At 50.7% G+C, this 144,179-nt stretch overlaps 3 protein-coding genes across 3 annotated transcripts; 1 reads left to right on the plus strand and 2 right to left on the minus strand.

Annotated features, from left to right (window-relative positions):
• Positions 1–7,665: 7,665 nt before the first annotated feature.
• Positions 7,666–70,915, plus strand: LOC147109872 (uncharacterized; the record flags this gene model as incomplete). Its single annotated transcript, XM_086002410.1, has 5 exons — positions 7,666–7,886; positions 12,863–12,976; positions 15,219–15,363; positions 18,221–18,307; positions 70,865–70,915. Coding segments are annotated over 5 exons (618 nt in total), but the record flags the coding sequence as incomplete, so codon positions are not given.
• Positions 70,916–92,492: 21,577 nt separating this feature from the next.
• Positions 92,493–93,179, minus strand: LOC147109873 (G protein-coupled receptor 15-like). Its single transcript, XM_086002411.1, has one exon. The coding sequence runs from the start codon at positions 93,177–93,179 to the stop codon at positions 92,493–92,495; it is 687 nt and encodes a 228-aa protein (XP_085858537.1).
• A 23,342-nt stretch (positions 93,180–116,521) lies between these two features.
• LOC147109874 (putative G protein-coupled receptor 139) lies at positions 116,522–117,394 on the minus strand. Its single transcript, XM_086002412.1, has one exon. It carries the CDS (start codon positions 117,392–117,394, stop codon positions 116,522–116,524), a length of 873 nt encoding a protein of 290 aa, XP_085858538.1.
• Between the last annotated feature and the right edge of the window lie 26,785 nt (positions 117,395–144,179).

The following is a 144,179-nucleotide window of genomic DNA, read 5'->3' on the forward strand; positions in this document are numbered from 1 at the left end:
GGCCAATCCCCTGAGATTTAACAGAAGACAGGGACGCAGTTGGCCAATCCCCTGAGATTTAACAGAAGACAGGGGCGCAGTTGGCCAAACACCTGAGGCTTAACAGAAGACAGGGACGCAGTTGGCCAATCCCCTGAGGTTTAACAGAAGACAGGGGCACAGTTGGCCAATCGCCTGAGGTTTAACAGAGGACCGGGGCGCAGTTAGCCATTCACCTGAGGTTTAACAGAAGACAGGGATGCAGTTGGTCAATCCCCTGAGGGTTAACAGAAGACAGGGGCACAGTCCAAAGATGTGTGGGTTAGGTTGATTTGGCTATGATAAATTGACCCTTAGTGTTAGGGGATTAAATACATGGGGTTACGGGGATAGGGTGGGATATGTGTCGGTGCAGGCTCGATGGGCCAAAATGGCCTCTATCTGCACTGTAGATTCTGTGATTCTGTGTGATTCAGTTGGCCAATCCCCTGACGTTTAACAGAAGGCAGGCGCGCAGTTGGCCAATCCCCTGTGGTTACTAGGCCGATGCAGGAATTCTTGGCCAATCAGCTTTGGGGGATGTGGGCTGGTTACCATCTTACCAATGGGAGGCTGGCCCAGGGGTAGTCCTGGGATTTGCCAGTGTCTGGCCCTGACGGGCGAGTGGGACTCGTCCCCATGGACGGATGCGCTATCTGTCTAACTCAGGGCCCTCTCCTGCCCTTCCTCTATCAGACCTGGCACTCGTTGATTGCTCCTCGCCTTGGCCATGTCCCTTCGTCAGCCGTGCCTCACTGACAATTCATCCCGCTCTGAGTCAGAAGATCTTGGGTACGAGCCCCACTCCAGAGACTTGAGCCCATAATCCATGCAGATGCTCTCAGTGCCAGTACTGAGGGAGCGCTGCACTGTCGGAGAGGCAGTACTGAGGGAGCGCTGCACTGTCGGAGGGGCAGTACTGAGGGAGCGCTGCACTGTCGTGGGGCAGTACGGAGGGAGCGCTGCACTGTCAGAGGGACAGCACTGATCGAGCGCTGCACTGTCGTGGGGCAGTACTGAGGGAGCGCTGCACTGTCGGAGGGGCAGTACTGAGCAAGCGCTGCACTGTCGGAGGGGCAGTACTGAGGGAGCACCGCACTGTCGGAGGGGCAGTACTGAGGGAGCGCCGCACTGTCGGAGGGGCAGTACTGAGGGAGCACCATACTGTCGGAGGGGCAGTACTGAGGGAGCGCTGCACTGTCGGAGGGGCAGTACTGAGGGAGTGCTGCACTGTCGGAGGGGCAGCACTAAGGGAGCGCCGCACTGTCGGGGCAGTACTATGGGAGCGCTGCACTGTCGGAGGGTCAATACTGAGGGAGTGCTGCACTGTCAGAGGGGCAGTACTGAGGGAGTGCTGCACTGTCGGAGGGGCAGTACTGAGGGAGCGCTGCACTGTCGGGGGGTCAGTACTGAGGGAGTGCTGCACTGTTGCAGTGGCAGTACTGAGGGAGTGCTGCACTGTCGGGGTTCAATACTGAGGGAGTGCTGCACAGTCCGAGGGGCAGTGCCGAGGGAGCGCTGCACTGTCGGAGGGGCAGCACTGAGGGAGTGCTGAACTGTCAGAGGGGCAGTACTGAGGGAGCGGTGCACTGTCAGAGGGGCAGTACTGAGGGAGCGCTGCACTGTCGGAAGGACGGTACTGAGGGTGCACTGTAATGTCAGAGGGATAGTAGTGAGGGAGCGCTGCACTGTCGGCGGGGCAGTACTGAGGGAACGTTTCACAGTCAGAGGGACAGTAGTGACGGAGCGCTGCACTGTCGGAGGGGCAGTACTGAAGGAGCACTGCACTGTCGTGGGCCAGTACTGAGGGAGTGCTGCACTGTCGGTGGGCCAGTACTGAGGGAGTTCTGCACTGTCGGTGGGCCAGTACTGAGGGAGTGCTGCACTGTCGGTGGGCCAGTACTGAGGTAGCGCTGCACTGCCAGGGGGATAGTACAGAGCGAGTGCTGCACTGTCGGAGTGGCAGCACTGAGGGAGCGCTGCACTGTCAGAGGGGCAGTACTGAGGGAGCGCTGCACTGTTGGAGGTGCGGTACTGAGGTAGTGCTGCACTGTCAGAGGGACAGTACTGAGGAAGCGCTGTACTGTCGGAGGGGCTGTACTGAGGGAGCGCTGCACTGTCGGAGGGGCAGTACTGAGGGAACGCTTCATTGTCAGAGGGACAGTACTGAGGGAGCGCTGCACTGTCGGAGGGGCAGCACTGAGGGAGCGCCGCACTGTCGGAGGGGCCGAACTGAGGGACTGCTGCACTGTCGGAGGGGCAGTGCTGAGGGACCGCCGCACTGTCGGAGGGACAGTACTGAGGGAGCGCCGCACTGTCGGAGGGGCCGTACTGAGGGAGTGCTGCACTGTCAGAGGGGCAGTATTGAGGGAGCGCCGTATTGTCAGAAAGGCCGTACTGAGGGAGTGCTGCACTGTCGGAGGGGCAGTACTGAGGGAATGCTGCACTGTCGGAGGGGCAGTACTGAGGGAGCGGTGCACTGTCGGAGGGATAGTACTGAGGTAGCGCCGCACTGTTGGAGTGACAGTACTGAGGGGGTGCCGCACTGTCGGAGGGACAGTACTGAGGGAGCGCTGCAGTGTCGGAGTGACAGTACTGAGGGAGCGCCGCACTGTCGGGTCAGTACTGAGGGAGTGCTGCACTGTCGGAGGGGCAGTACTGAGGGAGTGCTGCACTGTCGGCGGGTCAATACTGAGGGAGTGCTTGTGGTAAACCACTGTTTGTATTCCACTGTGTACATGCCTGGACATGCCTCGGCTGACTCCTCCCACAAGTCCTAGTATAAAGGTGACTGCTCCCCAGCCCCCTTTGTATTCTGGACCGGTCGACCACTCGAGGCAGACCTTCATTTTTTTGTTAATAAAAGCCTTTAGTTACTCTCTTAACTCTCAGTCTTTTATGAGCAATTGATAGCGCATCAATTTTATTAACAAAATTTTATAATGGAGAAGATCCTCACACCAGCATGCCTGGACTTAGATCATCGGGAGGCGGACTCATCCACCAAGTTTACTCACTGGCTTAAGTGTTTCGAAAAATTCCTGACCGCCTCCGCAGCAATCAAATCGGACGAGGACAAACTGGATGTCCTGACCTCCAAAGTGAACCACCGAGTGTACTCGGTCATCCAAGACGCGACCTCGTACGTGGACGCTATCAAGCTCCTCAAGGACCAGTACACGCGCCCAGTGAACGAAGTGTACGCCAGGCACCTTCTGGGGAGTCGTAAACAACAACCTGGGGAATCGACCGTGGAATACCTTCAGGCACTGTCTGTGCTTGGCCGGGCCTGTGGTTGTAAGGATGTAAAGGCCGCCGTGTACACAGAGGAACTTATCCGGGACGCTTTTGTAGCGGGCCACAGATCCAATTACACCCGACAGCGACTGTTGGAGCAGAGTGACCTCGACCTCAACAAGGCCTCTGAACTCGCACTATCACTGGATGCAGCCTACCGGGGCATGGATGCCTACTCCTCTGCACCGTGGACGCCGCGGGGAATGACAGCCTGGGACACGGTAGGACCGCCTCATAGCGCCGTGCCACCCCAGCCACACCCCAGCAACGGCCCAACTACCGCAGCAGTGTCCCAAGGCCAGACAGCAGTGCCCCAAGGCCAGAAATGCTACTTCTGTGGCCAGGCAAAACACCCCAGAGCGTACTGCCTGGCGAAAAACGCGATCTGCTCGGGCTGCGGGAAGAAGGGACACTATGCTAACGTCTGCAGGGCCAAAGCCACCCCGAACCCCAGCAGCGCCGCGTGTGGGCCATGCGGGCCGCCATCTTGGGCTTCCCCGGCCATGTGCGAACCACCGGTACAGCAGCCATTTTGGACGCCTCCAGCCACATGGGGATCATGGACGCCGCCATCTTGGACGACAGCCGGAACGCAGCAGGCCCCCAACACCGCCTCATCTGATACCCGCAGCGACACACCGACCCCTACGCTGGCATCCGTTACACTGGACCAAGCGAGACCGCACCAGCTGGCCAGCTCCACAATGGACATTAAGGTAAATGGCCACGATACAATCTGCCTTTTTGACTCTGGGAGCACGGAGAGCTTCATCCACCCCGACACGGTGCGGCGTTGCTCTCTCCCAGTCCTGCCTGCGCACCAGCGGATTTCTATGGCCTCCGAGTCCCAGTCGGCGGACATCGGCGGCTACTGCGAAGTGACACTCGTAGTAGACGGGACCGTGTACGATCATTTTAAACTTCTGGTCCTGCCCGACCTCTGTGCTGCCGTCCTGCTGGGGTTAGATTTTCAGTGCCACCTTAAAAGTGTTACAATGGCATACGGTGGACCCCTACCCCCACTCACAGTCCGCAGCCAGCAGCTCCCAAATTGCCCGCCGCGCACCAGGTGCAACCTCTCCACACTCAGAGTCACCCCCCCCCCCACTGTTTGCTAACCTCACCCCCGACTGTAAGCCCATCGCCACAAAGAGCAGGCGATACAGTGCCGGGGACAGGGTTTTCATTAAAACCGAAGTGGAGCGGCTCCTGAAGGAAGGGATTATTGAGGGCAGCACCAGCCCCTGGCGAGCCCAGGTTGTGGTCGTTAAGACCGGCGAGAAGCAGCGCCTGGTCATCGACTACAGCCAGACAATAAATCGCTACACCCTGCTGGACGCCTACCCACTCCCCCGCATAGCTGATATGGTCAACCAGATCGCGCAGTACCGCGTCTTCTCGACCATTGACCTGAAATCAGCGTACCACCAGCTCCCTATCCGCCCTGAGGACCGCCAGTATACTGCCTTTGAGGCAAACGGCCGCCTCTATCACTTCCTTAGGGTTCCCTTTGGCGTCACCAACGGGGTCTCCGTCTTCCAAAGGGAGATGGACCGGATGGTAGATCAAAATGCGTTGCAGGCCACTTTCCCATATCTGGACAATGTGACCATCTGCGGCCGTGACTTGCAGGACCATGATGCAAACCTCGAAAAATTCCTCCGCACCGCCCAACTCCTGAACCTGACATATAACAAGGAGAAGTGCATATTCCGCACAAACCGCCTCACCATCCTTGGCTGTATTGTGGAACACGGAGTCATCAGCCCTGACCCCGACCGGATGCGACCCCTTATGGAACTACCACTGCCCCACTGCCTCAAGGCCCTGAAGAGGTGCCTAGGGTTTTTCTCCTATTATGCCCAGTGGGTCCCCTACTATGCGGACAAGGCCCATCCGCTGATCAAGTCCACCTCTTTTCCCTTGACGGCAGAGGCCCGCTTAGCCTTCCACCGTATCAAGGAAGACATTGCCAAAGCCACCATGCACGCAGTGGACGAATCCATCCCCTTCCAGGTGGAAAGCGACGCGTCCGACTTTGCCCTGGCCGCTACCCTCAATCAGGCGGGGAGACCCGTGGCCTTCTTTTCACGAACCCTCCAAGGCCCGGAGACCAGACACTCCGCTGTTGAGAAGGAGGCCCAGGCGATTGTGGAGGCTGTGCGTCATTGGAGGCACTACCTGGCCGGAAAACGATTTACCCTGCTCACTGACCAACGTTCAGTTGCTTTCATGTTTAACAACAAGCAGAGGGGCAAAATCAAAAATGACAAGATCTTGAGGTGGAGAATCGAACTTTCCACCTACAATTACGAGATCTTGTACCGGCCCGGGAAGCTCAATGAACCCCCGGATGCGCTATCGCGTGGCACCTGCGCCAGCGCGCAGATCGATAGACTGTGGGCCCTCCACAATGACCTCTGCCACCCGGGGGCCACCAGGTTCTTCCACTTCATCAAGGCCCGCAACCTGCCTTACTCTATTGAGGAGGTCAGGACCATGACCAGGAACTGCCAAGTCTGCGCTGAGTGCAAACCGCACTTTTATAGACCAGACAGGGCCCACCTGATAAAAGCCACTCGCCCCTTCGAGCGCCTGAGCGTTGATTTTAAAGGGCCTCTCCCCTCCTCCGACCGCAATGTGTACTTCCTCAATATTATTGATGAGTACTCCCGTTTCCCGTTCGCCATCCCCTGCCCGGACATGACCAGTGCCACGGTCATTAAATGTCTGAACGACCTCTTCACCCTGTTCGGTTTCCCCAGCTATATCCATAGCGACCGGGGCTCATCGTTTATGAGTGACGAACTCGGTCAGTACCTGCTAACTAGGGGTATTGCCACAAGCAGGACCACCAGTTACAACCCCCGGGGGAACGGACAGGTGGAAAGAGAAAATGCGACAGTTTGGAAGGCCGCCCTGCTAGCCTTAAAGTCTAGGGGCCTTCCAACCTCCCGCTGGCAGGATGTGCTCCCCGATGCGCTCCACTCTATTCGGTCACTGCTCTGCACTGCCACTAACGCCACCCCTCATGAGAAAATGTTTGTCTTCCCAAGGAAGTCCACATCGGGGACATCGCTACCGCCATGGCTGACGTCCCCAGGGCCGGTCCTACTGAGAAGGCACGTGAGGACCCATAAAACGGACCCCCTGGTCGAGAGGGTCGACCTCCTCCACGCCAACCCCCAGTATGCTTACATTGCATACCCGGACGGGCGGGAGGACACAGTCTCCATAAGAGACCTTGCACCCTCGGGGGCTGCGGTAACCCACTACTCACTACCACCCCCCGCCACGATCCGATATCCAGCCCCAGCAGACAGCAGGCCTGGGCCCAGCGACCCGCTCGACACCTACGAGGACGACACACCTGTGCCACAGCCTACGCGGGACTCGACGTCGGAAGCTCCACTACCCCTGCCGTCGCCACGCCGATCACAGCGGCAGACAAGACCTCCGGAGAGACTCCAATACACTAACTTTCAATACACTTCACCCCGCCGGACTCAATTTTAAACAAGGGGTGAATGTGGTAAACCACTGTTTGTATTCCACTGTGTACATGCCTGGACATGCCTCGGCTGACTCCTCCCACAAGTCCTAGTATAAAGGTGACTGCTCCCCAGCCCCCTTTGTATTCTGGACCGGTCGACCACTCGAGGCAGACCTTCATTCTTTTGTTAATAAAAGCCTTAAGTTACTGTCTTAACTCTCAGTCTTTTATGAGTAATTGATAGCGCATCAGTGCTGCACTGTCGGAGGGGCAGTACTGAGGGAGTGCTGCACTGTCAGAGGGACAGTACTGAGGGAGCGCTGCAGTGTCGGAGGGGCAGTACTGAGGGAGTGTTGCACTGTCGGAGGACAGTACTGAGGTAGTGCTGCACTGTCGGAGGGGCAGTACTGAGGGAACGCTGCACTGTCGGGGGATCAGTACTGAGGGAGCGCTGCACTGTCCGAGGGGCAGTGCTGAGGGAGTGCTGCAGTGTTGGGGGGACAGTACTGAGGGTGCGCTGTACTGTCAGAGGGAGAGTACTGAGGGAGCGCTGCACTGTCCGAGGGGCAGTGCCGATGGAATGCTGCAGTGTCGGAGGGAAAGTACTGAGGGAGCGCTGCACTGTCGGAGGGGCAGAACTGAGGGAGCGCCGCACTGTCGGGTCAGTACTGAGGGAGTGCTGCACTGTCGGAGGGGTAGTACTGAGGGAGTGCTGCACTGTTGGAGGGTCAATACTGAGGGAGGGCTGAACGGTCGGAGGGGCAGTACTGAGCGAGTGCTGCACTGTCGGGTCAGTACTGAGGGAGTGCTGCACTGTCGGAGTAACATGACTGAGGGAGCGCCGCACTGTCGGGGCCGTACTGAGGGAGCGCCGCACTGTCGGAGGAACAGTACTGAAAGAGCGCCGCACTGTCGGAGTGATAGTACTGAGGGAGCGCCGCACTGTCGGGTCAGTACTGAGGGAGTGCTGCACTGTCGGAGGGGTAGTACTGAGGGAGTACTGCACTGTTGGAGGGTCAATACTGAGGGAGTGCTGCACGGTCGGAGGGGCAGTACTGAGCGAGTGCTGCACTGTCGGGTCAGTACTGGGGGAGTGCTGCACTGTCGGAGGGGTAGTACTGAGTGAGTGCTGCACTGTCGGTGGGCCAGTACTGAGGTAGCGCTGCACTGCCAGGGGGATAGTACAGAGCGAGTGCTGCACTGTCGGAGTGGCAGTACTGAGGGAGCGCTGCACTGTCAGAGGGGCTGGACTGAGGGAGTGCTGCACTGCCAGGGGGATAGTACAGAGCGAGTGCTGCACTGTCGGAGTGGCAGTACTGAGGGAGCGCTGCACTGTCAGAGGGGCTGTACTGAGGGAGTGCTGCACTCTTGGAGGGACAGTACTGAGGAAGCGCTGTACTGTCGGAGGGGCTGTACTGAGGGAGCGCTGCACTGTCGGAGGGGCAGTACTGAGGAAACGCTTCATTGTCAGAGGGACAGTACTGAGGGAGTGCTGCACTGTCGGAGGGGCAGCACTGAGGGAGCGCCGCACTGTCGGAGGGGCCGAACTGAGGGACTGCTGCACTGTCGGAGGGGCAGTGCTGAGGGACCGCTGCACTGTCGGAGGGACAGTACTGAGGGAGCGCCGCACTGTCGGAGGGGCCGTACTGAGGGAGTGCTGCACTGTCAGAGGGGCAGTATTGAGGGAGCGCCGTATTGTCAGAAAGGCCGTACTGAGGGAGTGCTGCACTGTCGGAGGGGCAGTACTGAGGGAGTGCTGCACTGTCAGAGGGACAGTACTGAGGGAGCGCTGCAGTGTCGGAGGGGCAGTACTGAGGGAGTGTTGCACTGTCAGGGGACAGTACTGAGGGAGTGCTGCACTGTCGGAGGGGCAGTACTGAGGGAACGCTGCACTGTCGGGGGGTCAGTACTGAGGGAGCGCTGCACTGTCCGAGGGGCAGTGCCGAGGGAGTGCTGCAGTGTTGGGGGAACAGCACTGAGGGAGCGCTGAACTGTCGGAGGGGCAGTACTGAGGGAGGGCTGCACTGTCGGAGGGGCAGTACTGAGGGAACGCTGCGCTGTCGGGGGGTCAGTACTGAGGGAGCGCTGCACTGTCCGAGGGGCAGTGCCGAGGGAGTGCTGCAGTGTTGGGGGGACAGCACTGAGGGAGCGCTGCACTGTCGGAGGGAAAGTACTGAGGGAGTGCTGCAGTGTCGGAGGGGCAGTACTGAGGGAGTTTTGCACTGTCGGAGAACAGTACTGAGTGAGTGCTGCACTGTCGGTGGGCCAGTACTGAGGGAACGCTGCACTGTCGGTGGGCCAGTACTGAGGGAGTGCTGCACTGTCAGTGGGCCAGTACTGAGGGAGCTCTGCACTGTCGGTGGGCCAGAACTGAGGGAGTGCTGCACTGTCGGTGGGCCAGTACTGAGGGAGTGCTGCACTGTCGGTGGGCCAGTACTGAGGGAGCGCTGCACTGCCAGGGGGATAGTACAGAGCGAGTGCTGCACTCTTGGAGGGGCAGTACTGAAGGAGCGCTGTACTGTCGGAGGGTCAGTACTGAGGGAGCGCCGCACTGTTGGAGGTGTGGTACTGAGGTAGCGCTGCACTGTCAGAGGGACAGGACTGAGGAAGCGCTGTACTGTCGGAGTGGGAGTACTGAGGGAGCGCTGCATTGTCGGAGGGGCAGTACTGAGGGAACCCTTCACTGTCGGAGGGACAGTACTGAGGGAGCGCTGCACCTTCGGAGGGGCAGTACTGAGGGAGCGCCGCACTGTCGGAGGGGCCGTACTGAGGGAGTGCTGCACTGTCAGAGGGGCAGTATTGAGGGAGTGCCGCACTGTCGCAGGGGCCGCACTGAGTGAGAGCTGCACTGTTGGAGGGGCAGTACTGAGGGAACGCTGCACTGTCGGAGGGGCAGTACTGAGGGAGCGCTGCACTGTCGGAGGGGCAGTCCTGAGGGAACGCTTCACTGTCAGAGGGACAGTTCTGAGGAAGCGCTGTACTGTCGGAGGGGCAGTACTGAGGGAGTGCTGCACTGTCGCAGGGGCAGTACTGAGGGAACTCTTCACTGTCGGAGGGACAGTACTGAGGGAGCGCCGCACTGTCGGAGGGGCAGTACTGAGGGAGCGCCGCACTGTTGGAGGGGCCATACAGAGGGAGAGCTGCACTGTCGGAGGGGCAGTATTGAGGGAGCGCCGCACTGTCAGAGGGGCCATACTGAGGGAGCGCTGCACTGTCGGAGGGGCAGTATTGAGGGAGTGCTGCACTGTCGGTTTGCCAGTACTGAGGGAGTTCTGCACTGTCAGTGGGCCAGTACAGAGAGAGTGCTGAACTGTCAGTGGGGCAGTACTGAAGGAGCGTTGCACTGTCGGAGGGGCAGTACTGAAGGAGCGTTGCACTGTCGGTGGGCCAGTACTGAGGGAGTGCTGCACTGTCGGTTTGCCAGTACTGAGGGAGTTCTGCACTGTCAGTGGGCCAGTACAGAGAGAGTGCTGAACTGTCAGTGGGGCAGTACTGAGGGAGGGCTGCACTGCCAGGGGGATAGTACGGAGCGAGTGCTGCACTGTCGGAGGGGCAGTACTGAGGGAGCGCTGCACTGTCAGAGGGGCTGTACTGAGGGAGCGCTGCACTCTTGGAGGGGCAGTACTGAGGGAGCGACGCACTGTTGGAGGTGTGGCACTGAGGTAGCGCTGCACTGTCAGAGTGATAGTACTGAGGAAGTGCTGTACTATCGGAGGGGCAGTACTGAGGGAGCGCTGCACTGTCGGAAGGGCAGTACTGAGGGAAAGCTTCACTGTCGGAGGGACAGTACTGAGGGAGCGCTCCATTGTCGGAGGGGCAGTACTGAGGGAGCGCCGCACTGTCGGACGGGCTGTACAGAGGGAGTGCTGCACTGTTGGAGGGGCAGTGCTGAGGGAGCGCCGCACTGCCGGAGGGACAGTACTGAGGGAGCGCTGCACTGTAGGAGGGGCCGTACTGAGGGAGTGCTGTACTGTCAGAGGGGCAGTATTGAGGGAGCGCCGCACTGTTGGAGGTGCTGTACTGAGGTAGTGCTGCACTGTCAGAGGGACAGTACTGAGGAAGCGCTGTACTGTCGGAGGGGCAGTACTGAGGGAGCGCTGCACTGTCGGAGGGGCAGTACTCAGGTTACGCTTCACTGTCGGAGGGACAGCACTGAGGGAGCGCTGCACTGTCGGTGGGCCAGTACTGAGGGAGCGCTGCACTGCCAGGGGGATAGTACGGAGCGAGTGCTGCACTGTCGGAGGGGCAGTACTGAGGGAGCGCTGCACTGTCAGAGGGGCTGTACTGAGGGAGCGCTGCACTCTTGGAGGGGCAGTACTGAAGGAGCGCTGTACTATCGAAGGCGTAGTACTGAGGGAGCGCCGCCCTGTTGGAGGTGCGGTACTGAGGTAGCGCTGCACTGTCAGAGGGATAGTACTGAGGAAGTGTTGTATTGTCGGAAGGGCAGTACTGAGGGAATGCTTCACTGCCGGAGGGACAGTACTGAGGGAGCGCTGCACTGTCAGAGGGGCAGTACAGAGGGAGTGCCGCACTGTTGGAGGGGCCGTACAGAGGGAGTGCTGCACTATCGGAGGGGCAGTGCTGAGGGAGCGCCGCACTGTAGGAGGGGCCGTACTGAGGGAGTGCTGCACTGTCAGAGGGGAAGTATTGAGGGAGCGCCGCACTGTCAGAGGGGCCGTACTGAGGGAGCGTTGCACTGCCAGGAGGACAGTACAGAGCGAGTGCTGCAGTGTCAGAGGGGCAGTACTGAGGTAGCGCTGCGCTGTCGGAGGGGCCGTACTGAGGGAGCGCTGCACTGTCGGTGGGCCAGTACTGAGGGAGTACTGCACTGTCGGTGGGCCAGTACTGAGGGAGTTCTACACTGTCGGTGGGCCAGTACTGAGGGAGTGCTGCACTGTCGGTGAGCCAGTACTGAAGGAGCGCTGTACTGTCGGAGGGGCAGTACTGAGGGAGCGCCGCACTGTTGGAGGTGCGGTACTGAGGTAGCGCTGCACTGTCAGAGGGACAGTACTGAGGAAGCGCTGTACTGTTGGAGGGGCTGTACTGAGGGAGCGCTGCACTGTCGGAGGCGTAGTACTGAGGGAACGCTTCATTGTCATAGGGACAGTACTGAGGGAGCGCTGCACTGTCGGAGGGGCAGCACTGAGGGAGCGCCGCACTGTCGGAGGGGCCGAACTGAGGGACTGCTGCACTGTCGGAGGGGCAGTGCTGAGGGACCGCCGCACTGTCGGAGGGACAGTACTGAGGGAGCGCCGTATTGTCAGAAAGGCCGTACTGAGGGAGTGCTGCACTGTCGGAGGGACAGTACTGAGGGAGCGCTGCACTGTCAGAGGGACAGCACTGAGGGAGCACTGCAGTGTCGGAGGGGCAGTACCGAGGGAGTGTTGCACTGTCGGAGGACAGAACTGAGGGAGTGCTGCACTGTCGGAGGGGCAGTACTGAGGGAACGCTGCACTGTCGGGGGGTCAGTACTGAGGGAGCGCTGCAATCTCCGAGGGGCAGTGCCGAGGGAGTGCTGCAGTGTTGGGGGGACAGCACTGAGGGAGCGCTGCACTGTCGGGGGGGCAGTACTGAGGGCGTGCTGCACTGTCCGAGGGGCAATGCCGATCGAATGCTGCAGTGTCGGAGGGAAAGTACTGAGGGAGTGCTGCAGTGTCGGAGGGGCAGTACTGAGGGAGTGTTGCACTGTCGGAGAATAGTACTGAGTGAGTGCTGCACTGTCTGTGGGCCAGTACTGAGGGAGTGCTGCACTGTCGGTGGGCCCGTACTGAGGGAGTTCTGCACTGTCGGTGGGCCAGAACTGAGGGAGTGCTGCACTGTCGGTGGGCCAGTACTGAGGGAGTGCTACACTGTCGGTGGGCCAGTACTGAGGGGGCGCTGCACTGCCAGGGGGATAGTACAGGGTGAGTGCTGCACTGTCGGAGGGGCAGTATTGAGGGAGCGCTGCACTGTCAGAGGGGCTGTTCTGAGGGAGCGCTGCACTCTTGGAGGGGCAGTACTGAAGGAGCGCTGTACTGTCGGAGGGGCAGTATTGAGGGAGCGCTGCACTGTCAGAGGGGCTGTTCTGAGGGAGCGCTGCACTCTTGGAGGGGCAGTACTGAAGGAGCGCTGTACTGTCGGAGGGTCAGTACTGAGGGAGCGCCGCACTGTTGGAGGTGCGGTACTGAGGTAGCGCTGCACTGTCAGAGGGACAGTACTGAGGAAGCGCTGTGCTGTCGGAGTGGCAGTACTGAGGGAGCGCTGCACTGTCGGAGGGGCAGTACTGAGGGAAAGCTTCACTGTCGGAGGGACAGTACTGAGGGAGGGCTGCACTTTCGGAGGGGCAGTACTGAGGGAGCGCCGCACTGTCGGAGGGGCCGTACTGAGGGAGTGCTGCACTGTCAGAGGGGCAGTATTGAGGGAGCGCCGCACTGTCACAGGGGCCGTAGTGAGGGAGCGTTGCACTGCCAGGAGGACAGTACAGAGCGAGTGCTGCACTGTCGGAGGGGCAGTACTGAGGGAGCGCTGCACTGTCGGAGGGGCCGTACTGAGGGAGCGCTGCACTGTCGGTGGGCCAGTACTGAGGGAGTACTGCACTGTCGGTGGGCCAGTACTGAGGGAGTTCTGCACTGTCGGTGGGCCAGTACTGAGGGAGTGCTGCACTGTCGGTGAGCCAGTACTGAAGGAGCGCTGTACTGTCGGAGGGGCAGTACTGAGGGAGCGCCGCACTGTTGGAGGTGCGGTACTGAGGTAGCGCTGCACTGTCAGAGGGACAGTACTGAGGAAGCGCTGTACTGTTGGAGGGGCTGTACTGAGGGAACGCTGCACTGTCGGAGGCGCAGTACTGAGGGAACGCTTCATTGTCATAGGGACAGTACTGAGGGAGCGCTGCACTGTCAGAGGGGCAGCACTGAGGGAGCGCCGCACTGTCGGAGGGGCCGAACTGAGGGACTGCTGCACTGTCGGAGGGGCAGTGCTGAGGGACCGCCGCACTGTCGGAGGGACAGTACTGAGGGAGCGCCGCACTGTCGGAGTGGCCGTACTGAGGGAGTGCTGCACTGTCAGAGGGGCAGTATTGAGGGAGCGCCGTATTGTCAGAAAGGCCGTACTGAGGGAGTGCTGCACTGTCGGAGGGGCAGTACTGAGGGAGTGCTGCACTGTCAGAGGGACAGTACTGAGGGAGCGCTGCAGTGTCAGAGGGGCAGTACTGAGGGAGTGTTGCACTGTCGGAGGACAGAACTGAGGGAGTGCTGCACTGTCGGAGGGGCAGTACTGAGGGAACGCTGCACTGTCGGGGGGTCAGTACTGAGGGAGCGCTGCAATGTCCGAGGGGCAGTGCCGAGGGAGTGCTGCAGTGTTGGGGGGACAGCACTGAGGGAGCGCTGCACTGTCGGAGGGGCAGTACTGAGGGAGTGCTGCACTGTCCGAGGGGCAGTGCCGATAGAATGCTGCAGTGTTGGATGGAAAGTACAGAGGGATTGCTGCAGTGTCGGTGGGCCAGTGCTGAGGGAGTGCTGCACTGTCGGTGGGCCAGTACTGAGGGAGTTCTGCACTGTCGGTGGGCCAGAACTGAGGGAGTGCTGCACTGTCGGTGGGCCAGTACTGAGGGGGCGCTGCACTGTCAGAGGGGCTGTTCTGAGGGAGCGCTGCACTCTTGGAGGGGCAGTACTGAAGAAGCGCTGTACTGTCGGAGGGGCAGTATTGAGGGAGCGCTGCACTGTCAGAGGGGCTGCACTGAGGGAGCGCTGCACTCTTGGAGGGGCAGTACTGAAGGAGCGCTGCACTGTCGGAGGGTCAGTACTGAGGGAGCGCCGCTCTGTTGGAGGTGCGGTACTGAGGTAGCGCTGCACTGTCAGAGGGACAGTACTGCGGAAGCGCTGTACTGTCGGAGTGGCAGTACTGAGGGAGCGCTGCACTGTCGGAGGGGCAGTACTGAGGGAACGCTTCACTGTCGGAGGGACAGTACTGAGGGAGCGCTGCACTTTCGGAGGGCAGTACTGAGGGAGCGCCGCACTGTTGGAGGGGCCATACTGAGGGAGTGCTGCACTGTCAGAGGGGCAGTATTGAGGTAGCGCCGCACTGTCACAGGGGCCGTACTGAGGGAGCGTTGCACTGCCAGGAGGACAGTACAGAGCGAGTGCTGCACTGTCGGAGGGGCAGTACTGAGGGAGCGCTGCACTGTCGGAGGGGCCATACTGAGGGAGCGCTGCACTGTCAGTGGGCCAGTACTGAGGGAGTTCTACACTGTCGGTGGGCCAGTACTGAGGGAGTGCTGCACTGTCGGCGAGCCAGTACTGAAGGAGCGCTGTACTGTCGGTGGGTCAGTGCTGAGGGAGCGCCGCACTGTTGGAGGTGCGGTACTGAGGTAGCGCTGCACTGTCAGAGGGACAGTACTGCGGAAGCGCTGTACTGTCGGAGTGGCAGTACTGAGGGAGCGCTGCACTGTCGGAGGGGCAGTACTGAGGGAACGCTTCACTGTCGGAGGGACAGTACTGAGGGAGCGCTGCACTTTCGGAGGGGCAGTACTGAGGGAGCGCCGCACTGTCGGAGGGGCCGTACTGAGGGAGTGCCGCACTGTCAGAGGGGCAGCATTGAGGGAGCGCCGCACTGTCACGGGCCGTACTGAGGGAGCGTTGCACTGCCAGGAGGACAGTACAGAGTGAGTGCTGCACTGTCGGAGGGGCAGTACTGAGGGAGCGCTGCACTGTCGGAGGGGCAGTACTGAGGGAGCGCTGCACTGTCGGTGGGCCAGTACTGAGGGAGTGCTGCACTGTCGGCGGGCCAGTACTGAGGGAGTGCTGCACTGTCTGTGAGCCAGTACTGAGGGAGCCCTGCACTGTCGGAGGGGCAGTACTGAGGGAACTCTTCACTCTTGGAGGGACAGTACTGAGGGAGCGGCGCACTGTCGGAGGGGCCATACTGAGGGAGTGCTGCACTATTGGAGGGGCAGTACTGAGGGAGCGCTGCATTGGCGGAGGGGCCGTACTGAGGGAGTGCTGCACTGTCAGAGGGGCAGTATTGAGGGAGCGCCGCACTGTCAGAGGGGCCGTACTGAGGGAGCGCTGCGCTGTCGGGGGGGCAGTACTGAAGGAGTGCTGCACTGTCGGTGGGCCAGTACAAAGGGAGTGCTGCACTGTCGGTGGGCCAGTAAAGAGGGAGTTCTGCACTGTCGGTGGGCCAGTACGGAGGGAGTGCTGCACTGTCGGTGGGCCAGTACTGAGGGAGCGCTGCACTGCCAGGGGGATAGTACGGAGCGAGTGCTGCACTGTCGGAGGGGCAGTACTGAGGGATCGCTGCACTGTCAGAGGGGCTGTACTGAGGGAGCGCTGCACTCTTGGAGGGGCAGTACTGAAGGAGCGCTGTACTATCGGAGGCGCAGTACTGAGGGATCACCGCACTGTTGGAGGTGCGGTACTGAGGTAGCGCTGCACTGTCAGAGGGATAGTACTGAGGGAGAGCTGCACTGTCGGAGGGGCAGTACTGAGGGAGCGCTGCACTGTCGGAGGGACAGTACTGAGGGAGAGCTGCACTGTCGCAGGGGCAGTACAGAGGGTGCGCCGCACTGTCGGAGGGACCGTACAGGGGGAGTGCTGCACTGTCGGAGGGGCAGTGCTGAGGGAGTGTTGCACTGTCGGAGGACAGAACTGAAGGAGCGCTGCACTGTGAGAGGGACAGTACTGAGGGACCGCCGCACTGTCGGAGGGGCAGTACTGAGGGAGCGCCGCACTTTCGGAGGGGCCGTACTGAGGGAGTGCTGCACTGTCAGAGGGGCAGTATTGAGGGAGCACCGTATTGTCAGAAAGGCCGTACTGAGGGAGTGCTGCACTGTCGGAGGGGCAGTACTGAGGGAGTGCTGCACTGTCAGAGGGACAGTACTGAGGGAGCGCTGCAGTGTCGGAGGGGCAGTACTGAGGGAGTGTTGCACTGTCGGAGGGGCAGTACTGAGGGAACGCTGCACTGTCGGGGGGTCAGTACTGAGGGAGCGCTGCACTGTCCGAGGGGCAGTGCCGAGGGAGTGCTGCAGTGTTGGGGGGACAGCACTGAGGGAGCGTTGCACTGTCGGAGGGGCAGTACTGAGGGAGTGCTGCACTGTCCGAGGAGCAGTGCCGATCGAATGCTGCAGTGTCGGAGGGAAAGTACTGAGGGAGTGCTGCAGTGTCGGAGGGGCAGTACTGAGGGAGTGTTGCACTGTCGGAGAATAGTACTGAGTGAGTGGTGCACTGTCGGTGGGCCAGTACTGAGGGAGTGCTGCACTGTCGGTGGGCCAGTACTGAGGGAGTTCTGCACTGTCGGTGGGCCAGAACTGAGGGACTCCTGCACTGTCGGTGGGCCAGTACTGAGGGAGTTCTGCACTGTCGGTGGGCCAGTACTGAGGGGGCGCTGCACTGCCAGGGGGATAGTACAGAGCGAGTGCTGCACTGTCGGAGGGGCAGTGCTGAGGGAGCGCCGCACTGTCGGAGGGACAGTACTGAGGGAGCGCCGCACTGTAGGAGGGGCCGTACTGAGGGAGTGCTGCACTGTCAGAGGGGAAGTATTGAGGGAGCGCCGCACTGTCAGAGGGGCCGTACTGAGGGAACGTTGCACTGCCAGGAGGACAGTACAGAGCAAGTGCTGCACTGTCGGTGGGCCAGTACTGAGGGAGTACTGCACTGTCGGTGGGCCAGTACTGAGGGAGTTCTACACTGTCGGTGGGCCAGTACTGAGGGAGTGCTGCACTGTCGGTGAGCCAGTACTGAAGGAGCGCTGTACTGTCGGAGGGGCAGTACTGAGGGAGCGCCGCACTGTTGGAGGTGCGGTACTGAGGTAGCGCTGCACTGTCAGAGGGACAGTACTGAGGAAGCGCTGTACTGTTGGAGGGGCTTTACTGAGGGAGCGCTGCACTGTCGGAGGCGTAGTACTGAGGGAACGCTTCATTGTCATAGGGACAGTACTGAGGGAGCGCTGCACTGTCGGAGGGGCAGCACTGAGGGAGCGCCGCACTGTCGGAGGGGCCGAACTGAGGGACTGCTGCACTGTCGGAGAGGCAGTGCTGAGGGACCGCCGCACTGTCGGAGGGACAGTGCTGAGGGAGCGCCGCACTGTCGGAGGGGCCGTACTGAGGGAGTGCTGCACTGTCAGAGGGGCAGTATTGAGGGAGCGCCGTATTGTCAGAAAGGCCGTACTGAGGGAGTGCTGCACTGTCGGAGGGGCAGTACTGAGGGAGTGCTGAACTGTCAGAGGGACAGTACTGAGGGAGCGCTGCAGTGTCGGAGGTGCAGTACTGAGGGAGTGTTGCACTGTCGGAGGACAGAACTGAGGGAGTGCTGCACTGTCAGAGGGGCAGTACTGAGGGAACGCTGCACTGTCGGGGGGTCAGTACTGAGGGAGCGCTGCAATGTCCGAGGGGCAGTGCCGATCGAATGCTGCAGTGTCGGAGGGAAAGTACTGAGGGAGTGCTGCAGTGTCGGAGGGGCAGTGCTGAGGGAGCGCCGCACTGTCGGAGGGACAGTACTGAGGGAGCGCCGCACTGTAGGAGGGGCCGTACTGAGGGAGTGCTGCACTGTCAGAGGGGAAGTATTGAGGGAGCGCCGCACTGTCAGAGGGGCCGTACTGAGGGAGCGTTGCACTGCCAGGAGGACAGTACAGAGCGAGTGCTGCAGTGTCAGAGGGGCAGTACTGAGGTAGCGCTGCGCTGTCGGAGGGGCCGTACTGAGGGAGCGCTGCACTGTCGGTGGGCCAGTACTGAGGGAGTACTGCACTGTCGGTGGGCCAGTACTGAGGGAGTTCTACACTGTCGGTGGGCCAGTACTGAGGGAGTGCTGCACTGTCGGTGAGCCAGTACTCAAGGAGCGCTGTACTGTCGGAGGGGCAGTACTGAGGGAGCGCCGCACTGTTGGAGGTGCGGTACTGAGGTAGCGCTGCACTGTCAGAGGGACAGTACTGAGGAAGCGCTGTACTGTTGGAGGGGCTGTACTGAGGGAGCGCTGCACTGTCGGAGGCGTAGTACTGAGGGAACGCTTCATTGTCATAGGGACAGTACTGAGGGAGCGCTGCACTGTCGGAGGGGCAGCACTGAGGGAGCGCCGCACTGTCGGAGGGGCCGAACTGAGGGACTGCTGCACTGTCGGAGGGGCAGTGCTGAGGGACCGCCGCACTGTCGGAGGGACAGTACTGAGGGAGCGCCGTATTGTCAGAAAGGCCGTACTGAGGGAGTGCTGCACTGTCGGAGGGACAGTACTGAGGGAGCGCTGCACTGTCGGGGGGTCAGTACTGAGGGAGCGCTGCAATGTCCGAGGGGCAGTGCCAAGGGAGTGCTGCAGTGTTGGGGGGACAGCACTGAGGGAGCGCTGCACTGTCGGGGGGGCAGTACTGAGGGAGTGCTGCACTGTCCGAGGGGCAGTGCCGATCGAATGCTGCAGTGTCGGAGGGAAAGTACTGAGGGAGTGCTGCAGTGTCGGAGGGGCAGTACTGAGGGAGTGTTGCACTGTCGGAGAATAGTACTGAGTGAGTGCTGCACTGTCTGTGGGCCAGTACTGAGGGAGTGCTGCACTGTCGGTGGGCCCGTACTGAGGGAGTTCTGCACTGTCGGTGGGCCAGAACTGAGGGAGTGCTACACTGTCGGTGGGCCAGTATTGAGGGGGCGCTCCACTGCCAGGGGGATAGTACAGGGTGAGTGCTGCACTGTCGGAGGGGCAGTATTGAGGGAGCGCTGCACTGTCAGAGGGGCTGTTCTGAGGGAGCGCTGCACTCTTGGAGGGGCAGTACTGAAGGAGCGCTGTACTGTCGGAGGGGCAGTATTGAGGGAGCGCTGCACTGTCAGAGGGGCTGTTCTGAGGGAGCGCTGCACTCTTGGAGGGGCAGTACTGAAGGAGCGCTATACTGTCGGAGGGTCAGTACTGAGGGAGCACCGCACTGTTGGAGGTGCGGTACTGAGGTAGCGCTGCACTGTCAGAGGGACAGTACTGAGGAAGCGCTGTACTGTCGGAGTGGCAGTACTGAGGGAGCGCTGCACTGTCGGAGGGGCAGTACTGAGGGAAAGCTTCACTGTCGGAGGGACAGTACTGAGGGAGTGCTGCACTTTCGGAGGGGCAGTACTGAGGGAGCGCCGCACTGTCGGAGGGGCCGTACTGAGGGAGTGCTGCACTGTCAGAGGGGCAGTATTGAGGGAGCGCCGCACTGTCACAGGGGCCGTACTGAGGGAGCGTTGCACTGCCAGGAGGACAGTACAGAGCGAGTGCTGCACTGTCGGAGGGGCAGTACTGAGGGAGCGCTGCACTGTCGGAGGGGCCGTACTGAGGGAACGCTTCATTGTCATAGGGACAGTACTGAGGGAGCGCTGCACTGTCAGAGGGGGAGCACTGAGGGAGCGCCGCACTGTCGGAGGGGCCGAACTGAGGGACTGCTGCACTGTCGGAGGGGCAGTGCTGAGGGACAGCCGCACTGTCGGAGGGACAGTACTGAGGGAGCGCCGCACTGTCGGAGTGGCCGTACTGAGGGAGTGCTGCACTGTCAGAGGGGCAGTATTGATGGAGCGCCGTATTGTCAGAAAGGCCGTACTGAGGGAGTGCTGCACTGTCGGAGGGGCAGTACTGAGGGAGTGCTGCACTGTCAGAGGGACAGTACTGAGGGAGCGCTGCAGTGTCGGAGGGGCAGTACTGAGGGAGTGTTGCACTGTCGGAGGACAGAACTGAGGGAGTGCTGCACTGTCGGAGGGGCAGTACTGAGGGAGCGCTGCAATGTCCGAGGGGCAGTGCCGAGGGAGTGCTGCAGTGTTGGGGGGACAGCACTGAGGGAGCGCTGCACTGTCAGAGGGGCAGTACTGAGGGAGTGTTGCAATGTCGGAGAATAGTACTGAGTGAGTGCTGCACTGTCGGCGGGCCAGTACTGAGGGAGTGCTGCACTGTCGGTGGGCCAGTACTGAGGGAGTTCTGCACTGTCGGTGGGCCAGAACTGAGGGGGCGCTGCACTGTCAGAGGGGCTGCACTGAGGGAGTGCTGCACTCTTGGAGGGGCAGTACTGAAGGAGCGCTGCACTGTCGGAGGGTCAGTACTGAGGGAGCGCCGCACTGTTGGAGGTGCGGTACTGAGGTAGCGCTGTACTGTCGGAGTGGCAGTACTGAGGGAGCGCTGCACTGTCGGAGGGGCAGTACTGAGGGAACGCTTCACTGTCGGAGGGACAGTACTGAGGGAGCGCTGCACTTTCGGAGGGGCAGTACTGAGGGAGCGCCGCACTTTCGGAGGGGTCGTACTGAGGGAGTGCTGCACTCTCAGAGGGGCAGTATTGAGGGAGCGCCGCACTGTCTGTGGGGCCGTACTGAGGGAGCGTTGCACTGCCAGGAGGACAGTACAGAGCGAGTGCTGCACTGTCGGAGGGGCAGTACTGAGGGAGCGCTGCACTGTCGGAGGGGCAGTACTGAGGGAGCGCAGCACTGTCAGAGGGGCTGTACTGAGCGAGCGCTGCACTCTGGGAGGGGCAGTACTGAAGGAGCGCTGTACTATCGGAGGCGTAGTACTGAGGGAGCGCCGCCCTGTTGGAGGTGCGGTACTGAGGTAGCGCTGCACTGTCAGAGGGATAGTACTGAGGAAGTGCTGTACTGTCGGAGGGGCAGTACTGAGGGAGCGCTGCACTGTCGGAAGGGCAGTGCTGAGGGAATGCTTCACTGCCGGAGGGACAGTACTGAGGGAGCGCTGCACTGTCGGAGGGGCCGTACAGAGGGAGTGCTGCACTGTCGGAGGGGCAGTGCTGAGGGAGCGCCGCACTGTCGGAGGGACAGTACTGAGGGAGCGCCGCACTGTAGGAGGGGCCGTACTGAGGGAGTGCTGCACTGTCAGAGGGGAAGTATTGAGGGAGCGCCGCACTGTCAGAGGGGCCGTACTGAGGGAACGTTGCACTGCCAGGAGGACAGTACAGAGCGAGTGCTGCACTGTCGGAGGGGCAGTACTGAGGTAGCGCTGCACTGTCGGAGGGGCCGTACTGAGGGAGCGCTGCACTGTCGGTGGGCCAGTACTGAGGGAGTACTGCACTGTCGGTGGGCCAGTACTGAGGGAGTTCTACACTGTCGGTGGGCCAGTACTGAGGGAGTGCTGCACTGTCGGTGAGCCAGTACTGAAGGAGCGCTGTACTGTCGGAGGGGCAGTACTGAGGGAGCGCTGTACTGTCGGAGGGGGAGTAGTGAGGGAGCGCTGTACTGTTGGAGGGGCAGTACTGAGGGAGCGATGCACTGTCGGCGGGGCAGTACTGAGGGAACGCTTCATTGTCGGAGGGACAGTACTGAGGGAGCGCTGCACCGTCGGTGGGCCAGGACTGAGGGAGTGCTGCACTGCCAGGGGGATAGTACGGAGCGAGTGCTGCACCTTCGGAGGGGCAGTACTGAAGGAGCGCTGTAGTGTCGGAGGGGCAGTACTGAGGGAGCGCCGAACTGTTGGAGGTGCGGTACTGAGGTAGCGCTGCACTGTCGGAGGGGCAGTACTCAGGGAGTGGCACACTGTCGGAGGGGCCGTACTGAGGGAGTGCTGCACTGTCAGAGGGCAGTATTGAGGGAGCGCCGCACTGTCAGAGGGGGCGTACTGAGGGAGCACTGCACTGTCGGAGGAGCAGGGCTGATGGAGCGCTGCACTGTCGGTGGGCCAGTACTGAGGGAGTGCAGCACTGTTGGTGGGCCAGTACTGAGGGAGTTCTGCACTGTCAGTGGGCCAGTACTGAGGGAGCGCAGCACTGCCAGGGGGACAGTACGGAGCGAGTGCTGCACTGTCGGAGGGGCAATACTGAGGGAGCGCTGCACTCTCGGAGGGGCAGTACTGAAGGAGCGTTGTACTGTCGGAGGGCAGTACTGAGGGAGCGCCGCACTGTTGTAGGTGCGGTACTGAGGGAGCGCCGCACTGTCGGAGGGGCCGTACAGAGGGAGTGCTGCACTGTTGGAGGGGCAGTGCAAAGGGAGTTCTGCACTGTCGGTGGGCCAGTACTGAGGGAGCGCTGCACTGTCGGAGGGGCCGTACTGAGTGTGTGCTGCACTGTCAGAGGGGCAGTATTGAGGGAGCGCCGCACTGTCAGAGGGGCCGTACTGAGGGAGCGCTGCACTGTCGGTGGGGCAGTACTGAGGGAGTGCTGCACTGCCACGGGGATAGTATGGAGCGAGTGCTGCACTGTCGGAGGGGCAGTACTGAAGGAGCATTGTACTGTCGGAGGGGCAGCACTGAGGGAGCTCCGCACTGTTGGAGGTGCGGTACTGAGGTAGCGCTGCACTGTCAGAGGGACAGTACTGAGGAAGCGCTGTACTGTCGGAGGGGCAGTACTGAGGGAACGCTTCAATGTTGGAGGGGCCGTACTGAGGGAGTGCTGCACTGTCAGAGGGGCAGTGCCGAGGGAACGCCGCACTGTCGGAGGGGCCGTACTGAGGGAGTGCTGCACTGTCAGAGGGGCAGTACCGAGGGAACGCCGCACTGTCGGAGGGGCCATACTGAGGGAGTGCTGCACTGTCAGAGGGGCAGTATTGCGGGAGCGCCGCACTGTCAGAGGGGGCGTACTGAGGGAGCACTGCACTGTCGGAGGGGCAGTACTGAAGGTGCGCTGCACTGTCGGTGGGCCAGTACTGAGGGGGTGTGTTAAGTCTGTGTGTTCTAGTTATTGTTAATAAGAATCACTGCACACAGACCACAAGAGTAAATTCAACAGGTCTTTACTAGTCGGAGGTCAGGCTGAACTGCCCAATAAATCATTACACAGCACTTATATACCGGTGTGGTCACCACCGGTATTACAGTATACAGCAGCCAAGATAAAGTAGTGCATCTCTTAAAATAGTTCTCTTAAAGGTGGAACGGTTACATACACCGCAATCCTCCCTTTTTAGCTTAACAGTATATATTCCCCATTAAACATAACATAATAACATATATACACAACTTCATGTAAAAACAGTTCACAGATTCAGTCTCTGAGGAGGCCTCCTGATCCGAGACGGATAACGCCTTTCAGGGGTCTCTGGTTCTCGTTGCTGGGGTGACTCATCTAGTTGATCCCCTATGGATAGGACATCATCATCAGGTATATTCACTTCTGAGGTAGATGCTTCAGGCTCACTAACTTCCTTCACGGTTGACTCTGTCGTAACCATGGGCTCGACCCTTGTTCTCGATCCCACCAGTTGGTCAGCATGATGTCGCATTACATTTTCATCAACATCTACCGTGTACATCAGGGGTCCTTGTCTGGCCCGAATTGTTCCAGATTGCCATTTCTCGTTTTTATAGTCCCTGGCTAACACCGGTTGTCCTATTTCAAAACTCCGAGTGGGCTTGTTATTGATAGGCTGGAACTGTTTGTTTTCGACTTCCCTCCGCACATTTGGTTTTAACAAGTCCAACCTGGACCGCAACCTCCTGTTATAGAACATCATGGCAGGACTTTGGTTTGTTGTTGCATGGGTGGCGTTTCGATATGCCAGTAGGAAATTGTTCACCTTGTGTTGCAGTGGAATCTGATCTTCGCTCATGGCCTTTATTGCCTTTTTGAACGTCTGTACAAACCTCTCGGCCAGCCCATTCGTAGCTGGATGATATGGGGCAGAGGTATAATGTTTCACCCCATTCTTCTTCAGGAATTTCTGGAATTCCTCTGACACGAACTGTGGTCCGTTGTCTGAACATATTTGCTCTGGCAATCCATTTCTTGCAAATATCGTTCTTAGCACTGCGATCGTCTTCTCCGAGGTAGTGGTAGTCATTTTAATCACTTCTGGCCATTTAGAATGTGCGTCCACCGCAATTAAAAACATGGAATCCATGAATGGACCAGCAAAGTCAATATGTACACGTTGCCATGGGGTTGAAGGCCATTCCCATGGATGCAGCGGTGCAATTGGAGGTGCATTTTGGACTTTTTGGCACCCTGAGCAGCTTTTCGTCAGATCCTCTATCTGTTGGTCAATACCCGGCCACCACACATAAGCCCTAGCAAGGCTTTTCATCTTGACTCCCCCCAGATGACCTTCATGTAGTTCTTTTAGAACTCTCTCTCTTAACTTAGGAGGGATAATCACCCTTGTTCCATACATCAATGTTCCCTGACAGATGGACAGCTGTTCTCGTCTTGCTGAGAATGCCGGTAACAGTGGATCACCATGGGCTGGCCATCCCTTTACTGTCAATTCGTAGACCCGGGACAGTGTGGAGTCATTCCTAGTCTCCCTTTCAATATTTGCATTGGTGACAGGTAAACATTCGATGATGGTCGAGTGAAATAACTCCACCGGGTCAACCGTCGGTGCCTCCTCCTCAGTAGGTAGTGGCAGGCGCGACAGCCCATCAGCATTACCATGCTGCTTTGTACCTTTGAATTCTATCTGATATTGATGTGCCCCTAGGAAAAGGGACCATCTCTGGAGCCTCTGTGCTGTCATCACCGAAACACCCTTCTTAGGGTTAAAAATGGATACCAACGGCTGGTGGTCTGTCAGCAGTGTAAACTTCTGGCCCTGCAGGTAATGATTAAACTTCTTTACTCCCCACACAAGGCTGAGAGCCTCCCTATCTATCTGAGCATAGTTGCGCTCAGCGGAGGTCAATGATCTGGATGCAAATGCGACTGGCCTTTCCAAGCCATTTGGCAACTTGTGTGAGAGTACTGCTCCAATACCATAAGGAGAAGCATCACAAGCCAAACGAATAGGTAGCGTTGGGTTGAAGTGAGCCAACACTTCCTCTGAGGTGATCAATGCCTTGCTTTTGCGAAAGGCCTTCTTACAGTCCTCGCTCCACTTCCATGGTACTTCCTTCTGCAAAAGAGCGTTCAGCGGGTGCAGCACCGTGGATAGATTTGGCAGAAACTTATGGTAATAGTTAATCAACCCTAGGAACGACCTCAACTGGGATACATTTTCCGGAGCGGGAGCCTTCACAACAGCTTCGATCTTGTCAGGTGACTTGTGCAGCCCCTCCTGGTCAATGACATAACCACAGTACGAGATCCGTTTCTGAAAGAACTCACATTTCTGGCGATTAACTCGAAGTCCATATTCCTTCAATCTGGTGAGCACCAGTTTCAAATTTGCAAGGTGTTCCTCATCGTCATCTCCTGTAATCAGGATATCGTCCAAGTAACATTGAGTGCTTGGAATTCCCTGTAATACCTGCTCCATGGCCCTCTGCCAAATTGCTGGAGCCGAAGCCACTCCAAAAACCAGTCTATTATATCGATACAAGCCTCTGTGCGTGTTGATTGTGAGATACTGGCGCGACTCTTCCTCAACTTCCATCTGTAAGTACGCTTGCGCCAGGTCTATCTTGGTGAAGTGTTTCCCGCCAGACAATGAAGCAAAGATATCCTCAATCCGCGGAAGCGGATATTGCACCGTGTGAAGCACCGGATTAACCGTGATCTTGAAGTCTCCACAGATGCGGACCTTCCCCGGTTCCCCTGGCTTGTTACTCGATGAACGCTTCATGACGGGAACAATGGGCGTGGCCCACTCACTCCAGTCCACCTTAGACAGTACTCCTGAACGTTCTAGCCCTTCCAGCTCAGCTTCCACAGCAGGTCGTATCGCATAAGGTACCGGTCTGGCTTTGAAAAATTTTGGGTTTGCATGTTCTGCAATCTTGATTTTTGCCGTAATTCCTCTCAGTGTTCCCAGTCCCTGTTGGAACACCTCTTTAGCATCATCCAATATTCTGGACAATCGTTTAGGTTTGACATCTTTCTTTCCGGAATCTATCGTTATTGCTTTTAGAGAGTGCCAGTCCATATTTATTTTCCTGATCCACTCCCGTCCCAGAAGTGGTGGACCTCCCTCAGGTAGTACATATAAGTCCATTCCTTGGTGTTCTTTGCCCTTGTGTACCACCTTGACTTTTATCTTTCCGATGGGGTATACTCTTTGCCCCGTGTATGTCTGCAATACTATCTCCGTATCCCGTAGGGGAATATGTGTGAATAACCTTTTGTAATCTTGCTTATTCATGACCGTCAACGCCGATCCGGTGTCCAATTCCATCTTCACTTGGACTCCTGCTATCTGAAGTGTGACCCAGATAGTTTGTAGATCAGCTTCCTTACTCACATTGTGAATTCTCAGACTACCCAGTTCCTTGCTGTTGGAGTCTGAATCCGAATTCTGTTCATCCGAACTCTTCTCAGCCACTTTATGTACCTTTCTGCACTTTTCCTGCGGTGACTTTTTGTTGCTGGTCTTCTTTCCTGACCGGCATACTTTAGCTATGTGACCAAGCTTGCCACATTTTCTACATTCCTGATTTTTAAACCAGCATTGGTTCTGATCGTGTGTTGTCTTTCCACAACGATAACATTTCGCTGTACCCAAAGCCATTTGATCTACGCTGAGTACCGCTGCCTTCAGCTGCATTTCCACAGTGCCTCTCGCTGCAGCTTCGTGTGATGCTGCAATAGTGACAGCCTTATCAAGTGTAAGATCATTCTCTTCAAGCAGCCGCTTTTGTGTTCCTTCTTTCGACAATCCACACACGAATTTGTCTCTCAGTGCCTCTGTCAGTCTTTCCCCAAACTGACAGTATTTCGCTAGCTTACGCAGTTCAATTAAATACTCCGCGTTGCTTTCCTCTTTCAGTTGCGTTCTCGCATAAAATTTAAATCGTTCCGCTAACATCAGCGGTGTGGGGTTCAAATGATTTCTCAGGACAGCAACAATATTAGCGAAAGCCTGATCCGCCGGTTTAGCTGGTGATAGAAGATGCTTCAATAGCCCGTATGTCTTCGCACCCATTGAGTTTAGTAAGGTTAGTGCTTTATCTTCATCTGATATTTTATTTGCCTTACAATAAATCTCTATGCGTTCTACATACGTGGCCCAATCTTCAACATCGGGATCGAAATCGTTGATGTTACCATGCTTAGGCATCCTCGCAATCTTCTTGAGAAACAAAAAGAAATTTTTCTTTTATTTTTTTTCAAAATGGCGGTTTCCCGCGCTTGTCTTCTTCCCCCACCTACGAAAATGGCGGCTTCCCGCGTTTGCCTTTCTCCCCCACTGGCTGTAATGACGATTGCCGTATTGCTGCGTTTGCCCTCCCCAGCGGTTCTCAAATCGTGCCTCCCAGCCCCTCTTGCAGTCCGGTCCTTTCCCCCGGCTGTGGCTGAGTTCTCCGTGGTTTTTTAACATTTTATCCCGCGCCTCGCGGCCTCGGTAGCTGCCCGGCCTTTTTCCCCGGTCGCGGTTGAGCTCTCTCTCGACGCTGTTGCATCTCCCAGCCCGCTTGCAGCCCGGTCTTTTACACCGGCTGCATTTGCATTCACCGCGACTTCTGTCCGGCTCTTTTCCCCGGCCGTGGTCGAGTTCTCCGCCCTTATATCCTCCGTTTTTCCCTCCCCTACTTCACAGCCAACGTGGCCGACGCTGCTCGTCGCTGATCGGCTTACCCACCACCGTGATAGAAGGGATGATCACTGCCTGTTGCTGATGGAAGGCTTCGTGTCAGGATTCTTCCTTGCTCTTCAGACCCGAGACTTTTCTCAGCAGGATGATGAGGGCGGATGCCTCTTCTCGACGCCCGTTAAACTGCCTTGGATATATCTCTGCCGCAGGGTAAGATCGTCATCGTCGCCACTGTTAAGTCTGTGTGTTCTAGTTATTGTTAATAAGAATCACTGCACACAGACCACAAGAGTAAATTCAACAGGTCTTTACTAGTCGGAGGTCAGGCTGAACTGCCCAATAAATCATTACACAGCACTTATATACCGGTGTGGTCACCACCAGTATTACAGTATACAGCAGCCAAGATAAAGTAGTGCATCTCTTAAAATAGTTCTCTTAAAGGTGGAACGGTTACATACACCACAGGGTGCAGCACTGTCGGTGGGCCAGTACTGAGGGAGTTCTGCACTGTCGGTGGGCCAGTACTGGGGGAGTGCTGCACTGTCGGTGGGCCAGTACTGAGGGAGCGCTGCACTGTCAGGGGTTCAATACTGAGGGAGTGCTGCACTGTCGGAGGGACAGTACTGAGGGAGTGCTGCACTGTCGGAGGGGCAGTACTGAGGGAGCGCTGCAGTGTCTGAGGGGCAGTGCCGAGGGAGAGCTGCAGCGTCGGAGGGACAGTACTGAGGGAGCGCTGCACCTTCGGAGGGGCAGTACTGAGGGAGCACCGCACTGTTGGAGGGGCGGTACTGAGGTAGCGCTGCACTGTCAGAGGGGCAGTACTGAGGGAGCGATGCACTGTCAGAGGGGCAGTACTGAGGGAGCGCTGCACTGTCGGAGGAACAGCCCTGAGGGAGCGCTGTACTGTCAGAGGGAGAGTAGTGAGGGAGCGCTGTATTGTCGGAGGGGCAGTACTGAGGGAGCGCTGCACTGTCGGCGGGGCAGTACTGAGGGAATGCTTCATTGTTGGAGGGACACTACTGAGGGAGCGCTGCACTGTCGGAGGGGCAGTACTGAAGGAGCGCTGCCCTGTCAGTGGGCCAGTACTGAGGGAGTGCTGCACTGTCGGTGGGCCAGTATTGAGGGAGTTCTGCACTGTCGGTGGGCCAGCACTGAGGGAGTGCTGCACTGTCGGTGGGCCAGTGTTGAGGTAGCGCTGCACTGCCAGGGGGATAGTACGGAGCGAGTGCTGCACTGTCGGAGGGGCAGTACTGAGGGAGCGCTGCACTGTCAGAGGGGCTGCACTGAGGTAGCGCTGCACTGTCGGAGGGGCAGTACTGAGGGAACTCTTCACTGTCGGAGGGACAGTACTGAGGGAGCGCCGCACTGTCGGAGGGGTAGTACTGAGGGAGCGCCACACTGTTGGAGGGGCAGTACTGAGGGAGCGCCGCACTGTCGGAGGGGCCATACTGAGGGAGTGCTGCACTGTCGGAGGGGCAGTACTGAGGGAGCGCCGCACTGTCGGAGGGGTAGTACTGAGGGAGCGCCGCACTGTTGGTGGGGCAGTATTGAGGGAGCGCCACACTGTTGGAGGGGCCGGACTGAGGGTGTGCTGCACTGTCACAGGGGCAGTATTGAGCGAGTGCTGCACTGTCGGAGGGGCAGTACTGAAGGAGCGCTGTACTGTCGGAGGGGCAGTACTGAGGGAGTGCTGCACTGTTGGAGGTGCGGTACTGAGGTAGCACTGCACTGTCGGAGGGACACTACTGAGGAAGCGCTGTACTGTCGGAGGGGCAGTACTCAGGGAGTGCCACACTGTTGGAGGGGCAGTACTGAGGGAGTGCTGCACTGTTGGAGGGGCAGTACTGAGGGAGCGCCGCACTGTCGGAGGGGCCGTACTGAGGGAGTGCTGCACTGTCAGAGGGGCAGTATTGAGGGAGCACCGCACTGTCGGAGGGGGCGTACTGAGGGAGCACTGCACTGTCGGAGGGGCAGTACTGATGGAGCGCTGCACTGTCGGTCGGCCAGTACTGAGGGAGTGCAACACTGTCAGTGGGCCAGTACTGAGAGAGTTCTGCACTGTCGGTGGGCCAGTACTGAGGGAGCGCTGCACTGTCGGAGGGGCAGTACTGAGGGAGCGCTGCAGTGTCTGAGGGGCAGTGCCGAGGGAGTGCTGCAGTATCGGAGGGACAGTACTGAGGGAGCGCTGCACTGTCGGAGGGGCAGTACTGAGGGAGCGCCGCACTGTTGGAGGGGCGGTGCTGAGGTAGCGCTGCAGTGTCTGAGGGACAGTACTGAGGGAGCGCTGCACTGTCGGAGGGGTAGCACTGAGGGAGTGCTGCACTGTCAGAGGGGCAGTACTGAGGGAGCGCCACACTGTCGATGGGCAAGTACTGAGGGAGTGCAGCACTGTCGGTGGGCCAGTACTGAGGGAGTGCTGCACTGTTGGTGAGCCAGTACTGAGGGAGCGGTGCACTGTCGGGGGATCAATACTGAGGGAGTGCTGCACTGTCGGAGGGACAGTACCGAGGGAGTGCTGCACTGTCAGAGGGGCAATACTGAGGGAACGCTGCACTGTCGGGGTGTCAGTACTGAGGGAGCGCTGCAGTGTCCGAGGGGCAGTGCCGAGGGAGTGCCACACTGATGGAGGGGCGGTACTGAGGTAGCGCTGTACTGTCAGAGGGGCAGTACTGAGGGAGCGCTGCACTGTTGGAGGGGCAGCACTGAGGGAGTGCTGCTCTGTCAGAGGGGCAGTACTGAGGGAGCGGTGCACTGTCAGAGGGGCAGTACTGAGGGAGCGCTGCACTGTCGGAGGGACAGTACTGAGGGAGTGCTGTACTGTCAGAGGGAGAGTAGTGAGGGAGCGCTGTACTGTCGGGGGGGCAATACTGAGGGAGCGCTGCACTGTCGGCGGGGCAGTACTGAGGTAGCGCTGCACTGCCAGGGGGGCTGTACTGAGGGAGCGCTGCACTGTTGGAGGGGCAGTACTGAAGGAGCGCTGTACTGTCGGAGGGGCAGTACTGAGGGAGCGCCGCACTGTTGGAGGTACGGTACTGAGGTAGCGCTGCATTGTCAGAGGGACAGTACTGAGGAAGCGCTGTACTGTCGGAGGGGCAGTACTGAGGGAGCGCTGCACTGTCGGAGGGGCAGTACTCAGGGAGTGGCACACTGTCGGAGGGGCCGTACTGAGGGAGGGCTACACTGTCGGTGGGCCAGTACTGAGGGAGCACCACACTGTCGGAGGGGCCGTACTGCGGGAGTGCTGCACAGTCAGAGGGGCAGTATTGAGGGAGCGCCGCAATGTCAGAGGGGTCTTACTGAGGGAGCGCTGCACTGTCGGAGGGGCAGTACTGAAGGAGCGCTGCACTGTCGGTGGGCCAGTACTGAGGGAGTGCTGCACTGTCGGTGGGCCAGTACTGAGGGAGTGTTGCACTGTCGGAGGACAGTATTGAGGAGTGCTGCCGTGTCGGAGGGCCAGTGCTGAGGGATTGTTGCACTGTCGGAGGACAGCACTGAGGGAGTGCTGCACTGTCGGAGGGGCAGTACTGAGGGAGTGTTGCACTGTCGGAGGACAGTACTGAGGAGTGCTGCAGTGTCGGAGGGCCAGTACTGAGGGATTGTTGCACTGTCGGGGGACAGTATTGAGGGAGTGCTGCACTGTCGGAGGGGCAGTACTGAGGTAACGCTGCACTGTCAGGGGCTCAGTACTGAGGGAGCGCTGCACTGTCCAAGGGGCAATGCCGAGGGTGTGCTGCAGTGTTGGAGGGACAGAACTGAAGGAGCGCTGCACTGTTGGAGGTGCAGTACTGAGGGAGCGCTGCACTTTCGGAGGGACAGTACTGAGGGGGCGCTGTCCTGTCAGAGGGAGAGTACTGAGGGAGCGTTGCACTGTCCGAGGGGCAGTGCCGATGGAGTGCTGCAGTGTCGGAGCGAAAGTACTGAGGGAGTGCTGCACTGTCGGAGGGGCAGTACTGAGGGAGCGCTGCACTGTCGGAGGGACAGTACTGAGGGCGCGCTGTACTGTCAGAGGGAGAGTACTGAGGGAGCGCTGTACTGTCGGAGGGGCAGTCCTGAGGGAGCGCCGCACTATCGGAGTGACAGTACTGAGGGAGTGCCGCACTGTCGGGGCAGTACTGAGGGAGCGCCGTACTGTCGGAGGGACAGTACTGAGGGAGCGCCGCACTCTCGGAGTGACAGTACTGAGGGAGCGCCTCACTGTCAGGTCAGTACTGTGGGAGTGCTGCACTGTCGGAGGGGCAATACTGAGGGAGTGCTGCACTGTCGGAGGGGCAGTACTGAGGGAGTGCTGCACTGTCGGAGGGGCAGTACTGAGGGATTGCTGCAGTGTCAGAGGGAGAGTACTGTGGGAGCGCTGCACTGTCTGAGGGGCAGTGCCGAGGGAGTGCTGTAGTGTCGGAGGGACAGTACTGAGGGAGCGCTGTGTAAGGGGTTTTCCTTGAGAGATGTCTCTGAGGTTTCTCTATCTAGAGGCCTCTCTCTCTTGCACAGTAAAACCTTGAGTGGTTCGACCCACTCGCCCCTTAGATTCTATATTCTGGACTTTGGGGCAGGATCTGCAATGTAGAGAAAACTCTTGTCGACCAAGTTTGATGAAACAAAATGAAATGTTATTGCATAAGGAAAAATATCAAATCAAATGCAAGCAGATAAGAGAGTACATGGGAGGGAAAAACACAAACAATTCATAACGACACAATACTAACTAAGGCAAATACAGGCATCTTATACTCTACAAAGATCATCATGAAATAAGGAAACACACGGAACATCGAGGGACAACAACTCATGTTAATTGTACCCTTAAATCCACCCCCTTAAACCTATCTAGATCTGATTGTGAAGGGCCAGAAACATGCTCACCAATCCCACTTAGAAGTGCAAGGTTTTGAAATCAAGCCTGTGTTTTGATCCCTTCAGGCGCTCCGTCTCCTCGTGGAACGTGGAACCCCTGCGAGCTGTGCCACACCTCTCTCCTGAGGTGGGGGTCGGGGCGGCTGGACACCGGCAGGCCTGGATGTCGACGGGGTCGAGGATTGTCGGCTCAACCCTCTTATGTTCATTAATAAATAGACATTCTTATTATGAACACAGCTAGCTTTTGCTAGTTACTTTATTGAGCACATGTGGACTAGGTACAGTATCTGTAGAGGCTTCCATCTTGACTGTTGCCTTGTGGGTAGCCTAGTGCCTCATGGGTAATGTAGTCTTAATATATATACAGCTGGGTAGTATAGTCTTATACAAACAGCTATATACAGCTCTACGGCTCCACCTAGTGTCCACTATAGAATGACATGTTATTAATCGTTACATCCCCCTTTCTTTGAGGTTTAACAAAATCAATATCAATCAACTTTCAAGAAAACAATAAAGATAATATCAGTAACACTTTTGTTAGTGCTCTATAAACATAAACATTTTCAAAACAGTCAACACATTTTCAAAGCTTTACATTGTACTCAAAGATTAAGTCTATCAGGCTCTTTTACTTCACGTGTGGATCTTCTCAACACGGGTAAGTCCGATGTGTCTTCATGAGATTGTTCTGGCAGTGAATGACACGATGCAGTTGCGGCATTGTCATCAATCAGGTCTTGAATAGTCTCTTGTGTTTTTAGGAGGGAACGGCGGTTCCTCCTGAGAATCTGTCCTTCCTCAGTTCTAACAGTGTATGACCTTGGTCCCACTTCCTCAAGAACTGTAGCGTTCCTGTCCCATGCATCTGGATCCTCAATCCTGACAACATCATCCCTTGTCAATGGTTTTAGAGTTTTGGATGACTTGTCATAGTATGATTTCTGTTTCAGCTTTAACAGTTGAAGTCTCTGTCTCAGTTCCTGTTCTTTGCTGTTCTTTTGCACAGCAGGGTAGCGTGGTGCGCAACTTGCGACCCATTAGCAGTTCAGCAGGTGAAGAACCACAGTCGAAAGGTGAGGCTCGGTAGCTCAGCAGGGCGAGATAAGGATCAGACTTGCTTTCTGTCGCTTTCTTTAGTAGCTGCTTGAGAACTTGAACACCTTTCCCTGCCTTACCATTTGACTGAGCATACAAAGGACTGGATGTGATGTGCTGAAAGTCATAATGTGCTGCAAACTGTTGCCACTCCTTACAGTTGAAGCACGGACCATTGTCGCTAATGGCAATCCTGGGAATTCCATGTCTGGTGAAGATGGATTTCACATGCATTATGACACTGCTTGCTGTGGTGCTTGAGAGCAGCGCCATCTCAGGATAGTTAGAATAATAGTCAATCACTATTAGATAGTCTTTACCATTTAAATGAAAAAGGTCCATACCAACCTTTTGCCATGCTGCTGTTGGTATGTCAGCTACTATCATTGGTTCCTTTGCTTGTTTGTTTTGGTGTTTCTGACATGTCTCACATTTGCCTATCATGTTCTCGATGTCCTTATTTATGCCAGGCCAATAAACAGTGGGGCAGAAATTCCTCCCCAAACGCGTGAGTACGGAAGGGGTACTCATGCGTCTGGCCGGAGGAAATGCCGGTTTTCAGCATGCACAGCGCATGCGCTGAAAACCGGCATTTCCTCTCCTCTAACCCAAGAGGTGACGAGGCTAGCGCATGCGCTGTAGGGGGCAGCACGTGCGTCTTGGATTTCCTCTGTTTTGGGGGATTTGCGCATGTGTAAAGGCCTCCGGTCTTTACGCTTGTAAAAAGCACACGTGAGTATTTATTTTTACAGGTAAGTGGTGTTTTAGTGCAATTTAGACATTTTTGTTCCACAGGTTTATTATTTTAAAGAATCTACAATAAGGTAAGTTTAGTTTTAGACCCTTTTTATTAAAAAAAAAAATTCAAAAAAAAAAATTATTGTTTAAATTATTTTTTTCAACTTATTTATGCTTAATTTAATGATTGGGATGTTTTTTAAAATTTTATTTAAAGTTTAAGTAGTGTTTTGGGGTGCAGTACTTCTCATGAGTTTGACAGTTCTTACTCTCAAACTTATGAATGAAGTTTCCCCTCCCCTGATTGGCTGAACAGTGCTCACCTGATCCCAGCCGGCACATCGCACTAACTACGCCGCTGGGTCAGGTTAGCACAGCGCGCCGACATCAGAACCTGGCCACTGAAAGGAAATCCACTGCGGGCCAGGTTTCAGATGTCGGCGCGCAGGGTGAGCGCACATCGGGGGCTTGCACGCACGGCAAGCCCCCCGACACCAAGTTCTGGGCCAGTGTCTCTTGCTCTCCTTTTGCATTTTTCAATTCCGAGGTGTCCCTCATGAATCCTTTTGAGCATGTCTTGACGTAGAGCCTGTGGAATGACTATTCTGTTCTGTTTTAGTAATAGTCCACTTGCGACACTCAATTCTGACCTTATGTGAAAATATTTTGGACAGGAACCTTTTGGCCAACCATGATGAATGTCCTCTATTACTGTTTGTAATACTGTATCTTTTACTGTTTCTTCTGCTATTTGCTTTGATTTTGTGTCTGACACGGGCAGCGCAGCAGTGACCATACTCACATGAACATCCACGTCTTCTTCAGTAGAGCTCACATGACTCATTGTGGGTGCTCGGGATAGTGCATCTGCTAACACTATGTATTTGCCTGGTGTGTAGATCAGTTCAAAGTCATATCTTTGCAGCTTCATCATGAGTCGTTGAATCCTTCGAGACATCTCATTCAGGTTTTTTTTTATGATGGCAACCAGAGGGCTGTGGTCTGTCTCAACTGTGAAGGTGGGAAGTCCATATATGTAGCCAAGCCGAGACATTCCTTTTCAATCTGGGCGTATCGACACTCAGTATCAGTCATAGACCTGGAGGCATAGGCAACAGGCTTCCAATCTTCACCCTCTGCTTGTAGCAAGACCGCACCTAGGCCATCTTTTGATGCATCCGTTGACACTTTGATTCTTTTTGTTGGGTCAAAGAAGGTGAGTACAGGTGTGGTTGTCAGCACTGTTTTGAGGTTTATCCACTCTTGTTCATGTCTTTCTGTCCATGCGAACTCATTTGTTTTATGTAGCAGGTCTCGCAGACAGGCTGTCTTGGCTGACAAGTTAGGAATGAACTTTCCAATGAAGTTTATCATCCCCATGATGCGTAGCACTCCTTTTTTGTCAGTGGGTCGGGGCATTTTGAGTATGGCGTTTACTTTTTCCATATCTGGCTCTATTCCTTTACCAGATAGATTATCTCCTAGGAAAGTGACTTCCTGGATGCCAAACTGACACTTGGCTTTGTTGAGCTTCAGTCCATTCCGGCGTATGCTCTGTAGCACTTTAGTCAGTCCCTCATTGTGTTCTTTCAGTGTGGAGCCCCAGATGATGATGTCATCAACATAGACCCGAACTCCTTCCAGACCTTCAATTATGTGTTCCATCGCTCTATGAAAGAATTCAGATGCAGATATTATCCCGAAAGGCATTCTGAGGAAACAATACCTGCCAAATGGTGTGTTGAAGGTGTTATGTTCATTAATAACTAGACATTCTTATTATGAACACAGCTAGCTTCTAGCTAGTCATTTATTCAGTACACGTTCTCTAGGTACAGTATCTGTAGAGATGCAGCATGTGTGCTCCTGTGTGCAGGCTGCCATCTTGACTGTTGCCTTGTGGGTAGCCTAGTGCCTCATGGGTAATGTAGTCTTAATATATATACAGCTGGGTAGTGTAGTCTTATACATACAGCTATATACAGCTCTATGCAGCTCTACGGCTCCACCTAGTGTCCACTATAAATGACATGTTATTGATCACTACATCCCCCTTTCTTTGAGGTTTAACAAAATCAATATCAATCAACTTTCAAGAAAACAATAAAGATAATATCAGTAACACTTTTGTTAGTGCTCTATAAACATAAACATTTTCAAAACAGTCAACACATTTTCAAAGCTTTACATTGTACTCAAAGATTAAGTCTATCAGGCTTTTTTACTTCACGTGTGGATCTTCTCAACACGGGTAAGTCTGATGTGTCTTCATGAGATTGTTCTGGCGGTGAATGACAAGATGCAGTTGCGGCATTGTCATCAATCTGCTCTTGTATAGATCGAGGTCTCCTTGCGATCTTTGCTTGGAGAGGGTTTCAGTGTTTCCTTCACTCTTCATGCCATAACTCTCAATGTAGTCAATGCACTCTCGAAAAACTGCTGGCAGCTGGATCCCATCATACAGCATAGTCCTCTCAGCAGCCTCGGCTAATGGAACACCAAAGATTGGCCTGAGGGAAGAAGGAGTATCCACCTAGTGTCCACTATAGAATGACATGTTATTGATCACTACAGAAGGTACAGTATTTGGTGCTCTCTTCATCCAGTTTTAGTTGCCAAAATCCTTGTGAGGCATCGAACTTTGTAAAGTATCTGGCACCTGACATTTCACTGGTGATTTCTTCTCGCTTGGGAATCTGGTAGTGTTCACGTTTTATGTTTGCATTTAAGTCCTTTGGATCCATGCATATTCTTAGATCATTGTTCTTTTTCTTTACACATACCATGTAGTTAACCCAGTCTGTTGGCTCTTCGACTTTCCTGATGACTCCTAGTGTGGTCATTCTGTCCAGTTCATTCTTGAGCTGGTCACGCAGGGGTGCTGGAACTCTTCGTGGAGCATGTACCACTGGCTGAGCATCCTGCTTTAGCTGGATCTTGTAAGTGAATGGTAGAACTCCAAATCCTTTGAACACATCCTGGAAATTATTCACTACAGAATCCACTGAGTCATCTGGTCTGCTTATGGCACAGTTTATACGGTAGACTCTTTTGACCAGTTCTAAGTCCTCACAAGCTTTGTCACCCAGTAACGAATCAAGCCTTTCAGCCACAACAGAAAACATGAGATGATGCACTTTGTCTTTGACTGTCACTTTAAGTCTGCATACACCGAAGTTATTTATTTTCTGTCCATTATAGTCCTTCAGTAGTACTGACTTTTTCTGTATTTTGGGCTTTTCTTTCATATTGTTAATGTCACTCATACTGATTAAGTTTGCTTTTGCCCCAGTGTCTAGTTTCAAGGTAACTAATGCTCCATTTACCTGCAGTGGGATCATCCATTTGTCCTCTTTTACTGCATTAACTTTATGTTCAGCATTGTCCATTTCTGAGGGTTGCACATTTTCTGTATCCTTTTTGATATTGTCACATGACACCATTCCTACAAAAAATGTCTCACTTAAATCAGTGTCCTCAATTACATTAATTCGTTGCCCTTTCTTAGTTTGTACTTTTGAAAAGCATTGTTTGGCAAAGTGATTCTTTCCATTACACTTTGTGCACATTTTTCCAAACACTGGGCATTGTCTTAACTGGTGTTTGTAACCACAGCATTTACAATTAAAAATTTCATCCTCCGATTGCTTTTCATTTCTGTTCTGCCCATGTTTCTCCCCTTATAGGACACAGCACCGACAGCAGCATTATCACTCGTTACAATCGCATCATTATTGATTTCACTGAAAGTCTTTGCATGCTTTCGAGCTAGTTCGCTGGCTTGGCATATTTTCACCGCATTTTCCAATGTTAGTTCGGTTTCTCTCAACAGACGTTCCCTGACTTTTTTATCATGAATACCAAACACAATCTGGTCACGAATCATGGATGCTTTGAGCTCAGAGAAATTATATGTCTGTGCTTTCAGTTTCAGATCAGTTATAAAGCTATCAAAAGTCTCATTTTGCTGCTGTGTCCGAGAACAGAAGATGTATCTTTCATACGTCTCATTCTTTTTGGGAGAGCAATGTGCATCAAATTTTTTTAGCACATCTTCTAATTTTTCTCTGTTCTCCACTGGATTAAATACAAATGTATTAAATACCTCTATCGCCTGTGGGCCTGCAACCGTAAGCAGCAACGCTATCTTCCTTGCGTCTGGCTTCGTACCGAATCCGATGGCTGCAGTGTAGAGTTTGAATTGTTGTTTAAAAGTCTGCCAGTTGTAGTCGATGTTTCCTGTGAGTTTCAAACGCTCTGGTGGCTTCAAATTCTCCATGTCGCTTTTCACAATTTTCAGCAGATCTTCACCACCCTGGTACCATCTTATGTTCATTAATAAATAGACATTCTTATTATGAACACCGCTAGCTTTTGCTAGTTACTTTATTGAGCACATGTGGACTGGTACAGTATCTGTAGAGGCTTCCATCTTGACTGTTGCCTAGTGCCTCATGGGTAATGTAGTCTTAATATATATACAGCTGGGTAGTGTAGTCTTATACATACAGCTATATACAGCTCTACGGCTCCACCTAGTGTCCACTATAGAATGACATGTTATTGATCGTTACAGACCCTGGTCAGAGGAGCCTTGGGCTGGTCTTCATAGGTTTCCTTAGTTCTTGTCTCTTCCCGAGCCGGAGTGGCTGGAAGGTTTCTTCTCTTGGGGTTTTACTTTTTTGTTTCTTCTCCCAAGTTGGGTCGATGGCCCCTCCTTTCGGCAACGGCCCGGGGATGGTCGATGATCTCCCGATGTGTGTGCCCAGGGCGGGACGCCGGCTCGAGTGGCCTTCTTGATGTTGGCTTAATTCTTCTTCCTCCTCCGGTGGTGGAGAGGAGTTTGCTGATCTTCTCCCGAAGCGACTCCTCTTCACCCACCGCTGTCTCCAACTGTCTCCGCAACTACAACTCCGGTGTCTCCTTCAGTGTGCTTCCATGACTCTGTACAACTGCAACTCCTCCAGTTATACCTTTCTTCAGGAGTCTCCACTTCCCGCCCAAAATCAGGTTAGTCTTTTGGCGGGCTGGGAGCACAGCGGGGTAGTTATTATATTATATTTTTAAATGTTTTAGATGGCCGGTAAAGTCCCATCTCTGGTCTGGAATGACCTTCATTGTTTTTAATGTCCTGCTGACCTCGTTATCTAGTCCTGGGTGCTGTTCTCATGAATATGAGATTGTCCCCTTTTGTCTGGGTCAACATTTAGATGACCTCTGTCTCCAGGCCGATCTTGACTGGATCTGCATCTAACCCATATGTATATGTGTGGGTCTGGTTTTGTTCTCTCAGAAACGGCTTCCAGAACTTACTGTGGGTTGAATCCACAAAGCTGTCTGAGGATTCGCAGGAACCATTTTAAAGTGTCCCAATAAGCCGGTCACAAGGTACGGCGGCCATTTTGTATGCCCCTTTTTCTGGGCTTCTTTTAAAACAGTCTCTTCTGCCATTTGACCCTTATTAATACAAAGTCCAATTTTGCGAATCCTGCAGCTGCACTGTCGGAGGGGCAGTACTGAGGGAGCGCTGCACTGTCGGAGGAACAGTACTGAGGGAGCGCTGTACTGTCAGAGGGAGAGTATTGAGGGAGCGCTGTACTGTCGGAGGGGCAGTACTGAGGGAGCGCTGCACTGTCGGCGGGGCAGTACTGAGGGAACGCTTAACTCTTGGAGGGACAGTACTGAGGGAGCGCTGCACTGTCGGAGGGGCAGTACTGAGGGAGCGCTGCACTGTCGGTGGGCCAGTACTGAGGGAGCGCTGCATTGCCAGGGGGATAGTGCGGAGCGAGTGCTGCACTGTCGGAGGGGCAGTACTGAGGGAGCGCTGCACTCTTGGAGGGGCAGTACTGAAGGAGCGCTGTACTGTCGGAGGGGCAGTACTGAGGGAGCGCCGAACTGTTGGAGGTGCGGTACTGAGGTAGCGCTGCACTGTCAGAGGGACAGTACTGAGGAAGCGCTGTACTGTCGGAGGGACAGTACTGAGGGAGCGCTGCACTGTCGGAGGGGCAGTAGTGAGGGAACGCTTCACTGTCGGAGGGACAGTACTGAGGGAGCGCTGCACTGTTGGAGGGGCAGTACTGAGGGAGCGCCGCACTGTCGGAGAGGCCGTACTGAGGGAGTGCTGCACTGTCGGAGGGGCAGTGCTGACGGAGCGCCGCTCTGTCGGAGGGACAGTACTGAGGGAGTGCCGCACTGTCGAAAGGGGCCGTACTGAGGGAGTGCTGCATTGTCAGAGGGGCAGTATTGAGGGAGCGCCGCACTGTCAGAGGGGCCATACTGAGGGAGTGCTGCACTGTCGGAGGGGCAGTACTGAGGGAACGCTGCACTGTTGGAGGGGCAGTACTGAAGGAACACTTTATTCTCGGAGGGACAGTACTGAGGGAGCGCTGCACTGCCGGAGGGGCAACACTGAGGGAGCGCCGCACTGTCGGAATGGCCGTACTGCGGGAGTGCTGCACTGTCAGAGGGGCAGTATTGAGGGAGCGCCGCACTGTCAGAGGGGCCGTACTAAGGGAGCGCAGCGCTGTCGGAGGGGCAGTACTGAAGGAGTTCTGCACTGTCGGTGGGCCAGTACTGAGGGAGTGCTGCACTGTCGGTGGGCCAGTACTGAGGGAGCGCTGTACTGTTGGAGGGGCTGTACTGAGGGAGCGCTGCACTGTTGGAGGTGCGGTACTGAGGTAGCTCTGCACTGTCAGAGGGACAGTACTGAGGAAGCGCTGTACTGTCGGAGGGACAGTACTGACGGAGTGCTGCACTGTCGGATGGGCAGTACTGAGGGAGAGCCGCACTTTCGGAGGGGCCGTACAGAGGGAGTGCTGCACTCTCGGAGGGGCAGTGCTGAGGGAGCGCCGCACTGTCGGACGGAGAGTACTGAGGGATTGCTGCACTGTTGGAGGGGCCTTACTGAGGGAGTGCTGCACTGTAGGATGGTCAGTACTGAGGGAGCGCCGCACTGTCAGAGGGGCCATACTGAGGAAGCGCCGCACTGTCAGAGGGGCCATACTGAGGGAGTGCTGCACTGTTGGAGGGGCTGTACTGAGGGAGTGCTGCATTGTCAGAGGGGCAGTATTGAGGGAGTGCCGCACTGTCAGAGGGGCCATACTGAGGGAGTGCTGCACTGTCGGAGGGGCAGTACTGAGGGAACGCTGCACTGTCGGAGGGGCAGTACTGAGGGAACGCTGCACTGTCGGAGGGGCAGTACTGAGGGAGCGCTGCACTGTTGGAGGGGCAGTACTGAGGGAGTGCCGCACTTTCGGTGTGCCAGTACTGAGGGAGTGCTGCACTGTCGGTGGGCCACTACTGAGGGAGTTCTGCACTGTCGATGGGCCAGTACTGAGGGAGTGCTGCACTGTCGGTGGGCCAGTACTGAGGGAGTGCTGCACTGCCAGGGGGATAGTACGGAGCGAGTGCTGCACTGTCGGAGGGGCAGTACTGAGGGAGCGCTGCACTGGCAGACGGGCTGTACTGAGGGAGCGCTGCACTCTTACAGGGGAAGTACTGAAGGAGCGCTGTACTGTCGGAGGGGCTGTACTGAGGGAGCGCTGCACTGTCAGAGGGACAGTACTGAGGAAGCGCTGTATTGTCAGAGGGGCAGTACTGAGGGAGCGCTGCACTGTCGGAGGGGCAGTACTGAGGGAATGCTTCACTGTCGGAGGGACAGTACTGAGGGATCGCTGCACTGTCGGAGGGGCCGTATTGAGGGAGTGCTGCACTGTCAGAGGTGGAGGATTGAGGGAGCGCCGCACTGTCAGAGGGGTCATACTGAGGGAGTGCTGCACTGTTGGAGGGACAGTACTGAGGGAGCGCCGCACTGTCGGAGTGACAGTACTGAGGGAGCGCCGCACTGTCAGAGTGACAGTACTGAGAGATTGCTGCACTGTCGGAGGTTCAATACTGAGGGAGTGCTGCACTGTCGGAGGGGCAATACTGAGGGAGTGCTGCACTGTTGGAGGTGCAGTACTGAGGGAGTTTTGTACTGTCGGAGGGACAGTACCGAGGGAGTGCTGCACTGTCGGAGGGGCAGTACTGAGGGAACGCTGCACTGTCGGGGAGTCAGTACTGAGGGAGCGCTGCACTGTCCGAGGGGCAGTGCCGAGGGAGTGCTGCAGTGTCCGTGGGACAGTACTGAGGGAGCGCTGCACTTTCGATGGGGCAGTACTGAGGGAGTGCTGCACTGTTGGAGGGACAGTACTGAGGGAGCGCTGTACTGTCGGAGGGGCAGTACTGAGGGAGCGCTGCACTGTCGGAGGGGCAGTACTGAGGGAGCGCTGCACTGTCGGAGGGGCAGTACTGAGGGAGCACAGCACTGTCGGAGGGGCAGTACTGAGGGAGCGCCGCACTGTCGGCGGGGCAGTACTGAGGGAGCGCCGCACTGTCGGAGGGGCAGTACCGAGGGAGCACCGCACTGTCGGAGGGGCAGTACTGAGGGAGCGCAGCACTGTCGGAGGGGCAGTACTGAGGGAGCACCACACTGTCGGAGGGGCAGTACTGAGGGAGTGCTGCACTGTCAGAGGGTCACTACTGAGGGAGCGCTGCACTGTCGGAGGGGCAGTACTGAGGGAGCGCTGCACTGTCGGAGGGGCAGTATTGAGGTAGCGCCGCACTGTCGGAGGGGCAGTACTGAGTGAGCGCTGCACTGTCGGAGGGGCAGTATTGAGGTAGCGCCGCACTGTCAGAGGGGCAGTACTGAGGGAGCGCCGCACTGTCGGAGGGGCAGTACTGAGGGAGCGCCGCACTGTCGGAGGGGCAGTACTGAGGGAGTGCCGCACTGTCGGAGGGGTAGTACTGAGGGAGCGCCGCCCTGTTGGAGGGGCAGTACTGAGGGAGCGCCGCACTTTCGGAGGGGCAGTACTGAGGGAGCGCCGCACTGTCAGAAGGGCAGTACTGAGGGAGTGCCGCACTGTCGGAGGGGTAGTGCTGAGGGAGCACCGCCCTGTTGGAGGGGCAGTACTGAGGGAGTGCCGCACTGTCGGAGGGGCAGTACTGAGGGAGCGCCGCACTGTCGGAGGGGCAGTACTGCGGGAGCACTGCACCATTGGAGGGGCAATACTGAGGGAGCGCTGCACTGTCGGAGGTGCCGTTCATTTCATGAGACGTTAAACCGAGACGTCTGCCCCCTCAGATGGACGTGAAAGACCCCACTCTCACTATTGTAAGAAGAGCAGGGACATTCTCCCTGACGTCCTGGGCCAATATTTATCCCTCAACCAACAACTAAAAACAGATGATCCAGTCATTATGGCTTTGCTGTTTGTGGGAGCTTGCTGTGCGCAAAATGGCTGCCGCATCTCCTACATTACAAGAGCAAAGTTAAAGCCGATGTAATATAAGGGACAGTGGCAGCATGGATATGGAATTGGCTAAGTGACAGGAAACAGAGAGTTGTGGTGAACGGTTGTTTTTCGGACTGGAGGAAGGTCTACAGTGATGTTACCCAGGGGTCGGTTCTAGGACCACTGCTTTTCTTGATATATATTAATGACATGGATGTGGGTGTACAGGGCACAATTTCAAAATTTGCAGATGACACAAAACTTGGAAGTATAGTGAACAGCGAGGAGGAGCGTGATAGACTTCAAGAAGATACAGACAGGCTGGTGAAATGGGCGGACATGTGGCAGATGAAATTTAACGCAGAAAAGTGTGAAGTGATACATTTTGTTGAAAAAAATGGGGTGAGGACATATAAACTAAATGGTACAATCCTAAAGGGGGTGCACGAACAGAGAGACCTGGGGGTATGTGTGCACAAATCTTTGAAGGTGGCAGGGCAGGTTGAGAAAGCGGTTAAAAAGGCTTACAGGATCCTGGGCTTCATTAATAGAGACATAGAGTACAACAGTGTGGAAATGATGATGAACCTGTATAAAACACTGGTTCAGCCCCAACTGGAGTACTGTGTCCAATTCTGGGCACCACACTTTAGGAAGGATGTGAAGGCCTTAGAGAGGGTGCAGAAAAGATTTACGAGAATTATTCCAGGGATGAGGGACTTCAGTTACATGGATAGACTGGAGAAGCTGGAGTTGTTCTCCTTGGAGCAGAGAAGATTGAGAGGAGATTTGATAGAGGCATTCAAAATCATGAGAGGTCTGGACAGAGGAGATAGAGAGAAACTGTTCCCATTGGCGAAAGGATCGAGAACCACAGGATACAGATTTAAGGTGATTGACAAAAGAATCAAAGGCAACATGAGGAAAAACTTTTACACAGCGAGTGGTTAAGATCTGGAATGCACTGCCTGAGAGGGTGGTGGAGGCAGATTCAATCATGACTTTCAAAAGGGAGTTGGATAAGTATCTGAAGGAAAGAAATTTGCAGGGCTACGGGGAAAGGGCAGGGGGAGGGGGGCGTGGGACCAGCTGAGGTGCTCTTGCAGAGAGCCAGCACGGGCTCGATAGGCCGAATGGCCTTCTTCCATGCTGTAACCATTCTATGATTCTGTGATTAAATATTCCAATTAAATATTGGGAAGACCGAAGCCATTATTTTCTGTCCCCGCCACAAACTCCGTTCCCTAGCCACTGACTCTATCCCTCTCCCTAACATCTGTCTGAGGCTGAACCACACTGTTCGCAACCTTGGTGTCAGATTTGACCCTGAAATGAGCTTCCGACCACATCTCCACAGTATAACAAAGACCGCCTATTTCCACCTCTGTAACATCGCCCGTCTCCGCCCTTGCCTCAGCTCGTCCGTTGCTGAAACCCTCATCCAGGCCTTTGTTACCTCTAGACTTGACTATTCCAATGCACTCCTGGCTGGCCTGCCACATTCTACCCTACGTAAACTTCAGGTGATCCAAAACTCAGCTACCTGTGTCCTAACTTGCACCAAGTCCTGTTCAGCCGTCACCCCTGTGCTCGCTGACCTACGTTGGCTCCCGGTTAAGCAACGCTTCGATTTCAAAATTCACATCCTTGTTTTCAAATCCCTCCACGACCTCGCCTCTCCCAATCTCTGTAATCTCCTTCAGCCCCACAACCCACCCGAGAGATCTGTGCTAATCTAATTCTGCCCTCTTGAGCATCCCTGATTATAATCGCTCAACCATTGGCGGCCTTGCCTTCAGCTGACTGGGCCCGAAGCTCTGGAATTCCCTCCCTAAACCTCTCCGCCTCTCTACCTCTCTTTGCTCCTTTAAGACGCTCCTTAAAACCTACGTCTTTGGCCAAGCTTTTTGGTCACCTGCCCTAATATCTCCTTATGTGGCTCGGTGTCAAATTTTGATTGACAACGCTCCTGTGAAGCGCCTTGGGACATTTTACTACATTAAAAGTGCTATATAACTACAGGTTGTGGTTGTTGTTGATTTTCTGACGACACTTCAAAAAGTACTTCATTGGCCATAAAGTGCTTTAGGACGTCCTGAGGTGGTGAGAGGCGCCGTGGAAATGCAGGTTCTTTCCATCGTCACCAGGAACTGGAAGTGAGGATTGAGCCGCTGTCAAACACAATCAATTCCAGCAAGCAGCAGAGGTTCCTGTGTCGAACTTTGCAGCGGAATATAACACGGCACTTTGATGCATCGGGCTGGATTTTCTCAACGGGGAGCTTTTGGAGGCGGGACTCCCACTTGCCGGGTTTTAGTCCCGCCTCCATCGACTTGTGGCCAACCAATGCTATTTTCCCTTGATTGACTTTGTTAAGCCCGCCCAGCGGGCTCAGCAGGCCAATTAACGGAAAGCCGGTTACAGGTGATGTCAGTGAGTGACGTTTCATCTGTCAAGAGCTTTTGACAGATGAAATGTCATCGTTTGACAGCTCTGTGAAGCTGTCAAACACTGAAAATTTGTCTTCTAAGTTGTGTCTTTACTCAAGACTCAACTGGAAAGCCTTCCTGAGCAGAAAGCAGAAGGCTGCTGCATTTGATAAATGCAGCGGCCATTCTGCTTTCTCTGCCGGTGAGCTGAGGGACTCCCGAGACCTGAAGGGATGAAACCTGGAGGAAGAAGCAAAGGTAAGTAGAGCTTTTAAAACACTCTCAACACTCGCTTCACACACTTACCTCTGCACACATGCACCTATCACTCACCTGCACACCAGACATCTCGGCCCCTCCGACCCCCGCAGACGCACGTCTCGACTCGCTGACCTTGGCGAGGTTTGGAGCCGTCGGGAAGCCCACACTTTAGGTGGCAAAATAGGGATTATCCAAAAAACTGCCCGTTAACTACCTGTTAACAGACAGTTAATTGGCACTAATCCCCTTCCCGCCTCGAGGAGGCGACTCCCAGCGCGGGATGGGTACCCGCCTCCTGGGAAGATGGCACGGCGATGGGTTGGGGACGGGATGGGTACCTGCCCCCAGATTCTGCCATTTTTCCGGCAGTCCTGCCTCCCCAGAGCTGGCAAAATCGCCCCCCATCAACTCCAGAGCAGTAGGCAGGCTTCTGTCAACTGCAGGGTCTTCTGTGGCAAGCAGCATCTGGCCAGCCCCAGTACTTCGATTAGACTGTACGAGGGCGACATCTGCCCAAACTTGGACCTTTGCCTTCCATGTGCTGTGTAACCGTTAATGACGAAGTCCAACACCACCTTCAGTGTGCCAGTGCAGCCTTCGGTTGCCTGAGGAAGAGAGTGTTTGAAGACCAGGACCTCAAACCCGGCACTAAGCTCATGGTCTACAGAGCAGCAGCGATACCTGCCCTGCTGTATGCCTCAGAGACATGGACCATGTACAGCAGGCATCTCAAAGCACTGGAGAGGTACCACCAATGCTGCCTCCGCAAGATCCGGCAAATCCATTGGCGGGATAGGTGCACCAACGTCAGTGTTCTCGCTCAGGCCAACACCCCCATCATCGAAGCTTTGACCACGCTTGATCAGCTCCGATGGACGGGTCACATCGTCCGCATGCCCGCTGTAAGAATTCGCAAAATTGAACATTGTCCTATAAGGGTCTATTGGCAGAAAAGGCCTTAACTTTTAAAGACTGTTTTGAAAGAAGCCCAGAAAAAGGGGCACACAAAATGGCCACCAGACCCCGTGACCAGCTTTTGGGACACTTTAAAATGGTTCCTGCAGTCCCCAGACAGCTTTTGTGGATTCAGCCCACAGTAGGTTCTGGAAGGCAGTTTCAGGGAAAACAAAACCAGACAGAGCCCCATACATATAGATTGGATGCAGATCCGATCAGATCGGCCTGTAGATAAAGGCCATCTAAATGTTTACCCAAACAAAGGGGAACAGATTCAAGTTCAAAAAAGGACATTAAAGTCAATACAGGGTCTTTCCAGACCAGAGATGGCAGTTACCGGCCATCCCGAAGATACTTTAAAAACAAAGACTACCCCGCTGTGCTACAAGCCCGCCAAAAGTTAAACAAAGACTAACCTTGATTTGGCAGGAGATAAGGGCCTCCATGAAAAGGTATAACTGGAGTCCCGGGGTAGCCATCGGTAGCTTGTAGCTTGTGCAGCCTGGAGCTTGTAGCTGGTAGCTTTTTGAGCTAGCTTGCTTTTTCGAGAGCCATGGAGGAATGTCGATCCGGAGACCAGCCAAGAGGGGGATTTGAATCTGCGTCCCACCCCGGGGTAACCATCGGGAGATCATCGACAAACCCCGGGCCGTTGACGAGATGAAGGACAGCAGCCCTTCAGAAGAAACCTATTTGAAAACGGTAAACCAGCTGGGCGCTGCGAAGAAACCTATTTGACCATGATCAAATAGGTGGTCTCCGTCCACGTCGACGTCCAGGCCTGCCAGCATCCAGCCTGTCCGTGACCTTCACCTCGAGGAAGAAGAGAGAGAGTCACAGCCCACAGCGTTGACCACGTGGAGGCAGGACGCCTGAGAGGATCAAAACGCAGACCTTTCAAAATCTTATACTTTCTCATTGGATTGGTGAGCATGTTTCTGGCCCCTCATAATCTGATCTAGCTAGGCTTAGGGGGTGGGCATTTTGGGTATAATTAATTATGAGTTGTTATCCCTCGATGTTCCGTGTGTTTCCCCATTTCGAGATGATTTTTGTAAAGTATAACATGCCTGTATATACGTTGGCTAGTCCTGTATTATGATTTGTTTTTCCCTCCCATGTACCTTATTGGCTTACATTCAATTTTGTTCCTTTGTGCAATAAAATTTCATTTTGTTTTCATTAAACTTGGTCTATAGAGTATTCTCTGCATTGTAGTTCCTGCCTCAAATCCAGTGTATAGAACCTAAGGGGCGAGTGGGTCGAACCACTCAAGGTTTTACTGTGCAAGAGAGAGAGGGCTCTAGAGAGAGAAACCTCTGCAATCTAAAAACCCCTTACACCGCTACGAGACTCCCAAAACAAGCGCACTACTCGGAGCTCCGGCACAGCAAGAGAGCCCCAGGTGGGCAGAGGAAATGCTTCAAGGACACCCTCAAAGCCTCCTTGAAAAAGTGTAACATCCCCACCGACACCTGGGAATTCCTGGCCCAAGACCGCACAAAGTGGAGGAGAAGCATCCGGGAAGGCGCCGAACACCTCGAGTCTCTTCATAGAAACATAGAAACATAGAAGATAGGAGCAGGAGTAGGCCATTCGGCCCCTCGAGCCTGCTCCGCCATTCGATGAGATCATGGCTGATCATCCAAACTCAGTAACCCGTACCTGCCTTCTCCCCATATCCCTTGATACCTTTAGCTCTAAGAAATATATCGAACTCCTTCTTGAATATATTTAAAGACTTGGCCTCAACCGCCTTCTGTGGTAGAGAATTCCACAGGTTCACCACTCTCTGGGTGAAGAAATTCTTCCTCATCTCTGTCCTAAATGGCTTACCCCTTATCCTTAGACTATGACCCCTGGTTCTGGACTCTCCGACCATCGGGAACATTCTACTTGCATCTAGTTTGTCCAGACCTGTCAGAATTTTATAAGTTTCGATGAGATCCCCTCTCATTCTTCTAAACTCCAGCGAGTATAAGCCCAATTGACCCAATCTCTCCTCATACGTCATTCCTGCCATCCCAGGGATCAGCCTTGTGAATCTTCGCTGAACTCCTTCCATGGCAAGAACATCCTTCCTCAGATAAGGCGACCAAAACTGCACACAGTACTCAAGGTGTGGTCTCACCAAGGCCCTGTACAACTGCAGCAGGACATCCTTGCTCCTGTACTCAAACCCTTTCGCTATGAAGGCCAACATACCATTTGCCTTCTTCACTGCCTGCTGCACCTGCATGCTTACCTTCAGCGACTGGTGCACAAGGACACCCAGGTCACGTTGCACTTCCCCTTCTCCCAATCTATTGCCATTCAGATATTAGTCTGCCTTTCTGTTTTTGACACCAAAGTGGATAACCTCGCATTTATCCACGTTATATTGCATCTGACATGCTTCTGCCCAATCACCCAACCTGTCCAAATCATCCTGGAGTTTCTCGGTATCCTCCTCGCAGCACACACGCCCACCCAGCTTTGCGTTGTCTGCAAACTTGGAGATATTACATCTAGTTCCCTTATCTAGATCATTGATGTATATTGTGAATAGCTGGGGTCCAAGGACCGATCCCTGCGGTACCCCACTAGTCACTGCCTGCCACTCGGAAAAAGACCCGTTAATTCCTACTCTCTGCTTTCTGTCCGCCGGGAGCAGCGCAAGGAGCGCACGTCAACCCAAGCACCCCACCCACCCGCCCCTTTAGCCACTTGTGACAGAGACTGTAGGTCCCGCATTAGACTCATCAGTCACCTGAGAACTCATTTTTAATGTGGAAGCAAGTCATCCTCGGTTCCGAGGGTCTGCCTAAGAAGGAGAAGAAGAACCGTTAAAATATCATCCACGTGCTGCACTCTGAGTCAGCCCCGGCTGGAGAAGCTATCAACAATTTGGATCCGATCATTAAAGGCAGCGTCTCGTCACATTTTACCAGCACCAGAAGTGCACACTCCCAACAGTGGGGAATGCAGCCTCTCCCTAGCTGTGTAACCGCCTCCACTGCATAGCCCTATGAGAGTCATTGCTCCCCTGGCTGGGGCTTTGGAAGAAGTTTAAAATCGCAGTGTTGCCGGGATCAGGAGCCAGCGTAGGTCAGCGAGCATGGGGGGGGGCGGGAGGGGAGTCATGTGTCAATGGGATTTGGTGTGAGTTAGGATACGGGCAGTTTTTGATGAGCTCAGGATATTGCAGGGAGGAATGGACTCCTCCTGTTCCTATGTAACAAGCTCAAGGGGCTGAATGGCCTCCTCCTGTTCTTATGTAACAAGCTCAAGGGGCTGAATGGCCTCCTCCTGTTCTTATGTAACAAGCTCAAGGGTCTGAACGGCCTCCTCCTGTTCATGTGTAAAAAGCTCAAGGGGCTAAATGGCCTCTTCCTGTTCCTATGTAAAAGGCTCGAGTGGCTGAATGGGCCTCCTCCTGTTTCTATCTAACAAGCTCGAGGGGCTGAATGGCCTCCTCCTGTTCCTATGTAAAAGGCTCGAGTGGCTGAATGGCCTCTTCCTGTTCCTATGTAAATGGCTCGAGGGGCTGAATGGCCTCCTCCTGTTCCTATGTAAAAGGCTCGAGTGGCTGAATGGCCTCTTTCTGTTCCTATGTAAAAGGCTCGAGGGGCTAAATGGCCTCCTCCTGTTCCTATTTAGCAGGCTCAAGGGGCTGAATGGCCTCCTCCTGTTCCTGTGTTACAGACTCGAGGGGCTGAATGGCCTCCTCCGGTTCCTATGTAAAAGGCTCGAGGGGCTGAATGGCCTCTTCCTGTTCCTGTGTAACATGCTCGAGGGGCTGAATGGCCTCCTCCTGTTCCTATGTTCTGTCTGATGTTGTTACCATAGAGCGAGCTCAGCACCAGGAGTGACTCATAAACCGCACGCCCCCTTTAAAGAGCATCACTTCAAACACCCGACAACAGTTAGTTTAACAAGTTCAGCATCCGGTCGTAGTCAGATTCACTTTTAAGGTATGACTCGCCTCAGACACTCAGATGGTTCTGTATTCAACTCATTCCTGAAGTTCGTCTCTGGAACTCGACAGAAACGTTTGGCTCCTTGGTCTTGCGGGAGAGGGCAGCTGAATGGCGGACAGATCTCTCCATTCCCGCCCCTGTGATGCTGTCATCACTGTGAGGGTCCGTGCTCCCACGCAACTCCCCCCCCACCCTCCGAGCTCCGTCTCTGCACTGAGGGACAGACGCCATCTCTCAGCGCACCCTCGGCACTGCTCCAGGGAGCAGCTGCCACAGTGAGATTGCATTAAACTGTTTGAGAAAAGCTGGGTTCCGATCTGAAGGATCCCTGGGACGCCTGAAGGAGCTCCTGCAACTTAATACAACCCAGAGAAACAGAGAAACAATCAGTCTCACTGCGCCTGGAGGTACTGAACTGCAGAGGAAGAAAGTCACTCCCAGCCTGCAAATATATCTCAACTCCTCATCTTAAATCCTCACCTCAACTCCTCATCTCAACTCCTCCCCTTAAATCCTCCCCTTAACTCCTCCCCTTAACTCCTCACCTCAACTCCTCACTTCAACTCCTCACCTTAAATCCTCACCTTAACCCATCACCTCAACTCCTCATCTCAACTCCTCACCTCAAATCCTCACCTTAACCCCTCACCTTAACACCTCGCCTTAACTCCTTGCCTTAACTCCTCGCCTTAACTCCTCATCTCAACTCCTCACCTTAACTCCTCACCTTAACTCCTCACCTTAACTCCTCATCTCAACTCCTCATCTCAGCTCATCATCTGAACTCCTCATCTCAACTCCTCATCTCAACTCCTCATTGTGTTGATTTCTTTGTGGGTTAAATAATGACTCATTTATGAAAGAGAATGAGTTTTAATCTAAAGTATATTCAACTCAAAGTTAACAGCATTTACAGGACACACCATGCTGTGATGCATCTAAAGTGAAACTAAAGACTCTCAGCCTGCTTGTCTGGTCACATGACCTCTGCTGGTCAGGCACAAGCAATCAACACCTGCAATCATGCTATTAAGGCATCATAATCGAACAGGCAAATAACATCACTATTTGCTGATATCATTACATCTCCCTTTCTTAAAACAAAAGTAGTTTACTTTTAACTAACAACATGTTTTCTTTGTATTAATCTGCATTTTAACTGTAACACTTAATGAACTTACATTATCATTATCATGATCAAGGTTTTTTAACCTTGCTTTGTGTGTTCACATGAAATATGTCAATACACTAGAACTTGAAGAAAGAATAAGATAACATTACTTCCTTCTATAACAATAGTCCTTAAATTTGCTCAATGAGGCTCTCAGGAGGCTTCACGTGTCTTGAGGATTTTCTGATTGATTGCCCTTGAATCTGAGTTGTTGCCTCAAATGATTGGTTCTCAGCTGTGTGATCAGGTTGTTCAACAGTATCAGTCTCTTGACCTGCTGTGGCTGGTCCCATGAGAAGATCTCGACGATTTCTTCTCAGAGCAGCACCCTCATCTGTCTGAATGGTGTATGATCTTGGTTGAACTTCACTCAGGACAGTTCCCTTCTGAGTCCATGTGTTTGTTTTGTCTTTCAACCTTACTTGGTCACCAGTGTGGAGTTCAGGTAGGTTTTGTGTTCCTCTGTCATAATAGTACTTTTGCTTTTCTTTCCGTTGTTCTTTGAACTTCCTCACTTTCTCCCCCTCTTTTGTTTTCAGGAGGTTCTCCGGGATGGGTAGGTTTGACCTTAGCCGACGTCCCATCAGGAGTTGGGCTGGTGACATACCACACTCGAGCGGCGTTGTGCGGTATACAAGCATGCTTTGGTAGAAGTCAGTTCCACTGTCTTTTGCCTTGTACTTCAGTCTTTTCACTGTGTTTGCGGGCTCTCCTGGGTCAACAGCTCTGGACAACGTGTCTGCTGTATACATCAGCTTACCCGGTGTGTACGCAACATTCAGTTCATCATAGACTGTCTCTCTTTCACTTTCCACAACGAGGACTCTCTTTACCAGGTTCAGTCTCTCACAGGCTTTTAAACCTAGTATGGCTTGCACATCCTTTGGCACCACGATTAATGCTAGCGTGTGCTCTCTGTCCTTGTGTGTTACTTTGACAATGCATTTTCCTTTCACTGGTATATCAGTACCTGAGTATCCGGTCACTTTCACTTGTATTCCATGTAACTTTGGTCTGGGTCTAATTCTCTTAAAATCGGTCTCTGATATCACATTAACTTGTGCTCCAGTATCCAATTTAAATGGAATGTGTATGTCGTTCAATTTTAGTGTCAACATCCAGTCTCTTTCTTCTTTTTTGTTTTCAGACACAACATCTACATTGAATTCCTCTATCTCGCTTTCACCTACTGTATGGACCTTGCTTTGTTGCGCTTGGTTCTTACAGCAACGGGCATAATGGTTGTTTTTGTTGCATCTATTGCATGTTTTACCATATGCTGGACACTTTCTTGGTGGATGCTGTGTACCGCATCGACTACGTGACTTCCGATTGTCCCTTTCATTTTCGTTTGCTGGCCACGTCTCTTTTTTCACATTGGCGCTCTTTTTGTTAAACGGTTTGTATCCGTTCTTTCTCACTGCATCCACGTTGCAGCTACTGTCACTGAACAGCTCCTTTGCCTGCAACTTCACAGTCTCTGTAGCCCTACACAGTGCTATGGCTTTTCCCAGGTCTAGATCTTGCTCTCTTAGCAGTCTTTCCCTTAGACCATTATCTGGAATACCACACACCAGTCTGTTTTTTATCAGCGAGTCTGTGAGTCCCCCAAATTCACACGATTTGCTCCGGTTTCTCAGTTCAGTCACATACTGATCAATAGTCTCGCCGATTTTCTGTACACGTGAAAAATTTGTGCCTCTCAAAGGTCACGTTGCGTTTAGGTATGCAGTAGGCCTCAAACTGTTCCATTATTTTATCTAGCTTCATTTTGTCTCCATCAACATCAAATGTGAAGTTATTATATACCTCCAGCGCTGCATCACCCACGACATGTAAGAACAGTGACGATTTCTGTTTATTACTTTTCTCGTCAGCTCCGATTGCCGCTAAATACAACTCTAAACGTTGTTTGAACCTTCTCCAATTTTCAGCCACATTACCTGACAACTGAAGCGTCGCCGGTGGGAGTAGACCTTCCATTTTTCACTTCGTTAGCTATTCTCCAAGGTAAGTAACGATTTTCCCTTTAGGCTTGCTAATCTCTATGTGGAGAGCTGATTTAACTTCCGATTTTTTTTTTTTTTTCGATTCTCTTTCAGCCACTTCTGACATCATGTATTGATTTCTTTGTGGGTTCAATAATGACTCATTTATGAAAGAGAATGAGTTTTAATCTAAAGTATATTCAACTCAAAGTTAACAGCATTTACAGGACACACCATGCTGTGATGCATCTAAAGTGAAACTAAAGACTCTCAGCCTGCTTGTCTGGTCACATGACCTCTGCTGGTCAGGCACAAGCAATCAATACCTGCAATCATGCTATTAAGGCATCATAATCGAACAGGCAAATAACATCACTATTTGCTGATATTATTACACTCATCTCAACTCCTCATCTCAACTCCTCACTTTAACTCCTCACTTTAACTCCTCACCTTAACTTCTCACCTTAACTCCTCACCTTAACCCCTCACCTTAACTCCTCACCTTATCTCCTCACTTTAACCCCCTCATCTTAACCCCCGCACCTTGACCTCTCACCATAACCCCCTCACCTTAACCCCTCACCTTAACCCCTCACCTTAACCCCTCACCTTAACTTCTTACTTCAACCCCCTCACCTTAACCCCTCACCTTAACCCCTCACCTTAACTCCTCACTTTAACCCCCTCACTTTAACCCCTCACCTTAACCCCTCACCTTAACTCCTCATCTTAACCCCTCACCTTAACTTCTCACTTTAACCCCCTCACCTTATCATAGAATCATAGAAAGTTACAGCACAGAAGGAGGCTATTCAGCCCATCGTGTCTGTGTCAGCTGACAAAGAGCTCTCCACCCTAATCCCACTGTCCAGCTCTTGGTCCATAGCCCTGCAGGTTACGGCACTTTAAGTGCATATCCAAGTACTTTTTAAATGCGATGTGGGTTTCTGCCACTACCACGCTTTCAGGCAGTGAGTTCCAGACCCCCACCACCCTCTGGGTGAAAAAGTTCTCCTCAACTCCCCTCTAAACCTTCTACCAATTATTTTATATCTATGCCCCCTGGTTATTGACCCCTCTGCTAAGGGGAAATAGGTCCTTCCTATCCACTCTATCTAGGCCTCTCATCATTTTATACACCTCAATTAATTCTCCCCTCAGCCTCCTCTGTTCCAAATAAAACAACCCCAGACTATCCAATCTTTCCTCATAGCAAAAATTCTCCAGTCCTGGCAACATCCTCGTAAATCTCCTACGCACCCTCTCTAGTGCAATCACATCGTTCCTGTAATTAATTCCACACTTTAACTCCTCACTTTAACTCCTCACTTTAACCCCTCCCCTTAATCCCCTCACCATAATTCCTCACCTTAACTTCACGCCTTAACTCCTCACTGAGGAATCCTAGAATGATACAGCACAAGATGGAGGCCATTTGGCCCATCGTGCCCGTGCCGGCTCTGTGGTAGTGCTATCCAATTAGTCCTACTCTCATGTGCTTTCCCCATAGCCCTGCAAATGTTTAATTTTCAAGTATATTGTAGGTATTGACGAATTCCTAACTAATAACGGAGATCGACTCGAGAGCCATTAAACAGGTTTTTAATGCAGGAATCAACGAATTTCAACAACTAAGGAGCTTGACACAAGAGAGCCATGAATCAGGTCTTTACTCAACGGAGGTGCCACGAGGACTGCCTGGGCAGCCCCGTGGATTGCGACGTGACGTCATCGCGTTTTCCCGCGCTCTTAAAGGGGCCACGCCCTGTACATGCAAACTCTATATACAAAACCCAGTAATGCCTAACACAATAGTACAGGTTTAGGCTGGTGTTAGAACATCGTTGAAGGGAATTATATACAATTAGCCAGAGTCATTCAGTGGTTCCGCCACATGCGTCCCCCCAGAATTCGCTTTAACGGACAAATAAAATGGTGAGGGGGTGTGACGAGCCTGTCAGAACGACCCCTGTAGTTTCGAGGCAGAGGCTGCTGGCCGGTTGGCGGTCTGGCGGGCAGTCGCCTCTGGTCTGCCGTAACGACGATGGGCAGCCGAAAGGCGGAGCAGGCTGGGCAGACGCGGACCATGGCTCCGTAGATGTTGGTAGGAAGTCCCCTGTCAAACGAAATATCTGCGGATATGCCGAAACGGGCGATGCAGGAGAAAATAAACGTGGGTCTTGTCAGGTCGGGGAATTCGCCGAGCAGGCGAGCGAACTCGTCAGGGAACGTACAAACGGTGCGTGCCGTAGTGTTACTGCGGTAACACGGAAAAGAAATAACAGGTGCTGCGTTGATCAGCCGCCGGTTCAAGGGTGAGGCCGTGATCAGTGATTTGCCCGTGTGGCCAATCACCATCGCGGCCGCGGGAGTTCGTTAGACCTGTTCCTCGTTGGTCGCAGTGTTAGGTGTTGTTGGTTTCTTTTGGGGGAAAACTGCCGGGAGGGCGGCAACGCTTCGCCTCCGCGCTGAACTGTGCGTGGTAGAAAACACAACCCAGCAGGATGACGAGCTGGGGCGGCGTCTGCGGGGGATGAGTCCTCGTGGCACCTCCGCTGGGGCGCGCTCCGATCTTTTGAGGCCGAAAACCTGCAGAACCCGCGCTTTGAGGATGTCATACTTGCGTTCCGTTGGGGGGTTCTCGAGGAGGCTGACAATCCGAGAGGCAGTAGAGCTGTCGAGTGCGGAGACCACATACAGGTACTGGGTCTGCGCCGCATCGATGTTCCTCTGAGCGAACGAGGCATCTACCTGAATAAAGCACGAGGGCGCTTGCTGCTCTCAAAACTGCGGTAGCTTTAGCGAAACGGCGTTTGCTTCCATGGCGTGCTTCTTTTGTGAAAACGTTCACAAAAATAGGGGTCACCAATGTAGGTTTGACGAATTCCTAACTAATAACGGAGATCAACTCGAGAGCCATTAAACAGGTTTTTAATGCAGGAATCAACGAATTTCAACAACTAAGGAGCTTGACACAAGAGAGCCATGAATCAGGTCTTTACTCAATGGAGGTGCCACGAGGACTGCCTGGGCAGCCCCGTGAATTGCGACGTGACGTCACCGCGTTTGCCCGCGTTTTCCCGCGCTCTTAAAGGGGCCATGCCCTGTACATGCAAACTCTATATACAAAACCCAGTAATGCCTAACACAATAGTACAGGTTTAGGCTGGTGTTAGACCATCGTTAAAGGGAATTACATACAATTAGCCAGAGCCATTCAGTGGTTCCACCACAATATATCAATTCTCCTTTGAAAGTTACTATTGAATCTGCTTCCACCACCCTTTCAGGCAGCGTATTCCAGATCACAATATCTCACTGCGTAAAAAGTCCTCCTCATCTCCCCTCTGGTTCTTTTGCCAATTATCTTAACTCTGTGTCCTCTGGTTACCGACCCTCCTGCCAGTGGAAACAGTTTCTCCCTATTTATTCTATCAAAACCCCTCATAATTTTGAACTGCTCTATCAAATCTCTCCTCTGTCGTGTTTTGCAACCTTCTCCCTCAGGCAGGATTCCAAGATACACCCCAGAGAGACACAGGCAACCCCCCAGATTATTTCAGTCCCTTGACCTCACTTGATGGGGTCAACCCCGGAGGTCCCTACTAGGTCAGTCCCGCTACATCAACCAGGATCAACACACTGAGCAATTATGAGGCCTCGGAGTTAATATTATTTCTAGTTAAATCACAAAATGTAGAGCAATTTCGGGAGCAGAGGTGAGCTGGTTGCTGCATCTGGGTCTCTGTGCAGTTCAGCTTGAGGAGCTGTGACACGCAAAACCCCGGCACTACAGCGCCATCACTGCCTGGAATCATAGAATCATAGAATCATAGAATGGTTACAGCACAGAAGGAGGCCATATTGCTCGTCAAGCCCTTGCCAGCTCTTTGCAAGAGCATTTCAGCTAGTCCCACTCCCCTGCCCTTTCCCCATAGCCCTGCAAATTTCAGTTACTTATCCAATTCCCTTTTGAAAGCCAGGATTGAATCTGCCTCCACCACCCTTTCAGGAAGTGCATTCCAGCTCCTAACCACTCGCTGCGTAAACAAGTTTTTCCTCATGTCGCCTTTGGTTCTTCTGCCAATCACCTTAAATCTGCGTCCTCTGGTTCTCGACCGTTCCGCCAATGGGAACAGTTTCTCTCCATCTGCTCTGTCCGGACCCCTCATGATTTTGAACATCTCTATCAAATCTCCTCGCAACCTTCTCTGCTCTAAGGAGAACAACCCCATCTTTTCCAGTCTCTCCACATAACTGAAGTCCCTCAGCCCTGGAACCATTCTTGTAAATCTTTTCTGCACCCTCTCTAAGACCTTCACATCCTTCCTAAAGTGCGGTGCCCAGAATTGGACTCAATACTCCAGTTGTGGCTGAACCAGTGTTTTATAAAGGTTCATCATAACTTCCTTAGGGCTGGATTTTGCTACGGGGGCGGGTTGGAGGTGGGAAACCCACATTCGGGCTTGTTGTCCCGCCTCCATGGAGATGTGGCCAACCCACTGGATTTTCCTCTGATTGACCTTGTTGAGCCCGCCCTGTGGGCTCAGCAGGCCAATTAAGGGCCACCCGGCAACAGGTGACGTCAGAGATTGGCATTTCATCTGTCAAAAGCTTTTGGCACATGAAATATCAGTGTTTAACAGCTGTTTGAAGCTGTCAAGCACTGAAAAACTGCTAATTCAGCCTCAGTCCTTTCTCAGGATAACTTTAAAATAATTTTGCTGCAGAAACCAAGAAGCTGATTTTTTTTTTTAAATCGGAGCTTCTGTGGTTCTTGCGGCCGACTCCCGACACCGGAATGCAGGACTCCTGTAAAGGTAAGTAAAAGTAAGTTAAACTTATTTAAACACTTTAAACACTTGCAAAACACTTACCTTTGCACTCCTGCACCCCTCACTCACCTGAACACTGGGCATCTCGACCCCTCCAAGACCTCAGACCCACGTCCCGCCTCGAAAACTTTTCGTGGTTTGGAGCTGTCGGGAAGCCCACAAACCAGCAATAAAAATCGCGAATAGGCAAAAAACTACCTGTTAACTACCTGTTAACAGGCAGTTTAATTGCCTTTAATCCCTTCCCGCCTCTGGGAGTCGGGTTCCAGCACTTGTCGGCAACCCGACTCCTATGAAATTGACATGGAGGCGGGTTGGAGGCGGGATGGTGTCGGGACCCCCGGATCTCCGATTTCTATCACCCGCACGCCTCCAACCCGACTCCAGGGGCTTAGGAAAATCCAGCCTATGTCTCTATTTATGAAGCCCAGGATCCCGTATACTTTTTTAATCGCTAACTCAACCTGCCCTGCCACCTTCAATGATTTCTGCACATATACCCCCAGGTCTCTCTGTTCATGCACCCCCTTTAGAATTGTCCCCTTTAGTTTATATTGCCTCTCCTCGTTCTTCCTACCAAAATGTACCATTTTGCACTTTTTTGCCTTAAATTTCATCTGCCACGTGTCCGCCCATTCCACCAGCCTGTCAATGTCCTCTTGAAGTCTATCACTATCCTCCTCACTGTTCACTATACTTCCAAGTTTTGTGTCATCTGCAAATTTTGAAATTCTGCCCTGTACTCCCAAGTGCAAATAATTAATATATATCATGAAAAGCAGTGGTCCTAATACCGACTCCTGGGGAACACAACTGTGTACCTTCCTCCAGTCCAAAAAACAACCATTCACCACTACTCTCTGTTTCCTGTCACTTAACCAATTTCATATCCACGCTGCCACTGTCCCTTTTATTCCATGGGCTTCAACTTTGCTGGCAAGCCTATTATGTGGCACTTTATCAAACACCTTTTGGAAGTCCATGTACACCACATCAACTGCATTGCCCTCATCAACCCTCTCTGTTACCCCATCAAAAAACTCGATCAAGTTAGTTAAACATGATTTGCCTTTAACAAATCCGTGCTGGCTTTCCTTAAGTAATCCACATTTGTCCAAGTGACTGTTAATTTTGTTCCTGATTATAATTTCTAAAAGCTTCCCCATTACTGAGGTTAAACTGACTGGCCTGTAGTTGCTGGGTTTATCCTTATACCCTTTTTTGAACAAGGCTGTAACATTTGCAATTCTCCACCACCCCCCGTATCTAAGGAGGATTGGAAGTACGTCCGCAATTTCCATCTTTACTTCCCTCAGCATCCTAGATGCATCCCTTTCAGTCCTGGTGACTTATCTACTTTAAGTACAGCCAACCTTTCTAGTACCTCCTCTTTATCAATTTTTATCCCATCCAGTATCTCAACTACCTCCTCTTTCACTATGACTTTGGCAGCATTTTCTTCCTTGGTAAAGACAGATAAAAAGTACTCATTTAGTACCTCGGCCATGCCCTCTGCCTCCATGCGTAGGTCTCCTTTTTGGTCCCTAATCGGCCCCACCCCTCCCCTTACTACCCGCTTACTATTTATATACCTTTCGAAGATGTTTAGATTCCATTTTATGTTAGCTGCCAATCTATTCTCATACTCTCTCTTTGCCCCTCTTATTTCCTTTTTCACTTCCCCTCTGAACTTTCTATATTCAACCTGATTCTCACTTATATTCTCAACCTGACATCTGTCATACGCCCCCTTTTTCTGCTTCATCTTACTGTCTATCTCTTTCATCATCCAGGGAGCTCTGACTTTGGTTGTTTTACCTTTCCCCCTTGTTGGAATGTACCTCGACTGTACCCAAACCATCGGAAGGTGCAATTACAACATGACATTAAGGAAGGATATACTTGCGTTGGATGGGGTGCAACGAATGTTCACTAGATTGATCCCTGGGATGAGAGGGTTGTCCTATGAGGAGAGATTGGGTAGAATGGGCCTATATCCTCTGGAGTTTTAGAAGAATGAGAGGTGATCTCATTGAAACGTATAAGATTCTGAGAGGGCTTGATAGTGTAGATGCTGAGGGGCTGTTTCCCCTGGCTGGAGACTCTAGAACTAAAGGTCATAGTCTCAGGATAAGGGGTCAATCATTTTTGACTGTGTTGAGGAGACATTGCTTTACTCTGAGGGTTGTGAATCTTTGGAATTCTCCACCCCAGATGTTCAGTTGTCGAGTATATTCAAGACAGAGGCCTAGAAATTCAGTTGGGCGCGCCAGCCGTTAGCGCCTCAGGGGGAGTAGATCTCAAGCGCTAGGCGCTTATCGCCCGTGCGCAGCGCGATCTGCGCCTCTCCCCAACTTCAGGACGCATTTAGCGCCGGCGCAAAGTCTTAGCGCACGCCCTGCTGCGCGCGCAGATCATGACGTCATTTAATAGTGCAACGCCCTTTGTGCGCCCCAAACCGGAACTTCACTCGCGCCGGCCCATTGTGCGCCGGGCGTCCCGAGCGACTGTGAAGTGGAACGGTACACAGGCCAGCCGGGCTGGGGGGAGCGCTAATTAAAGGGCACTTACCCAGCAGTATAAAGGCCAGCCATTTTGCAGCATTCACTCTTGTGCAACGGTTTTTTGGACAGAGACCAAGGAGGAGAGTTTACTGCTTTGGACCAACACTTGGACAGGTATTTTTGGCTCAGGTCAGAGCTTACCAATTATCTTTGCCTTCATTCAGAGCTCAGTGTTTGCCAGCATATAATGGGGGCTGCATTGGGTGGCAATGCAGAATTTCAGCCTTATGCCAGAAGGGCTTACAGACGCCGTGAGAGAGTGGCAGCCCTGGCTAGACGCAGAGGGGGCAACAGGCGTCGCCAACTGAGGCCTTACCCACGCAGGGTATACCGCCCGCAGACCTCCTATCTGACCATGTCTGCCGCGATGGAGGCTGCGATTCCGAAGGGAGGTGGTTGCAGACATCTGCCGGCTGCTTCAGAGAGATCTGCAGCCACAGCTGATGCACAGGACGTCTCTGTCGGTGGCAGTGAAGGTGACGGTGGCTCTCAACTTCTATGCCTCCGGCTCCTTCCAATCCGCTACTGGGGACATCGCTAACATCTCCCAGTTCGCCGTGCATTGCTGCATCCGCCAGGTGACCGAAGCCCTTTTCAGAAGGAGACATCAATTCATCTCCTTCCCCATGACCCTGGACAAGCAGCAGCAGCGTGCAGTGGGGTTTGCAAGAATAGCGAGCTTCCCCATGGTGCAGGGCGCCATTGACTGCACGCATGTGGCTTTGCGGGCACCTCTTGAGCATGCCGAGGAGTACTGCAACCGGAAGGGCTACCATTCCCTCAATGTACAGCTGGTGTGTGACCACAGGCAGCGCATCCTAGCTGTCAATGCCCGCTTTCCAGGCAGCAGCCACAATGCCTTTATCCTGCGACAGACAACTGTGGCTGACATGTTCCAGGCACAGCCTCCCCCAAGAGGATGGCTTATCGGGGACAAAGGCTATCCTTTGTGTACCTGGCTCATGACCCCGCTCCGCGCGCCCACGACCCCTGCTGAAGAGGCATACAACGAGAGCCATCAAGCGACGAGGAACCTCATAGAACAAACAATCGGCGTGCTCAAGCAACGGTTCCGCTGTCTCGACCGCTCCGGGGGAGCCCTCCAGTATTCGCAGGATCGAGTCTCCCAATTTGTCGTCGTTTGCTGCATGCTGCACAACCCGGCTATCCGCAGGACTCAGGCACTGCCACCTCACGTTGGACCACCACCTCAGGAGGAGGAGCAGGAGGAGCATGAGGACGACGAGGACGAGGAGTACCAGCCCAGGAGGGACGCACAAGGTCCAAGGGCCGCCCGTCGTCGGCTTATTGAACGTCACTTCTAGGCTCCCTGTCAGGGAATGGCTTGTGCCAATGATAGAACATGATTGCAGCTGCTCCGCAAGCCCTCAGCCGGTTAAGGCAACAAACACTTCAAAGATCAAACATGGACAATGTGAATAAATAAAATGCTTTATTGTACAAACTCTGGGCCCTTCCCACATGAAAACCAAAAACAGATGAAACCCCCAAAAAACACTCAAACACATTACTCGCTCCCACAACCTGGGGAGGATTAACAAAATAGGGCAACTAAAATGGCCGTCATTCTCGGCCTTCATCCAAAACAAACATCACATCATCGGCCTTCAAAAAACAAACATCCAATTCTCGGCCTCAAGAAACAAACACAAATGGCCACACATTCGACTATTTGGCCCGCTATGGCGATGCCTTGGCCATCTTTGGGTGGCCCCTGCCTGCCCTGCTGCTCCACCTCAAAGTAAGGCCATTGGCTGCTGCAAGGCTGGGGGCAGGCTCCTGAGGGGCACATGTCGTGATGGCAGATGCCCTTGGGGGTCGGCCTAGTCGAGGTCTGGCCGTCGAGCGGCCGGCTGTTGATTGCTGCAGCTGTGGCTGGCCAGCATTAGTCGCTGCAGCAGCTCCTGGCAGCTCCACTGGGGGAGTGGCAGTGGCGGCTGGAGGAATGGCGGCAAGCTGGCGGATGGCAGGCGCTCGCTGGTCGCCTGAGACACTGGCACTCGCCCGGGCCAGCACTGCAGCATTCGCACCAATCTGCCGAGGGACAGACCGATGTGCTGCTGCAGCGCGCCGGGTGCCCTGGCGATGCCTGGCTGACACCGCGAGTGTGGCCGCAGTGAGTGCCCGTGTTGACCTGTTCACTGACCGCAGCAGAGCAGCCAGTGACTGGACGGCACCACTAATCACCTGGCCAGCCGCTGACAGATCTGCCCGGTATTCCGCCCGACTGGTGGCCTCTAAGGGCCCGAACTCGGCCACACTCCGAGAGAGTGAATCGATGGACTCAGGCAACCATGCCACTGCCGCCATGAGCTCCGTGTGCCGGCGCTCCGAGTCCGCGGACAAGTCTTCGAGGCGTTCCATCTCCTCGGCGAAGAGCATCTCCTGACTGGAGGCTGGACTCTCCCTCTGCGGAGAAGGCCGCCGAGCTGGCTGACCCTTCCTCCGTTGCTGGAGGCCGCTGGGCCCAGCAATTGGACTCCCCTCCGACGCATCCCCCCTCTGGGGAGAAGGCCGCCGAGCTTCCACCCCCCTCCCGCCTTTCTGCAGCACGCAGGTCCCAGGAGCTCCCCTCCCCTTCGACACTTCCGCCACGCTGCCCTCCAGGGAAGACGTGTCCCCTACATTGGCCTGGGTGGCCGCGGCTGAGGGTTCCCCTGATGGGCCGCCTTCCTCTTGCTCCTCCTCCTGCTCCTCCTCAGAGGGTCTGTCACTGGCAAGTTGAGGGACCTCCTCTTGACCATCTGAAAGCAGGAAGGCACAAGAGTAGCTTTAGAGTGAGGAGAGGGTGTCAGTGCGGGATGCATGAGTGGTGGCATTCAGCGCATTGGTCGGACAGTGGCAAAGGATGTAGATCTGATGCGCAAGTGGGACGAGAGAGGTGCAAAAGGTGATGTCCTTACCATTGCTGCCCAGAACAGGGTCGGCATCTTCACATGCAACGGGCCCAATCACCCGGCCACCCATGAGGCGCTCCACGCGATGTTGCAGGTCGGTGAGTGGCTGGATATGGGGTCGTCCTCCCCCGGTTGCAGTCCGGCTCTTGCGATTATTCGCCAGCTTGGCCTGCAAGAGAAAGGACGGCCTCTAAGTACAGTGTGTCGCCGTGATCTTGCGTGCACTGCCTCCCATGGTGGAATAGCCTGGCCAGTGTGTCGCCATGATCTGGTGTGCACTGCCTCCCATGGTGGAATAGCCTGGCCAGTGTGTCGCCATGATCTGGTGTGCACTGCCTCCCATGGTGGAATAGCCTGGCCAGTGTGTCGCCATGATCTGGTGTGCACTGCCTCCCATGGTGGAATAGCCTGGCCAGTGTGTCGCCATGATCTGGTGTGCAATGCCTCCCATGGTGGAATAGCTTGGCCAGTGTGTTCAGTGCAGAATGTGCAATTGATGCTCATGCCTGTGCCATAGCTGCTGGATGAAGGCTGGCCATTAGCGCTTTCAGGTCCCTTTGCCCATAATGTGAGGTGCACATGCAAGGATGAGGAGGTCATTGGAAAGGGTACTCATGCTGACAATGCGTGTGAGGTCATTTAACTTTTTGCGGCATTGGGCACCGGTCCTGGGGACGTCGCTGTTGGCTGACAGCTTGCTGGCGACATGCCTCCAGGCTCTCCGGTAGACGCGGACCGTCGCCTTCTTGCCATTGTCCGGGTACAAAACATGGCACCTCTTCGCCACAGCAGCAAGCAGCGCACTCAGATCACGCTCTGAGAAGCGCTGCGCACGTTCACGGGCCTTCTCCATGTCTTCAGGCGCTATTTGGGTCCAGCAGCAGTGTTCAGGCCTAGCTGGAGGGCTCCACTATCCAGGGCGTGGCAGCAGACACAGTTGACCCTTCCCCCTTAAGAGCTGGCCGGCGCCAGGGTGTCTGCTGTCAGTCACGAGATGGCCGCACCTGCGCTGCGCCTGGCCTCGGCGCTATCGATCACCACCTCTGGCTTAGCGCCCAAAGAGAGGCGTCCAGCAGCAGTTTTAGCGCTCGCCCGAACTAGTAGGGCGAAGCTAATGAATATCGGAGAAGTGGCCTAGATTTGGCAGCCGCCGCAAACTTTAGCGGACGCCCCACTTTAGCGCCCCAAAAGTGGCGTCAATGAATTTCGAGGCCAGAGATGGCTAGATTTTTGGAAACTAAGGGCATCGAGGGATATGGGAACAGGGCGGGAATGTTGGGTTAAGGTAGAGGATCAGCCATGATCTTATTGCATGGTGGAGCAGGCTCATGGGCCCCTAAAACACGTTTTGTGGCGACACGCCACCACTGGACATAATCCGCTCACGGCGGCACAGACAGTCTAAGCAGAAGCCCCCAGCCGGGGGCCCTTTCCTCCAGCAACTTGTTTCCCGCAGGGACAGGCTGCCGGGAGCACTTCCTGTCTGGGAAGTATTTAAGTGGATGCGCGGGCTTTTCTAGTTCCTGTTTGACATGTGGATGGAATAAAGCAGTTGTGTTTTCAATAGCTCTGGTCTCGACTCCCACGTTTGCCGCGGTATCTCAACACTGGTGACCCCGATGCTCAGGACGAATCCTAAGCTAGCATGGCGGATACAGACGCAGTCAAGGTTAAATTACCAGACTTTTGGGAGAACCTCGCCGAAGCCTGGTTCGTTCAAGCTGAGTCCAGATTCCGGCTGAAAGGCATTACAGTCGACGCCACGAAGTACGACTACCTCGTCGCCTCGCTCACCTACGCTACAGTCCCCAAGGTTTGGGCAGCGCTGCAGAATCCACCAACAGAGGGCAAGTACGAACATCTGAAGGCTGCGCTACTTAAAAAATTTCAAACGTCCTCTTACCAGCGCCACTGCCAACTCCTGGACCTCCCCGGCCTTGGTGACGCTTCACCATCAGACCTGCTTTCCCACATGCTGTCCCTCTCAGACGACAAAAACCCCGGCGCCCTTTTTCGCACGCTTTTCATTTGGCAGCTCCCCGCCAGCATCCGCCCGCTCATTGTGGAGTCTGACTCCACGGACCTGAATGATATAGCCGAAAAGGCCGACCGGCTGCTCTCTGCACAGGCCGCTCGCGACGTCGCGCCCGACCTCACGGCAACGACCACGCGGTCTTCCCGGGCCGCTAGGCCCGACCGCCCTACCACTCCGGGTCACTGCTACTACCACACCCGTTTTGGCGCTAGGGCTCAACGCTGCACGCCACCGTGTACCTTCAAACCCCCCCCCCGCACCGGCCCCCGCGATGGCCACGGGGCAGAAGGAGCCCCTATTGTACGTCACTGACGACAGAACCAACCGCCGATTTCTGTGCGACACAGGGGCCCAGCACAGCATCACCCCCGCCTCCGCCCTCGAGATCCAACGCGGCACACGGGGTATCACACTGGCTGCAGCCAGCGGCTCTGAAATCCGCACATATGGCACCCGCATGGTCACGCTCGACCTCGCGGGCCGCCGCTACCGCTGGGAGTTCCTCACAGCCAAGGTCCTCTGCCCACTCATCGGCGCCAACTTCCTACGCGCCCACGGCCTCCTTGTCGACATTCCAAGGCACCGCCTCGTCGACATCAACACTATGGCCCCCATCCCCGGCGCCTTTACCCCGGCCCGTTCGGCCGGCCTGATGACCTACTGCCTCGCCAGAGCCACGGACGACTACTCGGCACTCCTAGCTGAGTTTCCCGCCCTCACTAACCTGACCTTTTCGGCCAAAGCCGCCAAGCACCGTGTGGAACACTATATCCCCACCACCGGCCCCCCAGTTTCTGCCCACGCCCGCAGACTCAACCCGGCCAAGCTGGAAATCGCGCGGGCCGAGTTCACCACCATGGAACAACTCGGCATCATCCGCCGCTCCAGCAGCCCTTGGGCCTCGCCCCTCCACATCGCCCCCAAGCCCGGCGGAGGCTGGCGCCCTTGCGGGGACTACCGCCGCCTCAACGACGCCACCACCCCCGATCGATACCCGGTGCCACACATCCAGGGCTTCTCGGCCCGACTGGCCGGACGAACCGTCTTTTCCAAAGTCGACCTGGTGCGCGGTTACCACCAAGTCCCCGTACACCCCGCGGACATCCCCAAAACGGCCGTCATCACCCCATTCGGCCTGTTCGAGTTCCTGAGGATGCCCTTCGGCCTCAAGAATGCAGCACAGGCTTTCCAGCGCCTTATGGACTCAGTCCTCCGGGACCTGAACTTCCTATTCGTCTATCTAGACGACATTCTCGTGGCCAGCTCCTCCAAACAGGAACACCTCGAACACCTTCGCATCCTGTTTGGGTGCCTAGCACAACACGGGCTCATCCTCAGCCCGGCGAAGTGCCAATTCGGCCTAACCGAGATCGATTTTCTCGGTCACCACATCACCCCTGCTGGGGCCGTCCCCCTGCCCAACAAGGTGCAGGCCGTCCAGCAATTCCCCCACCCCACAACCATCAAGGGACTCCAGGAGTTCCTCGGGATGGTGAACTTCTACAACAGGTTCATCCCCAGAGCCGCAGCCCTCATGAAGCCCCTATACGACTCCCTCCGAGGAAAATCCGGCAAGATGGACGTAGCCTGGACCACTGACACGGCAGCCGCCTTCGACGCCACCAAAAACGCGCTCACCGACGCCACTCTGCTCGCGCACCCGAGGGCCGATGCCCGGGTCGCGCTCACCACCGACGCCTCCGACCACGCGGTCGGGGCCGTGTTCGAGCAGTGGGTCAATGGCGCGTGGCAGCCACTTGCCTTCTACAGCCGCCAACTGCGCCCCCCGGAGGTCAAATACTCCACTTTCGACCGCGAGCTTCTCGCACTCCACCTGTCGGTCCGCCATTTCAGGTTCCTCCTGGAAGGCCGCCCCTTCACCGCGTATGTGGACCACAAGCCACTCACATACGCGATGGCCAAGCACACCGAACCCTGGTCTGCTAGGCAGCAACGCCAGCTCGCGGCCGTCTCCGAGTTTACTACGGACATTCAGCACGTCTCCGGTAGAGACAACGTGGTCGCCGACTGCCTTTCCCGTCCCGCCGTCTGTGCGAATCACCTCGCGGTCGACTACGCACAACTAGCAGCGGCCCAGCTCACGGACCCAGACCTTCTCTCGGCGGCTACCAGCCTGCCAGGGCTACGCCTAGCCAAGGTCGCGCACGGGCCCGAAGCCACGGCAGTCACGTGCGACGTCTCACTCAGCCAACCCAGGCCGGTCGTCCCTGAGACCTGGCGCCGCCGCGTTTTCGACGCGCTCCATGGGCTCTCTCACCCGGGTTCCCGCGCATCCGTCAAACTCCTCTCCAAGCGCTTCGTCTGGCGCGGCCTCAGCAGAGATGTTCGGACTTGGGCCACCTCCTGCCTCGCCTGCCAATGGGCTAAGGTACAGCTGCACACCAAAGCACCCCTGGGAGACTTCGAGGTACCCAGCCGCCGCTTCGACCACGTACACGTCGACATCGTCGGTCCCCTGCCGCCATCGCAAGGCCAAACTTATCTCCTCACGATGGTCGACCGCTACACACGCTGGCCTGAGGCAGTGCCGCTGACCTCCACCACCACAGCCGACATCGCCAGGGCGTTCGTTAACACCTGGGTTGCGAGGTTCGGCGTACCAGCCGACATAACCTCCGACAGAGGCGCCCAGTTCACCTCCGAACTCTGGACGGCCACAGCACGCAACCTTGGGGTGACGCTCCACCGCACCACGGCGTACCACCCGCAGGCCAACGGACTTTGTGAATGCTTCCACAGGTCACTCAAGGCCTCACTCTGCGCCGGCCTGCAGGACAGTACCTGGACTGACCGCCTATCGTGGGTGCTACACGGCCTACGCACCGCGGTCAAGGAAGACCTCCAGTCCTCGGCAGCGGAGTTAGTCTACGGACAACCGCTGCGCGTTCCAGGCGAATTCCTTCCGGAGCCTACCAAGCCTTGGTCGGCCGAACAGCAGCGGCTCGACTCTTTCTCTTCCGCTCAGCAGTTCGCCCCACTTCCGGTCAACCGACACGGCGAACTCGCACCTCACATCCCGCCAAATTTACAGCAGGCGCGCTTCATCTTCGTGCGACACGACGCGCACCGCGGGCCCCTGCGACCCCCGTACGACGGTCCGTACGAGGTACTACAAACCGGGGACAAGGTCTTCAAGCTGCGACTCGGCGACAGGGTCGAGACAGTCTCCATCGACCGGCTCAAACCAGCACACACAGAACCAGGGGAACAGGTCCCCGTGGCCCAGCCTCCAACTAGAGGCCGTCCCCCCGGCAAGCCAGCACAGCCGGCGGCGAACCGCCCGACCCAACCAACCAGACCAGCGACCACTCAGAGCCGCTGCGGCAGAACCATTAGACCACCGTCACGACTCGTCCACTCCTCCTAAGCGGATTCTGGGGGGAGCTCTGTGGCGACACGCCACCACTGGACATAATCCGCTCACGGCGGCACAGACAGTCTAAGCAGAAGCCCCCAGCCGGGGGCCCTTTCCTCCAGCAACTTGTTTCCCGCAGGGACAGGCTGCCGGGAGCACTTCCTGTCTGGGAAGTATTTAAGTGGATGCGCGGGCTTTTCTAGTTCCTGTTTGACATATGGATGGAATAAAGCAGTTGTGTTTTCAATAGCTCTGGTCTCGACTCCCACGTTTGCCGCGGTATCTCAACAGTTTACAATCGGCAGTTCCCATTATAAATGTGGGCATAATGGACAAAGCTAACGCAAATAGTATGGCAACATTGTGATAACAGGCAGCAAGGTTTTGCAGACAGGAAGTGCACCCAGATGTAATATTTTTAATATGTGATTAGTCGATCTGTCTTGTCGTTGCTCATGGGGAGTTGGGCCTGAGTATATTTGATATGTGAAAAGGGATGTGGTAAGTGGAATCACTGAAGAAAAGTCAAAACTATTTAGAATAATTGGAGAGCAGACTTGGGAGGACGCAGAGAAATATGTTTTTAAATGAGTCAGTTTTAGATAGAAATCTGGAAGAAGGAAATTATGAATTTAGGTCTGCTGTAGAGACCCTCTCTGGTTCAGTGGCAACATTCGCTCCCTTAAGCAGCCTGAGCATCTTATTTTTATGGGAGTTTATTCATACTGCCTCAAATTTACTTGTATAATAACGGATCCGGGGTAGGGATTTGTAACAATCATACGCCCTTGTGAAGGATTTCGAGCTTCTTGAGAAGGACTGTTTGGTGCCTGGTCTTCAGGAGGACTAAGTAAGGCCTATGGAGTGGAAACTGTCAGGGCAATGGGGTACGGTAGCATGGTGGGTATGTTACTGGACTAATGATCTGGAGATAACAACAGAAAATGCTGGAAAAACTCAGCAGGCCAGGCAAAATCCATGAAGAGAGAAACAGAGTCAATGTTTCGGGTCGAAGACCCTTCGTCAGAACTGAGAAAAAAGCAGGAAATGAAACGGATTAAAAAGCAAGTTAGGGGGCTGGGAAATGGGGGAGGGGATGAAAGAACAAAAGGGAAGGTCTGTGGGAGGTGAAGAGACATTAAGAGATAGTCAAGGCGAGACGAGATGGTAATAGGGCAGGTAAAGAGACAAAGGATGGCTCGAGATGAAGTGTGAAATATGCTGGCAGAATGAGAGACAGCTGCCATGTGGGAGAGAGAAAAAAAGGAAAAGGCACAAACCAAAAGTGTGGATAAAAAAGTATATAAAAATATGATAGGGGCCGAGGTTATGATCTGAAATTGTTGAACTCGATGTTGAGTCCGGAAGGCTGTAAAGTGCCGAATCGCAAGATGATCTGGAAACATGAGTTCAAATCCCACCACTAGCAGGGATTTAAATTAAAACTACTGGATTGTCGTAAAAACCCATCTGGTTCATTAATGTCTTTTAGGGAAGGAATTCTGCCGTCCTTACCTGGCCAATAATGTGGCTCCAGGCCCACAGCAATGTGGTTGACTCTCCACTGCCCTCTGAAATGGCCTAGCAAGCCACTGATTTGTACCAAACCAACGACAAAGAAATATACAGGAAACTCTCGATTTACCGGCAAAATGCAGGAGTAGGTTCAGGTAAGTTTTACTTCATATTAGTGGCAGTTCCTGGATCTGTGGCTGTGTAGCTGGGGTTCGTGCACCTGTTGCTAAGCAACAGGGACGCTTGGTCTGTGGCCGGATTTCCTGCACATGTTGCTAAGCAACAGGGAAGCCTGGATTTGTTGCTGTGTACGGAGCTCTCGTACCTTTTAACTATACCTCTCTGTAATCCGGACTTTTTGATAAACCGGCACCACGCCAGTCCCGTCGGTGCCGGATAAAAAAGAGTTTCCTGTACTAAGAATATATGGACTGCAGCGGTTCAGGAAGGCAGCTCACCACCACTTTCTCAGGGGCAATTAGGGATGGGCGATAAATCTTGGCCATGTCAGTGATGCCCACATCCCAGGAATGAATTTAAAAAAAATGTTTTTGCCCAAGGAACTGTGAGATGGATAAAGGAATGGACTTTGAAACCCTGAATGAACAGGGTGAATGCTGGGTAAAAGAGCATAATGGGGTTAAAGTGCAAACAGCAAAGGAAGAATAACTTGTGTGCAGCGAATCCAATCGAAACAAAATTACAGGTAGGCTAATTTGGGATCAATAACCTTCAGGTGAAAAAGGGTTAAAGTCCAGGATGCACAGTTATAATTCAGCTCCCATTTTAAAGTCATACTTTCTGTCCTTATTTGTTTTAATACATTTCCATTATAAATTCCCCTGTCTACTTTTATAATATAAACCTGTCACTTTGTAATTGAATTCTTCTGCCCGTGGTGGTGCTGCAGCACCTCCACTGGTCGGAGGGTGTAATTGTGGCGTGACGCGTTTACACTGGCAGTTTCCATTATAAAGGATGTGAAGGCCCTTGAGAGGGTGCAGAGGAGATTTACCAGAATGGTTCCGGGGATCTTAGCTACAAGGACAGGTTGGAGAAGCTGGGTTTGTTTCATTAGAGCGGTTGAGGGGTGATTTGATAGAGGTGTACAAGATTCTGACTGGTTTGGGTAGGCTAGACGGGGTAAGGCTGTTCCCACTAGTTGATGGTACAAAGACTAGGGGACACAGATTTAAGGTTTTGGGCAAGAGATACAGGGGGGACGTGAGGAAAAACTTTTTTACGCAGCGAGTGGTGATGACCTGGAACTCGCTGCCGACGGAAATGGTAGAAGCGGAGACACTCAGGGGGAAAAATTCAGTTGTTTGCGCCTCCCGTTAGCTCCTTAAGAGGGCGCCAATTGGGGCGCAAAGCAACTAGCGCCCGGGCACGGCGATGTTTGCGCCGCTCGCGAAATTAACTAGACACTTTGCGGCGGCACTAAACACTACCGCCACGATCTCCTGCGCCGGCAGATCATGACGTCAGTCGAGTGCGCAATGCCCTGGTAGCACCCCGGACCGGATATTGAGTGGCACCCCCTGCCTTACCGCCTGCCACTAGCAACGACAGGTTGAGGGGAGCATTATGCTGTCAGAAAGCGATTGGGGAGTGTGACTAGGGAAGGCGACCGCTTCCTGCCTTTTTTTGTCAGTGACATTTTTGCACCACGCAGTCTGAGAGAGAGAGAGAGAGACTTCTGGAGAGATTCAACGCTGTGTGGAGGGGTTTTGAGTACTGAGCAGCACTTTGCAGGTTTATTTTGATTTGCTCTTCCTTGCTTCGCCAGCACTCTGAGGAAGCGCCTCACTCCTCGGCGTTTGCACCTTAAGACAGGTGTGAAGCGCCTGATTTAGCGCTCCAATCACCTCCAGGGGCGATAAAAGCCAAGTTTGCTGTCAGAGGCGATAATTAGCGCCAGGCGCTGAACTTTGCGCACGGCTGATAACGGCGCCCCAAATGGGGTGATACCGAATTTTTCCCCTCAATGTTTTCAAGGGGAGACTGGATAGGCACTTGAGGGAAATAAACTTGCAGGGCTACGGGGATAGAGTGGGGGAATGGAACTGACTGGATTGCTCTACAGAGAGCCGGCGCGGACTCGATGAGCCGAATGGCCTCCTTCTGTGCCGTTATAACTCTATATGACTCTATATATGACTCTATGTAACACTATATATGACTCTATATAAATGTGTCAGGAAAAGGTTAATCAGACCGTCCTGACTTATACTGATGTTATACTGTATTGAAATAACAACAGAAAATGCTGGAAAAACTCAGCAGGCCAGGCAACATCCGTGGAGAGAAAATAGAGTCAACGATTTGGATAAACCCTTTGTCAAGACTAAAGAAGCACAGGAAATGAAATAGATTAAAAGGCCAGTATGGGGGCTGGGAGAGAACAAAAGAGAAGTGAAGAGACATTAAGAGGTATTCAAAACGAGACGAGATGGTGATAGGACTAGTGGAGACAAAAGACGGCTCTAGATTAGGTGTGAAATGTGCTGGCAGAATGGGAGACAGCTGCCATGTGGGAGAGAGAAAAAAAAAGGGGGGGGGGAAAGGGCCAAAACAAAGGTGTGGATAAAAAATAAAAGTAAAAATGTAATGGGGGCCGAGGTTATGATCTGAAATTGTTGAACTCGATATTGAGTCCGGAAGGCTGTAAAGTGCCTAATTGGAAGATGAGGTGCTGTTCCTCGAACTTACGCTAAGCTTCCGCGGATCAATGCAAGAGCCCGAGTACGGTGAGGTCTGAGTGGGAATGGGGTGGTGAATTAAAATGACAGACGACCGGAAGCTCGGGGTTATCCTTACGGACTGAACGGAGGTGTTCCGCAAAGCGATCACCCAATCTGCGTTTGGTCTCCCCAAATGAAAGACATGCTAGTGCACACTGATTCATATATTTCAGAGAACTTTCATTCGTTGATAACAAGTGCAGGGATAACAGGTGGTTCTGCAAAGGAAAACCTCTGGGTATACTTTTTAATTGAAGCTTCTATAGAAGCAGGAGATTGATTAGTACAAAATGGTAAAGAATCAAAGGCATACTTATATTTACAAGTTTCATTACGGGTACGGTAGCGTAGTGTCTATGTTACTGAGCTAGTCGTCCAGAAACATGAGTTTAAATCCCACCACGAAAGCTGTAAAATTTAAACTCTGTTACTTAAGTAAATAAAAAGCTAGTGACCATGGAACTACCGGATTGCCATAAAAACCCATCTGGTTCACCAATGCCTCTCAGGGAAGGAAATCTGGCCTGTATGTGACTCCACACCCACAGCAATGTGCTTTTCTCTTATCTGCCCTCTGAAATGGCCGAGCTAGCCACTCAGTTGTACCAAACCGCTTCGAAAAAAAGCCCTTCACCTCACGGACTGCAGCGGTTCAAGAAGACAGCTCACCACCACCTTCTCGAGGGCAATTAGGGATGGGCAATAAATGCCGGCCTTGCCAGCAACGCCTGCATCCCGAGAATTAATTAAAAAAACTTGGCTGTTCCGGTCGATGTAAAAAGAAATTGTTAACGCTACAGTTATTGATAATGGACAAGTCAATTAAATTCTCCTTATATGGAGTTGTATTTTAATTTTTAGATAATGATGTAATGCAGAATTGTGTGGATTGTCACACGGAGTAAGTGAGAGGAATTTATAAAACTTGCAAAATAACAACAGAAAATGCTGGAAAAACTCAACAGGCCAGGCAACATCCGTGGAGAGAAATTAGAGTTGACGTTTCGGGTCGAAACCCTTTTTCAAAACTGGAAAGGAAATGAAATAGATCGAAGGCAGAGCTGCGATAGAATAAAAGAAGTAAAAGAGACATTAAGAGGTATTCAAAACCAGACAAGATGGTAATAGGACAGTGGAGACAAAAGACAGCTGAGATTGGGTGTGAAGTTTACTGGCAGGATGAGAAACAGCTGCCATGTGGGAGAGAGAAAAAAAAAGGAAAGGGGGGTGGGGAAGGGAAGACCCAAAACAAAGGGGTGGAAAAAAATGTAAGTAAAAATGTAATAGGGGCCGAGGTTATGATCTGAAATTGTTGAACTCGATATTGAGTCCGGAAGGCTGCAAAGTGCCTAATCGGAGGATTTGCTATTGTGGCGGTACCACCGGTTGTCCCTTACATTGAGATACATAATTCCCTTTAACTTACCTTTAAATGTATCTGTTACTGCACTCAGGCTTCATTCCTGTACTCTGCGTGATGACATCATGACATCAGAGTTCGGAACCTGCTGGCAGTTGAGCTCGGAACCTGCTAGCAGTTGAGCTCGGAACCTGCTAGCAGTTGAGCTCGGAAACTTCTAGTCAGTCCTCGTGGCGTCCCCGCTGGGGAAAGACCTACACCACGGTGCTCCTACAGTCAGCCATCTTACCTGCTACCTTACCTGTTGTATTTAACCTGTTCCTGTAAATAAACAACTTATTTATAGTTCGTCGAAGTCGAACTCGATTATTTAGTGGCGATGCACACGAATCGCTACATTGGTGACCTAACGATGTGAGTACGGGAACTCATCAATTCCAACACTACAATTGATGACCCCGTATCCGTGAACGATTTTCACGGTAGCAACGCGTAGCCTGAACCTCGTCTTCCCACAAGACGACAGACGCACAACCGACGAACAACCACGGAACAGCAACTGCCTAACACTGATTCCTCCAAAGGTGACGCTGTCTTTGCGAACGTATTCGCAAGGTAAGCGCAGCCTGGAGCAGATCCCGTTTGACACGGACAAAACTCAACCGGATCCCGTTTTTTTGTGAGCAATTTTCACAAAAGAAGCACGCCATGGAAGCACCAGCCGTTTTGCTGTCGCTACCGCAATCCAGGGAGCCACAGTCTCCCTCGTGCTTTATAAAGGTAGAAGCCCCGTTCGATGAGAACATCGATGCGGCGCCGACCACGCACTTGCTTACGGTCCCCGTACTCGTCTTTCCTACCGCCACACGGATCGTCCGCCTCTACGTCCAAAGCAACAGCAAGTATGCATCTCTCCAAGCACGGGGTACAGCATGTTCGCGCCCACAAAATCGGAGCGCGCCCTGCGGGGATACCACGAGGACTCGCCCCCATGAAACACGAGGATGCACTCCTCGCGCACGAGGACCCATCCCTCGCGAACCACGAGGACCTATCCCTCGTGAAAGATGAAGACTCCTTCACCGCTGACGACGCACCAGCCTGTCATCCTGCTGGTTGTGTTACCTACTACATGTTTCGGCGCGAACGAAAAGCGTTGCCGCCCTCACGGCTTTTCTCCTAAATCTACAACAGTTACAAGTGTTGCCGCCCTCCAGGCAGAGTTGACCCCTCCTGAAAGCAACAACAACCCGGACCGTTGCCGCCCTTTCTCCAGTTTTCCCTTTGACAAACGCAAACCTCTACTGATGCTGCACACATCGAGGACAGGTCCAACGGGCATCCTGCAGCCACGATCAGCCACGTGAAAGTTGCTGGCCTCACCGATCACTGATCAACGCAGTAACTCTTCACCCTCTATTGTGTTAACGTCGTAGCACTATGGCACGCACCGTTCCGCGTGTTCCAGCCTCCTGAAGGTTTCGCTCACCTGTCGGCGAGTTCACCAACCTCGCCAGTCAAGTCCTTCTGGATCGTCCGTTGGTGTTCCTGCAGATTTTGTCAGAACAAGGACTTGTTCCAACATCAACAGAGTCATCGCCCGCGTCTGCCCGACTTGCCCGTCACTCTGACAAGGCCTGCTGTTTCGCACGTCTCCACGGTCCTTTGCCTGACGGATACACTCTATTCGCCACGACGCGCGTAAGGATCCGCTCATGAGCAGCATCTTCAGACCTCGCCTACCAAGTCGAGACAGCACGACTGCCGTGACCACCAGCTCGTCAGACCATCTCATCCTTGGACTTTCGTTAAAGTGAATTCTGGGGGGGCCTATGTGGCGGTACCACCGGTTGTCCCTTACATTGAGATACATAATTCCCTTTAACTTACCTTTAAATGTATCTGTTACTGCACTCAGGCTTCATTCCTGTACTCTGCGTGATGACGTCATGACGTCAGAGCTTGGAACCTGCTGGCAGTTGAGCTCGGAACCTGCTAGCAGTTGAGCTCGGAAACTTCTAGTCAGTCCTCGTGGCATCCCCACTGGGGAAAGAAATACACCACGGTGCTCCTACAGTCAGCCATCTTACCTGCTACCTTACCTGTTGTATTTAACCTGTTCCTGTAAATAAACAACTTATTTATAGTTCGTCGAAGTCGAACTCGATTATTTAGTGGCGATGCACACGAATCGCTACACTATCTTATAAAACTTGCAGTTTGTAATGAATTTTTTGGTTCCATAAAAACCTAAGATACTGAGCTCAGATCTATCATCACGATTTAAAGCATTTGGTAGAAGGATTAGAGGAGAGTTGAGGTGAACTTTTTTCACCCAGAGGGTGGTGGGGGTCAGGAACTCACTGCCTGAAAGGGTGGTAGAGGCAGAAACCCTCATCGCATTTAAAAAGTTCTTGGATAAGCACTTGAAGTGCTATGGACCAAGAGGTGGAAAGTGGGATTAGGCTGGAGAGCTCTCTTTTGGCTGGTGTGGAAACGATGGGCCGAATGGCCTCCTTCTGTGCTGAAAATTTCTATGATTCTAAGTGTGGTCGTAAGTTTTAACTGTAAGTTTAAGTAGCTGTACATGTAATAAATCTGTGACACCTGATAGTCAATGTATAAGAAGCTTATTGTTCCTTTTAATGATCCCTTTATTAAGCGCGAGTATAGAAGATTAAGGGGTGAGCTAGTTGAGGTGTATTAGATTAAAGGAGTTGATAGGGTAGATAGAGAAAAACTATTTCCTCTGGTGGGGGGAGTCCAGAACAAGAGGACAAAGCCTTAAAATTAGAACTAGCCCGTTCAGGGGTGATATCAAGAAGCACTTCTTGGCCCAGAAATTCGGGTCGGAGGCTTCCCACGGGTGCAAGCCCCCGACCTGCACTTACCTAGCGCGCCAGCCGTTGAGCTGTGGGCTCGCGTGGGATTCCGATCCTGGGCCTCCTCCAGCTGCCGGCGCGCAGTGCTTATGTATCCCAGGGGTGCAGTTAGTTCGAAGCGTCCCCTGGGATCACGTGGGCCATGGAGAACCAATGGTAGCAGGGAAATGCCGATTCATAAAATTGACAGGAAGAGCTGTCAAAACTATAAATACTATAAGCCCCAAAACATCACTAAAACTTCAAATAAATTTTAAAAAATCACATTTTTAAAATAACTATAAATTACATAAAATAAATATTTTAAACAATAGTTTAGATTTTTGAAAAGATTAATTACTTTTTCTAACGGGGCTAAAAATAAACTTACCTTACTTTAAAGTATTTAAAAATAATAAACCTGTGGAAAAAATATTTTAATTTTAATTAAATCACCACTTACCTTGTTAAAAGCAGGCCTTGTGTCTGCTTTTTACATGTGTAACTCCTGGAGACTTACCCTCCTGGAGAAACCCGCAATAAAAATATAAGTTCGATGCGCACGCGCTGCCTCTCCCGCGCACGCGTTCGACCTCTGAACCCCTTCTTTCAGGGGAACGGAAGTTCCGGTATCCCGCGCATGCGCAGTGCATGCAAGAAACCGGCACTTCCGTTGGGCCTACGGGTGAGTACCCCGTGCGTACTCACCCGTGGAGACCCGAATTTCTGGGCCTTAAAGATTAGTGGAAATCTGGAACTCTCTCCCCATAAAAGCTGTGGATGCTGGTAGTCAACTGGAAACGTCAAAACTGAGATTGATAGATTTTTGTTGGGTAAGGGTATTAAGGGATATGGAACCAAGGCAGGTAGATGGAGTTAAGCTACAGATCAGCCATGATCTAATTGAATGGCAGAACAGGCTCGAGGGGCTGAATGGCCTCCTCCCATTCCTAAGTTCCTATTAATTTGAGGAAGCAAATTATTAATATGGACCCCTCCTCTTTAGCAAGTGTGAGCACAGGAATATATTTTGGTTTGCGGGCGGGATCAGGAACTGGCAGCAGCAAGAGGATGCGTAGATGGAAATGGGGTCGGGGTCCTAACTGCGTTGCTGACCCCTGATTCACAGATAGTAATGAGGCGTCCGCCCATTGCCTGCGGGATCTCCAGCCACCTAAATTGAGACCCATCCCCCCACCCTCGAAAATCAGGACAGCGATAAATCGGAGGATCAATTCTCCACGCGGGTTGGGTCCCACCATCGCCAGCGTGTCACACAACTAGACCCAGGTTCAGGTTGGTTTCAAACAGATTTATTTATGAGAATAAACAGCATTTTATATCTCAATTCCACAATGCGATTCCCGGAGAGAATGGCAGGGGCGGATTTTAACTTCGGGTGATTTAGAACTGAACGCTCCATATACATCCCTCCCGATTCTCAATTCAGTTCAAAGAAGATGATTTCTATAGCGCCTCCCTAACAACCTCAGAATGTCCCAAAGCGCCTTACAGCCAATTAAGCTTTTTTGAAGTGTAGTCACTATTGTAATGTAGGAAACGTGGCAGCCAATTTGTGCACAGCAAGCTCCTACAAACAGCAATGGGACAATGACCAGATGATCTGATTTTAGTGATGTTAGTTGAGGGAAAAATATTGGGCCAGGACACCAGAGAGAGCTCTCCTGCTCTTTGAAATAGTGGCCGTGAGATAAAAACATAGAAAATAGGAGCAGGAGTAGGCCACTCGGCCCCTCGAGCCTGTTCCGCCATTCAATGAGATCATGGCTGATCATCCAAATTCAGTACCCTGTCCCTGCTTTCTCCCCACATCCCTTGATCCCTTTAGCCTTAAGAAATATATCTAACTCCTTCTTGAATATATTTAATGAATTGGCCTCAACTGTCTTCTGTGGTAGAGAATTCCACAGGTTCACCACTCTCTGGGTGAAGAAATTCCTCCTCATCTCAGTCCTAAATGGCTTAACCCTTATCCTTAGACTGTGACCCCTGGTTCTGGACTCCCCCGCCATCGGGAACATCCTTCCTGCATCTAGTCTGTCTAGTCCTGTTAGAATTTTATAAGTTTCAATGAGATCCCCTCTCATTCTTCTAAACTGTTGCGAATATAAGCCTAATCGACCCAATCTCTCTTCATACGTGATTCCTGCCATCGCAGGTATCAGTCTGGTGAATCTTCGCTGCACTCCCTCCATGGCAAGATCTTTTACATTCACCAAAGAGGGCAGACAGGTCCTCGGTTTAATGTCTCATCCAAAAGACAGCCCTTACGACAGTGCAGCTCTCCCTAAGTACTGGAGTGCCAGCCTGGATCCACAGCCGGCACAGACACGATGGGCCGAATGGCCTCCTCCTGTGCCATCATTTCCTATGATTCTGTTGGTTGTAGCAATGAATGGTTCTCGGGTGAATGTCTCATTTGATCAATGACCGTGTGTCCCGGCCTCCGTACTCCGCTGAAGTTTCTGTCGAGATTATCTGCTCAGGTCCTGGAGTAGGGCTCGAAACCACGACTTTCGGCAAAACCGATAGCGACTGAGCGAATTGGCAGGAACGTTTAGTGAAAATCAAGAGCAACCCCTGCAATGCACCTTTAATGCTGTACACTGTGGCTCAGTGGATAGCACTCTGGTCTCTGAGTCAGAAGGTCATCGGTTCAAGTCCCAGTCTAAGGCCATATTTCAGGTTGACACTCCAGTGCAGTACGGAGGGAGTGCTGCACTGTCAGAAGGGCAGTCTTTTGGATGAGACAGTAAACCGAGGCCCAGTCTGCTCTCTCAGGTGGACGTAAAAGATCCCATGGCACTATTTTGAAGAAAAACAGGGGATTAATATATCTGGCATCCTGGCCATTATTTATCCCTCAGTCAACATCAGTAAAACAGTTTATCTGGTCATTATCACATTACGGTTTGTGGGAGCTTGCTGTGCGCAAATTGGCTGCCGCAATTCCTACATTATGACAGTGACTCCACTTCAAAAAAGCACTTCATCGGCTGTAAAGCACTTTGGGACGTCTGGTGGTCGTGAAAGGCGCTATAGAAATGCAAGTCTTACTTTTTAATCTCCTAGTCTAACTCAATCTTTCACAAGGTCTCAAACTGTGGTGCTCTTCACCTCCCTTAGTCCTCCCTTCAAACTACGCTTGTGTGTCTCCGACTCACTATTTCATGAGTTACTTCACCTGCTTGTTTCAAACTTGGTGTTGTCCTGCACTCTGAGTCTTGACTCTTCAGTCTGGATTCTTGATAATGAATAGAGTCACCCGTACAGATCAGTGGGACCGTCTTGGGTTCACAGTCAATCCCCCCTACAGTGAGGACACACAGATATAGCGGCAGTCCCGAAGGAGGATCCTGATCCTGCAGTGCGCATTTTTTATTTATTCCCAGGACATGGGTGTCACTGGCAGGGCCAGCATTTATTGCCCACCCCCACAGTTCTGTTCGGGAGGGGGTTCCAGGATTTTAATCCAGCGGCGGTGAAGGAACGGCCGATATATGTCCAAGTCAGGATGATGTATGAATTCGAGGAAAAGTTGCGGGTGGTGGGTTTCGCATTCAATTGATACCCTTGTTCTTCTAGGTGGTGGAGGTCGTGGGTTTGGGAGGTGCTGCCGAAGGAGCCTTGGCGAGTTGCTGCAGTGCATCTTGTAGATGGTTCACACTGCAGCCACGGTGTGCCGGTGGTGGAGGGAGTGAATGTTTAAGGTGGTGGATGGGCTGCCGATCACATGAACGGCTTTGTACTGGATGGCGTGGGGCTTATCAAGTGTTGTTGGAGCTGCACTCATCCAGGCCAGTGGAGAGTATTCCATCACACTCCGGACTTGTGCCTTGTAGATGGTGGAGAGGTGAAAGTGTTGGATGATGTAAATCTCAAACGGTGAGAAGAATTTAGAAAGTCTAAAGGGGGAGTAGAACTGCTCCAGTGATAATTAGCCCTGAACATCCCAACTTCACCTTCTCTCCTCCCCTCTCTCTGTTAACTCAACCTTCCCCTTTCACCCGCCAACTCACTTTCCCACAACTGTCTGTTTTTAATTAACATTTAACACAATATCTAGGTGGGACATGATTGGCAGTATCCCAGCTGGTTACTGTTGTCCAGACTGTAAAGTCTGTGGGTTGTATAGCGAAGTAATACACAGACTACAAGAGTAACTTAAACAGGACTTTACTATTCGAAGGTCAGGGCGAATCTGCCCAATAAATTCTGCCACAGCACTTATATACCGGTGTGGTCACCGTCGGTATTACAGTATACAGCAGCCAGGCTAAAGTAGTGCCACACCTAAAATAGTTCTCTTAAAGGTGGATGGTTACATACAATAGTTCTCTTAAAGGTAGAACAGTTACATACACTACAATCCTCCCTTTTTAGCTTACAACATACTTATTCCCCATTAAACATAACCTCCTAACATATATCCAACTTTATGTTAAAACAGTTCACAGATGTAATCTCTGCGGAAACAGTTCACAGATTCAGTCTCTGCGGGAAACAGTTCATAGATTTAGTCTCTGCGGGAAACAGTTCACAGATTCAATCTCGGTGGATGCGCCTTCCATGCTTCTTGACTCGGTCCTGACAATGCCTCAGTGGTGCAGCAGTTCCCCGTGGTGTAGTCGGTTCACGTTGCTGGAGTGACTCATCCAATAGTCCTTCACTGGACTTAACAGCTTGAACTTCCGTCCTTCTGAACCAGCATTGTTGGCTTGTAAAACTTGAGTACCTTGGGATGTTTTCTACTTCCAAACTGATTTGGCTCCGTTCGCAGGGACCCCGTGCGTGATCTAATAGTGATGATGATGGTCCAGATGATCATCATCTTCTGCTTCGTCTTTTCCTTTTCTGTGGTTCAGATGGTTATCATCTTCTGCTTCGTCTTTTCCTTTTCTGCTTCTTGGAGACTCTCGGGGCTCCATTGTCAGCTGCCAGCTGCCTGCACAGTTCCTCCCGTAGTAGCGCCACCATCTCCCGATGTTCCTTAGACTTTTTGTGATTCATCAAGGTTTCTGCACTTTGGGAGTTTTCCTCACAAGCTGGGCAGAACAGGTCCTCGTAATATTCGGTGTCGCTCAACAGGTCATGGTAATATTCGGTGTCGCCCTGAGCTAAGCCAGCGGGAGGGTCTTCTATTTCCTCCTTGCCCAGCTGAATGTTAGCCGACTTTTGTTCTAAATCCCGACATCTGTCCTGAAGAGACTTCATCATGCGTTCAGCTTCATCCCACTTTTTCTGGGCTTCCTGCAAGTCTTTTACTAATGACCTCATTTGTGATTTCAATACTTCAACTTCATTCGGAGATTGATTGATCGGACCATTCAATCCCTCTACTGAAGTAGCTGTTTCAGCATTCTGTTGTTCTGCATTGATGTGAGGCAGCGTACTTTCGGCATCCAAGAGCGGCTCTGCTGCAGTCTTCTCAGTCTGTGTTGCCACCTCAGCTATTTCAATAGCCTTTGAGAGTTCTGATGCGCTATCAATTGCTCATAAAAGACTGAGAGTTAAGAGAGTAACTAAAGGCTTTTATTAACAAAAGAATGAAGGTCTGCCTTGAGTGGTCGACCGGTCCCGAAATACAAAGGGCTGGGGAGCAGTCACCTTTATACTAGGACTTGTGGGAGGAGTCAGTCGAGGCATGTCCAGGCATGTACACAGTGGAATACAAACAGTGGTTTACCACATTCACCCCTTGTTTAAAATTGAGTCCGGCGGGGTGAAGTGTATTAAAAGTTAGTGTATTGGAGTCTCTCCGGAGGTCTTGTCTGCCGCTGTGATCGGCGTGGCGACGGCAGGGGTAGTGGAGCTTCCGGTGTCGAGTCCTGCGTGGGCTGTGGCACAGGCGTGTCGTCCTCGTAGATGTCGAGCGGGTCGCGGGGCCCAGGCCTGCCGTCTGCTGGGGCTGGATATCGGATCGTGGGGGGGGGTGGTAGTGAGTAGTGGGTTACTGCGGCCCCCGAGGGTGCAAGGTCTCTTATGGAGACTGTGTCCTCCCGCCCGTCCGGGTATGCAATGTAAGCATACTGGGGGTTGGCGTGGAGGAGGTCGACCCTCTCGACCAGGGGGTCCATTTTATGGGTCCTCACGTGCCTTCTCAGTAGGACAGGCCCTGGGGATGTCAGCCATGGCGGTAGCGATGTCCCCGATGTGGACTTCCTTGGGAAGACAAACATTTTCTCATGAGGGGTGGCGTTAGTGGCAGTGCAGAGCAGTGACCGAATAGAGTGGAACGCATCGGGGAGCACATCCTGCCAGCGGGAGGTTGGAAGGCCCCTAGACTTTAAGGCTAGCAGGGCGGCCTTCCAAACTGTCGCATTTTCTCTTTCCACCTGTCCGTTCCCCCGGGGGTTGTAACTGGTGGTCCTGCTTGTGGCAATACCCCTAGTTAGGAGGTACTGACGGAGTTCGTCACTCATAAACGATGAGCCCCGGTCGCTATGGATATAGCTGGGGAAACCGAACAGGGTGAAGAGGTCATTCAGACATTTAATGACCGTGGCACTGGTCATGTCCGGGCAGGGGATGGCGAATGGGAAACGGGAGTACTCATCAATAATATTGAGGAAGTACACATTGCGGTTGGAGGAGGGGAGAGGCCCTTTAAAATCAACGCTCAGGCGCTCGAAGGGGCGAGTGGCTTTTATCAGGTGGGCTCTGTCTGGTCTATAAAAGTGCGGTTTGCACTCAGCGCAGACTTGGCAGTTCCTGGTCATGGTCCTGACCTCCTCAATAGAATAAGGCAGGTTGCAGGCCTTGATGAAGTGGAAGAACCTGGTGACCCCCGGGTGGCAGAGGTCATTGTGGAGGGCCCGCAGTCTATCGATCTGCGCGCTGGCGCAGGTGCCACGCGATAGCGCATCCGGGGGTTCATTGAGCTTCCCGGGCCGGTACAAGATCTCGTAATTGTAGGTGGAAAGTTCGATTCTCCACCTCAAGATCTTGTCATTTTTGATTTTGCCCCTCTGCTTGTTGTTAAACATGAAAGCAACTGAACGTTGGTCAGTGAGCAGGGTAAATCGTTTTCCGGCCAGATAGTGCCTCCAATGACGCACAGCCTCCACAATCGCCTGGGCCTCCTTCTCAACAGCGGAGTGTCTGGTCTCCGGGCCTTGGAGGGTTCGTGAAAAGAAGGCCACGGGTCTCCCCGCCTGATTGAGGGTAGCGGCCAGGGCAAAGTCGGACGCGTTGCTTTCCACCTGGAAGGGGTTGGATTCGTCCACTGCATGCATGGTGGCTTTGGCAATGTCTTCCTTGATACGGTGGAAGGCTAAGCGGGCCTCTGCCACCAAGGGAAAAGAGGTGGACTTGATCAGCGGATGGGCCTTGTTCGCATAGTAGGGGACCCACTGGGCATAATAGGAGAAAAACCCTAGGCACCTCTTCAGGGCCTTGAGGCAGTGGGGCAGCGGGAGTTCCATAAGGGGACGCATCCGGTCGGGGTCGGGGCCGATGACTCCGTGTTCCACAACACAGCCAAGGATGGCGAGGCGGTTTGTGCGGAATATGCACTTCTCCTTGTTATATGTCAGGTTCAGGAGTTGGGCGGTGCGGAGGAATTTTTCGAGGTTTGCGTCATGGTCCTGCAAGTCACGGCCGCAGATGGTCACATTGTCCAGATATGGGAAAGTGGCCTGCAACGCATTTTGATCTACCATCCGGTCCATCTCCCTTTGGAAGACGGAGACCCCGTTGGTGACGCCAAAGGGAACCCTAAGGAAGTGGTAGAGGCAGCCGTTTGCCTCAAAGGCAGTATACTGGCAGTCCTCAGGGCGGATAGGGAGCTGGTGGTACGCTGATTTCAGGTCAATGGTCGAGAAGACGCGGTACTGCGCGATCTGGTTGACCATATCAGCTATGCGGGGGAGTGGGTAGGCGTCCAGCAGGGTGTAGCGATTTATTGTCTGGCTGTAGTTGATGACCAGGCGCTGCTTCTCGCCGGTCTTAACGACCACAACCTGGGCTCGCCAGGGGCTGGTGCTGCCCTCAATAATCCCTTCCTTCAGGAGCCACTCCACTTCGGTTTTAATGAAAACCCTGTCCCCGGCACTGTATCGCCTGCTCTTTGTGGCGATGGGCTTACAGTCGGGGGTGAGGTTAGCAAACAGTGGGGGGGGGGTGACTCTGAGTGTGGAGAGGTTGCACCTGGTGCGCGGCGGGCAATTTGGGAGCTGCTGGCTGCGGACTGTGAGTGGGGGTAGGGGTCCACCGTACGCCATCGTAACACTTTTAAGGTGGCACTGAAAATCTAACCCCAGCAGGACGGCAGCGCAGAGGTCGGGCAGGACCAGAAGTTTAAAATGATCGTATACGGTCCCGTCTACTATGAGTGTCACTACGCAGTAGCCGCCGATGTACGCCGACTGGGACTCGGAGGCCATAGAAATCCGCTGGTGCGCAGGCAGGACTGGGAGAGAGCAACGCCGCACCGTGTTGGGGTGGATGAATCTCTCCGTGCTCCCAGAGTCAAAAAGGCAGATTGTATCGTGGCCATTTACCTTAATGTCCATTGTGGAACTGGCCAGCTGGTGCGGTCTCGCTTGGTCCAGTGTAATGGATGCCAGCGTAGGGGTCGGTGTGTTGCTGCGGGTATCAGATGAGGCGGTGTTGGGGGCCTGCTGCGTTCCGGCTGTCGTCCAAGATGGCGGCGTCCATGATCCCCATGTGGCTGGAGGCATCCAAAATGGTTGCTGTACCGGTGGTTCGCACATGGCCGGGGAGGCCCAAGATGGCGGCCCGCATGGCCCACATGCGGCGCTGCTGGGGTTCGGGGTGGCTTTGGCCCTGCAGACATTAGCGTAGTGTCCCTTCTTCCCGCAGCCTGAGCAGATCGCGTTTTTCACCGGGCAGCGCGCTCTGGGGTGTTTTGCCTGGCCACAGAAGTAGCATTTCTGGCCTTGGGGCACTGCTGTCTGGCCTTGGGACACTGCTGCGGTAGTTGGGCCATTGCTGGGGTGTGGCTGGGGTGGCACGGCGCTATGAGGCGGTCCTACCGTGTCCCAGGCTGTCATTCCCCGCGGCGTCCATGGTGCAGAGGAGTAGGCATCCATGCCCCGGTAGGCTGCATCCAATGATAGTGCGAGTTCAGAGGCCTTGTTGAGGTCGAGGTCACTCTGCTCCAACAGTCGCTGTCGGGTGTAATTGGATCTGTGGCCCGCTACAAAAGCGTCCCGGATAAGTTCCTCTGTGTACGCGGTGGCCTTTACATCCTTACAACCACAGGCCCGGCCAAGCACAGACAGTGCCTGAAGGTATTCCACGGTCGATTCCCCAGGTTGTTGTTTACGACTCCCCAGAAGGTGCCTGGCGTACACTTCGTTCACTGGGCGCGTGTACTGGTCCTTGAGGAGCTTGATAGCGTCCGCGTACGAGGTCGCATCTTGGATGACCGAGTACACTCGGTGGTTCACTTTGGAGGTCAGGACATCCAGTTTGTCCTCGTCCGATTTGATTGCTGCGGAGGCGGTCAGGAATTTTTCGAAACACTTAAGCCAGTGAGTAAACTTGCTGGATGAGTCCGCCTCCCGATGATCTAAGTCCAGGCATGCTGGTGTGAGGATCTTCTCCATTATAAAAATTTTGTTAATAAAATTGATGCGCTATCAATTACTCATAAAATACTGAGAGTTAAGAGAGTAACTAAAGGCTTTTATTAACAAAAGAATGAAGGTCTGCCTCGAGTGGTCGACCGGTCCAGAAATACAAAGGGCTGGGGAGCAGTCACCTTTATACTAGGACTTGTGGGAGGAGTCAGCCGAGGCATGTCCAGGCATGTACACAGTGGAATACAAACAGTGGTTTACCACAAGTTCCGAACCCCTTTTCTTTGAAGATTGAGGCTCGTGTTCAAGTTTTTCCCATTTCAGGGTCCTGTCCCTCAGCATATGAAGAAGTTGGCTGACTGTTAACTCTTCTGCCATCATCCGTTTCCCATTAGCTGCAGGGCTATTTATAAACTTGCCCTGGGGCTCCTTTGCTGTTTCTACTTTGCCATCATCCGCAGCCTCCACCATTCGAATTTCCACAAATGAATCGTCCGGTGATGCTGCACCCAACTTCAGTAGGAGCTCGGAAGTCATGTCGACCAAATCAGCCTTTTCTGCCTGCAACCTGCTAACAAGCGCCTTCAGTTGCTGCACATCTTGTTCCACCAGATTAGAGTATGCACCTTCATAAACCGAATCAGCTTTGATTCGTTTGGCCTCCTCTCGCAGACGGTTTGTGTGCTCCTGCTCCCTTTTCTCCCTCAGCTGCTTCTGTTGTCTTTCCAGATTCTCCCATTCGGTGTCATAGAACTTTTTCATTGCTTTCATCTCTTGTTCGAGACGGCAACTCAATTGCTCTAATTGCTGTCGTAATTTGAAATAAGTTTGAGTTCGAGCTCGGTGTTCCTCAGTAATGTATATGTCTGTAAACTGAACAGACTCAGAATTCTCTGTCAAACTATGTTGTTGTTGTTCAGAGGAATTCTGTTCTGAAACTTTGTTCTCCTCTGGAGCATAAGCCTTTATGCCCACATTCGTTCTACCAACCTTAGTCAGCAAGTTCATTTTAGACTTGTCTTTCATGCTTGGGCTGGTCTTATCGTCATCCGTTTCAGAGTCTGAGCTGATTGTCTGCCCCGAGTCCTCACTCATTATTGCTTTTAGGTAGTGCCATTCCATGTCTATTTTCTTGATCCACTCCCGTCCTAGAAGTGGTGGTCCTCCCTCAGGTAGTACGTATAAGTCCATTCCGGGGTGTTCTTTGCCCCTGTCTCTCACCTTGACTCTTATCTTTCCCATGGGGTATACTTTATGCCCCATGTATGTCTGCAATACGAACTTGGTATCTCTCAAGGGTATATGTGAGAATAGCCGGTTGTAATCCCTTTGATTTATGACTGATAGGGCTGATCCAGTGTCCAACTCCATTTTTACTTGGACTCCGGCTATTTTTAGCATGACCCAGATAGTTTGTAGGTCAGCTTCCTTACTCACATTGTGAATTCTCAGACTACCCAGTTCCTGGCCGTTTGGGTCTGAATCCGAATTCTGTTCGTCTGAACTCTTCTCAGCCACCTTGTGTACTTTGTTGTACTTTTCCGGTGATGGCTTTTTTTGTTTGTTGGTCTTCTTTCCTGACCGGCATACTTTAGCTATGTGCCCCAGTTTGCCACATTTTCGACATTCCTGGTTTTTAAACCAGCATTGGTTCTGGTCATGTGTTGTCTTCCCACAACAATAACATTTCGTTGTACCCGAAGTAATTTGATCCACACTGAGTACCGCTGCCTTTAGCTGCATTTCCGCAGTTCCTTTCACTGCGGCTTCGTGTGATGCTGCAATAAGAACAGCCCTCTCAAGTGTAAGGTCGTTCTCTTCGAGCAGTCGCTTTTGCGTTCCTTCCTTCGACAACCCACACACGAACTTGTCTCGCAATGCCTCTGTCAGATTTCCTCCAAACTGGCAGTATTTCGCTAATCTACGCAGTTCAACCAAGTATTCCGCGTTGCTTTCCTCTTTCCGTTGCGTTCTCGCATAAAATTTGAATCGTTCCGCCAACATCAGCGGTGTGGGGTTCAAGTGATCCTTCAGAACAGCAACAATATTATTGAAAGTCTGATCCGCCGGTTTAGCTGGTGATAGAAGATGCTTCAATAACCCGTATGTCTTCGCGCCCATCGAGTTTAGCAAGGTTATAGCTTTATCATCATCTTCTATTTTATTGGCCTCACAATATATCTCGATACGTTCTACGTACGTGGCCCAATCTTCCACCTCGGCATCGAAGTTGTTGATGTTACCATGCTTAGGCATCTTCACTATCTCTCACTATCTTTCTGCGAAACAACAGGATTTCTCTTTAACTTTTTAACTTTTTCTTTTTTTTCCCAAAAATGGCGGTTTCCCGCGCTTGTCTTCTTCCCCGCCTACTGGCAAAATGGCGGTTTCCCGCACTTGTCTTCTTCCCCCCTACTGGCAAAATGGCGGTTTCCCGCTCCTGACTTCTTCCTCTGGTGGGAGGGGTAAGCTTTGCCCTCGGGCGACGACAGCTGGTTTACGGGGTTTGTAGCCTGTGCGCCGGCTTCAGTTTATTCTGAAGCGCGCGCTAGAAAAGCCGATCGCGTTCCTTGTTCCCCCCCCTCCTTCTTTTCGGCAGGGGCAACCGGCGCTGGGGACAACCAGTTGGCGTCGGACAGATCCAGCTGCTGGTCCTTCACGGCAGCTGCTGCAAGCCGCTGGCCGGAACCTCGCTCGGTCTCTCTCTCGGGCTCTGTCTCTCTCGCTCGCTCTCTCTCGGGCTCTGTCTCTCCCGCTCGCTCGGCTCTCGCTCGCTCTCTCTCGGGCTCTGTCTCTCCCGCTCGCGCGGCTCTCCCTCAGCAGCTTTAAACGCCTCTCCCAGACCTCCCGCAGTCCGGTCCTTTCCTCCCTGGCTGCGGCTGATTCTTCGCGGGTTATTTAGTTATTTATTGCCTCCGTGCCTTATGATCCCGGTCGCAGCGCCTCGCGGCCTCGGTAGGTGCCCGGCCTTTTTCGCTCCAATTGCGCCTCCCAGCCCTCTCGCAGTCCGGTGCTTTCCTCCCCGGCTGCGGCTGAGTTCTCCGTGGCTTATTTATGTTTATATCTTCCCGCGCCTTACGATCCCGGTCGCAGCGCCTCGTGGTCGCGGTATTTGTCCGGCCTTTTTCGCCGTCGCGGTCTAGTCGTCTCACGACGCTCCCCAGCCCGCTTGTACCACGGCTTCTGCTCCACGCTGCCCCAGTCTCAGTGCCTCTGGGCCCGACTTCTGTCCGGCTCCTTTCCCCCTCGACCGTGGTCGAGTGCACTGCCCTTATCCTCCGTTTATTTGTTTCTATTTTCCCTTTACTCACAGTCACCGTGGCCGACTTGCTTCTCGTGTTGATCGGCTCACTCACCACCGTGGCAGAAGGGACAATCCGTGCCTGTTGCTAATGGAAGACTTCGTGTTTGAAATCTTCCTCCTTTCTTGGTCTGCAGACTCGAGTTTTCTCTCAGCAAAACGACGAGGGTGGGTGCCTCTTCTCGACGCTCGTTTACTTCTTCAGAAGCATTGTTGCCGCAGGGTAAGATCGAACTCGTCGCCACTGTAAAGTCTGTGGGTTGTATAGCGAAGTAATACACAGACTACAAGAGTAACTTAAACAGGACTTTACTATTCGAAGGTCAGGGCGAATCTGCCCAATGAATTCTGCCACAGCACTTATATACCAGTGTGGTCACCGTCGGTATTACAGTATACAGCAGCCAGGATAAAGTAGTGCCACACCTAAAATAGTTCTCTTAAAGGTGGACGGTTACATACAATAGTTCTCTTAAAGGTAGAACAGTTACATACACTACACAGACACCACTGCACCCCCGTGGGCAGTGTCTGGGATGGAGTCGATGAGTTAACCAGCTCTGCTTCAATGTTTATTCTTTGATGAACTTCAGATACCGATGAATGGGATGTATCAGGCCTCGCCTTACCTCCTCCCTGAACTTAGCCTGAGTGAGAGCATAAATGCAGGTGTTGGTGCAGGAGTTCAGATACATCAGCATGTTCCTGACCTGGCTGACTATGACATTATGGCTCATGTCCAGCAATATCTCCTGAAACACAAAGACCATGACTCTGATCAGCCACAGTATGATGAAACTGCCCGATATGGTGAAGAGCAGGATGATGGATCTTCTCCGGTTCTCCATCTCGGGGCCAACTTGCTTCCCATCATCGCCTTGACCCCGGAATGCCTTGCAGACCCGACTGGCCACTAGAATGTGCCTCACAGTCAGAGCATTGAGCAGCAAGATGCACACATAGGAAATGAGAGGGGTTAGGATTGTACAGGACCAAAGGTATACTGCCCAGGGGGTTTTGGTACAAAGATTGTGAAGCCTACAGACCGGGAATGGGCCGTGGGTGTGATCGGGTTCATAGGTGAAGTAGCGCGGGATGTTCCGCAAGTAGCTCACCGTGCACACGGTCATTATCACCCCTGCTGCCGTTCCCTCCGTGCAGTACCTCACTTTCAGCTTCTGACAACAAATGGCGACAAATCGATCCAGGGTGAAGGCGGCGGGGAGCAAGACCGAGCAATCCACCACCGCAGCATTCATGATGCTGTTCAGGCTGCAAACGTAGTAATGGGCAAGGAATGAAAAAGGGAAGTAGAGGGATCCCAGGTAAACATAGAAACATAGAAGATAGGAGCAGGAGTAGGCCATTCGGCCCCTCGAGCCTGCTCCGCCATTCAATGAGATCATGGCCGATCATCCAAATTCAGTACCCTGTCCCTGCTTTCTCCCCATATCCCTTGATACCTTTATCCTTAAGAAATATATCTAACTCCTTCTTGAATTGGTCTCAACTGCCTTCTGTGGTAGAGAATTCCACAGGCTCACCACTCTCTGGGTGAAGAAATTCCTCCTCATCTCTGTCCTAAATGGCTTAGCCCTTATCCTTAGACTGTGACCCCTGGTTCTGGACTCCCCCGCCATCGGGAACATCCTTCCTGCATCTAGTCTGTCTAGTCCTGTTAGAATTTTATAAGTTTCAATGAGATCCCCTCTCATTCTTCTAAACTCCAGTGAGTATAAGCCCAATCAACCCAATCTCTCCTCATACGTCATTCCTGCCATCTCAGGTATCAGCCTGGTGAATCTTTGCTGCACTCCCTCCATGGAAGAACATCCTTCCTCAGATAAGGTGACCAAAACTGCACACAATACTCAAGGTGTGGTCTCACCAAGGCCCTGTACAACTGCCGTAAGACATCCTTGTTCCTGTACTCAATCCCTCTCGCTACGAAGGCCAACATACCATTTGCCTTCTTAACCACCTGCTGCACCTGCATACTTACCTTCAGCGATTGGTGCACAAGGACACCCAGGCCTCATTGCACTTCCCCTTCTCCCAATCTATTGCCATTCAGATGATATTCTGCCTTCCTGCCATGCTTCAATATCATGCAGAAGATGATGACCAGCAAGTCCGCCGCTGCCATGGACACCAGGTAACGGCCTGTACATCTGGCGAGGCCACAACTCCCTCGAGAGAGAGAATTACTATGGTCATTAAGTTAGCTGCCAGAGAGGGAAAGAGAGGTAACGGTTAGTAATTACACCCACATCACGTGTTATAGGATGTGTTGGTGCATGAGGGAGAGAGAGATACCCTAGCCTAGCAACAATCGAAAGAGAGGGAAAGAATTACAGATCACCCTAGCAACAGCCAGCATTCAAGATTGAAGTAAAGCTTGAGATGCTTATAATAGTGGCCTAAAGGGAATGTTTATATTATAACTTTTACAGTCACAGCAAGGCCACTTCAACTTATGTGAAAGGTTGTTGGTGTATGTATGTTGTAGAGAAATGTAAACTTGTGTGCGTAAGAATCGGCTGAAGGACTGTGAATTGACCAGAGACTACTATATAAGGCAATGCCAATTCCAGTTTGATAAGGAGAAAAACAGTGTATAAAAAAGAAACTTTTGTGTTAAGTTTTAGAAGAGAGAAACGTACAAAGATGAGCGCATGCTACGTTCAAATTTGCTGACAAAACTCCGGTTGTAAATTGCATTATACTCTGAAGAAATTGTACTCAGCTCTTATATTGTTTTTTTATGTTAAAGTAGAAAAAATAAAGTAATTATAATCATAAGGCTGAATTCGTTACTACTCAAGTGAACAGAACATTGTTTAAAACAACAGGACGACACAAAGCTTGGAAAGAATGGGAGAGGAGGCGAGGGAATCCAGGGTGTGATGACTGGAAGGCACCAAGCACGTCGAGCCTGTAGATTATAGGAGGAAGTGTATATCGCGGTGAGCTGATGAGTAGTCCAGTCGGGAGGTCCTAACATAGAATGAGGTAGAGTAGGAGACGGTGCGATGAAACTTGGTTTCAAAATAGTGAGGATGCAAAGAGGGAGCGTGGAAACTTGGCAGGAGAGAAGACATTTCTAAGTTAGGTTAGAGACAGAGGTTGGAGAATAGAAATGAGAGAAGGATTGGCTATCAGAATAATAAATATTTGTTAGATATCAGTATAAACTGTACGAATTCTATTTCACTTATAGCTCTCATTATCCAATGCTCACCATACACTAAAAGAGCTCTCATTGTCCATCACTCAGTGAAATACAATTGGTCCAACTCAGTCCACCACTCAATCAGCTCCCATTGCCCAACTCTCTTTGTCACTCAATGAGACCCATTGTCCAACTCTCTTCATCACTCGAACAGCTCCCATTGTCCAACTCTCTTCATCACTCGAACAGCTCCCATTGTTCAACTCTCTTCATCACTCGAACAGCTCCCATTGTTCAACTCATGCCCTCACTGAATGTGGTCTCATTGTTCAACTGTCTCCATCATTCAATGAGCTGCTATTGTCCAACTCTCTACCAGTCATTGAATGGTCTTGCATGTTCCAACTCACTCTCTCACTCAATGACCTCCCATTGTCCAACTCGCTACCTTACTTAATGAGCTCCCATTATCCAATCACCACCAGTCACTCCATTAGCCCCTTTCCCAACTCTCTATATCATTCATGAGCTCCATTTGTCCAATTCTCCCTCACTCAATGAGCTCCCATTATTTAACTATTTACCAGACACTCAGTGAGCTCCCATCATTCAACAAAAACAACTTGTATTTATATAACGCTTTTCATGTAGTAAAACGTCCCAAGGCGCTGCACAGGAGTATTTTAAGACAAAAAATTTTGACACCGATCCACATAAGGATACATTAGGGCAAGTGACCAAAAGCTTGGTCAAAGAGGTAGGTTTTAAGGAGCGTCTTAAAGGAGGAAAGAGAGATAGCGAGGCAGACAGGTTTAGGCAGGGAACTCCAGAGCTTAGGGCCTAGGCAACAGAAGGCACGGCCACCAATGGTTGAGAGATCATAACCAAAGATCCTCCAGAGGGCAGAATTAGAGGAGTGCAGATATCTTGGTGGGTTGTGGGGCTGAAGGAGATTACAGAGATATGGAGGGGTGAGGCCATGGAGGGATTTGAAAACAAGGACGAGAATTTTGAAATCAAGGCGCTGCTTAACCGGGAGCCAGTGTAGGTCAGCGAGCACAGGGGAGATGGGCGACCGGGACGTGGTACAAGTTAGGACATGGGCAACTCCCTCTCTGTCACTCAATGAGCTCTCCTTTCAACTTACTCCATCAGTCAGTGAGTTCCAGTTGTCCAACTCTCTCCATCACTCAAAGAGCTCCCATTGTCAAAATCTCTCCAGCACTCCATCTGTTCACATTGTCCAACACACTCCATCACTGAATGAGCTCCATTATTCGGCTCTCTCCATCACGCAATCTGCTCCTGTAGTTCAACTCCCTGTGTTACTTAATGAGCTCTCATTGTCCAACTCACTTCATCTCTCAATAAGCTCCCATCACCCAACACTCTCGGTCACTCAATGAGCCCCCATTTTCCAAATCTCTCCTACATAATAAATGAGCTCCCACTGTTCAACTCTCTGCCTCCCTCACTGAGCTCCGACTGTCCAAATATCTATCACTCAACGAGCTCCCATTGTCCAAGTTTCTACCAATCACTCAATGAACTCCCATTGTTCAACTCCCTCTCTGTCACACAATGAGATCCCCTTTCCCAACTGTCTGCATCAATCAGTTCCCATTGCCCAGCTCTCCCCATCACTCAATGAACCCCACTGTCTAACTCTCCCCATCACTCAATGATCTCCCATTGTCCAACTCTCCCCATCACTCAATGAACGCCATTGTCCAACTCTCCCCATCACTCAATGATCTCCCATTGTCCAACACTCCCCATCACTCAATGAACCCCCATTGTCCAACACTCTCCATCACTCAATGAACACCATTGTCCAAATCTCCCCATCACTCAATGATCTCCCATTGTCCAACACTCCCCATCACTCAATGAACCCCCATTGCCCAACACTCCATCACTCAATGAATCCCATTGTCTAACTCTCCCCATCATTAATGATCTCCCATTGTCCAACTCTCCCCATCACTCAATGAACCCCATTGTCCAACTCTCCCCATCAATCAATGATCTCCCATTGTCCAACTCTCCCCATCACTCAATGAACCCCCATTGTCCAACTCTCCCCATCACTCAATGAACCCCCATTGTCCAACTCTCCCCATCACTCAATGAACCCCCATTGTCCAACTCTCCCCATCACTCAATGATCTCCCATTGTCTAACTCTCCCCATCACTCAATGATCTCCCATTGTCCAACTCTCCCCATCACTCAATGATCACCCATTGTCCAACTCTCCCGATCACTCAATGATCTCCCATTGTCCAACTATTCCCTCACTCAATGAACCCCATTGTCCAACTCTCCCCATCACTCAATGAACCCCCATTGTCCAACTCTCCCCATCACTCAATGATCTCCCATTGTACAACTCTCCCCATCACTCTATGATCTCCCATTGTCCAACTCTCACCATCACTCAATGAACCCCCATTGTCCAACTCTCGCCATCACTCAATGATCTCCCATTGTACAACTCTCCCCATCACTCTATGATCTCCCATTGTCCAACTCTCACCATCACTCAATGAACCCCCATTGTCCAACTCTCCCATCACTCAATGATCTCCCATTGTCCAACTCTCCCCTTCATTCAATGATCTCCCATTGTCCAACTCTCACCATCACTCAATGAACCCCATTGTCCAACACTCCCCATCACTCAATGAACCCCATTGTCTAACTCTCCCCATCACTCAATGATCTCCCATTGTCCAACTCTCCCCATCACTCAATGATCTCCCATTGTCCAACTCTCACCATCACTCAATTATCTCCCATTGTCCAACTCTCCCCATCAGGCAATGATCTCCCATTGTCCAACTCTCCCCATCACTCAATGAACCCCATTGTCCAACTCTCCCCATCACTCAGTGATCTCTCATTGTTCAACTCTCCCTATCACTCAATGAACCCCCATTGTCCAACTCTCCCCATCAATCAATGAACCCCATTGTTCAACTCTCCCCATCACTCAATGATCTCCCATTGTCCAACTCTCCCCATCACTCTATGATCTCCCATTGTCCAACTCTCACCATCACTCAATGAACCCCCATTGTCCAACTCTCGCCATCACTCAATGATCTCCCATTGTCCAACTCTCACCATCACTCAATGAACCCCCATTGTCCAACTCTCCCATCACTCAATGATCTCCCATTGTCCAACTCTCCCCTTCATTCAATGATCTCCCATTGTCCAACTCTCACCATCACTCAATGAACCCCATTGTCCAACACTCCCCATCACTCAATGAACCCCATTGTCTAACTCTCCCCATCACTCAATGATCTCCCATTGTCCAACTCTCCCCATCACTCAATGATCTCCCATTGTCCAACTCTCACCATCACTCAATTATCTCCCATTGTCCAACTCTCCCCATCACGCAATGATCTCCCATTGTCCAACTCTCCCCATCACTCAATGAACCCCATTGTCCAACTCTCCCCATCTCTCAATGATCTCTCATTGTTCAACTCTCCCTATCACTCAATCAACCCCCATTGTCCAACTCTCCCCATCAATCAATGAACCCCATTGTCCAACTCTCCCCATCACTCAATGATCTCTCATTGTCCAACTCTCCCCATCACTCAATGAACCCCCATTGTCCAACTGTCCCCATCACTCAATGAACCCCCATTGTCCAACTCTCCCCATCACTCAATGATCTCCCATTGTCCAACTCTCCCCATCACTCAATGATCTCCCATTGTCCAACTCTCCCCATCACCCAATGAACCCATTTTGTCCAACTCTCCCCATCACTCAATGATCTCCCATTGTCCAACTCTGTCCATCACTCAATGAACCCCCATTGTCCAACACTCCCCAGCACTCAATGAGCTCCACCGTTTTCCCCTGTCCATTACTCAATGTGCGCCTGTTGTTCAACTCTCTGTGTTACTTAATGACCTCTCATTGTCCAACACCCTTCATCTCTCAATGATCTCCCATCATCTAACACACTCGGTCACTCAATGAGGCTCTATTTTCTAACACTCTCTCACTCAATAAATGAGCTCCCATTGTGCAACTCTCTGCCTCACTCACTGAGCTCCCATTATCCAACTCTCCCTCTCACTCAGCGAGCTTCAATTGACCAGTTCGCTGTACCACTCAATGAGTTCCCATTTTCTGACATTCATCAGTCAGAGCTACAGTTGTCCAACACTATCAATCACTCAATGAGCTGCCATGGTCCAACTCTCACCAATCACTCAATGAGTGAAGGTGGCTGCAGAGAAAGTGGATGCATTGGTTTTGATCTTCCAGAATTCCCTAGATTGTAGAACGGTCCCCGTGGATTCAAAGGTAGCAAATGAAACTCCATTGTTCAAGAAAGGAGGGAGAGAGAAAACAGGGAACTATATAGGTCAGTTAACCTGACATCGCTAGTAGGGACAATGCTAACATCTATTTTGAATGGCATGGTAACAGGGTGCCGTAATAAAACTCACTATGCACTTGGTTTGAGTGTAAAGCAAGGCTTTAATCAACTTGTTTCAAAACATGGAGGTCTAGTTATCTTTCACTAGTTCCTGTTTACACAATGGCCTGGGAAAGCTGGGCCCACGCCCGAGTATTTATACTCCTTGGACGGTGCCACCAGCTGGCCATCCAGTGTTATTTCATGAGTCTTTCTTCATGAATCATAAGATTCATAACACAGAGTACTTGGAAAATTACAATATGATAAGGCAGATTCAACACGGTTTCATGAATGGGAGAAACATAGAAACATAGAAGATAGGAGCAGGAGTAGGCCATTCGGCCCCTCAAGCCTGCTCCGCCATTCAATGCGATCATGGCTGATCATCCAAATTCAGTACTTGGTCCCTGCTTTCTCCCCATACCCCTTGATCCCCTTAGCCTTAAGAAATATATCCAACTCCTTCTTGAATATATTTAATGTATTGGCCTCTACTGCCTTCTGTGGTAGAGAATTCCACAGGTTCACCACTCTCTGGGTGAAGAAATTCCTCCTCATCTCAGTCCTAAATGGCTTAACCCTTATCCTTAGACTGTGACCCCTGGTTCTGGACTCCCCCGCCATCGGGAACATCCTTCCTGCATCTAGTCTGTCCAGTCCTGTCAAAATTTTATAAGTTTCAATGAGATCCCCTCTCATTCTTCTAAACTCCAGCGAGTACAAGCCCAATCGACCCAATCGCTCCTCATACGTCATTCCTGCCATCCCAGGTATCAGCCCGGTGAATCTTCGCTGAACTCCTTCCATGGCAAGAACATCCTTCCTCAGATAAGACGACCAAAACTGCACACAATACTCAAGATGTGGTCTCACCAAGGCCCTGTACAATTGCAGCAAGACATCCTTGTTCCTGTACTCGAACCCTCTCGCTACGAAGGCCAACATGCCATTTGCCTTCTTAACCGTCTGCTGCACCTGCATGCTTACCTTCAGTGACTGGTGCACAAGGACACCCAGGTCTTGTTGCACTTCCCCTTCTCCCAATCTATTGCCATTCAGATAATAATCTGCCTTCCTGTTTTTGCCACTAAAGTGGATAACCTCGCATTTATCCACGTTATATTGCATCTGCCATGCTTTTGCCCAATCACCCAACCTGTCCAAATCATCCTGGAGTTTCTCGGCATCCTCCTCACAGCACATATGCCCACCCAGCTTTGTGTCGTCTGCAAATTTGGAGATATTACATCTAGTTCCCTTGTCTAGATCATTAATATATATATAATATTCTGAAGAAAGGTGATCGACTTGAAATGTTAACTCTTTCTCTCTCCACAAATGCTGCCTGACCTGCTGAGTTTTTCCAGCATTTTCTGTTTTTATTTATGAAAGGGAAATCGTGTTTGACAAATATATTAGAATTTTCTGAGGATGTAACTAACAGTGTAGCTAAGGGGGAACCAGCGAATGTAATATATTTGGATTTTCAGAAGGCATTTGATAAGGTGCCACATGGGAGGTTGCTACACAAGATTAGGGCTCATGGGGTTGTTGGTAATATATTAGCATGGATTGAGGATTGGTTAATGGACAGAAAACAGAGAGTAGGAATAAATAGGTCATTTTCGGGATGGCATCGTGTAACTAGTGGGGTGCTGCAAGGCTCAGTGCTTGGGCCTCAGCTATTTACACTCTATATTAATGACTTAGGTGACGGGACCAAATGCAATGTATCCAAGTTTGCTGGCCTTACAAAGCTAAGTGGGAAACTAAACGGTGAGGAGGATGCAAAGCGTCTGCAAAGGGATATAGACAGGTAAAGTGAGTGGGCAAGAAGGTGGCAGATGGAATATAATGTGGAGAAATGTGAGGTCATTCACTTTGGTAGGCAGAATAGAAAAGCAGGATATTTTTCAAAGCTGAGAAACTGGGAAATGTTGGTATTCATAGAGTTGTGGGTGTCCTTGAACACGAATCACAGAAAATTAACTTGCAGCTACAGCAAGTAATTAAGACAAATGGTATGTTAGCCTTAATTGCAAGGGGGTTGGAGTATAAGTGTAAAGTAGTCTTGCTGCAGTAATATAGGGCTTTGGTGAGACCACACCTGGAGTACTGTGTAGTTTTGGTCTCCTTATGTAAGGAAGGATATACTTGCCTTAGAGGGGGTGCAACGAAGGTTCACTAGATTGATTCCTGGGATGAGAGGGTTGTCCTATAAGGAGATATTGAGTAGATTGGGCCTATACTCTGGAGTTTAGAAGAATGAGAGTTGACCTCATTGAAACGTATACAATTCTTAGATGGCTTGACAGAGTAAATGCCGAGAGGCTGTTTCCTCTGGCTGGAGAATCTAGAAGTAGGGGGCATAGTCTCAGGATAAGGGGTGACCATTTATGACTGAGGTGAGGAGAAACTTCTTCACTCAGAGGGTTGTGAATCTTTGGCATTCTCTACCCCAGAGGGCTGTGGATGCTCAGTCGATGAGTATATTCAAGACTGAGATCGATAGATTTTTGGGCACTAAAGGAAACAAGCTATATGGGGATAGGGTGGGAAAGTGAGTTGATGTAGAACTTCAAGCCATGATCTTATTGAATGGCAAAGCAGGCTCGATGGGCCTATTCCTGCTCCTATTTCTTATGTTCTTAATTGACCATTCTCACCGTCAATCAATGAGCCCCAGTTGTCCAAATCTCCCCCTCACTCAATGTGCAACCATTCTCTAACTCTCAGCAACAATCAAGGCTCTCAAATGGAACAATTCTCTCCATCATTCAATGAGCTGCCATTGTCCAACTCTCACCAGTCATTCAATGAACTCCAAATGTCCAATCTCTAAATCACGCAATGCACTCCTATTTTCCAACTCTCTACTAGTCACTTAATGAACTGCAGTTATCCAAAACTGTCCAGCACTCAATGAACTCTCATTGTCCAAGTCTCACCATCAATCAGCTTCCATTGCCTAACTCTCTCCCAAATGCAAAATGAGCTCCCATTGTCCAACTCTCTACCAGTCAGTCAAAGTGCTCCGGTTGTTCAATCCCTCTCCGTCACTCATTGTGCTCCCCTTTCTCATATCTTACTATCAGTCAGTAAGTTCCAGTTGCAGTATGAACTCCAGCACTCAAGGAACACCCATTGTCAAAATCTCTCCACCAGTCAGCGATCATTGTCCAACCCTCTGAATCACTCAATGAGCTCCCATTGTCCGACACTCTCCACCATTGAATGAGCTCTCATTGTCTGACACTCTCTACCATTGAATGAGCTCCCACTGTCCGACACTCTCCACCATTGAATGAGCTCCCACTGTCCGACACTCTCCACAATTGAATGAGCTCCCGCTGTCCGACACTCTCCACCATTGAATGAGCTCCCATTGTCCGACACTCTCCACCATTGAATGAGCTCCCACTTTCCGATACTCTCCACCATTGAGTGAGCTCCCACTGTCCGACACTCTCCACCATTGAGTGAGCTCCGATTGTCCGACACTCTCACCATTGAATGACCTCCCATTGTCCGACACTCTCCACCATTGAGTGAGCTCCAGTTGTCCGACACTCTCACCATTGAATGACCTTCCATTGTCCGACACTCTCCACCATTGAATGAGCTCCCATCGTCCGACACTCTCCACCATTGAATGAGCTCCCATTGTCAGACACTCTCCACCATTGAATGAGCTCTCATTGTCTGACACTCTCCACCATTGAATGAGCTCCCACTGTCCGACACTCTCCACCATTGAATGAGCTCTCACTTTCCGACACTCTCCACCATTGAATGAGCTCCCACTGTCCGACACTCTCCACCATTGAATGAGCTCCCATTCTCTGACACTCTCCACCATTGAGTGAGCTCCCATTGTCCGACACTCTCCACCATTGAATGAGCTCCCATTGTCCGACACTCTCCACCATTGAATGAGCTCCCATTGTCCGACACTCTCCACCATTGAATGAGCTCCCACTGTCCGACACTCTCCACCATTGAATGAGCTCCCATTGTCCGACACTCTCCACCATTGAATGAGCTCCCACTGTCCGACACTCTCCACCATTGAATGAGCTCCCATTGTCCGACACTCTCCACCATTGAGTGAGCTCCCACTGTCCGACACTCTCCACCATTGAATGAGCTCCCATTGTCCAACTCTCCACCATTGAATGAGCTCCCATTGTCCGACACTCTCCACCATTGAGTGAGCTCCCTTTGTCCGACACTCTCCACCATTGAATGATCTCCCATTGTCCAACTCTCCCCATCACTCAATGATCTCTCATTGTCCAACTCTCTCCATCACTCAATGATCTGCCATTGACCAACTCTCCCCATCACTCAATGATATCCCATTGTCCAACTCTCCCCATCACTCAATGATCTCCCATTGTCCAAGTCTCCCCATCACTCAATGATACCCCATTGTCCAACTCTCCCCATCACTCAACGAACCCCATTGTCCAACTCTCCCCATCACTCAATGAACCCCCATTGTCCAACTCTCCCCATCACTCAATGAATTCCCATTGTCCAACTCTCCCCATCACACAATGATCTCCCATTGTCCAACTCTCCCCATCACTCAATGATCTCTCATTGTCCAACTCTCCCCATCACTCAATGATCTCCCATTGTCCAACTCTCCCCATCACTCAATGATCTCTCATTGTCCAACTCTCCCCATCACTCAATGATCTCTCATTGTCCAACTCTCCCCATCACTCAATGATCTCCCATTGTCCAACTCTCCCCATCACTCAATGATATCCCATTGTCCAACTCTCCCCATCACTCAATGAACCCCATTGTCCAACTCTCCCCACCACTCAATGATCTCCCATTGTTCAACTCTCGCCATCACTCAATGATATCCCATTGTCCAACTCTCACCATCACACAATCATCTCCCATTGTCCAACTCTCCCCATCACTCAATGAATCCCCATTGTCCAACTCTCCCCATCACTCAATGATCTCCCATTGTCCAACTCTCCCCATCACTCAATGAACCTCATTGTCCAACTCTCTCCATCACTCAATGATCTCCCATTGTCCAACTCTCCCCATCACTCAATGATCTCCCATTGTCCAACTCTCCCCATCACTCAATGATCTCCCATTGTCCAACTCTCCCCATCACACAATGATCTCCCATTGTCCAACTCTCCCCATCACTCAATGATCTCCCATTGTCCAACTCTCCCCATCACTCAATGAATCCCCATTGTCCAACTCTCCCCATCACTCAATGAACCCCATTGTCCAACTCTCCCCCTCACTCAATGATCTCCCATTGTCCAACTCTCCCCATCACTCAATGAATCCCCATTGTCCAACACTCCCCACCACTCAATGATCTCCCATTGTCCAACTCTCCCCATCACTCAATGATCTCCCATTGTCCAACTCTCCCCATCACTCAATGATCTCCCATTGTCCAACTCTCCCCATCACACAATGATCTCCCATTGTCCAACTCTCCCCATCACTCAATGATCTCCCATTGTCCAACTCTCCCCATCACTCAATGAATCCCCATTGTCCAACTCTCCCCATCACTCAATGATTTCCCATTGTCCAACTCTCCCCATCACTCAATGAATCCCCATTGTCCAACACTCCCTACCACTCAATGATCTCCCATTGTCCAACTCTCCCCATCACTCAACGAACCCCCATTGTCCAACTCTCCCCATCATTCAATGATCTCTCATTGTCCAACTCTCCCCATCACTCAATGATCTCCCATTGTCCAACTCTCCCCATCACTCAATGAACCCCCATTGTCGAACTCTCCAAATCACTCAATGATCTCTCATTGTCCAACTCTCCCCATCACTCAATGATCTCCCATTGTCCAACTCTCCCCATCACTCAATGATCTCCCATTGTCCAACTCTCCCCATCACTCAATGATCTCCCATTGTCCAACTCTCCCCATCACTCAATGATCTGCCATTGTCCAACTCTCCCCATCACTCAATGATCTCTCATTGTCCAACTCTCTCCATCACTCAATGATCTACCACTGTCCAACTCTCCCCATCACACAATGATCTCCCAGTGTCCAACTCTCCCCATCACTCAATGAACCCCCATTGTCCAACTCTCTCCATCACTCAATGATCTCTCATTGTCCAACTCTCCCCATCACTCAATGATCTCTCATTGTCCAACTCTCCCCATCACTCAATGATCTCTCATTGTCCAACTCTCCCCATCACTCAATGATCTCCCATTTTCCAACTCTCCCCATCACTCAATGATCTCCCATTGTCCAACTCTCCCCATCACTCAATGATCTCCCATTGTCCAACTCTCCCCATCATTCAATGATCTCTCATTGTCCAACTCTCCCCATCATTCAATGATCTCCCATTGTCCGACTCTCCCCATCACTCAATGATCTCTCATTGTCCAACACTCCCCATCACTCAATGATCTCTCATTGTCCAACTCTCCCCATCACACAATGATCTCCCATTGTCCAACTCTCCCCATCACTCAATGATCTCCCATTGTCCAACTCTCTCCATCACTCAATGATCTCCCATTGTCCAACTCTCCCCATCTCTCAATGAATCCCCATTGTCCAACTCTCCCCATCACTCAATGATCTCCCATTGTCCAACTCTCCCCATCACTCAATGATCTCTCATTGTCCAACTCTCCCCATCACTCAATGATCTCCCATTATCCAACTCTCCCCATCACTCAATGATCTCCCATTGTCCAACTCTCCCCATCACTCAATGATCTCCCATTGTCCAACTCTCCCCATCACTCAATGATCTCCCATTGTCCAACTCTCCCCATCACTCAATCGTCTCCCATTGTACAATTCTCCCCATCACTGAATGAGCTCCCATTATCCAACTCTCTTCCTCACCCAATGAGCTTTCATTGTCCAACAATCACAAAGGCACACACAGGCATGCACACAGACTCATTTAATTAACTCCCATTGTCCAACACACTCAAAGAGACACAGAAAGCCACACACTGAAAGACACACACACACACAAAGACACACACACAAAGACTCACAGGGACATAAATACACTTAAAGACACTTGCAGACACACACAAAGTCAATCAATGAGCTATCTCTGTCCAACCAGACTCCTCACTCAATGAGCTTCCTCTGTCCAAACCTCTCCATCACTCGATGAGCTCCCATATTTCAACTCTCTGCATCGTGTCTCCGTCACTCAGTGAGCTCTCATTGTCCAACATTGTCTCCCAGTAGTTCACAGCTTTCAGTCGCTCAATTAGTTCCCTTTTGTTTAACTCTCCCCTCACTCAATGAGCTCAAATTTTGCAACACTCACAGTCACTCAATGAGTTTCCATTGCCCATATTTCTCTATCACTCAATGAGTGCCCATTGTCCAACTCTCCATCATTCAATGAGCTCCCATTAACAAACTCTCTCAATCACTCTATGAGTTCAGTGTCCAACTCTCAATGAGCTGACAGTGTCCAAACTTTCGCAATCACTTAATGAGCTCCATTGTTCAACTCGCTCTCTATTACTCAATGAGCTCCACTTTCCCAACTCTATCCATCAATCAATGAGTTCCAGTTGTTCTACTCTCTCCACCACTTAGTAAGCTTCCATTGTCCAACACTCTGCCTCACTCAAGGAGCTCCCAATAACCATCTTTCGCCAGCACTCAATGACCTCCATAGTCCAACTCTATCTCTCACTGAAAGAGCTCGCACTGACCAACTCTCTCTCAGTCGTTCAACGAGCTCACACTGCATAACTTTCTCCCTCATTCAATGATCTCCCACTTTCCAACTCTCTCCATCACTCAATTAGTTCACATTATCCAACTCTCCCCCTCACTCAATGATCTCCCATTGTCCAACTCCCTCCTTCACCCAATGAGCTTCCATTGTCCAACTCTCCCCCTCATTCAATGATCTCCCATTGTCCAGCACTCCCCATCACTCAATGATCTCCCATTGTCCAACTCTCCCCCTCATTCAATGATCTCCCATTGTCCAACTCTCCCCCTCACTCAATGATCTCCCATTGTCCAACACTCCCCATCACTCAATGATCTCCCATTGTCCAACACTCCCCATCACTCAATGATCTCCCATTGTCCAACTCTCCCCCTCACTCAATTATCTCCCATTGTCCAGCACTCCCCATCACTCAATGATCTCCCATTGTCCAACACTCCCCATCACTCAATGATCTCCCATTGTCCAACTCTCCCCCTCACTCAATGATCTCCCATTGTTCAACACTCCCCATCACTCAATGATCTCCCATTGTCCAACTCTCCCCCTCACTCAATGATCTCCCATTGTCCAACTCTCCACATCACATACTGAGCTTTAGCTGTGGAGCTCTCTCCATCACTCAATGAGCTCCTATTGTTCAAAACTCTCACTCACTCAATGAGCTTCCAGTGTCCAACTCTGTCCATCACACATTGAGCTCGTGTTGTGCAACTCTCTCCGTCACTCCACACGCTCCTTTTGCCCAACACACATAAAGACACACATACACAGACACATGAAAACACACACACAAATACACATACAAACATAAAGGTATGTAAAGACACATGCAGACAGAAACTCAGATGCACACAAAGAAACACACAAACATAGACTCACAGACACACACATGTTAAAACACACACTCACACAGTAGCATCCGCACGGCAAGAGAGCCCCAGGTGGGCAGAGGAAACGCTTCAAGGACACCCTCAAAGCCTCCTTGAAAAAGTGCAACGTCCCCACCGACACCTGGGAATCCCTGGCCCAAGCACGGTGGCATAGTGGTTAGCACTGTTGCCTCACAGCGCCAGGGACCCGGGTTCGAATCCGGCCTCGGGTGACTGTCTGTGTGGAGTTTGCACATTCTCCCCGTGTTTGCGTGGGTTTCTTCCGGCTGCTCCGGTTTCCTCCCACAGTCTAAAGATGTGCAGGTTAGGTTGGTTGGCTATGATAAATTGACCCTTAGTGTTAGGGGGATTAAATACGTGGGGTTACGGGGATAGGGTGGGATATGTGTTGGTGTAGGGGTTATGGGTATCGGGTGGGATATGTGTCGGTGCAGGCTCGATGGGCCGAAATGGCCTCTATCTGCACTGTGGGGTTTCTGTGATTTCTGTGATTTCTAAGACCGCACAAAGTGGAGGAGAAGCATCCGGGAAGGCGCCGAACACCTCGAGTCTCTTCGCCGGGAGCAAGCAGAAGCCAAGCGCAGGCAATGCAAGGAGCGCACGTCAACCCAAGCACCCCGCCCACCCGCCCCTTCAACCATCATCTGCCCCACCTGTGACAAAGACTGTAGGTCCCGCATTGGACTAATCAGCCACCTGCAAGCTCATTTTTAATGTGGAAGCAAGTCATCCTCAGTTCTGAGGGACTGCCAAAGAAGAAGAAGAAAAGAAGAAGAAGAAGAAGAAGAAGAAGAGTGTCACTGGATTTGAAAACAAGGACGGCATGCTGAACATCTACAAAACACTGGTTAGACCTCAGCTGGGGCATTGTATACCATTCTGGGCAGCAAACTTTAGGAAGGATATCAAGGACTTGGAGAGGGTGCAGAGGCGGTTTACAAGGATAAAATCTGGGAGGGGGACCTCAGTTCTGTGGCGAGATTGGAGAAACTGGGATTGTTCTCCTTAGAGCAGTGAAGGTTAAAAGCAGTATATGAAGAGAAAAAGATTGGTGAAGTCAAGCGTAGGTCCCTTGCAGTCAGAATCAATGGAATTTATAATGGGGAACAAAGAAATGGCTGACCAATTAAATACATACTTTGGTTCTGTCTTCACAAAGGAGGACACAAATAACTTCTGAGAGATGTCGGGGAACATAGGGTCTGATGAGAAGGAGGAACTGAATGAAATCAGTATTTGTAGGGAAATGGTGTTAGGGAAATTGGTGGGACTGAAGGCCGATAAATCCCCAGGGCCTGATAATCTACATCCTAGGGTACTTAAGGAAGTGGCCCTAGAAATAGTAGATGCATTGCTGGTCATCTTCCAAAATTCGATAGACTCTGGCACAGTTCCCATTGATTGGAGGGTAGCTAATGTTACCCCACTATTCAAAAAGGTGGTAGAGAGAAAATGGGGAATTACAGACCGGTAAGCCTGACATCGGCAGTGGGGAAAATGCTAGAGTCCATTATAAAAGATGTAATAGCAGAGCACTTGGAAAACAGTGAAAGGATCAGACAAAGTCAACATGGATTTACAAAAGGTAAATCGTGCTTGACTAATCTACTGGAATTTTTTCAGGATGTAACTGGTAGAATAGATAAGGGAGAATCAGTGGATGTGGTGTATTTGGACTTTCAGAAGGCTTTCGATAAGGTCCCACATAAGAGACTAGCATTCAAAGTTAAAGCACATGGGATTGGGGGTAAGGTACTGACTTGGATAGAGAACTGCTTGGCAGACAGGAAGCAAAGAGTTGGAATAAAGGAGTCTTTTTCTGAGTGGAAGGCAGTGACGAGTGGGGTACTGCAGGGATCGGTGCTAGGAGCCCAGTTATTCACAATATATATTAATGATCTAGACGAGGGAACTAGATGTAATATCTCCAAGTTTGCAGATGACACAAAGCTGGGTGGGCGTGTGTGCTGTGATGAGGATGCAGAGAAACTCCAGTACGATTTGGACAGTTTGGGCGATTGGGCAGAGGCATGGCAGATGCAGTATAATGTTGATAAATGCGAGGTTATCCACTTTGGTGGCAAAAACAGGAAGGCAGATTATTATCTGAATGGCAATAGATTGGGAAAAGGGGAAGTGCAACGAGACCTGGGTGTCCTTGTGCACCAGTGGCTGAAGGTAAGCATGCAGGTGCAGCAGGCGGTTAAGAAGGCAAATGGTATGCTGGCCTTCACAGCGAGAGGATTCGAGTACAGGAACAAGGATGTCTTGCTGCATTTGCACAGGGCCTTGGTGAGACCACACCTTGAGTATTGTGTGCAGTTTTGGTCGCCTTATCTGAGGAAGGATGTTCTTGCCATGGAAGGAGTGCAGCAAAGTTTCACCAGACTGATACCTGGGATGGCAGGAATGACGTATGAAGAGAGATTGGGTCGATTATGCATATATTCGCTGGAGTTTAGAGGAATGAGAGGGAATCTCATTGAAACTTATTAAATTCTAACAGGACTAGACAGACTAGATGCAGGAAGGATGTTCCCGATGGCGGGGGAGTCCAGAACCAGGGGTCACAGTCTAAGGATAAGGGGTAAGCCATTTAGGACTGAGATGAGAGGAATTTCTTCACCCAGAGAGTGGTGAACCTATGGAATTCTCTACCACAGAATGCAGTTGAGGTCAATTCATTAAATATTTTCAAGAAGGAGTTGGATATATTTCTTAAGGCTAAAGGGATCAAGGGATATGGGGAGAAAGCAGGGACAGGGTACTGAATTTGGATGATCAGCCATGATCGCATTGAATGGTGGAGCAGGCTCGAGGGGCAGAATGGCCTACTCCTGCTCCTACCTTCTATGTTTCTATGTTTCTATTCAAACTTATGAGGGGTTTTGATAGAGCTAGTCAGGAGAAACGGTTTCCTCTGGCAAGAGGGTCAGTAACCAAAGGGCATAGATTAAAATAATTGTCAAAAGAACTAGAGGGGAGATGAGGAGAAATTATTTCACACAGAGGCTTGTCATGATCTGGAATCCACATTCTACTGCATCTGTCATGTATTTGCCCACTCACTCAACTTGTCTAAATCGCCTTGAAGCCTCTTTGCATCCCCCTCACAACTCACAATCCCACCTAGTTTCATGTCATCAGCAAACTTGGAAATATTACATTTGGTTCATTGATCTATATTGTGAATAGCTGGGGCCCAAGCACTGATCCCTGCGGTACCCCACTAGTCACCGCCTGCCACCCCGAATAAGACCCATTTAGTCCTACTCTCTGTTTCCTGTCTGTTAACCAATTTTCAATCCATGCCAGTATATTACCCCCAATCCCATGTGTTTTAATTTTGCACACTGACCTCTTATGTGGGACTTTATCAAAGGCCATCTGAAAATCTAAATACACTACATCCACTGGTTCTCCCTTATCTATTCTACCAGTTAAATCCTCAAAAAACTCCAGTAGGTTTGTCAAACACGATTTCCCTTTCATAAATCCATGTTGACTTTGTCTAATCCCGTTGATATTTTCTAAGTGTCCTGTTATCACATCCTTTACAATAGACTCTAGCATTTTCCCTACTACTGATGTTAGGCTAACCTGTTTGTCGTTCCCTGTTTTCTCTCTCCCTCCTTTTTTAAATAGTGGGGTCACATTTGCCACCCTCCAATCTGCAGGAACTGTTCCATAATCTATAGAATTTTTGAAGATGACAACCAATGCATCCACTATTTCCATGGCTACCTCTTTTAGTACACTGGGATGCAGATTATCAGGCCCTGGGGATTTATCGGCTTTCAGTCTCATTAATTTCTCCGCACTATTTTTTTACTACTACTAATTTCCTTTAATTCCTCCTTCTCACTAGACCCTTGGTTCCCTAGCATTTCTGGGAAGTTATTTGTGTCCTCTTCCATGAAGACAGAACCAAAGTATTTGTTTAATTGCACTGCCATTTCCTTTTTCCCCATTATAAATTCTCCCGTTTCTGAATGTAAGGGACCTACATTTGTCTTCACTAATCTTTTTCTTTTTAAATACTTGTAGAAGTTTACAGTCCACTTTTATGTTCCTTGCAAGTTTATGAGGGAGAATAGAGTGTTCTGCTGATAGATTTAGATGAGGAAAGACAGGAGGAGGCGCGAGTGGAACATAATCATGGGCATGGACTGGTTGGGCTGAATGGCCTGTTGCTGTGCTGTATATCCTATGTAATCCTAAGTAAATACTGTCTGCCCATTTGTACCACCCATGGTTTGCAGGTGGGATCAGGAACTGGCAGCAGCAACAGGGGTCGAGACAGAAATGGGGTTGGGGTCTTAACTGCGTCACTGACCTTGATTCGCAGATATTAATGAGGTGTTTGCCCAATTCCTGTGGGATCTCCGGTCAGCTAACATAGAAGATAGGAGCAGGAGTAGGCCATTCGGCCCCTCGAGCCTGCTCCACCATTTAATGAGATCATGGCTGATCATTCAAATTCAGTACCCTGTCCCTGCTTTCTCCCCATATCCCTTGATCCCTTTAGCCTTAAGAAATATATCTAACTCCTTCTTGAAAATATTTAATGAATTGGCCTCAACTGCCTTTTGTGGTAGAGAATTCCACAGGTTCATCACTCTCTGGGTGAAGAAATTCCTCCTCATCTCTGTCCTAAATGGCTTACCCCTTATCTTTAGACGGTGACCCCTGGTTCTGGACTCCCCCACCATCGGGAACATCCTTCCTGCTTCTAGTCTGTCTAGTCCTGTTAGAATTTTATAAGTTTCAATGAGATCCCCTCTCATTCTTATAAACTCCAGTGAATATAAGCCCAATCGACCCAATCTCTCCTCATACGTCATTCCTGCCATCCCGGGTATCAGTCTGGTGAATCTTCGCTGCACTCCCTCCATGGCAAGAACATCCTTCCTCAGATAAGGTGACCAAAACTGCACACAATACTCAAGGTGTGGTCTCACCAAGGCCCTGTACAACTGCAGCAAAACATCCTTGCTCCTGTATTCGAACCCTCTCGCTACAAAGGCCACCATGCCATTTGCATTCTTAACCGCCTGCTGCACCTGCATGCTTACCTTCAGCGACTGGTGCACAAGGACACCCAGGTCTCGTTGCACTTCCCCTTTTCCCAATCTATTGCCATTAAGATAATAATCTGCCTTCCTGTTTTCGCCACCAAAGTGGATAACCTCACATTTATCCACATTATACTGCATCTGCCAGCCCCTGAATATCAGGACAGTTGGAGACCAGCGGTAAATCAGAGGATCAATTCTCCACATGAGTTGGGTCCCGCCATCGCCGCGTGTCGCACAATTACGCCCAGACTCAGCTTGGTTTTAAACAGATTTTTTTATGAGAATAAACAGCATTTTAGATTTCAATTCCACAACACAATTCGAGGAGAGAATGGCGGGGGCTGATTTTAATGTTGGGTGATATCAAACTGGACACTCATTATACATCCCGCCCAATTCTCAATTCAATTAACAGAAAAGACTAATATACATTTATGCCAATAAAGTTCATTTTGAAGTGCAGAGACTGTTGTAATGTAGGAAACACGGCAGCCAATCTGCGCACAGCAAGGTCCCATGAACAGCAATGTGATAACGACCAGATCATCTTTTTTTTTGCTGATGTTGGCTGAGCGACAAATACCGGCCCAGAACACCGGGGAGAACTCCCCTGCTCTTCTTCTGATTAGCATCGTGGGATCTTTTGCATTGACCTGAGAGAGCAGACAGGGCCTCGGTTTAAAGTCTCATCTGACAGTGCAGTGCTCCCTCAGTACTGCATTGGGGAGTGTCAGCCTGGATTATGGGCTCAGGTCTCTGGAGTGGGGCTCGAACCCACGACCTCCTGACTCAGAGACGGAGGTGTCATTACTGAGCCACTTCTATCTGAGGTCCGGTTGGGTACTGATTCTGGTCTAGGATAGCAAGCCAGAGGTTGTGAGTTCAAATCCCACCGTGGCAAGATGTGAGATTGAATTCGATAAATCTGGTCGTTGCTGAAACTGGCTTCAAGTCAGAAAGCAGAGAGTAGGAGTTAAGGGTAGCTATTCACAGTGGCAGAAGGTGGGTAGTGGTGTTTCACGAGGATCAGTGCTGGGACCACTGATGTTCACAATTTATATTAACGATTTAGACTTTGGAATCAAAAATCCAATTTCTAAACTTGTAGATGACACCAAATTGTGGGGGGTCGGGGGGGAGATAGTGAAGACTGCAACAAGTTACCGGAGGACATTAATAAACTTGCAGAATGGGCATATAATTGGCAAATTAAGTACAACACAGCTAACTGTGAGGTATTACATTTTGGTAGGAAGAATAGGGAGGTCACTTATCACTTGGAGGGTGCGAGTCTAGGTGGGGTAGAGGAACAAAGGGATCTCGGAGTACAAATACACAAATCACTAAAAGTTGCGCCACAGGTTAGCAAGGCCATAAAGAAATCAAACCAAGCACTAGGGTTTATTTCTAGAGGGATAGAATTGAAAAGTAGGGAAGTTATGATAAAGCTGTATCAAACCTTGATTAGACCATACTTAGAGTACTGTGTACAGTTCTGGTCGCCTATTATAAAAATGATACAGAGGCACTGGAGAGGATGTAGCAAAGATTTTGGCCACACAACAACTCTACTCGGGCGCTGAAGCACTTTGGGACAGCCTCAGTCTTATGTTCATTAATAAATAGACATTCTTATTATGAACACAGCTAGCTTTTGCTAGACACTTTTATTGAGCACATGTGGACTAGGTACAGTATCTGTAGAGGCTTCCATCTTGACTGTTGCCTTCTGGGTAGCCTAGTGCCTCATGGGTAATGTAGTCTTAATATACATACAGCTGGGTAGTGTAGTCTTATACATACAGCTATATACAGCTCTATGGCTCCACCTAGTGTCCACTATAGAATGACATGTTATTGATCATTACACTCAGGATGAGATAAGGTGCTGGTAAATATCTGCGGTGACTCATTTCCTGCTTAGTCTGATGTCGAGAATTGATGCAGTTACAATAATCTTGGTGCAACTGTTACTATCGCTGCATTGTGTATACTTCTGGGCACCACACTTTAGGGAGGATACCAAGGCCTTGGCAAGGGTGCAGAAAAGATTTACTAGATTGGTACCAGGGATAAGGGATTTCAGTTAAGTGGAGAGACTGGAGAAGCTGGGGTTGTTCTCCTCAGAGCAGAGAAGGTTAAGGGGAGATTTAATAGAGGTATTCAAATTGATGAAGGGTGGACCTCCCGTGGTGCTGCTCTTGGTGAATCAGTGAATAGGCTGCTTTATAAGCACAGGAGTGTTGTACCATGGAACACACAAGGTATCATTCTGCTGCTAAGGGCCGGTGGTCCGATTGGTGTAATTTGATCCTGAGATCATTGAGAGATCAGTTCACCTGAGACATCCTGAGGTTAATTAGAGTGTAAATTGTTTCAGGGCAGACATGAATGAAAATGGCAGCGCTCAGCATACAAGACTGCAGTGACTAAAAACAGTTAATGGCTTCACCGGATGGTGTGTGTCGTAGCCCAATGTGTGGTGAAGATACCCCCCCAGTGCTGTTAGGGAGGGTGTTCCAGGATTTTGACCCAGCGATGATAAAGGAATGGTGATATATTTCCAACTCAGGATGGTGTGTGACTTGGAGGCAAATTTGGAGGTGGTGGTGTTCCCAGGCGCCTGCTGCCCTTGTCCTTCTAGGTGGTGGAGGTTGCGGGTTTGGGAGGTGCTGCTGAAGAAGCCTTGGCGAGTTGCTGCAGTATATCTTGTAGATGGCTCACACTGCAGCCATGGTGCACCGGTGGTGGAGGGAGTGAATGTTTAAGGTGGTGGATGGGCTGCCGATCAAGTGAGTTGCTTTGTGCTGGATGGTGTCGAGCTTCTTGAGTGTTGTTGGAGCTGCACTCATCAAGGCAAATGGAGAGTATTCCATCACACTCCGGACTTGTGCCTTGTAGATGGTAAAAAGGTGAACGTGTTGGATGATGTATAACTCACACGGTGAGAAGAACTTAGAAAGTCTAAAGGGGGAGTAGAACTGCTCCAGCGATAATTAGCCCTGAACATCCCAGCTTCAGCTTTTCTCCTCCCCTCTCTCTGATAACTCAACCTTCCCCTTTCACCCGCCAACTCACTTTCCCACAACTGTCTGTTATTAATTAACATTTAACACAATATCTAGGTGGGACATGATTGGCAGTATCCCAGCTGGTTACTGTTGTCCAGACACCACTGCACCACCGTGGGCAGTGTCTGGGGTGGAGTTGATGAGTTAACCAGCTCTGCTTCGATGTTTATTCTTTGATGAACTGCAGAAACCGATGAATGGGATGTGTCACGGCTCGCCTTATCTCCTCCCTGAACTTAGCCTGAGTGAGAGCGTAAATGCAGGTGTTGGTGCAGGAGTTCAGATACATCAGCATGTCCCCAACCTGGCTGACTATGACATTGTGGCTCATGTCCAGCAATATCTCCTGAAACACAAAGTCCACGACTCTGGTAATCCACAGCACGATGAAGCTGCCCGATATGGCGAAGAGCAGGATGATGGATCTTCTCCGGTTCTCCATCTCGGGGTCAGCTTGCTTCCCATCATCGCCTTGACCCCGGAATGCCTTACGGACCCGACTGGCCACTAGAATGTGCCTGACAGTCAGAGCGTTGAACAGCAAGATGCACACATAGGGAATGAGAGGGGTTAAGACTGTGCCGGACCACATGTATACTGCCCAGGGGGATTTGCTGCACACATTGCGAAGTCTACAGCCAAGATATGGACCATCGGTCAGAATGGGTTCATAGGTGAAGTAGCGCGGGATGTTTCGCAAGTAGCTCACCGTGCACACGGTCGTTATCACCCGCGCTGCTGTTCCTTCTGTGCAGTATCTTGCTTTCAGCTTCTGGCAACAAATGGCGACAAATCGATCCAGGGTGAAAGCGATAGTGAGCCAGACAGAGCAATCCACCACCGCAACATTCATGATGCTGTTCAGGCTGCACACGTAGTAATGGCTGAGGAATGAGAAAGGGAAGTAGAGGGATCCCAGGTAGTTCAATATCACACAAAAGATGATGACCAGCAAGTCCGCCGCTGCCATGGACACCAGGTAGCGGCACGTACATCTGGCAAGGCCACAGCTCCCACGGGAGAGAATCACTATGGTCATTAGGTTAGCTGCCAAAGAGGGAAAGAGGGGTAACGGTTAGTAATTACAGCCACATCACGTGTTATAGGACAACAGAAAGCTTGGAAAGGCTGGGAGAGGAGGCGATGTAAAGCTGGGGGTGGTGCAAAGGCCAAGTTTCAGTTTTGAGAACCTGCTGATTGTGGGATGAAGAGAATATCAGGGGGAGGTGTTGAGTACCCCAGTAGCGAGGTCCTGACATAGAATGAGTTAGAGTAGATCATGCGATGAGTCTTGGTTTCAACACAGTGAGGATACAAAGAAGAGGGAGTGTGGCAATTTATCAGAAAAGAGGACATTTCTAAGTTAGGATAGAGAAAGAGATTGGAGAATAGAAATGAGAGAAGGATTGGCTTTCAGAACAATAACATTTTTTAGATAATAGTGGTGATTTAGACAAGTTGAGTGAGTGGGCAAATACATGGCAGATGCAGTATAACGTGGATAAATGTCAAGTTATCCATGTCGGTAGGAAAAACAGAAGGGTAGAGTATTATTTAAATTGTGATAGATTGGGAAATGTTGATGTAAAAACGGACCTGGGTGTCCTTGTACACCAGTCACAGAAAGCAAACATGAAGGTGCAGCAAGCAGTTAGGAAGGCAAATGGTATGTTGGCCTTCATTGCAAGAGGATTTGAGTACAGGAGCAAGGATGTCTTACTACAGTTATACAGGGACTTGGTGAGACCACACCTGGAGTACTGTGTGCAGTTTTGGTCTCCTTACCTAAGAAAGGATATACTTGCCATAGAGGGAGAGCAGCGAAGGTTCACCAGACTGATTCTTGGGATGGCAGGACTGTCGTATGAGGAGAGATTGGGTCGACTAAGCCTGTATTCACTAGAGTTTAGAAGAATGAGAGGGGATCTCATTGAAGCGTATAAAATTCTGACAGGGCTAGACAGACTGGATGCAGAGAGGATGTTTCCCCTGGTAGTGGGGCCTAGAAAGAGGGGTCACAGTCTCAGGATACGGGGTAGGACACTTAGGACTGAGATGAGGATAAATTTCTTCACTCAGAGGGTGGTGAACCTGTGGAATTCTCTACCACAGAAGGCTGTGGAGGCCAAGTCACTGAATATATTTAAGAAGGAGACAGCTAGATTTCTAGACACAAAAGGAATCAAGGGGTATGGGGAGAGAGCGAGAATATGGTATTGAGATAGAGGAGCAGCCATGATCATATTGAATGGCGGAGCAGGCTCGTAGGGCCGAATGTCCTGCTCCTATTTTTCTAAGTTTCTATGTTTCTATAGACTGTACGAATTCTATTTTAATTATAGCTCCAATTTTCCAACTCTCACCATAACTCAATGAGCTCCAATTCTCCAACTCACTTCTTTAGTCAATCAGCTCCCAGTGTCCAACTCTCACCAATCAATCAGCTCCCATCGTCCAACTCTCTGCATCCAATGAGCTGCCATTGTCCAACTCTCTGCATCAGTCAATAAGCTCCCATCGTCCAATTCTCTGCATCAGTCAATGAGCTGCCATTGTCCAACTCTCTGCATCAGTCAATGAGCTGCCATTGTCCAACTCTCTGCATCAGTCAATAAGCTCCCATCGTCCAACTCTCTGCATCAGTCAATGAGCTCCCAGTGTCCAACTCTCTGCATCACCTCATCAGCTCCCATTGTGCAACCACCTTCATCACTCCATGAGATCCCATTGTTCAACTCTCTCTGTCACTCAATTATCTGACAATGTCAAACTCTCTGCCACTCAATGAGCTCCCATTGTCCAACTCTCACCGTCAAACAATGAGCTCCAGTTGTCCAGCTGTCTCCATCACACAGTGAGCTCCCTTTTGTCCAACTATTTCCTTAACTCAATTAAATCAGATTGTCCAACATTCTGCCAGTCACCCAATGTGCTCATTTGTTCAACTCTCTCCATCAGTCCATTGAGTGAGGGAAAAGGTTGGACAATGAGCTCAGATTGTCCAAGTCTCATCATCATTCCAGGCACCACATGAGGTTGTTACACAAGATTAGGTCTCACGGGATTGGGGGGTAATGGACGGAAGAAATAATAGGAATAAGTGGGCCATTTTCAAGTTGGCAGGATGCACATAGTGGGATCAAGTGCTTGTGCCTCAGCTATTTGCAATCGATACAGTGACTTAGATGATGAGACCAAGTGTCATGTAGCCAATTTACTGACATTACAAAGCTAGGAGGGAAAGTAAGCTGTGTGCAGGATTAAATAGGCTGCAAATGGATATAGACAGGTTAAGTGAGCGGGCAAGAACATGGCAGATGGAATATAACGTGGAGGAGTGTGAATGTATCCTCTTTGGTAGGCAAAATATTAAAGCAGAATATTTTTTAAAAGGTGAGAGACTAGTAAATGTTGGTATGCGGAGGGATTTGGGTGTCCTTGTAAACAAATCACAGACAGTTAACATGCAGGTACAGTGAGCAATTAGGAAGGCAAATGTATGTTAGCTGTTATTGCAAGGGGATTGGAATATTATTGCAAGGGGGTTGGAATATAAGAGTAAGGACATTTTGCTGCAATTATATAGGGCTTTGGTGAGACCACACCTGGAGTACTGTGTTCAGTTTTGTTTTCCTTGCCTGAGGAAGGATATACTTGCCTTAGAGGGGGTGCAGCGAAGCTTCACTAGATTGACTCATGGGTTGAGGGGTTGTCCTATAAGGAGAGAGTGAGCAGAATGGGCCTATACTCTCTGCAGTTTAGAAGAATGCGAGGTGATCTGATTGAAAGTATAACGTTCTTAGAGGGCTTGAAAGGGCAGAGACTGAGAGGTTGTTTCCCCTGGCTGGGTACTAGAACCAGGGGTCACAGTCTCAGTATAAGGGGTCGGCCATTTAAGACTGAAATGAGGAGAAATTTCCTCACTCAGAGGGTTATGAATCTTTGGAATTCTTTACCCTAGAGGGCTGTGGATGCTCAGTCATTGATTATATTGATGACTAAGATCGTTAGATTTTTGAACACTAAGGGAATCAAGGGATATGCGAGAAAGTGGCGTTGAGGTGATAGATCAGCCATGATCTTATTAAACAGCATAGCAGGCTCGAGGACCGTATGGCCCACTCCTGCTTCTATTGCTTAGGTCCTTATGTTCTTATCACCCAATGAGGTGGCATTGTCGAACTCTCCTTCACTCAATGAGAACCCACTGTCCACTCACTCCCCATCACTCAATGTCTCTGAATTTCCACCTCTTACCATATTTCAATGAGCTCCCAATGCCCAAACTCTTCCAGTTACTCAATGGGCTCCCATTGTCCAAATATCACTCATTCACTGAGCTCACATTGTCGAAATCCCTGCATCAATCAGTTCTCATTCTCCGATTCTCTCCCAGTCACTCCTTGAGCTCCCATTGTCCAATTATCCGAATCACTGAATGAGTTTCCATTGTTCAGCCATCTCCCATTCACTCCATAATATCCCATTGCCCAACTGTCTCCATTACTCAATGAACTCCCATTATCCAACTCTCCTGGTCACTCAACGAGCTACCATTGCCCAATTCCTCTCAGCATCAAAGGGCTCCCTCTGAAAAGCTCTCTCCATTACTCAATCAGCTCCCATTGACTAACTCTTTCCATCACCCTATGAGTTCTCATTGTCCAACTGAAAAAATAAGGACTGTTCTCCTTGGAACAGAGAAGGTTAAGAGGTGACCGAATAGAAGTGTTAAGATGATGAGAGGTCTGGATAGAGTAGATAGAGAAAAACTATTTCCTCTGGCGAGTGCGTCATTAACCAGGGGTCATAGATTAAAAATCATTGGCAGAAGACCTAGGGAGGGGGAGATGAGGAGAAATGTTTCCCTCAGTGTTGTCCGGATCTGGAATGCTCCACCTGAAAAAAGTGTGGAAGCTGGTTCAATAATTCATTTTAACAGGGATTTGGACAGGATGAGGGACCTAAAAGGTTATGGACAAATAAACGGGGTGTGGGACTAGGCATGACTGCTCTTTCAAAGAGCCAGTAAAGGTACCTCATCTCGAATGGCCTCCTTCTGTGCTGTAAGTTTCTCTGATGCTATGAACTCAGTCCCTCTCTCAATGAGCTCCCATTGTATAACTTCCTCATCACTCAATAAACTCTCATTTTACAACTTGCTCCGTCTATCAATGAGCTCACATTTCCCTACATCACTCAATGAGGTCCCATTGTCCAATTATCTCAATCACTGATTGAGCTTCCATTGTTCTACGATCTCCCAGTCACTCCATCAGCTCACATTGAACAACTCTCTCCAACACTCAACGAGCTCCCATTCTCGAACTCTCTCCGTCACTCAATGAGCTCCCATTTTCTAACTCTCTCCATCACTCAATCAGCTCACATTGTCCAACTCTCTTCCTCATTCAATAAACTCCCATTGTCCAACTCTCTCCATCACTCAACGAGCTCCCATTTTCTAACTCTCTCCATCACTCAATGGGCTCACATTGTCCAACTCTCTTCCTCATTCAATAAACTCCCATTGTCCAACTCTCTTCATCACCTAATAAGCTCCCATTATTGTACTCTCTCCATCACTATGAACTCCCATTGTCCAACTGAAAAGAGTAGAACTGTTCTCCTTGGGAAAGAGAAGGTTAAGAGGTAACCTAATAGAACTTTTTAACATGATGAGAGGATTTGATAGGGCAGACAGAGAAACAATATTCCCTCTGGGGAGTGGGTCAAGGATCAGAGGTCATCGATTTAAAATTTAGGAAAAAGAAATAGAGGGGAGATGAGAAATGTTTTCATTCAGAGAGTTGTCCAGATCTGAAACACACTGGCCTAGAAATTAGGTATAGCCCCGCCAGCACGTTTGCGCCGAAAATTTAGCGCCCGCCGCGGAGCCAGTTGTGCCCGCCCCATATTCACTTTCAGCGCCCCAAAGCGGAACCGGGCGCTGGTACAGGGTGTGTCCGCCCCGCTTGGGGCGCTGAAAGTGAATTTCAGCGCTCCCGGTCCCGCTGCGCCACCCGATGCGGTGCGGCAGGCTGCTGTACTGCAGGCCTCCCCCTTCTCTTAAGGGGGAGGTGCCTGCAGCGGCTGGAGCCCCGATTGCAAGTGCCGGCAAAAGAGCCCGGCACAACAGAGAAGTGCCGGGCTCCACGGAAACCAGTCGGCAATGCCGCGGGGGGGGGGTGGAGGAGGCCAGGGAAGGAGGTGCGGGCAGGCGGCCGCCGAAAAAGCGGCCGCCCCGCACCTCCACCTTAATTTGCGCCGCTAAGGCTGCAGTAAGGACCCGGTCTCCCGATGTTGTTAGCGCCCGCCACGGAAGAGGCGGCCGCTACTGAAGATGGGGATCGGCGTGGTTTCGGGTGGTACCGGGGCACTGCGCACACCGATGATGTCATCGGTGCCGGCGCAGGGCTACCGGCTAACGCCGATGTTAGGGCCCACCTAATTTCGGGCGCGACGCAACTTCCGGCGCAACCCACTCTTTCGCCCCTAATTGGGCGCAAACGCAACTGAATTTCTAGGCCTCTGCCTTTATAAGGTTGTGGAAGCTTTTAATAATTTTAATAGGGATTTGGACAGGTACTTGTGGATGAGGAATGTCCAAGGTTGTGGACACAAAATGGGGGTATGGGTCTAAACAAGACTGCTCTTTCAAAGAGCCAGTGAATATGTGATGGTTTGAATGGCCTTCTTCTGTGCTATGTTTCCATAATTCTATCAACTCAGTCCCTCTCTTAATGAGCTCCCATTGTATAACTTCCTCATCCCTGAATAAACTCTCATTTTACAACTCGCTCCATCAATCAATGATGTCCTAGTGTCCAATCACTCCCAGTCACTCAATGATCTCACATTGTATAACTTTCAGCATATATCAATGGGAACGCATTGTCCAATCTCTCCCAGTTACTCAGTGTGCTCATATTGTCAAAATGTCCCTCTCTCTGAGCTCACATTGTCCAACTCTATGAACCAATCAATGAACTACCATTGTCCAACTCCCCTTCATTCAATGAGCTCCGATTATCCAAGCCTCTCTGTCACTCAGTGAGCTACAATTGTCGAACCCTCTGCATCACACAATCAGCTCCCAAATGTCCAACTCTCACCATAAGTCAATAAGCTCCAACTGACTAATTCACTCCATCAGCTCCCAATGTCGAACTCTCACCAATCACTCAATGAGCCCCCAGTGTGCAATTCTCTGCATCAGTCAGTGAGGTTCCATTGTCCAGCTCTCTGCATCAGTCAGTGAGCACTCTCTTTGCATCACTCAATCAGCTCCCATTGTTCAACCACCTTCATCACGCCATGAGCTCCCATTCTCCAACTCTCTTCCAGTCACTCAATGATCTGACAATGTCAAACTCTCTGCATAACTCAATGAACTCCTATTTTCCAACATTCTACCAGTCACCTAATGTGGTTATTTGTTCAACTCTCTCCATCAGTCACTGAGCTGCCATTGTCCATCCCTCTCCCTCACTCAATGAGCTCAGATTGTCCAAGTCTCATCATCGTTCCCAGCATCACATGAGGTTGTTACACAAGATTAGGTCTCACAGAATCGGTGCGTAATATATTAGCTTGGATTGAGGAGTGGTTAACAGATGTAAAAAAAGAGATTAGGAATAAACGGGTCATTTTCGGGTTGGCACGTTGCAAATAAGGTGCTGCAAAGATCAGTCCTTGGACCTCAGCTGTTTATAATCTATATCAATGACTTAGATGAGGAGACCGAGTGTAATGTATCCAAGTTTGCTGATGTTACTTGGCTAGGTGGGAAGGTAAGCTGTGTGCAGGATTAAAGAGGCTGCAAAGGGATATTGACAGGCTAAGTGAGTGGGCAAGAACATGGCAGTGGAATATAATGGAGAAGTGCAAAGTTACCCACTTTGGTAGGAAGCATAGAAAAGCAGAATATTTTTTAAAAGGTGAGAGACTAGTAAATGTTGGTATGCAGAGGAATTTGGATGTCCTTGTCAACAACAAATCACAGGCAGTTAACATGCAGGTACAGTAAGCAATTAGGAAGGCAAATGCATGTTAGCCATTATTGCAAGGAGGCTGAAATATAAGACTAAGGATGTCTTGCTGCAATTATATAGGGCTTTGCTGAGACTACACTTGGAGTACTGTGCACAGCTTTGGTCTCCTTACCAGGGGTGCAACGAGGGTTCACTAGCTTTATCCTTCGGATGAGAGGGTTATCCTATGAGTAGGGATTGAATAGAATGTGCCTTTATTCCCTGGAGTGTAGAAGTATGAGAGGTGATCTCATTGAAATGTAGACATTTCTTAGAGGGCTTGACAGGGTAGATGTTGAGAGGTTGTTTCCCCTGGCTGGAGAGTCTAGAACTAGGGGGCAAAGTTTAAGGATAAGTGATAGGCCATTTAGGACTGAGATGAGGAGATATTTCCTCACTCAATAGGGTGTGTATCTTTGGAATTCTCTACCCCAGAGGGCTGCGGATGCTCAGTCGTTGAATTTATTGAAGACTGTGAGCGATATATTTTTGGATACTAAGGGAATCAAGGGATATTGGGATAGGGTGGGAAAGTTTTTAGCTGTAAGATCAGCCATGATTTTACTGAATGGCATAGCAGGTTCGCGGACCGTATGGCCTACTCCTTCTACTATTGCTTATGTCCTTATATTCTTATCAACCAATGATCTCGCATTGTTCAACTCTCCTTCACTCAATGAGCACTCAGTGTCTGCTCACTCTCCGTCACTCAATGAGCTCACAAATTTCACCTCTCGGCATGTTTCAATGAGCTCCCAATGTCCAACCTCTTCCAGTTACTCAATGAGCTCACATTTCCCAACATCACTCAATGAGCTCCCATTGTCCAATTATCTGAATCACTGAATGAGCTTCCATTGTTCTATAATCTCCGTCACTCCATGAGCCCCAATTGTACAACTCTCTCCAACACTCAACTAGCTCCCATTCTCTAACTCTCTCCATTACTCAATGAGCCCACATTGTCCAACTCTCCATCACTCAATGAGCTCACATTCTCTAACTCTCTCCATCACTCAATGAGCCCACATTGTCCAACTCTCCATCACTTAATGAGCTCACATTGTCCAACTCTCCATCACTCAATGAGCCCACATTGTCCAACTCTCCATCACTCAATGAGCTCCCATTCTCTAACTCTCTCCATCACTCAATGAGCTCACATTGTCCAACTCTCTTCATTAATAAATGAGCTCCCAATGTCCAACTCTCTACTAGTCACTCAAGGAGTTCACATTTCCCAACTCTCTTCATCACCTAATAACCTCCCATTATCTTACTCTCTCCATCACTATGAACTCCCATTGTCCAACTGAAAAGAGTAGGACTGTTCTCCTTGGGAAAGAGAAGGTTAAGAGGTAACCTAATAGAACTTTTTAACATGATGAGAGGATTTGATAGCGTAGACAGAGAAAAAATATTCCCTCTGGGGAGTGGGTCAAGGATCAGAGGTCATCAATTTAAAATTTAGGAAAAAGATCTAGAGGGGAGATGAGAAATGTTTTCATTCAGAGAGTTGTCCAGATCTGAAACACTCTGCTTGAAAAAGTTGTGCAAGCTTTTAATAATTTTAATAGGGAGTTGGACAGGTACTTAAGGATGAGGAATGTACAAGGTTGTGGACACAAAATGGGGGTATGGGTCTAAAGAAGACTGCTCTTTCAAAGAGCCAGTGAATATGTGATGATTTGAATGGCCTCCTTCTGTGCTAAGTTTCCATGATTCTATCATCACAGTCCCTCTCTCAATGAGCTCCCATTGTATAACTTCCTCATCCCTGAATAAACTCTCATTTTACAACTCGCTCCGTCAATCAATGAGGTCTTACATAGAAACATAGAAGATAGGAGCAGGAGTAGGCCATTCGGCCCCTCGAGCCTGCACCGCCATTTAATGAGATCATGGCTGATCATCCAAATTCAGTACCCTGTCCCTGCTTTCTCCCCATATCCCTTGATCCCTTTAACCTTAAGAAATATATCTAACTCCTTCTTGAATATATTTAATGAATTGGCCTCAACTGCCTTATGTGGTAGAGAATTCCACAGGTTCACCAGTCTCTGGGTGAAGAAATTCCTCCTCATCTCTGTCCTAAATGGCTTACCCCTTACCTTTAGACTGTGACCCCTGGTTCTGGACTCCCCCACCATCGGGAACATCCTTCCTGCATCTAGTCTGTCTAGTCCTGTTAGAAGTTTATAAGTTTCAATGAGATCCCCTCTCATTCTTCTAAACACCAGCGAATATAAGCCCAATCGACCCAATCTCTCCTCATATGTCATTCCTGCCATCCCAGGTATCAGTCTGGTGAATCTTCGCTGCACTCCCTCCATGGCAAGAACATCCTTCCTCAGATAAGGCGACCAAAACTGCACACAATACTCAAGGTGTGGTCTCACCAAGGCCCTGTACAATTGCAGCATCAAAGACATCCTTGCTCCTGTACTCTAATTCTCTCGCTATGAAGGTCAACATATAATTTGCCTTCTTGCACCTGCATGCTGCACCTGCATGCTTACCCTCAGCGACTGGTGCACAAGGACACCCAGGTCTCGTTGCACTTCCCCTTTTCCCAATCTATTGCCATTCAGATAACAATCTGCCTTCCTGTTTTTGCCACCAAAGTGGATAACCTCGCATTTATCCACATTATACTGTATCTGCCATGCATCTGCCCAATCACCCAACCTGTCCCGATCATAATGGAGATTCTTGGCATCCTCCTCACAGCACGCATGCCCACCCAGCTTTGTGTCATCTGCAAACTTGGAGGTATTACATCTAGTTCCCTCGTCTAGATCATTAATATATATTGTGAATAGCTGGGGTCCTAGCACTGATCCCTGCGGTACCCCACATATCACTGCCTGCCACTCGGAAAAAGACCCGTTTATTCCAACTCTTTGTTTCCTGTCTGCCAACCAGTTCTCTATTCAAGTCAGTACCTTACCCCAATCCCATGTGCTTTAACTTTACATGCTAATCTGATATGCGGGACCTTATCGAAACATAAAAACATAGAAGATAGGAGCAGGAGTAGGCCATTCGGCCCCTCGAGCCTGCTCCACCATTCAATGCGATCATGGCTGATCATCCAAATTCAGTACCCGGTGCCTGCTTTCTTCCCATTCCCCTTGATCCCTTTAGCCTTAAGAAATATATCCAACTCCTTCTTGAATATATTTAATGTATTGGCCTCTACTGCCTTCTGTGGTAGAGAATTCCACAGGTTCACCACTCTCTGGGTGAAGAAATTCCTCCTCATTTCTGTCCTAAATGGCCTACCCCTTATCCTCAGAAAGCCTTCCGAAAGTCCAAATACACCACATCCACTGGTTCCCCCTTATCTATTCTACCAGTTACATCCTCAAAAAACTCCAATAGATTAGTCAAGCATGATTTACCTTTTGTAAATCCATGTTGACTTTGTCCGATCCTGTCACTGTTTTCCAAATGCTCTGCTATTACATCTTTTATAATGGACTCTAGCATTTTCCCCACTATTGATGTCAGTCTTAGTGTCCAATCACTCCCAGTCATTCAATGATCTCCCATTGTATAACGTTCAGCATATATCAATGAGAACTCAGTGCCCAATCTCTCCCAGTTACTCAATGTGCTCCCATTGTCCAAATATCCCTCTCTCAGGGAGCTCACATTGTCCATCTCTCTGTCAGTCACTTAGTGAACTCCAATTGTCTAACTCTCTGGATTACACAATGAGCTCCCGTTGCCCAGCTTTTCCAGTCACTCAAAGAGCTCACTATTTCCAAATCCCTCCCTCACTCAATGTGGTCCCCACTAACCAACTCTGTCCATCACTCAATGAGCTCCCATTCTCAAATTTTTTTTTCCCATTCCTTCACTGGATGTGGGCGCCGCTGGGAAAGCCAGCATTTATTTCCCATCCCTAATTACCCTTGAGAAGGTGGTGGTGGTGAGCCACCTTCTTGAATTGCTGCAGTCTGTGTGGTGAATATACTCCCCCAGTGCTGTCAGGGAGGGAGTTCCAGGAATTTGACCCAGCGACGATGAAGGAACAGCAATCTATTTCCAAGTCAGGATGGTGTGTGATCATCCAGGCAAGTGGAGATTATTCCATCACACTCCTGACATGTGCCTTGTAGATGGTGGAAAGGCTTTGGGGAGTCAGGAGGTGAGACACACACTGCAGAATACCCAGCCTCTGACCTCTCCCCATCATTTGATGAGCTGCGATAGACCAACACTCTACATCACTCAATTAACTCCTATTGTCCAACTCTCTCTATCACTCAATGAGCTCCCATTATACAACGCTCGCTATCACCTGCTGAGCTCCCATGAATAGACGTTCTACTTCATTCCATGAGCTGCCATTGTCCAACCCTCCCTCACTCAATGAGCTCCCATTGTTCAATACTCTTCCAGTCACTCAACATGCTTCTTGGTGTCAATTCGCTCCATTACTCAATGATCTCCCAATGTCCAACTCTCACCATCAATGAACTCATATTGTCCAACTCTCTCCCAGTCACTCAGAGTTCGGATTCATCAACTTGCTCTCCATAACTCAATGAACTCATTCTCCCAACTCACTCACTCACTCAATGATCTTCCATTGCCCAACACTCTCCATCACACAAGAGGGTCCTACTGCCTAAATTTCTCCATCATCAATGAGATCCCATTGTCCAACATTCACCAACACTCAATGAGCTCCCATGAACCAACTCTGCATCATCAATGAGCTCACTTTGTTCAACCCCCTCTCCATAACTCAATGAACTGAACATACCCAACTGTCTCGCAAACTATATTAACTCCCTTTGTCGAACTCTCTCACATACTTGATGAGCTCACCTTGTACAGCTGTCTCCTTCATCAGTGAGTTTCCATTGTCCATATTTCTCCATTACTCAATGAGCTTCCATTAACCAATGGTCTCAATCATCCAATGAGCTCCCATTAACCAACTTTCTACTTCGCTCAATGAGCTGCCATTGGCCAACTCTCTGCATCACTCAACAACATCCCATTGTCCAACTCCCTCCATCACTCAATGAGCTCCAATTAACCACCTCTGTCCATTAGCCAATGCATTGTAATTGTCCAACTCTCTGTCAATCGACGTGCCCCATTTCGCCCAACTCTCTACATCACTCAATGAGCTTCTATGTCAAACTTTACCAGCCACTCAATAAGCTTACATTGTTCAAGTCTCCCTCTCCATAACTCAGTGAACTCAACTTTTCCAACTCTCTCACATACTCAATGATCAACTATTGTCAACACTCTCAATCACTCAATGAGTTTCTGTTGTCCAACTGTCTCACACACTCAATTATCTCACTGTAATGAAATCTGTTTGTCTTGATCCTGTATTTTACTGCATTCGTTTTGCACTCATGTATATTACCCTCCCCCACACGGTGTATAGTTTCACTTCCTCTTTCCTGACTAACCTGGAAGGTTCCAGGTCTTGGCTCTTGGCTCCACCCCTGACTTCTCTTACATAAAGATCCCAGGATCTGTATGACTCATTCCTGTGAACCAGTCGGCTTGCTGAGATGTTAGCTCTGATCTTAGTGATTAAAAGCCAACTTGTTAAGTCTATAACTTCTAGTTTTGTGGTTATTGAAGGCACATCAATTTTAATCACTAAAGAATACTAGGATGGATCGACTCCTAAAACCAAAGCGTCTGGACTTGGATCCACATTCTGCTGAAGCATCAAATCAATTTGGACACTGGCTCAAATGCTTCGAACTCTTCGCGGGGGCCTCATCCGCTAGCGAGGTAGATAAACTGAGTCTACTGACTACTCGCGTTAGTCATCAGATCTATTCCTTCATCCGTGACACCACCTCTTACACAGAGGCCATCACAATCCTGAAGGCCCAATACCAGAGGCCGGTAAACGAAGTGTACGCCAGACATCTGCTGGCTACACACAGGCAGCGACCTGAGGAATCAATGGACGATTTCTTACAGGGCCTAAAGGACTTGGTCCGGGACTGTAACTGCAAGGCCGTGATGGCCAACGTGTACTCTGACGAATTGGTCCGCGATTCCTTCATCACGGGCCTCAAATCGAATTATATCCGGCAGAGACTGCTGGAGAAGGAGGTCCTGGACTTAAAAAAGGCAGTGGCCACTGCGCAATCGCTGGACATGGCCCAGAAAAACTCTGACTCTTATTCTTCCGGCCATGCGGCCCTCACCGCCTCGTGCGCGCCGAGCGGGCCGCCATCTTGGAATCAGCCATCTTCCCCATCCAGGTCTCAGACCAGCTCTACACCGCCGGAGTCCCCACACAGAAGTTCACCCAGGAGTCCTACTACAGCGGCAATGTCTCGAGGCCCGAAATGCTACTTCTGCGGCCAGGCCAAGCACCCGAGACAACGATGCCCAGCGAAGGACGCTACATGCTTCAAATGTAAGAAAAAGGGGCATTTTAGCAAAGTCTGCAGGGGGAATCCGATTTCCAACTCCGTCACTGCCTCGTGCGTGCCGTGCGGGCTGCCATCTTGGGATCCACCATCTTTTCCCGACTCAACGGCCGCCCAGGGCCCAACAGTGGCTTCGATCATGGTGGATCAATCCAGGCCACACCCGTTGACAAAATCCATGATGGACATACAGGTAAACGGGAATTTAACGAAATGTTTAATTGACTGTGGGAGTACTGAGAGTTTTATCCACCCTCGCCTGGTACGGCGGCACTCATTAACGGTAACCCCTACACAGAGCAGAAATGCTATGGCTGCTAAGCCCCACACTTCGGACATTTTGGGCTACTGTGTGGTAACACTGACTGTAAAAGGCATGGACTACAAGGATTTTAAACTCCTCATGATGCCAGAACTCTGTGTTAATGTAATCTTGGGCCTGGACTTCCAGTGCCACCACGAAAGTATCACGCTAGCATATGGCGGGTCCCAGCCGCCACTCACAGTCTGTGGCCTATCAACCTTAAAAATCAGCCCGCCCTCTTTATTCGCTAATCTCGCTCCGAACTGTAGGCCCATAGCGACCAAAAGTAGACGGTACAGTCTGGAAGACAGACACTTTATCAAGGTGGAAGTGGACAGACTCCTGCGGGAAGGCATTATTGAATGCAGTACCAGTCCGTGGCGTGCCCAAGTAGTCATAGTTGAAAATAGCGAAAAGAAACGGATGGTAATTGACTACAGCCAGAGAGTAAGATAGATAAGCTAAATACGTGGCTTGAGCAGTGGTGCAAGGGAGAGGGATTTAAATTCCTGAGGCATTGGAACCAGTTCTTGGGGAGGAGTGACCTGTACCAAGGGGACGGTCTACACCTGAACTGTGAGGGAGCCGATGTCCTCGGGGTAATATTTTCTAGGGCGGTTCGGGAGGATTTAAACTAATTTGGCAGGGGGATGGGAACCTAGGTAGTGGAAAAGAGGGAAGTCATATGAAGTCAGAAATAGATGGTAGAAAGGTGAGAAGCAATAAGCAAAGGAGAGAAACACAAAGGGCCAAACTAATTCATAATGAGAGTGTGAAAAAAGCAAGCCTGAAGGCTTTGTATCTTAATGCTAGAAGCATTAGGAACAAGGTGGATGAATTAGTTGTGGAAATAGAGGTAAACAAGTATGATTTGATTGGGATTACAGAAACGTGGCTGCAGGGTGGGCAAGGCTGGGAACTTAACATCCAGGGATATACAATATTTAGGAAGGATCGGCAAAAAGGTAGGGGAGGTGGGGTAGCATTGCTGGTAAAGGAGGGGATTAATGCAATGGAAAGGAAGGATATTAACTCGGATGAAACGGAATCTGTATGGGTAGAAATGAGAAATAGCAAGGGGAGGAAAACGTTAGTGGGTGTGATATATAGGCCTCCAAATAGTAATATGGAGGTGAGGGAAGGCATAAAAAGGGAAATTAGAGAAGCGTGCGATAAGAGCACAGCTGTCATCATGGGTGACTTTAATTTACATATTGATTGGACTACCCAAATTAGTAAAAATTCTGAGGAGGAGGAATTCCTGGAATGTTTTCGGGACGGTTATCTGGACCAATATGTCGAGGAGCCGACTCGAGATCAGGCCATTTTAGACTGGGTATTGTGCAATGAGAAGGGACTTATCAGCAATCTTCTTGTACGAGGCCCCTTGGGTCAGAGCGATCATAATATGATCGAGCTCTCAGTCGAGATGGAGAGTGAGGAAATTGAATCAGAGACTAAGGTCCAGAACTTAAATAAAGGGAATTACGAGGGTATGAGACGGGAATTGGGTAAGATTGATTGGGTGGTGTTTCTGGGGGGATTGACAGTGGATAGACAATGGCAAGCATTCAAAGATAGAATGGAAGAATTCCAGAACATGTTTATACCGGTTTGGCATAAAAATAAACCTAAAAAGGTGACTCAACCGTGGATAACGAGGGAAATTAGGGACAGCATAAAATCAAAAAAAAAGGGCATATCAACTGGCAAAAAAAAGCACCAGACCGGAAGATTGGGGGCAGTACAGGATACAGCAAAAGAGGACAAAGGGATTAATCAGGAAGGGGAAAATAGAATACGAAAGTAAACTTGCAGCAAACATAAAGACAGACTGCAAAAGCTTTTATCGGTATATCAGGAGGAAAAGACTGGTAAAATCCCAAGTCGGTCCCTTGCAGTCCGATTCGGGAGAATATATAATGGAGAATAAGGAAATGGCAGACCAATTAAACTCATACTTTGGTTCTGTATTCACAAAGGAGGACACAAATAACCTCCCAGGAATATCGGCAAACATAGGGACTAATGAGAGGGAGGAGCTGACAGAAATTAGTATCTCTAGGGATATGGTGTTGGGTAAGTTGAGGGGACTGAAGGCCGACAAATCCCCGGGGCCTGATAAACTACATCCTAGGGTACTTAAGGAGGTGGCCCTGGAGATAGCAGATGCTCTAAGGATCATCTTCCGGAACTCCATTGACTCGGGAACAGTACCCGTGGATTGGAGGGTAGCTAATGTTACCCCAATATTTAAAAAGGGGGGTAGAGAGAAAGCAGGGAATTATAGACCAGTAAGCCTTACATCGGTTGTGGGCAAAATGCTAGAGTCCATTATTAAGGATAAAATAGCGGAGCACTTGACAAATGGGGAAAGGATCGGACAGAGTCAACATGGATTTACAAAGGGTAAATCGTGTTTGACTAATCTGCTGGAATTTTTTGAGGAGGTAACTGGTAGAATAGATGGGGGAGAGCCAGTGGATGTGGTGTACCTTGACTTCCAGAAAGCCTTCGATAAGGTTCCACACAAAAGATTATCATGCAAAATTAAGGCTCATGGGATTGGGGGCAAAGTATTAACGTGGATAGAGAACTGGCTGGCAGATAGAAAACAGAGAGTTGGAATAAACGGCTCGTTTTCGGAGTGGCAGGCAGTGACCAGCGGGGTGCCGCAAGGATCTGTCCTGGGACCCCAGCTGTTCACAATATATATAAATGATCTGGATCAGGGAATTGGATGCAATATTTCCAAATTCGCTGACGACACTAAACTAGGAGGAGGGGTGGGCTCTGATGAGGATGTCAGGAGGCTACAGTGCGATTTGGACAGGTTGGGGGAATGGGCGGATACGTGGCAGATGCACTATAATGTGGATAAATGCGAGGTTATCCACTTTGGGGGTAAAAACAGGAGGGTAGATTATTATCTAAATGGCAATAGATTGGGAGATGGGGAAGTGCAGAGGGACCTGGGTGTTCTTGTGCACCAGTCACTGAAGGAGAGCATGCAGGTGCAACAGGCGATTAAGAAGGCAAATGGTATGTTGGCCTTCATATCAAGGGGGTTCGAGTATAGGAATAGGGATACCTTACTACAGCTGTACAAGGTGCTGGTGAGACCGCATCTGGAGTATTGTGTACAGTTTTGGTCGCCCCATCTGCGGAAGGATGTTCTTGCCATGGAAAGAGTGCAACGACGATTCACCAGGCTGATACCTGGAATGGCGGGAATGACCTACGAAGAGAGATTAAATAGTTTGGGCTTGTACTCACTGGAGTTTAGAAGATTGAGAGGGGATCTCATCGAAACATATAAAATTATGGCAGGCCTGGACAGGCTGAATTCAGAGAGAATGTTTCCAATGGCCGGGGAGCACAGAACCAGGGGCCACAGTCTAAAAATAGCGGGCAAATCATTTAAAACAGAGATGAGGAAGAATTTCTTCACTCAAAGAGTGGTGAGCCTGTGGAATTCCCTGCCACAGAGGGCTGTGAAGGCTAATTCAATAAATATTTTCAAGAGAGAATTGGATATATTTCTGAAGGCTAAGGGGATTAAGGGTTACGGAGAAAAGGCGGGGACGGGGTACTGAACTGGTAAGATCAGCTATGATCTCAGACGAAGATCAGCCATGATCTCATTGAATGGCGGAGCAGGCTCGAAGGGCCGAATGGCCTACTCCTGTTCCTATCTCTATGTATCTATGTATACCCAGCTGGACGCCTACCCTTTACCCCGCATATCAGAAATGGTCAACCAGATTGCGCAATACCGAGTCTTCTCGACTATCGACCTCAAATCCGCGTATCACCAGCTCCCCATTAGAACGGAGGACCGCCCATACACAGCCTTTGAGGCGAACGGACGCCTCTACCATTTTCTCAGAGTGCCCTTCGGGGTAACAAATGGGGTCTCGGTCTTCCAACGTGAGATGGACCGCATGGTTGACGAGAATAAACTACAAGCTACCTACCCCTATCTGGACAATGTCACTATCTGTGGGCACAACCAGCAAGACCACGATCTAAATCTTGCGAGATTTTTAAAAACTGCCCTAAAGCTGAATCTAACCTACAACGAAGACAAATGTGTCTTCAACACAACCTGTCTCTGTATCCTCGGCTGTGTGGTGGAAGATGGGGTAATTGGACCGGACCCTGACCGATTACGCCCTCTAAAGGAACTGCCCCTGCCACACAATCCCAAAGCTTTAAAAAGGTGCCTGGGATTCTTTTCGTATTATGCCCAATGGGTGCCCAATTACTCTGATAAGGCCCGACCCCTCATTAAATCGATGTCCTTCCCACTATCAGCTGAAGCTCGGGAGGCTTTCACCAGTATCAAACAGGACATTGAAAGGGCTGCACTGTGTGCAGTGGACGAAAGCATTCCCTTTCAAGTCGAAAGCGATGCGTCAGACTTTGCCTTAGCTGCGACCCTCAATCAGGCTGGGAGACCTGTGGCCTTCTTCTCCCGAACCCTTCAGGGACCTGAAATCAGGCACTCTTCTGTCGAGAAGGAGGCACAGGCTATAGTGGAGGCAGTGCGGCACTGGAGGCACTACCTAGCCGGCAAACGTTTCACCCTTCTCACCGACCAGCGGTCGGTGGCTTTCATGTTTAATAACAAACAAAGGGGGAAAATCAAGAATGACAAAATACTCAGGTGGAGGATCGAACTATCCACGTTCGACTATGATATTATGTACAGGCCGGGAGCCCTTAATGAACCCCCAGATGCCCTATCGCGGGGAATGTGTGCCAGCATTCATACGGACAAATTACAGGGTCTCCACAACGACCTCTGTCACCCAGGGGTCACCCGACTATACCATTTTATAAAGTCCCGCAATCTGCCCCACTCCATCGAGGAGGTCAGGGCAATGACCAGAGCCTGCCGCATCTGTGCGGAATGCAAGCCTCGTTTCTACAGGCCTGACCGTGCACACCTTATCAAAGCCACATGGCCATTCGAGCACCTAAGTCTGGACTTCAAGGGACCCCTTCCCTCTGCCGACCGTAACGTATACTTCCTCAATATCATCGATGAATATTCCTGCTTCCCCTTCGCCATTCCCTGCCCAGACATGACCAGTGCCACGGTCATCAAGTGTCTCTGTAATCTATTCTGCATGTTTGGCATGCCGAACTACATACACAGCGATAGGGGGACGTCATTCATGAGTGACGAACTGCGCCAGTTCTTGCTCTCAAAGGAGATAGCCACTAGCAGAACCACTAGCTACAACCCCCGGGGTAATGGGCAAGTGGAAAGGGAGAATGCTACTGTTTGGAAGGCTGTCATGTTAGCCTTAAAGTCAAAAGGCCTTCCGACGTCCCGCTGGCAGGAAGTCCTCCCAGACGTGCTCCACTCCATAAGGTCTCTGTTATGTACAGCCACTAACGCTACCCCTCACGAAAAGATGTTTGTTTTCCCCCGGAAATCCACCTCGGGCATATCTCTACCCGCGTGGCTGATGTCTCCGGGGACAGTACTATTGTGGAAGCATGTGAGAGGCCATAAAACGGACCCCCTTGTGGAAAAGGTACAGCTCCTCCATGCAAACCCTCAGTACGCCTATATCGAATACTCTGACGGGCGAGAGGACACTGTTTCCATAAAAGACCTCGCTCCCTCGGGGAGCGGAGAGAACGATGAGAGACTACCCGAGGAAGACCTACACTACAAAGAGACAGGACGCCCGGAGGTATCAATACCCAACTTTAACCTGGAGGACACTGCAGATAACCTGGAAGACACTGCGGAGGCCCGGACAGCGGAGGAACCAGAATCCACTCCCCTAGAGGCACCCCAACCGGCTTTGCGCCGATCACTGAGAACTGCAAAACCTCCTGACAGACTCACTTATACCAACTTTTAAGAAACATCACCCCGATGGACTAAATCTAAAGAAGGGGTGAATGTAATGAAATCTGTTTGTCTTGATCCTGTATTTTCCTGTATTCGTTTTGCATTCATGTATATTACCCTCCCCCACACGGTGTATAGTTTCACTTCCTCTTTCCTGACTAACCTGGAAGGTTCCAGGTCTTGGCTCTTGGCTCCACCCCTGACTTCTCTTACATAAAAATCCCAGGATCTGTATGACTCATTCCTGTGAACCAGTCGGCTTGCTGAGATGTTAGCTCTGATCTTAGTGATTAAAAGCCAACTTGTAAGTCTATAACTTCTAGTTTTGTGGTTATTGAAGGCACATCACTCACCTTGTGCAACTGTCTCCTTCATCAATGAATTACCAGTGTCTATATTTCTCCATTACTCAATGAGCTTCAATTAACCAATGCTTTCGATCATCCAATGAGCTCCCATTAACCAACTCTCGCCATCACTCAATAAGATCCCATTGTCCAACTACCTCCATCATCAATGAGCTCCCACTATCCATCCTTCACCATCACTCAATGAGCTCCAATTAACCAACTCTGTCCATCAGCCAATGAGCTGCAACTGTCCAAATCTCACCATCAATTTATGAGCCCCCATTGTCCCACTCTCAACTTCAATCAAGGAGATCACTGTGTCCAATATCGCCCAGTCCCCCAATGAGATCATATTGTCCAACTCTCTGCATGACTCAATGATCACCCATTGCCCAACTCTCTCCCGGTCACTCAATGACCTCACATTGTCCAACTCTCATCATCAAACAATGAGCTTCCTTTGTACAACTCTCCCCATCACTCAATGAGTTCCCATTGTTCAACTCCCTCACCACCAATCAATGAGCACCAGTTGTTCAAATCTCTCATTCAATGAGCTTCCTTCTGTCCAACTGCCCAAAACACTCAATGAGCTCCCATTGTCGAACTATCCTCTAACTCAGAGCTCTCATCGTCCAACTCTTTCCATCACTCAATTTGCTCTTATTGGCCAACTCATTATTTTAAACAAGGAACCCACATTGTCCAAATCTCTACCAGTCATTCAATGAGCTTGCATTGTTCAACTCCCTCTCCATAACTCAATGAATTTCACACACTGAATGAACTCACATTGTCCACGCTCTATCACTCAATGAGCTCACATTGTGCAACCATTTCCTTCATCAATGAGCTGCATTGTCTACATTTCTCCATTACTCAATGAGCTCCCATTAACCAAAGTTCTATTTCACTCAATGATCTCCAGTTGTCCAACTCTCTACCAGTCACCCAATAAGCTTACATTATCCTACTCCCTCCACCATCAATTAGCTCCCATTGTACATCTTTCCATATCACTCAATGAGCTCCCATTAACCAACTCTGTACATCCAATGAGCTGCCACTTCCCAACGTCCTCCATCAATACACCCCCTTTAGTCCAACTCGCTACATCACTCAATGAACTCCTATTGTAAAACGTTTTCAGTCACTCAATGACCTCTCATTGCCCAACTCTCTCCATCACTCAATGAGCTTAGATTGTCCCATTGTTCATATTTACTCAATGAGCTCCCATAAACCAACTTTCTGCTTCATTCAATGAGCTCCTATTGTACAACTTTTCTCATTGTATTACAGGTAGATATTTAATTTCAGTACCCTTAACTTAAGCTAGATCAAGTAAGTAGTCAAGAAACTACATTGTAAACTAAGTTACCTTATTACAGTTTTAATTACATTTAATTAAATAAAACAAGGTGATGGCAGTGCAGGTGGTGTGCCGCAACTGCAGCATATGGGAGTTTGTCCTTGTTTATAGAAAACCAAATTACTGTACCTGTAAATTAACTAGAACTTGAAATAAAACTTATCAAATCAAATTAAAATTACATTGCCCAGGGTGACGATGCACTCCCGTCCCCGTGGTGCCCACCAGTCTTGGAAGGCCTCAAGTGTGCCAGCGGACATCGGGTGCTCCATCTCCAGGGCCACCCGGGCGCGAACATAGCCGCAAAAGAGAGGCAGGCAATCGGGCCGGACGACCCCCTCGACCGCCCGCTGCCTGGACCTGTTAATGACCACATTGGCCAGGCCCAGGAGCAGTCCTACGAGGAGGTCCTCCGATCCGCCCGCTCCCCTCCACGCCGGGTGACCATAGATCAGGAGCGTGGGACTGAAGTGCAGCTAAAAATCAAGGAGCAGCCCCTTTAAGTTATGAAACAGGGGCTGCAACCTCTCACACTGAATATAAACATGGAACACGGACTCCTCGAGGCCGCAAAAAAGGCAGGCGGCCCGGGAGTTCGTGAACCTACTTAACATTTTATTGCACGGGACTGCTCCATGCAACACCCTCCAGGCCAAGTCCCCAATAGAAATAGGGGGGGACTCCCGCGTAGAGAGCCCCCCATTGGGGACCTCTACCTCCACCGGATGGCAAGCTGGCACGCCAAGGCATGTCCGGTCGGCAGGTGAAGATGACAAAGTGGAGAGTGTGCAGGAGCAGCCCGTACAGGAACCCCCTCATGAGGGAGTTTATGGAGAGCATTGTGACCCCAGACTACCACGTTTGCAGTAAGTGCCTGCATCTTGAGGCAATTCAGCTCAGAGTTTTGAGCTGGTGTCTGAAGCACAGACATTGTGGGGCATCGGGGATGGGGAGAGTTACCTGGACACTTTGATCCAGGAGACAGTCACACCCCTTAGGTTAGGTAATGGTACAGGTCTGGTTCGTGGTCAGGGGCAGGAGGGTGTGACTGCAACTCAGGCAGGTAAGGGGACCCAAGGTGCAGTGCTGGAGGAGCCTCAGCCTTTGCCCTTGTCCAACAGGTATGAGGTTCTTGCTGCCTGTGTGGATGAGGGGAAAGCCTGCAGGATGGATGAGCAAGCTGAGCATGGCACCATGGTGCAGGAGGCCACGTGCAAATTGGCATAGGGGCAAACAGATTAGAGGTTTAAATGCGTGGCTGAAAGAGTGGTGTGGGAGGAAGGGCCTCAATTCATGGGGCATTGGCACCAGTACTAGGGAAAGAGGGAGCTATTCCATTGGGATGGGCTCCACTTAAACCGGGCTGGGCCCAGTGCCCTGGTGAATCAAGTAACTAGAGCAGTAGATAGGGCTTTAAACTAATGAGGGGAGGTGGGGGTGGAGTGGAGGGATTCAGGAAAGACTAAATTTAAAAGCAGCAAGAGAAATGTCAAGGCTCTAGAGCAGAGTAGAGTTTGGGGTAAAAATAAGCAGAGTGAGTCAGGAAGAGACAGAGAGAGTAACAAAGGTAATAAGGCATCAGTGATTAAGGGGACATCAGGAAAAAATAGAAATAAGTCAAAGCTAAAGGCATTATATCTGAATGCGTGAAACATTTGTGACAAAATAGATGAATTAATAGCGCAGTTGAAATGAATAGGTTTGATCTAATAGCCAGAATGGAGACGTGGTTGCAAAGTGGCCAAGGTTGGGAACTAAATATTCCAGGATACTTAACTTTTAGAAGAGGTAGACAAAATGGAAAAGGAGGAGGGGTAGCCCTGATAATAAAGGATGGGATAAAAACAGCAGAGAGAAAGGAACTTAGCTCCGAAAATCAGGAAGTAGAATCAGTTTGAGTGGAGCTAAGAAACAGCAAGGGGCAGAAAACATTGGTGGGAGTTATTTATAGGCCCCCAAACAGTAGTTGTAATGTAGGGCAGAGTATAAATCAGGAAATTAGCGGCGCATGTAACAAGGGTAATAGTGTAATCATGGGGGACTTTAATCTACATATAGACTGGGCAAACCAAATTTGCAGTAATAGTGTGGACAACGAATTCATGGAATTTATGCAAGATAGTTTTCTTGATCAGTATGTTGAGGAACCAACTAGGGAACAGGTTATTTTAGATCTAGTATTGTGCAATCAGAAAGGGTTAATTAATAATCTTGTAGTAAAGGGGCCTTTAGGGAAGAGTGACCATAATATCATGGAATTTTATATTGAGTTTGAAAGTGATTTAGTTAAATCCGAAACTAGGGACTTAAATCTAAACAAAGCAAACTACATAGGTATGAGGGGCGAGTAGGCGAAGGTATATTGGGAAATTACATTAAAAGGTATGATGGTAGAGAAGCAACGGTTAGCATTTAAAGAATTAATACTAATTTACAAAAAATATACATTCCTTTAAGGCACAAAAACCCCACAGGAAAAGTGGTCCAACCGTGGCTAACAAGAGAAGTTAAAGATAGTATTAGGTCAAAGGAAGAGGCTTATAATGTTGCCAAAATGAGTAGTAAGCCTGAGGATTGGGAGGATTTTAGAATTCATCAATGGAGTACCAAGAAATTGATAAAGAAAGGAAAAATAGAATATGGGAGTAAACTAGTGAAAGGCATAAAAAGAGACTGTAAAAGCTTCTATAGGAATGAAAAAAGGAAAAGATTAGCGAAAGTAAATGTGGGCTCCTTACAGGCTGAGACAGGAGAAGTTATAATGGGTAATAGGAAATGGCAGAGAAATTAAACAAATACTTTGTGTCTGTCTTCATTGAAGAAGATGCAAAAAATTCCCAGAAATAGTGGAGCACCAAGGCTCTAGTGAGAATGAGGAACTGAAAGAAATTAGTATGAGTAAACAAAATAGTACTGGAGAAATTAAAGGGACTGAATGCTGATAAATCCCCTGGACCTGATGGCCTACATCCTAGGGTTTTGAAAGCGGTGGCTGTCATTTTCCAAAATTCCATAGATTCTAGAACGGTCCCTGCAGATTGGAAGGTGGCAAATGTAACCCCAGTATTTAAGAAAGGAGAGAGAGAGAAAATGGGGAACTACAGACCAGTTAGCCTGTCATCAATAGCAGGGAAAATGCTAGAATCTATTATTAAGGATGTAGTAACAGAGCAGTTAGAAAATAATAATAGGATTGGGCAGAATCAACATGGATTTATGAAAAGGAAACCGTGTTTGACAAATCTGTTAGAGTTTTTTGAGGTTGTACCTAGCAGAATAGATAGGGGGAACCAGTGGATGTGGTGTGTTTGGATTTTGAGAAGGCATTTGATAAGGTGCCACACAAAAGGTTATTAAACAAAATTAGGGCTCATGGGATTAGGGGAAATATACTAGCATCGATTGAGGATTGGTTAATGGACAGAAAACAGAGAGTGGGAATAAACGGGTCATTTTCGGGTTGGAAGGGTGTAACTAGTGGGGTACCACAAGGATCAGTGCTTGGACCTCAGCTATTCACAATCTATATCAATGACTTGGATGAGGGGACCAAATGTAATATATCCTAGTTTGCTGATGATACAAAGCTGGTTGGAATGTAAGTTGTGAGGAGGATGCAAGGAGGCTTCAAGGGGATATAGAAAGGCTAAATGAGTGGGCAAGAACACGGCAAATGGAATATAATGTGGAGAAATGTGAAGTTATCCACTTTGGTAGGAAAAATAGAAAAGGAGATTATTTTTTGAATGGTGAGAGATTGGGAAATGTTGGTGTTCAGAGGGACCTGGTAGTCCTTGTACACGTATCACTGAAAGTTAACACGCAGGTACAGCAAGTAATTAGGAAACGACATAGGTAGAAAGAGGGATAAGGTCCTGCAGGCAGAGTTTAGGGAGCTAGGAAAGAGGTTAAAAAGCAGGACCTCAAAGGTCATATTCTCTGGATTACTACCAGTGCCACATGCTAGCGAGTACAGAAATAGGAAGATAGAGCAGATGAATGCGTGGCTGGAGAGATGGTGTAGGAGGGAAGGCTTTAGATTCCTGAGGCATTGGGACCCTTTCTGGGGGAGGTGGGACCTCTACAAGCCAGACGGGTTGCACCTCAATGGGAATGGGACCAATATCCTCGCAGGAGGGCTTGCTAGTGCTGTTGGGGATGGGTTAAACTAGCTTGGCAGGGGGATGGGAACCCGAGGGTAGAAGCAGAAGGGAGAAAAGCTAAGCTGGAAATAGATGATAGGGGTTCGGGTAAAGGGGTATTTAGGAAGGCAAATAGAAAGGAGAAGGCGATAGTGCAGGGCAATGACAAGGGTAACGATAACCAGAATGCATCAGGAAGGGGCAGAGCATACAAGCATAAGAGTGCACCAGAAAATAGAGTCAGAGTAAGGAAAAATGATAAGGTAAAATTAAAGGCTCTTTATCTCAATGCACGCAGCATTCATAACAAGATAGATGAGTTGATGGCACAAATAGAAATAAATGGGTATGATCTGATAGCCATTACAGAGACGTAGTTGCAAGGTGACCAAGGTTGGGAATTGAATATTCAGGGGTACTTGATATTTCAGAAGGACAGGCAGAAAGGAAAAGGAGGTAAGGTAGCTCTGTTAATAAAAGATGAGATCACTGCAGTGGTGAGGAATGATATTGGCTCAGAAGCTCAAGATGTAGAATCAGTTTGGGTGGAGATAAGACATATAAGGGTAAGAAGTCACTGGTGGGAGTAGTATATATGCCCCCTAACAGTAGCTATACTGTAGGACAGAGTATAAATCAATAAATAATGGGGGCTTGTAAGAAAGGTACTGAAATAATCATGGGTGATTTTAATCATCATATAGATTGGACAAATCAAGTTGGCAAGGACAGCCTTGAGGACGAGTTCATTGAGTGTATTCGGGATGGTTTCTTAGAGCAATACATTGAGGAACCAACCAGAGAGCAGGCTATTTTAGATCTGGTAATGTGTAATGAGACAGGATTAATTAATGATCTCATAGTAAAGGAACCCTTAGGAAAGAGTGATCATAGCATGGTAGAATTTCAAATTCAGTTTGAGGGTGAGAAACTTGGGCCTGAAACTAGTGACCTAAACTTAAATAAAGGCAATTACAAGGGTATGAGGACAGAGTTGGCTAAAGTGGATTGGGAAAATAGATTAAAGGGTAAGACAGTAGATCAGCAGTGGCAGACATTTCAGGAGATATTTCATAAATCTCAGCAAAGGTGTATTCCAGTGAGAAAGACAGGCTCTATGAGAAGGATGCACCATCCATGGATAACTAAGGGAGTTAAGGATGGTATCAAATTGAAAGAAAAGGCATACAATGTTGCAAAGATTAGTGGTAGGCCAGAGGATTTGGAAATTTTTAGAAACCAGCAAAGGATGACTAAAAATATTATAAAGAGGGAGAAGATAGAGTATGAGAGTAAACTAGCAAATATAAAAACAGA

This window comes from Somniosus microcephalus, chromosome 12 (assembly GCF_052327205.1).
Source record: "Somniosus microcephalus isolate GS21.2 chromosome 12, FLI_Smic_1.0, whole genome shotgun sequence".
Lineage (NCBI taxonomy): Eukaryota > Metazoa > Chordata > Chondrichthyes > Squaliformes > Somniosidae > Somniosus > Somniosus microcephalus.

What these genes read in the sequence shown, in the direction of transcription:
- LOC147109873 (XM_086002411.1), bottom strand. Translation starts at nt 93,179, where the DNA reads ATGAATGCTGCGGTGGTGGATTGCTCGGTCTTGCTCCCCGCCGCCTTC.
- LOC147109874 (XM_086002412.1), bottom strand. Translation starts at nt 117,394, where the DNA reads ATGACCATAGTGATTCTCTCCCGTGGGAGCTGTGGCCTTGCCAGATGT.